The following is a 124,987-nucleotide window of genomic DNA, read 5'->3' as shown; positions in this document are numbered from 1 at the left end:
CTAATCATTACTCTAATTCAAAGAATCCATACATTAAAAAAAAAGTGTGTGAAAAAATCATAACACATCTGATATTATTTGACACAACATCAATATGTCTTGAATTGTCATTCTAAGTTAAAGATAATGATGGAGTGGATCAAACCCCACATGTCTGGTTACAATTCTTCCAATAAAAATCTTTGTCCCGTTTCGTTATCCACCACACCACCTTCCAATCACTTCATGTCAATGAATGTATAAAGCCTCTATTTGGTTAATGGTTTTTGTTTTTCTTTTGTATAGTAATTTTGAAATCTTGGTCAAATTTCAAATTTAAAAACATTAAACAAAATTTAGGGAATGGAATATGAAAAAGGTGGGGGGAGAAATTAATTAAAAAAAAAAGAAAGAAAGAAGAGGGGGAAACTTTTCCACGGTTGAATGTGGAACATGACACACGCCCTAATGTCTGGATTTTGTAATGTGAAGACATAAGGAATCAGAAACAGCTCACGCAACCACATACCCCATTTTGGAGGCTGGGCCCCACCCTGGCCCCAAACGGCGTCGCTTTATATTGCCCTGGTGAAACTTAATTGGTCGTGTCGTGTCTCGTGTCCGGTTGCCATATGGCAGAATCAATCGCAATCTAGTATTACTATTAATTCATGCATGCACCTCTAATTAATTTAATTACCACGTCACCTTTTAAACTTTCACTACTCCCCCCATATTCTTTAATTTTTCTATGACAAACATTCTTCTTCCCAATTTGTACTTTTTTAAATGTTTATTTTTATTTTTATATTTTCGACTTTAGTTCATTTCCATCCATATATTTTTGGAACATTATTTTGGTCCTATATTATCATTTTAGTTCTTTCATTTTTCAATTTTATCTTATTTATTTGGATCAAAGTTTTAGCAGCATAACACTTCACTTACTAAATTTCTTGAAATGTACCATAAATTTGTATTAAAGAATTAACTTCCATTATGTATAATTTTTTTTTAAATCTTGCAAATAAGGTATAAAAGCGTCAATTTCTTAGAGTAGAAGAATCAAAACAAACATTTTGAAAACATCAAGACTAAAATGAACAAAATTTAAAAGTACATATACCAAAACGGTCAAACCTTACAAGCTTTGAAATAGAGTTAAGTGAAATTTGATAGAAGAAAAATCATAAATTTTAATTATGGAGTCTAAACTAAAATTACATACCAGAGTGACAAAGTTTGTATTGATCATATGACTCCAATCTCTGTCGTGGCTACCTAATTTTTGTGAGGGAAAAAAAGGATGTGATTGAACCAAATATAAATGTAATTTTGTCTAATTATAATGTCGTATTGTTTTATTAACGATGAAGTAGAGTTGAAAAGGGTTAGATGTTGCTGGTGTCGGTGATCTTTAATAAGCAAACCCGCCTCTGTAATGAACTAGATAATAACAAAAACCAGCTACGGATGGTGACCAATTTTAATCAAATTATGGGGTGACTAGTTTTAATCAACCTCCTACTTGTCCCTATATTAACTCCCTACTTGTCTACATAAATATATATAGGCTTTATGAGTTTACATTTATTGAATTAGTTCACTTCAATAATTAATTACTCTTTTGTAGCCTACTTCAACTTTTTTCTTTTACATAACTCCAACTCTAATAAACGATTACAATGGATAAGGTTAGTGTTGCATTACAAGTTCAAAGAGTAACCACCATGAATGATTCAATTGAGTAAATTCTATTGGGATTGGTGGAGTCAAACGACGTCGGAACAAGTTAGGAATGAGTCGGGATCGAAGCAGAGATGAAAAATAGGGAAGCGGGGTGTTGCAGGCCACTCGGGCCGAGAAGACAACGTCGCGGTACTAAGGGACAGCGTCGTAGCGGTGTCCTGATGGGGGAGGCACAAACGCTTTAGCGTCCGTAGCACTATGGCGCTGTGTCGACATTTATATAAGTGCAGTTTTTCGTTTTAGAGTTTATCCCAGTCGTTTTTGAGCCGTTTTTCAGGGATTTCGTGGTAGTTTTAAGGGAGAGGCTCGGTCATTGGCAGAGGCATTGAGATCGATCAATATCAACATATTCAGGGTAATTAGATCTTATTTCTTGTGAGTTTTCATTGGGATCTCTAGGAGATATTTTTTTGGAGAGTTTTGTATCAGTGAATTACCGACATCCAAGTGAAAGGGAAAATTATATAAGACCCTTAATTTTCCAACAAATTCTAGTAGATCTCATAAACTTTTCTGCGTTAGGAGAAAAATTTTGAGATTAGGCAATTTAAAATATAAAGAGTTGTGAATCTTCATTTTCAAGAATATTTGTAACTGAAACCTGTGACAAAACCCAAAATCTTCCTAAATATCTCCCTCTAGCATTATTGAGATGTACACTCCTTTTAAGTGTATTGAAAAATATTTTTCAGTTTAACGTTGAAATTAAAATTTTCTCATACTAGTACTAAAAAAATTAGTTAAGTCATCAACGTAAATTTAACTCAACAATAATCGACATTTGTGTCAATGATCAAGAGATCATAAATTCGAATCTCCCACCCTACTTGATCAGTGTACTTAAAAAAACTATTTAAGTGCCTTTAAATTATCCCGACAAACTCCATAAAATAAATATAACCGAACAATACGTTCAACTATATATGTTTTCGTTCTACAGTCATCTCCTTTACTCGGATGGAATTAGTCCTCCGAATCAAATCAATTTTTGGTGAGTAGTAGAAGTTACAAAAACCATATATTATAACATTGAAATATAGTAATTTAGGTGACTAGAAATTCACAATTTTATATTAACATCAGAAGAACATAAGTACAAGGGAGACAAGTGCCAACTTTTAACATAGACTAGTTAAGATATCTATCTTCAATTCAATGGTGTGAGTTCGAATCTTCACCCTACCGATTGTACTTAGATAGAAGTGGAAGGTAGTGATGAGATTAAAAGCCGTGCCCGAAAAACCACGGCTCAAAAAGGATGACAAGGAAGAAAAAACCGGACCATTGCCCCCAAATCATGTGGACCGGAAAAAGAAAATACTCAATTCCTGTCCGATGCTTCCATTAGGGTCTCTCAAATGGAAGGATTCAGAATCCCCAGACGGCCCACAAACCCTGTCGAAATTGGCTCTCAAGTACATCAAATCATCGTCCCGATCCAGCTGCTGCTTCCCGCTGATAATCCCGGCGCCTTCCACCACCGAATCCATCAGCCGGAGCGTCTCCACGTCAGCCGCCGAAGGCCGCCGCTTCAAGGCATACCCGACTTTCCGGCCGTTGAAATACATGCTCCACGCCGGCGACGACAAGAGGGGCCCACACCCCCCGGAATTGGGCGTTGACTGGAGCGCGATTCTGAGGACGCCGCCCCTCATTTCTCGGGCGAGGATCGCGGTGGGGACCGCCAGTTCCAGCAGGAGAATTGGGTTGGTTGACTTGGAGTTTGTTTGGATGCAGAAGTTGACTTTTCCCCTCCGGTACCCGAATATTGTGCCGGTTATGGCGGAGCCGGAGCCCCAAGACGGACACGTGGCGGGCTTTGAGTAGGGACGGCTGTGGGTTGGTTCTTCTTCTTCTTCTTCTGTAAACACACAGTTACAAGTCGGGATGAGGAACTCGATGAGAGAGCGGAAGAGCTGCCACGAACGGACTTGCTTCTGGCAGTCCACGGCGGCGACGTTCACGTTGACGGCGGCCATGGCCTCCAATTACTCAACAATAACAAGATACGTTTTTTTGTTTGTTGAGTTACAAAGAGTGAGTGGGTTTTGGGTTTAAATAGTGAAGCCAAATTAAATTTTGGAAGATGCCCACGTTCACATGAATAACTTTTTTGAAAAATCCAACCCTCAACGTCAATTTTGGGTCACAAAAAAAGCAACCCCTTTTTTTCCTCTCTTCCTTTTTTTAATTGTAATTGTAATTACAATTATTGTTGTTTTGGAGGACTCGTTAAATAAAAATTGATTTGATGGCTGAATTTTAATGGTTGAGGCTCTGATTGGTGGCAACATTTTCCATGGTTGATATTTGATTTACGCAATTATTCCTCTATTTTTATTGGCTGTCAAAAGATATATCCACTTGATATCTATTGGATTGGATAAATATGTAGGCCCTTATTTTACATAGTAACCCAGAGAACTTGATCGTTTGCTTTGACTTTTTTTTTTATTAATAAAAATTATTTTGTAAGCCAATAATTGAGTGATAATAATTTGTCATCAATAAAAGGGAAAAGAAAAGAGTAAATATGTTTCCATTTTTCCATTAAAATGAAATTAAAAAATGTAAAATACAACCTAAGTTTGTAACTTTGGTTCAATTAATTGGATTATCCCTCCTAACAAAAGATATAATTGAAAGATTAAAAAAAAGGGAAAATTGTGGGGATGAGAACTCCGTACAACCAGAAGAACCTTATCATGTAATGATTAGGAATTTTGGAGCATAGATACATGTGAGGCATAGAATTCCAAAAAATAAAATACACAACTATTCAACTTAACTACTCTTTTATTATGACAAGTCGACTTTTATGAATTTCTTTAAAGGATAAAAAATAAAAAAAAATGTAATTTGTAAAGCAGAGAGAAAGAAATAAAAAATGTGGGTCTGCGGAGCCACCCACATAGGAAGCACTAGATTTTGGTGCTTTGTTGTTTTATGGAAATAAAATATGAGAGACAGAGGGTATTTTTGGAGGGACTTGGAGGCAAAAGCCTGGTGCTAGGGAGCAGGATAATTCAAAAACCCTTTCCTTTCACCTTTATGCCCCTTCCTTTTCTTCCCTTTCTCATTTCTATTCTCTCTTCATCAATCTCATACAGTGAAACTCCCACCATTTCCATTTCTTTTTTTCTTTTTTTAACGCGATACTGTTGTCGACTTTTATATGATGGGAGGAAGAAAAAAACACGACTCGATAGGTTGTTGGATTGATGTATGTATGTGTGTATATAGTCAATATATATCGTAGTGTTTGTTGGGAAATAAGAATACTTGCTATTGATTGGTTAGGAAGAATTTTGTATTAATCATCATTGTAAGAGGAGAAAGATTATTTTTAAAAAAATAAATAGTTGTCAAATTTTTTATTAATTTTTTTTTCTCTACACATGAAAGATTTTCTTTTAAAATGCTTTTTGGCATTTAAAATGGGAACTTTTTGGTTGAGTTATTGAACAAGAAAGGGACGAAATAGAGGGTGCGTGGCAAAGACAAAACTCAGTGCGCCATCTCACTCTCGGACTTCTTGTTGGCAACCCCAAAACAAAACCATTTTCTCTTCTTCATTCCCCACATACGAATCAATTTTATTTCACATTTTCTTTTTAATTTTCTTTTCAAAGTATGTTTACTGCTAAATTATGATCATGGTCGTTATATTTTCATCCCTACAAAAAAAAAAAAAAAGTTGTTAGTATGTACATATGACTTGTCTAAATTTGGATTAATTTTGAAAAATATATTGAGTGCTAACCATTTTTATTTCTAATTTTTCTGTTTTCTATTTTTGGTTAACCAAACATGTTTGATAGATGCTTTTAGTTTTTAAGAAATTAAGGAGTTAGAGATATATGCTAAAGAGAGAAAATTTTAACCTGTGTATAGTAAAGATGGCATCGGAGTCGGCGACCCTTTGATTTGAATCCAAGATCTCAAGGATAATCTTAAGAAAGATACGCGCCCCATCCTTGATCCCATTGTGAATGAAATTACTGATAAGGACTCTCTTTAAAGGTACCAAATGCACCTTCTTTTTTTTCTCTCTCTCTGTCTGGCCCAGTTTTAAATAGATTCCAACGATGTTGTGAATGTGCAGAAAGGGCTACAAACGGGCCGGGCCCAGCAGCTTGGTGGCACCTTCTGGGATCATGGGCCGTTAATTCTGAGTCAGCCCACACCGTCCTCCTGCAAGAAACAAACAAACAATTACAAAGATTGGGAAGCGGGCCATGGGAAAAGGTTTCCATTTTCCAATCCCAATCCTGCCCCTCAAATCATTTTGAAAAATACGGATCAATAAATATACATATGGATATGGATGAAGCGAAGCCAACATTTGGCCGTTTGTGACACCCACGGAGGCCGAGGCATCCATATGTTTTTCCATCGCCTCCAGCTTACAGAAGTCGGTTTATTTGTGGTTTTGCGGCAAATGTTTGTGACGTGCCACCACTGCCCCTCCGACACACGTGTTTTAGACCCTACTCCCTGCTCCTGCATGCTGCATGCCTGCCTGCCTGCCGGCCTTTTAACCTTAACCTTATCCGCTCCTCCTACGCTACAACCTTATACATATATGTTATATATATAGCCAGAGCTGTCCCTGACGACCTCACATGTAACTTTTACTGTCCAACTAATTATGACTCCATTTCACATTCATTTGCATTTGCTTTTGCTCCTCTTTTACGCATATTATTTATTAGGCGCCAATGCTTTCTCGGGAGATCAAGAGGAAGTCGAAGCTGAAGCTGAGTACTTGAAGTTGGGGCCGGCATTGAGCCGCCCCGTAGCGGTGCTCATTGTGGTGCTTGTTTCTATTTTCTTCATCATGGTGTTTCTCTCCGTCTATCTCCGCCATTACCTGGAGTTACACGCCTCTACTCGGGCCACCGTCACCGCTGACGGCGTCAACCGCTTTGGAGCGTTACCAATGTGCGGTCTGGACCCGGCCGTCATTCGGACGTTTCCTGTGGTCGTCTACCACTCCGACTCCGCCGTCAAGGACCACATGGAATGCGCGGTCTGCCTCGCCGAATTCCAACACCACGAAACGCTGCGTTTGATTCCCAAATGCGGTCACGTTTTCCACCCTCATTGCATCGACGCCTGGCTGGGCTTCTGCGCCACGTGTCCTCTATGCAGAGCCGAGCTTGTCTCGGGGTCGGATTCCCCGGATAAGTCCACCGCCGCATCGGAATTTGACGATCATCGTGGCGTGGTGATCATCAATGTGGACGAACCGGATTATTCGAGGGAACAACGGTTGGATCGCGACGGCAATTACGAGGCGGGGAATTGAGCAAGATGAAGCGCTTGGGTAGGTACTACCACTACGGCGTCGTATTGCGCTTCTTGGAAACAAATTTGAGTGCAATTATTATTGCATGTGAATTCGTTTGGTTTGTGTATAAGTGAATGGGGTTAATTAATAAGTTTAATTTTTTATACTTTATTGTTTAATTGCAATTGGTTTTTAGCGCTTCTTTTGTTACTAATTTCGGTTAGCTCAGCTACTTTGACATCAGTTGTATTATTATATATTGTTTGAATGATAAAGTGCTACTGCTAAGTAGTGACTCCTTTAATTTAATTTTGATGAATAAGAGACAATATTGGAAAAACAGAGACATTTCTTTTCTGTTTTTCCGAAAAGACAAAGATTTTCCATTTTTTATTGGTTGTCTATAATAAGATATAGCTATATAAATATATATGGACTATTACCTAAATATTTTTCCTCCCACCTATTCAATGGTACCTTAAAGGAGAAGGATGTTGATGTAAAATTTGGATCCAAAGTTACGATATTAAATGCTCCAAACGAATTAATACTTCCATGCAAAATGAGAGATTTGTTGGGTTTATAAGAAACGCAAACAAAATCCTATAGAAAAGAGCATGAAACATATAAGTATATAGATTAGGATAATTATCTTCATAAGTATAAGGCCTAAGTATAAGGCCTTTTGGATGAAATCAAAAGTAAAGTTGTAAGGGCTATGCTCAAAACGGACAATATCATGATATTGTGAAAATACTCGAAATACTTGGAGTATCATAGTCCTTAGCAAGATCTGCACATCGATATAGTGTTGAACTCAACATATCTTTATGTGTAAGTCGAACATTTAGTTAAGTTAAGCATAGTAAAGAGTAAATTTGTGAAAATGTTGTCCATACAATCTCTCCTCTTATTTATAGAGGGAGAGTCACCTTCATTTCGATACTGAGTGAATCGTGGTCGGACGTTATAGCTTGGAGCTAGCTCAAGATGATTTACCACCCCTACTTAAATAGATTAAGTCAAATCCATCTCGTCAAGTGGTTATATAAAAATATGGTATATTTTAAATTATATCATATTCAAATCAAAATAGGGTATATTGTAAATATTTTTATTATGAAATATTTATGACATACGAGATATATTAATATTTTTTATTAATAAAATTTGGAAACCAGCCAAAATGCTTATTCAGTAACAGACCTTTTTTTGAAGTTTAAGGACCCCTTGCTATAAAATTGAACAAACTATTGTATTTGATGGAATATTTTCCTTTTTTTATATCGGGACTCTTATCATACTTCTTTGTTTCCAAGAAGATTAGATTATTAAAAAAAGGAAGTTTGGTGTGGCATCTTTCTTTTCATTACGCTTATATTGTTTGGATCTGTGTGTGACACATATATAGTATAAAGAGGGTTCAGTTTAAGGTAATAAATTATGCATGATCGATTACAATATAAAGCTGAAACTAAAATGAAGAAAACAATAATGTCATGTAATGTTTTGAATATATATTTTCTTTATAATATACCAATTATGTAATGTTTTGAATATATATTTTCTTTATAAGATACCAATTATTGATAAATGTGCGATAAGGTATTCTTTGGTAATATAGAAATTATATAGTTAACAGTTAAGAGTGTGTTGGGTTGGTAATCAAAAAACAGAAATTTGAAAACAAAATATTTAAAAAATTTTCTGTGTTTTCAGATATATGTTTGGTAGCAGATTCGGGTTCAAGGTGTGTTTAGTAATATATTTGTAAACTAGAAATAGCTACAAACTAAGAAAAAAAAACTAAATTTTAGTTTTATCTAAACTTATATTAATTAATTTATTAACAATTTTTTTTATGAATTTTGTATAATTATTATTTTACATGGTTATATAATTTAGAATATATTATGTTTTTAACAAATATAAAATGAGTTTATAATATTAAATATTATATTTATCAAAGTTTTTATCATTTTTAATGTAATTCTGCTCTTATAAATTTCAAATTGTGAATCAGAAAACATAAAAAAATCATTTTGGAATTTCTTTGGACGTGTGAAACAGGCCCTAACATTTTCATATATTTGGGTTGATCCGCTCCAATACTAAAATAGTCTTCAAATTAGCACGATTGGGCCGTTGAAATTTGGCATGCCAAGGCCCAATATCAATACGTCGTTTACATTTCAAACTATTACATTATTAGGAAAACTGAAGTTAGTATTCATTTTGACTTAAGACATTTGAAAATAATTAAATTTTTTAGCAAAAATTAATAAGATATGGTAGTAGGTTAGGTTACATAAAATTAAATCACCTTTTTCCTTTGTTCAAAAAAAAAAATACCTTTTTCCTGGCAAACACTTAGTCAATGGTTTAGTTGGCATTCGGTTTCCCAAATTTCTTTCAAAGGATTCACAAAGTTCTGTTGGTAACAATATAACACACAATGATCCCAACATGAAAAAAATTGGAGATTCAAAACTATTATTCATCTCTAATCAGATGTACAAAGGATTCGTTCTTTTCTCTACAAATAAATCGGTCCAAGCAGAACAATTAATGAATCCTCAAATAATCATAGCTATTAAAATTAAAAAAACAACTCTATGAATGTCTGAGATTAAGGGAAAAAAAAAGCATAATAAAATTTTCAGCACAAAAATAAAAAATCAAAAGTATCTCATCAGTGAATTGAAGTTTCAATTAAGATCTTAACCCAGAGATCTACGCTAACACCACCGCGAACAGGGTTCCGGCCAGAGCGATACCGAATGTGGCTGCCCGGCCGATTTGCGACGCCGCTCCAGCTGGGTTGTCGGCCGGCGGTGGTTGGGGAGCTGGTGAAGGCACGGGCACCCCGTTTCCGGCAGGTGAAGGAGGAGAAGGGAAAGCTGGAACAGGAGCACCGGCGGGAGATCCACTAGGCGAAGGAATAGGAGTAGGAGTAGGAGTGGAGGTTGGAGCTGGGGAAGGTGCTGCCGGCGTCGGCGAAGGAGCTTCCGGAGCAGGTGAGGGTGATGCCGGAGTCGGAGCAGGTGATGGTGCTCTGTTTGGCGATGGAGTCGGAGCTGGAGGGAAAAAGACCGGAGAAGGCGCCGGAGGTTGCGACGGTGCAGGACCTGGCGACTGAGCCAAGCACGACGCCGCCAACAAAGAAAAAATAACAACCACTCGAACGCCGGAGAATCCCATCGTCTTCACCGGAAAGAAAAAGAAGAGAGTTCTCTTTTCCACACAAAAAAAAAACAGAGTATCTGGGAGTAACAGAGTTGAGTTCAGTGGCGGCGACTGCAGAAAAAGGAGGAAGAAGGTAGTGGAAGCTAAACGACAGCGTTTTAATCAAACGATTTGCTCCCGGAATTTGATTTGCTTGTACTTGTTGCCGGTGTCAATCCTATATATATAGGCTTTTTCCAAGGAAGCTTCTGGGCTGGAGAAATCAGATGCGCGTGGACCAAGTAAGCAAGCAATCCAGATTCCGACACGTGTACTCGTCGATTTTTCACCGCGCTGATCAAATCATACATTTTCTACTCGACAGTTTCCACCCGTTGGATCCACCACGTGTCGGTGGCAAAGTGTTCCACTCCGTATTCTAATTCTACATCTCTGAGAGACGTTAGTCCAGGGTGTCAATCAACGACGCGTGGTGTAATCCCATTTGAGAAGCCTGCCGCAAAATTCAATCATATGCATTTAATTTCGCCGAAAATATTTAATCGATATTTTGATATAAATTGTAGCCGTTGGGTTGTGTGAAAGGAGGGAGAGAGAAGGGAAATCTGGTAACCGACGAAAATGGAAAACGGGGAAAAAGTTTCCAATTCGACCCCGGAAGATAAAGTAATAGATATTGTAGCCCAAGGGAAATCGTTTTTGTAGAACAGAACACTGGAATTGGAAATTAGTCGAAAATATTGTGTAATAAATAATAATTATGACAGTGAATGGATGGGAGAAATTTGCTACAAATTTGCTGTCTCAAACGTTAACGTATGGTGTTACTTTCTTGAAATACAGTCGAATGAGAACTGGCAATAGCTGGCGAAAATTTTATATATAAACAACTGCGTATATTTTTGACCAATGGTAAGTATTTAGTTTCCATTTTAATCTTTCTTGTAGATTTTTATATCCGGTATTAATTATTGTCCATTTAATATTCCTCTCAACTAGGTTCTAATACATATGTTTATGGAAAATTAACAATTAGAACCGATCTTATAAAAAACAAAAGAAAACAATGTGAATCCAAATGATTTTTTTAATACACAAACTAAAATAAATATCTTAAAAATTATAATACCGGAATCTTAGAAAATACTAATACATTACGAAAAAAATTGAAAAGTTTAAAAATCAAATAAAAATATTATTTTTAATTCAATATAATGGAATGAGAGATCGAACTTCCGACCCCAAGAAAAAAGTAAAATGACTGGCTATACTCGATTGACATCAAAATATAATAATTGATATAGTAATGGGACAAATTAATTTATAACCTAACTTTTCTTTCTTTTAATGCAGTATAATAATAATTAAAATTATTTTTGTGCGGTGTCTTGTAAGAGAACATTAAGGGGGAAAACTTAAGGAGGAAGTTAGTGATTTGACCCCAAAGAAAGGAGTTTTCTTAGGATACTTCCATTTTATTTATATATGTTTGGTAGGGCTTGAGACTTGAGACTTGAGAGCGTAAAAAGTCGTAATACAGCGAAGTTGGGTAACCTACGCAAGCCTATGATTTAACGCGGAGTTGATCACAGTGCACCACAATCTGACGCGTGGCCCGGCAAGTTACCTGTCACCATTTATACTTATTTTTCTTTTGATAAAAGCCACCATTTACACATTTGTTGTTCATATTGAAATTTATTTATCATACATTAAAATTAATTATGAAAATTTTCAATTTATACTAAATAATTAAAATTATTGTAACTATTAAATTAAAGAATTATAATCATTGACTTCCCCCCTTTTTTTTCGCTTTTTCCGGCCCTTTGGCTAGTCCGTTTTCTTTGATACCTATGTGTTTTAAACTAAGAAGAAAGAAATCGAGGAGGAAGACACATAATAAATATGGAGAAACAAATTTTGATAGAGAAGAGTAAAAGAGATAGGAAGTCTTTTAGGGTGCGTTTGGTTGATAATCAGAAAACATAAATTTGAAAATAAGGGATGGAATGAAAATGAGAGTTGTATTTTTTGTTTTTAGTGTTTGCAGATATGTGTTTGGTAACAAGATTTGGTAATTGAATGTCAATTTAAAAAATTGTTCTGTGTTTAGTAATATATTTGTGAAGCATAAGTAGTTGCAAACTAAATTTTAGTTAATCTAAACTTATATTAATTAATTTATTAACCTTTTTTAATAGATTTTGTATAATTGTTACTTTACCAGGTTATATAATTTACAATACATTATATTTTACATGTTTTAATTTTAACAAATATAAAATAAGTTTATAATATGAAGTAATATATTTATCAAAATTTTTATGAATGTAATTCTGCATCTTCAAAATTTCAAATTCTAAATCTGAAAACACTGAAAACATACAAAAATTGTTTTTAGAATTTCTACTGTTTGGATTACAGAATCCGAAAATAGTTTTAAAAAACGAATATTAAGAATCCGAAAAAAGAGTGGGTAGTGCCACCCGAACTACATTTTTTTTTAATGGATGCTCATTTGAGCTTTTGACTCTGGTACCATATCAATGAGATTCCATCTAAAGCCAATTGGTAATTAGAGGAGTAACACAAATATATTATAAATCATTTTTAGGTCATTTACCTTTTTAATATGAGATCTTTAATAAAATTTATTCATGCTAACATGAACATAGTCTAACGGTGAAGGCATCTTGTTCATTTTTTAAAGGTTGAAGGTTCACTATCTTATTCCCATATTCGTTGAGCTAAAAAAAACACTTTCTAATATTATTATTTTAAAGTTTTATTACTTTTTTGGGTCCTTCTCTTCCTGTAAAATTTATATAATATCAATTGAAAAATAGTACATAATAAAAATTAAATAGATATGTTTTCAAAAGGAAAAAAAAATGATGAGTGTCGTAGAAGGATCGGCAACATGAAAATAAAGTTATTAATTTACTTGAAAATAATTTAAGTTTTAATTTGATAAAATAAATATTTCATTCATCCATAAAAAAAATCACTCATTTCAATCTTTTAGATGATTGAGCAGATATTAACTTATTTATCTTGAAATTGATTGTTATAAAAAGATTGACCCATTAAAATGTTGGTGTAGCAATAGTGGATAATCACATAAAAATTACCATTTTTTCTTTAAAAGAGAATAGTTGCATGGATGAGAAATAAACCTTACCACATTGGACTAAAGTTCAAGAGACATTGGTCTCATTACCATTTTTAAATTTATATATCGTCATTTCTTTTAATATTTGATGATTATAATGACTACGTTAAAAACGTAAATGATAAAATTAAAACTTAAAAAAGAAAACAGAGGCCAAATTGAAAAAAAAAAAAAACAATGACCAAGGGCCAAAAGCATATATTTAGGCCCAAAACAATCTGTATTAAATCATCAATTATAACTTTATTTAAAATATTCGGATTCTTATGGAAAAAAAAATGACTCTCCTAAAATTAGCTTTTTTTTTTTTTTTCATGGGAAAACAAGTATGGAGTTTGAATTGAACGAACGAAGCCCCATCATAGCACCTCGATCATCTTAAAACTACGGCACGAGATCCAAATTGGTACTCCTGCTCCTGCGCCTGCGCGCTAAAAACTAGGGGCGGTGGCCATTAACGCCCTCTCAGGCAACCCTTTCCTCTGTTCCCGCAATTTCCCCAACCAAATTTTACAACCCAATCGAAAACTCACAGTTTCGGAATTGGAATTTAAGATGGAGCAGCCGAAGCAGGAGCCGGAGAACAAACCTCCAATCCCCAGCGACGATAGAAGCCCCAAATCCGATCCCAAAGACGGACTTCAGGCCACCAATGGAGATGGGAATTGGGGGAATTTCGTGATGGGCTCCGAAAATCAGAACGATCAATCTATGATTTCAACCCCCTCTTCCGGGTCCAAGAAATCGGTGCGTTGGAGCACCGAATTGGTGACCGAATCTCCGTCCGTCGCTTCGAATGCATATGGATCGAATTCTCATGCTTCTCGGGCCCCTTCCTCTTCACTTTCCTTCAAAGGTATTGTTTCTGTGAATGTTATATCCGGGTTCTATTTCATTGATTTTTATATGTACCTTCGTGCGGCGGAACTGTGGTCTTGTGGTAATATATGGGTTAAGGCATTAAATATTTCTATGCATTTTGATCAGAGGCGGTGGATTCTGTGTTGACCGCGCTTGGGAGATGGGGGAGGAAAGTCGGGGAAACTTCAAAAAAGGCTGAAGATCTGGCTGGAAACACTTGGCAGCATTGTAAGTTTTCCATTCTTCCTGTTTTTTGTTTTTTGTTTTTTGTTCTTTTGTTGGTCTTGCCATCCAAGAAGCCGACCCCGGTGAAAATTTGGACTAAATTTCAGAAGATAGTTTGCTCTTTTCATTTCTGTCTCACATTTATGAGGAAAAGTATTCCTTTTTATCCAAGTATTTCCTGAGCAAAAATTGTTAGTTCTTAGGATTGGAATTAGTCCTTAGGTGATTAATGGTAACTCTTTTTTGTTTTCTTTCTACTGGACGACCTCTGATAAGAATAAGATTACTTGGACGCTATACGGGATTTTAATTTAAAATTATTGTCTGTTTGTTAAGAATGAAATTTTGTTTTTTTAAGATTCAGAGGCTATATTTGTCAATGTTTATAAAACAGTTTTCAATATAAAAAGGCCAAAAGAAGAAATAATATTTTGCCATTTTAAGAATGTTTTTTAACGTTATCACCAGGTCCTATCTGCTTCTGTCACTGTACCTTGGCATGACATATTGTTTTTGTTCCATGTAACAGTTTCTTCTTATGAAGTAGAATGTTTATCATTTTATTCTCTCTGTCCAGTCAATGTTGGTATTGAGAGTACAGTACATGTAACAACTTACGAAATTAACAATAAATTAATAGTCTTGCTACCTGGTTCATGTTTAAAGAACATTGCATGATCTTCTTGAGTTTGTTGAATCCATATGATGATTGAAAGAATGATCTTTATGTTCTTTTTATACGGCTGAGGCTGTTTCATCAGGTTATTTGGAAGTTCTTTCTGTCGAGATACCTTTTTGATCGAAATCCACCCTGAACCATGGTGGTGGATTGTGAAATGTCTTCTCCCAGGAATTTTTTTTCCTGCTCATCAAGTTTACGAAATGACTAGTCTAAAATTTCTTTCAAGGATAGAACTTGAAGTATACGTTTGAAGTTCATCTTTTTCATAGAAGCGTCTATCTTACTAGTTAAAGTTTTGAGTGAATCCCTTCCCTAGTTCCCTTCACGACCAATCCTGATTTGTACCTTTCAATTGGACAATTGGCTCAAAAGTTAAAGCCTTATAGGCCATCCATTTGCATTCTACCCTATTCTTTTCCTTTAGGTTAGGAACTTAATAACCAGGTTTTACTAGCCTTATGGAGCTCCCATTGCCTCCTAACTTACCTCCTTCCCCTTTTTAGATGAGAACATTGTTTGTTCAAATTATGAAACTAACTGTTAAATAATTGGCAAAGGTCTTAAATGAGGGCTAGTCTGTTGGGAGAAACAATGTGAGATGATATTTTGATTGCATGCCTCCACATCTTAAGACAAACTATTGGAATATATCAAGGTCATTGATATTTTCAATATAAAGGTAAAATTACTTGGACTTTCATGACCTTCAGTGCTTTGATTGGAGGAACAACCTTTCATTTGGTCATTAAAAACTTCTTTATTCTTTCTTGAAAAAACCAAATTACTTTTCCTTTGAATAGTTCTTGATATATGGTTGAATGAAAAATGTCCATCCCAATCTCCCTCCTTACTTATTGGACTTGAATTTGTTAGATTTGGTTTGACTATAAGTACGAGAAGGGTTCAATAATACCTTTTTGAGAATTGGAAGTGGAAGTTTGTCCAAAATCAATCTTCAATCTCGCTGCTTTCCCCTAGATAGAATTTTTTTGGAAAGAAAAGGAAGTCTTCAAAGCAGGGCTTGCTAGTTGCGACAAAAAATCCCTCCCGAGGAAAATGAAAGTATTATGCCCCAGTTTCCCTTGGTTAAGTTTTGCTTCTTTTTGTGGAACTTTCACTTTTTTGGGAGAGGTTACGTCAGAGAAGGCTTGAAGTAGAGAACGCACATTGTAAGGTACTAACAGTGTATAAAAGCAAAGAATGTGGGCACTCTATTAATGACGTCTGATGTTATGATTGCAGCTTCCCCAAGTAGAATTTTGATTCCCTCATTTGGAACATTAAGGTTTTAGCTATATTAAAGAGATGGTAAATATGCATTTCAACCGCTCGTTTTATTTGGTGTGCCCATGTTGATACTTTTTTGGACAATAAAATCAACAAAAAATGTAATTTCAAGCTCCTCTTTGACTTCCCAATGCGACCTCCTAGCAGACATTTAAACCTTTTTAGTTTTAAGCTTATGGATCAAACTTGAGAGCTTAGCATTAGTTCATTGAACCCTCAAGTATTCAACAGAGAAGACTGCTGCTCCCTTGGGGTGCCACAAACTGCCTTGGTTTTAAGGATATCGTAAACTTGGTGTGGAACTGGGTCTTGACCATCTTGTTGCAGCAAGACTGCTTGAGATCTAAAATATCACCCTGAATAATAGTAGGCATCAATGTTCAGAAAGTTTTCCCTTGCAATGAACATCAAAAATATTACTAGTATTAGTATTAATTCTTGAATAATGATGGGACTAAGATTTCAAATAAGGGAGGATGCTGACCTGTCGTAATTTAATTTCATCATAAATACTAATTATTGGGAAACACGAGCTTGCATTATCCCTACAAATTTTCAAGTTTCCTAGAATATAGAGGCTTTAATATTTACAATCCCTCTGCCTGTAGTTTAAATCATGGATTAGTGGACCAGCACTCATAGAAAGAAAACTAGAGTTAACAATACACTTCTGGAAACCTTGTTTGAGAATCTAATGGAACCCTTTCTAATTATGGAAGATTAGGAATCCATTAAGAATTTTGTCTTCCTGATGAGTAGGGGAAGGGCTATATAACCGTGTGAGAAATATTAAATGTGATAAACCTGTCAACTGTTCTGTCATATTGGCAGCGGCTCTCAAATTAATGATACAAGAATTACTTTTCATCTTTTATGTATGGAAAAATGAAAAAGGAGAGATCAAAAGGATAATTATTAAAATATTCATGCTTTTGTTTCTTTTTAAGTTGGAAGCAGGAAACAATCATCAAACGGGCTCCGTACTTCTAAAAATAAAGTAAGAAGATTTAACTGTTTATACCCAGATAAGTTATTATTAAATTTCACCCTGTCATTATCTAAAACAAGATTCAGTATCCTTTTAGCTTACTTTGTCTTTTGCATTACGTTTATTTACAGTCTCTTAACGTAATGCTACTAATGTTGTATGATATTATTGAAACTTAGCCATACTTTCTTGAATCAGTGAAAACTAGTCCGAGTTTTGCTGATGCTGCGCTCGGAAGAATTGCACAAGGGACAAAGGTATTAGCAGAAGGTGGCTATGAGAAGATTTTTCAACAAACTTTTGATACAGTGCCTGAGGAAAAACTTCAAAATTCGTTTGCATGTTATTTGTCAACGTCTGCTGGTCCTGTCATGGGGGTTTTATATGTATCTACGGCAAAGCTTGCGTATTGTAGTGACAATCCTCTTTCATACAAGTCTGAGGGTAACACGGAATGGAGCTATTACAAGGTATTTTATTTTAGACTACAAGCTTTATAATGCCTACCTGAAGGCCATGGTAACAGGGGAGAACATTATGTATTCCATAAAACTGAAAATTTCTCTCTAGTTTCATTGTTCGTTGCAAATAATATACTTTCAAATCTCACCTATTTTCTCTCTTCTAACCATATCAAGTAACACAACTTTCAAGCTGAAAATTCGAACTTGTTGAAAACAGGTAGTTATCCCGTTACAGCAACTAAAGGCGGTTAATCCTTCCTCAAGTGGAATGAATCCTGCTGAAAAGTACATTCAGATCATCTCTGTAGATAACCATGAATTTTGGTTCATGGGCTTCTTGAACTACACTGGTGCTGTAGAATGCCTGCAAGAATTTCCCGAAGTTCGAGGCATACAGTCGGTTTAGAACTACGATATGTGGCTGAAGTTTCCACCAGTGTTTGCTCGGGCGCCTGCCAGTTCGTGAATTCAATCAAACTTCCATTTGCCAAATTTGGGTGTCATTATGGAGTCAGTTATGAGTGTACATGGTGTCTTAATTTTCAAGCATTCAGATAAAAATGATGCTTTTTTTCGTACAGATTATGATATTCTCCCATGGCAGCAGTGAAAGTAAAACTGTCTGCTATCATAAGTGGGGAAAATTTTATAGTCAAAATTTAAAGGAAATGATAGGTTTCATCATAATATGATGGGTCTTTGATCTCTCCTGTTCTACGTTTGCCTCAATTCATTTTCTTTTTAATTCTCAATAATTATATTATTCCACTTCTGCTCAGAGAAAAGAATATGGACATCATGATATATTAGTACTAAAAGTTCAATGATATCGAATGTGTTTGATTCTAGGACCGAAAAAAATTTTGAATAAATATTGAGAGAATTTATTTTTTTTTTTTAAATGTTCTTTTCCCTCTTTTTGGCAACGCTTTTTTTTAGAAATTTTATTCAAGGAATCAATGATATTGAAATTAAATATTTTTTAAACCTCATAGGACCTATTAGATTAGACTTGGACATAATCCTTGAAGTTCAAAAAATTTGTTAGAACATGGACTCTTCTACCCATATTTACTTTGAGTTCAACCGATCAAATCACTTTACCCATATTACTTTTTTATTTTTATAACAAAATAATAAATAAATAACATGTCTCCTCTCAAATAGTCATTGAACCGAATATAATTTAATATTCTTGAATCTAGAAACAAACCTACGAGATCTCAAAAGTAAACAAGTGAACTCTCGATGTATATAAATTAAAATCTTCCATCATTACAAGAATTGAGATTTAATTTATTAGATAAGATAGTCAAGATACATAAGGATCTAATTGCATCAAAATTACGTCTCTTCAATAAATCACAAGCATCCATCACACCGATTCCTCCATTAACTTGAAACTCTAAGCCTTTATTCATATTAGATGTAACTAAAGGGATGTAATAATGTCATAATCAAGGGATCAATTATTAACTGTTCATAAAGCACGCTTCAATTAGATCCACCTCCACCCACCGCCACTCACGCACTCTTTCGTTTCAATGTCAAATTTAATTAATTCAAGCACCTTAATTAATTTTATTTCCAAATTAATCAAATTTCGGACCCTAATTTCTTGGGCCTTTTCCTCGATATTAGTTAACCCAAGCCCATCGTTATGAAGCCCACCACCACTTTTGGGTTCATCATCATTATCATCGTCATTCTGACAATTTAGGTCTGACAGATTTTTTTTAATACGTTAATCCCAGGTGGGTTTGTATTAAATTATTGAAATGTAATCAATATGATTAAACGTATTGCTAAATAATAAGAATTCCTTGTCTTGTATGAATGGGATTCGTTTTGTCAGATGGAAATACAAAAACTTGTTAATTGTTTGATCTATGAATTGTAAAGAGAAATTAACAAAAGTCTTGATTTTTCCACCCAAAATTGCGTGGATTTTTTTCTTTAATCATATCATAACATAAAGTCCTAAAATATTCTCCTATGTAAGTCTATTTGAAAAAATGGTTCTCTTAGGCTTTAACAGCTCATAGTCTAATTAATAATATTAATTTGTTTTTATAAGGCAGAAACTTTAATGGATTTCAAAGGCCAAAGTATGCAATTCTACTGTATGATTAAATGATTGCATTTGGTAACAAAATTCTCTCATCATTATACTTTTAATGTTAAGTTAATATAAGTTTCCTACTAACACCTCTCTATCTAACCCTAAATCAAACTTTTTTCACTAATGCATGTCGGTGTCTGCTTTTGTTCAATGTAAGCAATCATGAGTTCATATTTAATCTCCATTTTGTCTCCAATAAAAAATTCTAATTTCATGGACCATTTGCGCTGATTTTATTGTTGCTAAGTGGGAGCACTTTTAACTTTTACAACCCTTAGCCTTGGCTAACTCAACGTATACATATAATTTTCAACTAATTTAATTGTTTTATATTCGTCCCTAGGATGATGATAGACCGGTAGACCTAATTTGAAGTCTCAAGTCCAAACCTTTAGTTAATCACAGTGTTGTTCAGCTCAGCTCAAACAACAACGAACCTTTATTTAGTAATCCACTATAAGTCATATAGGGAACAAAAGAATTTTTTTTTTTTTTTTTTTGAGAAAGATGAGTATATAGCCCTAATCTTAAAACCCGCATTTAAACCGTAATGAAATCAAGTTTTTAAGTTTAACTATATGGGTTTTGAGCAAAGGAAAAGATAAGATGATGAGGGAAAGAAAAAAGGTTTGATTTTTGTGTGTAATTGGAAACTGGGTTTTTGTGGTGGTGTGAAGTTATGATAACTTGTTGAAGAAGGGCGAAAGAGTGGATTTTAGAGAGAGAGGGAGAGTTTGATGGAAAATGTCATAAAAATTACCTATTATGATGATGCAGAGAGGGGTGGGTAGAGTTTTCAATTACACAGAAGAATTAGTGAATAGTCACTAAAAGAGAATATCTTCCATTAAGGTACAAACTAGATGCTAGTGGGGGAAGCACTTTGCAGTGTCACCCCCAAATATGGAACCATATAATTCAAGTTTCATTACCCTTTTCTTCACCAGACATTTAAATGCAACCCCATCCCTTTGTTTCCTTCCAACTTCCAACAACAACAAACCCACCTAATCTCTCCATTTCATCCAACATATATGAAATAACCCACTTCCATTTCATTCAATTACCCCATAGTTAACAAAGATTAGTTTATTAAACAGTTAAAAAAGAGAGAGTTAAGGAATAATAATAATAAAAGTTAATTATTGTTCATATTCTAAAATTGAGATAAATGTCAACGAAAGGGCAGAGTGGCATGGTGGGAAATGTCAGACTCTCTTTCTCTTGTTAAGCAGAGAGAAATGTGTTTGTACAGTAACAAATTATTCTGATCCTCACATGCATGCGTAATCTATTATCCCATCTTAACCCCTCTCTCTTTTCTGTCCTTTTGTTCTTCCCATAACTCCACCCCAAGAAAACAAGATTGATTTTTTTCTCTCTTTTTTTTTGGGGGGGGGAATTAAAAAGACACGTGCCATATTAATTAACATAACAAGATTGATTATTACTGTGATTGTGAAGAAGAAAACAAAAGGGGAGGATGGGGATGGGCGAGAAGCAAGCTGAGGGTCTGGGGGCCACTCTCATTAAAAAAGCTGCAAAAGAATATAGAAATGGAAATCACGGTCGTCCCACTCTTTCCCTCGTCCTGTCACCATCCACCCTCCCTTTTTCCCGCAATTCCCTCTCTCTTATTTTCTGCTTCACTGTGGCCTAATATATATATATATATATATGTATGTATTTATTTTTAAAAATTATAATTTTTGGAGATGGCATTGGCAACTTTATAGAGTAAAGATATGGGATGACACAGATCAAAACTGTCCTTATTTTCTCATGCAATATCTGTATTTTATCGGTTTCCCGCCAGCTGACAGATCCCCAACACAAACACAGCATTATATAATTATTATAATTGTGGAAAAAATAGAGACTGTGGATGGATATTGGACGGATGAGATGAAGAAGGTGATGATGATGATTGATGATGATGTGATGTGATGTGATGGATGGTACTGCTACCTTCTCTCTCAATCTCTATCTCTATCTCCAAAGAGTTAAAGACATACATAAGATAAGAGAAGAGTGAAGAGTGTGTGTGTAATTGTATGGTGTTGTTGAGGCTAAAACTTGGCCCATTAATGGATTTTATATTATCAATCGCCAATCGCCATTCGCCATTCCCCCGGAACTTGGACCCTATCATTATTATTATTGCACCTTCCTCCACTTCAATTCATTTTCCCATTTTTCTTCCCATAATATAATTAATATCAAATATTCACACTCACACATGTGTTTTTCTGTTGTGCCTACGTTTTTCTTTTTTAGCCCACATGCTTCTATGAGAATTCCAACTGCTTAATCATAAATATCTGCAGTCCGTTGTTAGGTAATTTGTTGACATTTTTGTGTTGCTAATGCTGCTCATCTATAGCTATATATATCCCATGTCGGAGCTGTGTTTTTGATTTGCTGATTTCGCTGAGATTTGTGGTGTGTTAATTGAAATAATATTCTTGTGAGTAATACTTCATAAACGTTGTCGGTTTAGTTGGTATAAATAACAAAAATTTTAAGTTATTTAAAACTTTTTTAGAAAATAAATAGATATATAATATTGAGGATGAACTTTGATGCAATGGTTTTTACTTTATCATTTGATTTATTTGGCTCGAGAGAAACAATCGTCTCTTTTCAGATAATTATAGACGTGTAGCTCTTCAACTATGGGATAATATAAGAATGACTGCTTCCTCTTTGTCATCTAAATCAAAGTTCTTTTGTAATTATGATATTTTCACCATCTCTTTAAATTAGAGTGCTTTCCTTTAGTCTCCCGTATGTTTCTCACATACATTTTGAATGAATGGTGATCTTTTTTTTCAAAAAAAAATAACAATATTGAAGATGAGAATTCAAATTCAGGATTTTTTTGATCGAATCTTAACCCGTTTAACTACAGTCTCAGGGATGCATTTGAAAAGTCAAACTATAGAAAATAAATAAAATATTGAAAATTATATACATTTAGGAGGCAAACTAATTATTATTTAACTAATTTAAATTTTTTGGAAAACGTTATTCTTTTCTCCTTCAAATTTAGCTTCTGCTTTTTAAAAAAACAGATTACAAATTTGTTAATAAAAAAGCTTAATTTTTTAAAACAAATTCAATCTTCAACTTAATTTTAGCTGTCTTTTTTTATTTTAATACAGAAACACTTATATTTTGTAGACAAGACACCTTTTGTAATTGTAATGGTTGATTACAAAGATTTTTTTTTTAGCTATTTTTATTTTTAATAAAATACAATATAATGCCTTGATAAACCTAACATTTTACCAACCGCCAATTTTTTAACTGGGAACACCTTCTTCACTCTTTAATTAAGATTTACTAATCTACTTATACACTGCAATAAATGAAAATATCGAATAATGGTAAAACAAATCAAGATTTTCACTGCTAGAACAAACATAGCTTAACGACAATTAGTATATATTTTCAAAATGCTGTAAGTTCAATTCTCCACCCCACATATTATATTAAAAAAATCCAGATTTTCACTACACTAACAAATTTGGAGCAAATTTAAATAAATAAATTCAAATAACAAATAAGAATAATTTAAATCGGAATGAGAAAAATAGGTTAGGCTAAATTTTATATATATATATATATATATATATCAACTTTGCTCTCTATTTCAATTATTTATTTATTCATTATTGTATTATTATTTTTTTTGGTATGTGAGAAAGATACATTAAAAGAGAAGAGAAGAAAGCTCTCCAATTAAGAGAAATAGCAGAGCAATCATAATTTAAAAAAAAAAGTGAGATTTTATGGACCAAGAAGAAGTGTTGTCATTTAAGACGATTTATAAGCTGTTTGTATCATGAAACATTTATTATTCCTCTCCAACCATATATTCGAGAGTAAAGCCTCAAATATACTTGTTGATACAGAGATTTGGCTTCTCGAGATCTCGTCAAATGTGTACCAATTCTCTAAATATAAAACGCGATCGACAAATCAACGTGACCTGCAAAACATATTGAAACTGGAACCGGTGTGGCTTTACCACACGGGCTCCGATGCTTAAGTTAGTATCAGAAGTCGAGTGCAGAGAATAGGATGTTCCGGCATACCTTTTGGGGTTTGGTTCATCTCTTACTTATAGTCGTCCAATCCTCATCCTCTTCAGATTTGCTCTAGCCGAATCTTAAGTCTCCCTGCCCGTTACCTCATTGTTGATTTTCGGTCGGATTGAGAATCAAGGCGAGTTAATACGGGTTTAATTGCGCATCGGTCGGATGGACCGTTATAGTTCTCGGTCGGGTGGCCGAGAACGGCTCGGCGCCAGCCACTGGTCGGCCAGGGGCTGGCTCAGGTTGTCGGGTGCCGGCCCCTTTCCTGGCTCGTGCTTTCTTCTCGGGTTCCTTTTGGCCTCCCGTCGCCTGGTCTCTTCTCTTTTTATCTTCCCATAACAGTAGCCCTCACTCTCAAAATAGAAGGCAAAAGCATGTCAAGGATTCTATATTGAGAGTACTTGTCGCTTGGTATGGATGGCTATTTTTGTAGAATAGCTCTATTTTTAGTCGTTGTTGGTTGTTGTTCTATGAGTTGACTTTCCTAGCCCCCATTCTCATTTGTTGTAGTTGTCTATAATCAAGTCATTTGGGCTCTACCATACGATAGTTTTAACTGTCAGGTTTTGTGTTTGGGATCTAACTTTTCAACAGGGCCAGTTGTACCTCTTTGGGTTTCTCACCTACTTGGCTTCTGCCTCTGGTTCTATACCCTAGGATATGTTCTAGGGTTTCTAACCTATTTAGCTTTCGCCAATGGTTTTACACCCTAAGTCTAGGCGGCCTTGGGTTTCTAACTTTTTTGCTTTTGCCGGTTTTCTACCCTAAGTCAATCAAAACCGCTGAGTTTTTAACCAATTTTGACTTTTACCAAATGGTTTTCTACTCTTGGGGTTCATTGATTGGTTAAGCTTGCCTGCTTTTTGTCTTAACCTTACTAGGCCTGTTCGCGTGTCTTTCAGCACCTTTCGGATTTTCCCTTGGTTAGTAACTGACTTCTCGCTTATCGGCCTGCTTCTGGGTCTGTCCCAGTCGAGCATTTTTCCTTGGTTTTACTGACTGATATGGCCCCCACTTGAGGGTCATATATTTAGAATAAAAATAAGTGCTCAAGTAAAAGTCAATCAAATAAAAGCACCTATGACTCAATCATTATATGGGAAAAAGTAAAAGTAACCCACCCTATTTAAACATGCAAGTCATATCTAAGGTAGAAAATAAAAAATTTAATATAGTCCTGAAGCACGAGCCCTGTCAGCTTCCTTAGTTGTTTCTCGACGAGATGTAGTAACATTTTCGCGTTGCTCTCCCTTGACTTCACCTATTCCTCCTAATATGGTTTTTATCTCCCTGACAGGTGACGTGTCGTTTCGATTCCTGTCTGGAGTTGCCTTGGACTCTTCTACATACTCTTTGAGGTAACCTCCTCACATGAGGTCCTCTATTTCTTCTTTGAAGTCGAAACAATCTTGTGTCGTGTGGCCATGATCTATATGGAACAAACAATACTTTCCTTTGCTCCTTTTACTCAAGGATGCTTTCATCCTGTCAGGCCATCTTAGTAGTCTCTGATCTTTTATTTCCATCAAGACCTATTTAAGTGTGGGACCGTTGTCGGAGTGTATTTTTCAAATTTCCACTAAGGATCCTGCTGGAGTGGTCGACCCTGTCTACTATCTGATCTTTCCCACCTCGATCTGTGTCGCTTTTCTCCATGTCTCTCTCATTTTACGTTATAATCTAGACATTATTCTTCAGGGTCATACCTCGAGTGAATCAATTCTTTAGCACTTATGTATCTTTGGACTCGACTTAAAGCTTCCGAGAAAGTGCTTGGAGTTCACACTAGATACAAAGACTAGCAGCGCCATTGCATCTGTCAAACCCTCCACTTGTAGCTTTTCTTCATTGAACCGAGCCACATAGTCTTTGAGGCTTTCTGTTGTCTTTTGCTTAATAGTTAGTAGGTATGCTACAAGATTGCTTCTATTCCATCCTCCGACGAATTGGATGATAAATGCTCTTGCCAATTCCCTAAAGCTTGAGATTGATTTTCTTTTTAACTGTTGGAACCAGACGCGTGTTGAGCCAGTCAAGGTGAGAGAAAACACTCTGCATCTAATGCTTTCAGTTATGCCATAAATATCTGCCGATTCCCTGTATGCGTCGAGGTGATCGATGGGATCTGTCAAGCTGTCGTATTGTGCGATGTCAGGCGGCTTGAACTTCGGAGGAATTTTTCCTTTCATTATTTTCTCTGTAAAGGGCGACTCTGCTTGCTTTACCAGTTCCTCGAGATCAAACTTCTTCAGTTTGCTATGTGTCTGGTTGGTTGTCTCCCCAACTCCTTCAATCATTGGGGCTTTATTCTTCTGTGGATCTCAAACAAGTGCCGGTTGTTTCACTTCATGTTGCTTGAGTTTCTGTAGAAGCAGGGATATGTTTCGGTGCATTCCCTCGACCTACTTTTCCAGGGCGGCCAATTTGTCATCTTGTTGATCCAGAATTCCAATCGGTTTATCTCTCTGTCCGAGAACTGGTCGATCGGTATCCCTAAAAACTAGTCGGGCGACATTCCCCAGTCCGAGAACTGGTTGGTCAGTTTCTCCTTGTTGAACCAGAATTTCGACCGGTTTATCTCTCTGTCCGAGAACTGGTCGATCGGTATCCCTAAGACCTGGTCGGACGACATTCCCCTGTCCGAGAACTGGTTGGTCAGTTTCTTCTTCGACTGTCTCGGGTGGAGGTGCACCCCCATTAGCTTTCCTTGTAGGGTGGCGTTCTTCATCAGAATATTGTGAACTTCTTCTCGTTCTTCCCGAATTCATGTTGATTCGTCTGAAATCTCTAGTCGTTCCCACAAACGGCACCAATTGTTGATGCAGAGATTTGGCTTACCGAGATCTCGCCAAATGTGCACCAATCCTCTAAATATAAAAAGGGATTGATGGATCAACGTGGCCTGCAAAACATATTGAAACTACAACCGGTGTGGCTTTACCACACGGGCTTCGATGCTTAAGTTAGTATCAGAAGTCGAGTGCAGAGAATAGGATGTTCCGGCGTACCTTTTGGGTTTGATTCATCTCTTATTTATAGTCGTCCAATCCCCGTCCTCTTCAGATTTGCCCTAGCCGAATCTTAAATCTCCCAGCCCATTACCTCGCTATCGGTTTTCGGTCGGATTGAGGATCAAGAGGAGTTCATACGGGTGTAACTGCGGCGCAACGGTCGGATGGACCGTTATAGTTTTCGGCCGGGTGGCCGAGAACGGCTCGGTGCCGAGAAGGTCTCGGCGCCGGCCACTGGTCGGCCGGGGGTCGGCTCAGGTCGTCAGGTGCTCGCCCCCTTTCCTGGCTAGTGCTTTCTTTCTCGAGTTCCTTTTGACCTCCCGTCACTTGGTCACTTCTATTTTTATTTTCTCATAACAATACTAATTTAGAATACATTCCTATCGTTAGACAAAAGTATGTTCAAGATCTCCTTAATGTAGCTTCAATACGATCTTGAAGCGTGTAAGATATACCAAAAGACTGAAACATAAGATGCCAGATACAAGATGAGAGCGGACAGCGAATCATCAACTTAAAAATTAGGGTCTTTCAAAAAAAATAATAAAAGGAAAAGAAAAGGAAAGGGAAACTTACAAACTAGGTAAAAACTTGCAATAGTTAACGTAAATTTGTCTTTAAATGTCGTATTATTCTATAAAACGTCAGAAAACCATATTTTTGTAAAAATTTAATTAACTTCCAATCCCTCCAAAAGCCACAGAAGAAAACACAGTAGCACCCAGCAGGGCAAATAGATTCAATAAAGCTGACTCAAATTTGAGGAAAACTTTTGGTCTGAGAAATTAATAATAAAATTCTTGTTTGTTATAGAGTAAATACAGTAACTCTACTGCACAAAACAATTGTTACAGCGATACAAGAAACGTTTTCTAAATGAACAGAGAAGATACGAAAATTATTGTCTGGAAGCAACCAACATCAATTGGTTTTGGTCGTTTCGTGTGTACTATTTGAATCCATGCATACAACAGATTACATGGCTGACACCTCGGAGGTGTCTGTCTGAAAGAGAGAAAAAAAAAACAGTAAAAATAAAAGAGAAACCCTTTAATCAAAAGGGGTTTTCTGATCTTGTGAGGAAGATGATTAGAGCAAGAGAAAGAAGCAAAATTTCATGACAAGAAAGCTAAAGGAAGGTTAAAGAGAAAGGAAGAAATAAATTATTTGTTTGTTTAAGTTAAAATAATTGAGGGGAAATTGATGATTTTGATGTGATTAGACTTGGCATCAGCCATCATTCAAATGTCTTGGAATTGTGCGTCTCTTTTTTCTTTTTGTCTGTGTTTCCATTGAATTTAGGTGTGTTTTTGCTGTTGAAGCTGAAACATTTGGAAAAGGGTGTGTGTTTCTCTTCCTTCTTATTTATCTTTCTTTCTCGGGAAAGGGTTTTTCTTATGAACGACGACGTCAGCAGTAAGTTCAAACTGAGATTTAAACTAATTATATCTCATGAGATCGACTTTAATTTGTTTTTTCTTAACAGACAAAGATTCTCAATAACTTTTTATTTATAATTTATTACTCTTTTATATAATAATTTCCAAAGAAAAAGAAAAACTAAACAACATTTTCAGACCCTCATGTTGTCACCCTTGAAATAGTTTTATTGAAATTTAAGAAAGCAAATACTCTCTCAAGAAGTTGCGTTTCAACTTAGGTTAAAACATAAATTATTAATTAAAAAGTGGAAGATTTAAATTTTTATCTCCCCGTGTCGTTGAACTCGGAAAAAAAATTTAAGTTTAAAAAACCGTCATTTTTCTCATTCTTTCACCTAAAGAATATGTTTGATTATAACTTGATCTTTAAAATTCTTAATTTTATGGAAAAGAATAATCATTTCATTAAAGTAGGTGAGAAAGATACCCAGAAAATGAGAGATAAGACCTATTTAGCGAAATAGTAGATTTAAAATTATAAATTTTAGATTTTGTTTTAAAAATTAATTTCTTAATGAGATATAGGTTTCACACCACCTCAATACTTTTTCTATAACTTTCAAGAATTTTATTTTGCAAGGAACTCTCAGTTGAAAACTTAATAAATGTGTGTGTGTGTATAAGCCCACTCTAACTTGATATTGCACTAAATGTTTAGATATAATTTTTTAAGAATGTCAGTGAAGAATAATATACAGCATGTTATAATAGAATATATATGATATACATTAATATTTTCAAATGGAGTAAACACTCAACATTTTTTTATAATATATTTAAGTATTTTCTATTATTTGATAGGTAATGTGCCAAAACTAATTTTTCTATAATAAAAAATCTAGATTCATAAAATATCATCTGATAAGGCCATTTTTTAGCTAAATTTCTGAAGACCTATTATATTTTATACTTTTAGCTACTGTTCTCTAACAATATGTTTGTTTTGTTTTCTACTTTCTAAAAACACAGTAAGTTTTGTAAAATCAACTGCCTAGTTTTTTTACCTCTAGAGATTTAGCTCAGATTTTATAAACATTTTTCAAAATTGTTTCTTACCAATCGAAAAGAAAAACAACAAATGCAGAAAAAGATAAAATTATTACCAGACACCTTTCAAGTACTAAATAGTCTTGAGAAAGAAGAAATCAAATTACAAGTTTACTACTTAAACTTAGAGTGTGTGTTTAAGAATTAAACTTTTAAGGTCTCTACTATATCCATGAAATTTCAATCTTTAAACATTGTTAAAATTCATAAACAGATTAGGTTATTAAGATTCTATTATTGACAAAATTAAATTTTAGGTTTAATAGCACACTGTGAATCTTAAAAATTTTCGAATAATTTTAAGACCTATATCAAACACAAAGGCTCTATTAGGCATTTATTAGAACATCAAAGACCCTATTAGAGACTACAAAAATTGAAAATTTGTGGATCAACTAAATACTTTATAAAATACGTAAGAGACTTATTTTGAAAGTTTAAAGACTAAATATGTAATTTAAGGAAAAGAGAAATAAGAAGAAAAATCTAAAATAACAACCCTTTTGGTCCTTCCCCTTTATTAACTTAACAAAATAGTTGGTGGGGTCCCCGATTAAAAGGGGCAGACAATATGAGATTGTTGTCACAAGGCAAAGGAGATTTCCAAAGTCAAAAGAGGGGTTTTGTAGTTGTAACGCTGAGATGCCATAAATGGAGAATCCTCGAGAAGCAATGGACAAAAGGACACAAAACCAAAAACATGTTAAGAAATCCTAAGTTTGGGCATTCAAGCTGGAAATTGACAGCATAGATTTATTCACATAAATTAAATAACCAATGAAGAAGAAGGCTTGAAACAGAAGAAGAAGAAGAAGGGCCACACTCTTTAGAGCTATGGGTTACCAAATGATCATAGGGTTCGGGATTAGGCAGTGTTTTGGCAATGGCATGCACACAAAACACTCATAATGCTCGCTTTCTTTAGAGAGAGTGTGTGTGTGTAATCATATTCCCCATATAGTTTTTTTACTTAACTAAGAAATAACTTTATATCTAGGCTTCATTATTGATTCTTCCTAGGTTTCGTTTATCTAAGAAACTTGCAACTGTTTGTCACTGTTTCTGCCCCTCCTTTCTCAGTCCTATAAAGCATTGTTTCAATGTGTCTTCGAGACTCTTCCTTAATTTTAATTTCAAAAACAATCTCAACTCTAAGATGCTAAATCTTAATTTTAGTAATTATTAATTAACTGTTTTTTAATAGATATACCTTGTGGCTTTAGATTCTTATAACAGATACATTCTGATGATCCGCACAAAACTTGAACTTAAGACTTCAAATTAGATAATATCATGCGACCTCAAGCGTTTGCCACACTTCACTGTCTTAAAAAACATGGTATAATTAACTATGCACATTGCACATGTGTATTTAATTTTAGTTCTTTTTTTTTTATTTAAGGAGATGGATTTATGGTATCCTCGAGTTGTTAAGAGTAAATTTTCCCAACACATTAAATTTAAGTTTTTAGGACTAGCTATAACCCATATATAGGTAATGGACGGATAGCAATTATAATTTGTTGTCTTTCTTTCTCCATCTTGGGGTTTGGGTTGAACTTTCTTTAAATGAATTTTTTTTTTTTCTTTTTTACTTGGTAAACTTATTTTACCAACAAGATAGTTTTTAAATAAACAAATTTTCATAAAAGAAAAGGTAAACGTTTAGTATTTTTCTTTCCTGTCGTCTCTTTTCTTTTCTTTTTCTTTTTTTTTGATAAAATTTTCCTCCCTTGTTAAAACAAAATTCAATTATAATTATACTTTAAAATCGATTAAAATTCCATGGCCCAAGTGAAGATGGTTGATTTTATTGTACACATATTAAATAAATCTTCTTGTCTAAGTAGTGGTCACATATCTATGTGATGAGTATATATGTATGCCTTTTTCTCTCTCTCTCTCTCATCTTTTTTCTTTTTTGAAATGATATGTAATGCCCGTTTTTCTCAATGGCATTTCACCATAAAATTATGTGGCACAAAAGAATTATATGTCACTATGTATAATAGACAAGCCTTTTAATATATATATATATATATGAAACGAGATATATAAAGACGTCGAGCATGTCGTACGTCCTTTTCTCATTATAATGACTATATTATATTTTTGTAAAATATCTATACAAGAAAAATATTTTATTATTATTATTATTGTAAAAACAGTCTAATGTTTGAAAAATATATATTAATAGATATATGGACATCTATTTGAAAGATCTGATTTCCATGGAAGAACTGTAAAGAAAATCTGTTATTAATAGTACAGCATAACCATTACAAGTACATTTCCGAACATTATATAATTTGCTTCGACATTAAAGTTTAATTAATAACAAATGGAGTGAAGATGAATTTGAATTTGCGAAGTAAGAAGAAATTAAAAACAGAAATGAGATTAGTGAGTGGATAGGAAGTATATGATATTTATGGAAAATTATTAGAAATTAAAGAGTGGAATTCCCATTCGTGGGATTTATTTAAAAATTTTGATATTCGTTTGTAGGACAGCAAAGTGAGTGCCTTTGGTTGGTAAGATGGTGACACCTCTGGCAGAGCAGGGTTGTTTTTGTGGTGGAGGGGAGCGCGTAGAGAAGACGCGCCACTGAGTGGAGGTGTGATAGAAAATGGGGTGGGGTTTTATGTATCCCGTTGGGCTGAAACTCTGGATTGGGGACACGGCCTTATTTAATGCATGTTGACGCCAAGAGCGCGTCACCCATGTCGGAGATGATCGCACGTAGGCAGCTGCCTTAAATGCCGACAATTTATTTTTTCCTACGTAATTCCGTGTCCTTGTCCGGGGGAGTAGACGCGCCGCCTCACGCGCCATCACTGAGTTGAGTTCGTCACTCCAGATGGGGCCCCACCACACGTCAGTCCGTTTCAGGTACGGGAATGCGTGCTAAGACACCACACAATTGCCCTGCTCCTGCCACCATTTCAGTGTCGTTTTGGGCGTTTTGAGTGAGAGCCCCAGCGCGTGGCCCTCACGCTCCCTCCTCTTCCCTTCTGTTTCTGATTCTTCTGCCCCTGCCCCTGCCCCTGCCCTGCACTGCAGCGCCCCCTCTTCTACTCCTCTTCCCCCTTCCAAATTTGAATTCCATCCCTTTCCCTTTCTTTTCTTTTCTTTTTTTTTTTTACCGCGCAGTAATTAGAACGGGAGGAGAGGCGCGGTAAAAAAATAAATAAAAAGAGGGGTTAAGTTAACCGGGTAAAGCCGGTGAAATGGCAGGGGTACGGGAGCGTTATTTGGTTGGGAGTCGGACTAAGAAACGGCAAAGTATATGAAGGCCTGTGAAGAAGGACAGCTTTTTTTTGCAGAGTGGGAAATTGATGGCCACATTCTCTCACTCCTCTTATCTTCTCCTCTGAAATCGCTCGCCATTTTTTTCCTTTACTTTCCTTCTTCACCACTCTCTTTAATTTTCTATTCCGTTGACGATGGATTTCGACGATCAAGAGGAGCAGGAGCAGGAGCAGGAGCAGGAGGAGGAGCTGGAGATGGATTACGAGTCGCGAGGTGTGAAAATGGGGAGTAGTACTGGACAACCCAATATTTGTGGGGTCAAGCAGAGGAAACCTAGGTACCGTGAGTGCTTGAAGAATCACGCGGTTGGCATCGGCGGACACGCCCTCGACGGCTGCGGCGAGTTTCTAGCCGCTGGGCCCGACGGCACCCTCGACGCCCTCAAGTGCGCCGCCTGCAACTGCCACCGCAACTTCCACCGCAAGGAGACCGACTCGGTCAACGCCGCACTCGGACTCGGGATCGGAATCGGAGTGGGAGAGCCGTTTCTGTTACCGCACCCGCACCCGCAGTTCTACCGGAGTCCAGCTGGGTACCTCCACGTGGCGCCACAGCACAGGCCGCTGGCTCTGCCGTCGACGTCGGGCGGGAGGGAGGAGCAGGAGGACATGTCGAACCCGAATAGCAGCGGGAAGAAGAGATTCCGGACGAAATTCACGCAGGAGCAGAAGGATAGAATGCTGGGGTTGGCTGAAACATTGGGGTGGAGAATTCAGAAGCAGGACGAGGCGGTGGTTCAGCAGTTCTGCAGCGACACCGGCGTCAAGCGCCACGTCCTCAAGGTCTGGATGCACAATAACAAGCACACTCTCGGTAAGAAACCCTAGACCAACCACACTACACCAACACCAACACTCAATTTTTAGATTTAGGGTTTCATCCATCCTACTCATCCTCTCCTCCATCATCTTTTCTTTCTTTTTCTTTCTTGGGCTATGTTAATTAATTGGAATGGTATCATATATCCAATTAATTAGTTAATTAATTAATTAATTAATTAATATGGTTATTTAACATTAGTGTGGGTTCATTAATTTCTCCATTCTCCATCATGGGCTTTAATTTTGTGAAAAAAATCTCTTATTGTTGCTCTCCCGATTAAGCGATATGGTCATGGTGCGTGTTTGTTTTGATTTCTCCAGTTGACTTTCTTTTTTCTTTCTGTTTCGTGGAATCTAAGAAACGACACAAACGGGATTTCGGGCCAACACCAACGTGTATGGAACCTACATTTTTCCGTTTCAACTATAACGTTGATTATTATTCACCCACCAAAATGTGATTTTCGTTACACTGGGTTCTTCAATTTTTACCTTTTTTTCGTGCATTTGTTTTTCTGGATCAATTAATGCAAGCTACTGCAAAAGCTAACCATGGGGGGATCAGCTGCAGCTTGTTCCCTCTCTTGGTCCGTTTCTGTTGCCAAGTTTTGTTCTTTCTCATACCCCAACTGCCATCTTAACTTATTTACCCTTACTCCAGTCATTAATGCACAAATTTATGTCCTTTCTTTAATTTTTCCTTTGCCAATGGATAATATATATATAAAAATATATATCTTTTGATTATTTTCTAATCCAATTTCTATAACATTACTTGTTGACCTAATTAATCATGATTATCATATGGGGTTTCGGGAGGGAGGACTACACTAATGTATCAGCAGAAATTGACAGGAGAGAAGGAGAAAGTTTGAATTTTTTGATCAAATATGTATATATTTATATATATGGGGTTGTTCTGAAGTGATCTGTTGGATATTGGTCGATAGATCCAATGTTTTGGTCTCAACTTTTATTTGTTGTTCTTTCCTTTTCGTTTTCATCTGTTCTCCAAGGGAACATGTGGGCACTCCAAGCTGCAAACATTTTTTTCTTTTCTTTTTAAAACCGGCCCTTTGGGTTTTCGCCATCTCCCTTTCTCTTTCTGTTTGAAAGAAAAGAAAAGAAAAAATTGATAGAAGAAGGGACATTCAGCTTTTGTCTGTGACTTGTTAGTTCATCCTTGCATAGAATCTCATCATCAAGATTCTTTGGTTTCTCCATCCCATCTACTTCTTCTCAACTTCCTCCCTATACCCCTTCCCTTCACTCCACCACTTTTTTTCTTTTTCTAAAATCTTTTTACGCCTTTCCCCCTTCAAATCTAACCCCAATCAGACATTTTTTAAAAAAAAATGTTAAACTTATTTATCTTTTGAGTTTAAAAAAATTCTTGGATGAACGACACTATTATAGATATATAGACCTAACGACACCTGCACCCAATAATTTCTTAGGTCAGTTAAGGTAATTGAGTATTTGAACCATAATGTGTATGTGTTGTTTGTGGAAAATTGTTGGGTTCAAAGATGGCAGCAATTAAGGAAACAAGGTTGTTTTTTAGTGGTTTTTGGAGTAAAAAATGTCCTAAAACCGAGCTGATGGGTTAGCTGTGTAATATGAAAAAAAAGGAGGTGGCATAGGCATGTTGAAAATGTGGTCCATTGAAGAAGACAAACCAAAAACCTGCATGCAAGAAAGCAATGGGAGGAGGGGAAGAAGTATTTAAAGTGTGGTCAAAGTCAAAGATATAAATATATATATAAGTTATAAGAGTGTGTGGTTTTGATTGTTAATCAAAATCATACCCATCAAAGCAACCTCCTTACTTTTGGTGGATACCCTCTGTCTTTATTCATCATTCCATGAGTTTAAAGCAGCTCTGGGGAAGTGACGGTTTTTTCAGCCTTTTTTAACCAACAAAGTTTGCTCTCAATTAATCATATTATTAAGAATATTTAATAAATGCAATGGTATTTAAATATATATAGAGAGAGAGGGGGGGAGAGATTTCAAATGTAAGAATTATGAACTAAGAGGTAAAGTGAGGGCGCATGGGTGAAGAAGTCCTCTATATTTACCTCTCTGACAATGGCAAAAAGGAGGTTCCAAAAATCTGACGTGGGAATTATGCTTTGCCCATCTTCAACTATGTTCTCATCCCTTTTTGTCCCTTAAATTGAAGGACACATAGTTCTTCAAATAAATTGAACGACCATCATCTGAAGGCCTCCTATGGCCGGTGACCCGCATGGGACTCGAATACAACATCTCGTGTGGTAGCCACAAGGCCTCATGTTTTTGCAACTATGTCATTCCCAGTGGACTAGGCCTCTCTTATGGTTCTTCCAATCTTACATGTTTGCAAATTAGGATGGTTTGATGTATAAATTCTTTTAAATCAAAAACTAATTAACATGTTTGTTGTAATGATCAAAAAGGAAATTGTGTAGATGAGTTTTAAAATGTTTGAGAATTATATTTGTTTCGTAGGAGTTAGTACATCAAAATAAAAAGTCATTATAATATTAACATAGGTGATGTGATTTTATGTTATTTTTTTGGCTACAATGTAGGTTGAGATTTAAATTTACAATTTTTTGGTCGAAGATAGTTACCTTAACCAGTTGAACTATATTCAGATTAAACATTTTATACTAATTATATTCAATAGACAATAAAAAATAAATATATATAATTTTCACATTGATCCAAAACGAATTAACAATAATTTTATAAATTGAAAGAGCTTTTCAATTTAAAAAAGGTCATCCAATACAGGGAATGGTTATTTTAGTAATAAAAAAATGGTGGAAAACAGTATTAAAATGAAATTCGATGTTCAATAATTAATATCAATATACACCTAAATGAAATAAAATATTACGCTCAATTTAAGATCTCCAACCAAAAAGTTGTGAGTTTGAATCTTCATCTCATGTGTTGAACTAAAAATATAAAAATAAACTAAAACGTTGGTCACAGATTTTAATCTTTCAACCCAAATATACATAAAGAGAAAATGGAAAAAAAAATCCATGCAAAGAAAATAAAAGTATACCCCATATCCTTTTTCTACAAACGAGTATTATAACCTATATATGAGAACTAAAATATGAATTTCATTGATGTGTAAAGGGATTAAGGAAAACCAATTCAGGCAGCCTATTAGGAACAAGCAGCACCTATCTTTACATTGACTATCACTAAAAATTGATAGGTTATTGATCTTTTCTTTTTTCTTTTTTTTTTTTTGAAAAATAGAAAGAATTTCTCCTTTTCTTTTATTTTTCTCTCATACTTTTCAAAATTTTAATGTTAGTCAGCTCTTAAGTATGGTTGGCCCAATAATAGAAAACAAGTGATTAAATTATCCATAACATCCTAGCTGAATACTAATGCTTTAGGACTTTAAAGGCATGGTTGTGGAAATAAGAAGGTATTGGAAATTTAAGAATATGAACATCTATTTTTGAATTTCTTTTCCTATAAATAACAATGAGACTAAAAATAGCTCAATTAGTTTAGACACTATCATCAAAATGTCGTGAGTTCAAATCTCCATTCTTATTTATTGGAGTAAAAAATTCAAAATTCAAAATTTGATATGGGTTTAGTTTTGTTAAGTCGTGGATGGGAAGGAAATCGTAAATAGGATTAAGATTATTATTAAATATTAGGGACGTTGGATGCTTCTTTAAGGTGGATTGATTAGTATTTCAAAAAAAAAAAAAAAAAAGGTAGATTGATTAGGACGTTTCAGTGGCCCAACTTTGGCCGAATCTCTGCCCTGGCCCATTCTATTAACATTGCCTCTGCCTCTGCCTCACCTCTGCCAATCTCCCCTTTCATTCAAATTATTATTTTTCCTTTTTATCGAATTTTTTTTATATTATTTTTCCTTTTTCTTCTTTCTTTTAATCATAGTTTAAAAAATAATAATAAAAAAATTTAAAAAAAACCAAGGTGGTGTGGGGCTCAACTGTGATTTGCCTTGCCCATACATGAAGAAATTCCAATAGTTTTCATCTCATCCATATGGGCCTACTGCTCCAATTTGGGCTTTTCTTCCGTATGTCGGCGGTAGGCCCATTCATTGTTTATTTATTTATTTGCATGGCAAGGTCAAATTAGTCATTTAGCTTTGACTTAATTTCACTTTAGCTATCATTATCTTTTATTCAAAGATGATGTTTTTTTTTTACATACAAAAGATGATGGGGTTAACTTGATTCATTTAGTAATATCTAATTAATTAAGAGTATTTTTATTAATTAAGATTCTCCTACATTGTTGAGGGTAAAACTGAGCAGAACTACCACAGAGATACTCAGGACCACAAGCGGTTACAGGTCGTACACTACGATGACAGAGAAAACACGTCTTCACTCCCACAGTACCGGGAGCACGCCGAGCTCCACAATCTGCCCACGGTAGGTGGCAAGCTCTAGGCCTGCAAGTAAAGGCACCACTCACCAATTGTCGGGAGTGTACATTCCCATCGACGTCATACAGCTCGACGCGTCCCTGCCATCCCAAGTGTCGTCCTTCATGGTTGGCCACACCGAACCTATAAAAGGGAAGGACTCTCACCTTCACCAAGTAAGTGAAAATCCTATAACTAATACTTAAGGTATCTTTTTCTATTTCCTACTTTCATCACTAACTTAAGTGTCGGAGTGTATTAGGTGGGACACAAGCACCAACGTTGAGTTTGTGGGTTACTGGCTCATTTACTCCTTAACCAATCTACTCGTCCGATGAACACGTAGATCTCTCCAAAGTTCGCTGTCAACAACTATGATTTTTTTATTATTCTTCTTCTTATATTTGTTTAGCAATTTGAATTCTCTTGCAAAGTGTTACTTAAAAAACAAAAACAAAAACAAAAAAGAAAGTAATCTAATATCCAGGATTGTTCTTTATATGCACAACTTTAACTCTAAATTTGCTAAAGTCCTTTCCTTACTTTTCTTTATAGCTTTCTTTGTAGAGTTCTCTTTTATCCTATAGGTATATATTTAATTTGATTATCCCTACTACTTGGAGGCTAACATGGTACATTTACTAAAGAGGTTTGCAATTTCAATTTTATACAAACTAGAGAGGGTCTCAAAAATTTCAAGGCAAATTCATCAACTTTTTTGAGCTAATACTCGATAAACATCCAAAATTTTAAAAATTTATCAAACTTGCAGACGAAAAGGAAAAGTCCTTTTTAATGGAGCGGAAAAAGAAAGTATTTTGTTAGCAAAACTTCAATTTCATCGTTGGATTCAATAATAATTAACTATGAAACAATGATCTAAGAAAATTATGAAATAAGATTGTAGCCCATATGAATTTAGCTCATAATTGACATCTGTTTCTGATTGATTGAGAGGTCATGAGTTTCATCTACTTGTTGTACTAAAAATGATAAAATAAAATAAAATTATTGAAAATCTTTAAATATGTACTTTGATGTGACAAAAAATAATTGGAAATAATTGGCGGGGGTTTATTAGGATGAAAACGAGGTTTTAAATAACTATTATTTTCATTAATGTTTCTTTTATAGCACTATAACCCTGCATAAAAATTAATTATCCTAAAAATTGAGATTAGATTAATACATCGTATAAAAAGAGAAATAATAAAATAATTTATTATACATCAAATAATAAATTAATCTTCTACATGTCATATTCAAATCCTCACCACACTCATAGTTGTGTAAAAATACAAAATAAATAAAAGAATAAAAACCTCCCCTTGTATTTGAGAACGACATGTCGGCTTATTAACACACATGACAAACCCCACCAACAAATGAAACCAAAACAGTAGAAGAAAAACACAGCATGCCAACTTGACATCGATCACTGGCGGCCCGGCGCCGGAATTCTACTCCGGTGACAGCCAACGTTTTTCCCGACAACCACCGGTGCAGCACCCGACCGGAGAGACTTCACCCAATCTAACCTTTTCACCTCCGGAAGTACTGTTCGAGCAGCGGTGGCGTCGGATCGAGAAGTCCTCGGCCGGAAACTTTCCGCCGCCGGCGGCGGCGCCTCTTTCTTGGTCTCTTTGATTTGCAACTTGGTTCCTCGTTGGAGTTTGATGCTGATATTTACCTCCAAAAGCTCCTTCTTTCTTCTCTCCTCCGGCGGGTTAATATCGGCGGCTTTTCTCCGGTGCTGATAAAGGCGGTGCAGCCGGAGAGCCTGCTCGTATATCCCTCCCTTAATCTCTTCCTCTAAATCTCTCTCTATTTCTCTCTCTATTTCACGCCGGATCTTCATCTCCTCCTCTGAAATTTCATGCTTTAAAAAGCACTTCTCGCGCTCCCTCGCCTTATCAATTTATCAATATAACATGAATTAATTAAATGCTAGTGATATTGCCCCTCTTAATTTTATCATCTTGATTTAAAAACTACATAACAAAATGGTCAAAGATTTTAAAACTTCTCTAGCTTAGCGCCTCAAAATTTGAAAAAAATTGAAAGATTATATATATATTATAATTAAAGTTAGGGGGTAAAATTTTGTTGCTTCCCTTTAAAAATTTATGACCTTTGAACGAATATTAATGAAATAAATTTTTTTTTTATAGAATGAAAATTCGAATCGAACCTGACCCACAATTGTAATATTGTATTTATATTTTAATATGTATGGAAAATATTCGTCCATCTTTTAAATCATATATATATATATATATATATATATATATATATAATTCGACTCAATGATAATAATTTTGTTTTGGGATTCACATTCATCACACCCGCTTTTAAAAATTTCATTAATTAATAAAATAGTCAAATAAAGAATTGAAAAAATAATAATAATCAAAAGGTTAATTAACGGACCAAATAAAACGTGTCACGTACCACTTTTGCATGATTATTATGACGAGACCCACTTGGTGGCAAAAGTGACATATCCGCAAACCCTAAAAACAGAACAGAAATGAAAAAATTAATGGAACGAAATCAACAGTTACTCAACAACACTAGTGCTAGCCCGATCGTAAATTAAAATCATACAATTAAACAATTAAAAGAATGCAGCTTTTCAGAATTCAAGGAAGGAAAAAGGGGAGAGAGAATTGAACCTAGGACCATGTTAAAGGCTGTAGCTTTATGGCTTTCGAGGTTACTGATGATGTCTGGGGAATATATGTCTTTTTAAAGGGCTGGAGAGTGATTGGGACACTGATGTTGAATAGAATTGGGGAGTGGTGGTGGGACATATTTTGAGAATTAGATGAAGGGGACAATTATTTGTTTGGATTATGGAGGTCATTCCAATTTAGGCGGCAAATATAGTTAAATATGTTATACGTGTGTAGGCAGTTGGCTGTTGTAATTGTAATTGTAATTCCCCATTACATATAAAAGGGAAAACATGGGGAAAAAAAGTGCTTTACGTGCAAGAGATTTCATGGAGGGCCTCAGTTTGGCTGTTCTTTTTGGGTTGTCCTTAAAGCATAATCCAAATATACTTTATATTTTATAGGGTACCCTTCTTCCATGGCTTCTCTCCACATGCTTGGTGTGAACCCTCAATATTGGCTTGGGGTTTATAAGTAATATTGATCAACCTTTTTTTTGTTGTCTTCTTGACTAATTGGGGAACTCCAACAGAATTGATCACCTCTTTTTATTTAGACAAAATTATAGGTTGAGGCTTAAATATTATTGTTGGGAACTGATTTAATGAGTGTTATGACAGATAAAATCAAACTCGACGAAGCTATAAAAAAATCCTAAATGGGCTCGGGATAAAAGGGCCTAGACCCAGAAGTCCAGTTGAAATGCAAAGGTCGACCCATGGAGGATAGATGGCCCAATGAGGCTGAGACTTGCGGCAGCGACCATCTGATGATCTTGGAAAATGAGCCTAGGCTATCATGCCTGGATGAAATTGCGTAACGAGCCGACGGATCTTCAATTCGACATGTGCCCCACGACAAGTATTAGGGCTCGAAGGGTTAGGTTCCTGCAGGTACAAGAATTCAACCCCTATAAATTTGAAGTAAGGTTGAATCCTTAAGATATGAAAAAGAAACCCCACACTTTATAATCCTCAACTTCTGATCCTAATTAAGTATCGGAGTCTGTGTCACAACATCGGTGTTCAATATTATTTGTTTTGTGTTGTACATTGACATCAAATTCCTTTTATTATTGAATATTGGTGCAAAATTTGATAGATTCTTAAAAGCCAAAATTCTACCAGAGGTTTAATTAATAGGTGTTGGAAAGACAAGCACACCCTTGTTAGAAAACCTTAATTTTGATTAGAGCTATTTGAGGGCATCTCAATGACATATATATAAAGATCTCTTCTTCATTTTGATTAATTAAGATTTTTTAAAATATTTTAAGATGGAAGAAATTATGATATATATAGACACACACATCCATATAATAACCCAACAAGCTTCTATCATGAATTCATTTTGGGAAAAATATATCTCAATCTTCCAAGAATAACTTAATTAGTATGATCAGTTTGGGATCACTCTTAGAAATTGAAACAAAAAAAAAAAAAAAAAAAAACTTTTAATCCATTAGTGAATAATAATTATTAGTTAGTGAGCAGTAATGCAATAATTTTTTGATTCCACTAATATATTAGTGAATAATAATTATTAGCTAGTAAGCTCTAATACAATAATTCTTTTATATTCATAGATAAAAGAGACAAAAAACTCAAAGAAGATTTTTTTTTTTTTTTTCCATCACTGAAAGAAGATAATTAATGCATCTTATCTTATCTACGAACAATGTGGTGTGTCTTTTACAATTTACAAGCGTAAAGATGAAGATGGGTGGGAAGTTTTAGAATGGCCCAAAAAGCATTGATTGCCACCGGGCCCAAGTTGGCAAAAAAACCTAGAGAGAGGGGAGGGTTTTCGGCCCAAAAGAAGCCCAAAGATTTATGCTTCAAGTTGCATGGGCGCCACGCGGCGTTGGCAGAAAAATAATTAAAGGGTTTTATCTAATTGTAAGGTAGTTTAATTTGAGACGAAAGACAAACAGAAAATTTCTGAACAACCATTAAACTAGTATGGAAGTTATAAACAATATGGTAGTAAATGGATGGATTTAGCAAGAAAAAGAATAATCCGAAAATAGGGAATTACGATTATTTAGCAAGAAAAAGGAATAATCTGAGCATGTCCAGAGAAGAGAGAATTAATTAATTAATGGGTTTTGAAATTCAAGGAGAAGTAATAATATTCCTTATGGTGTTTGTGGTGGCAAAAACTGGTAATACGAATTAATATTGGACAGTTGCGTTTTGTTTGTTGTAGGTCCAAAGGATGGATGAGTTCTTAATTAACCACAGCCAGCCCCTTTCTAAAAAAGCTGAAGCATATACTTATTTTATGGGATTCTCACGTGCTGTGCAACCGAACATTTTAAACTAAAAAAGAGAATTTTTTGCATGCACACACACAAGGCATTAATTTTGGCACAGTGGAATCTCCACCAACTTAACGCAGGTTTCTGCAGCACTCACATTTAACTTTGGCTTGGCCCCCATCTCATTTCTGCTTACCCACAACCACATAGAAACAAAGATAAATAATTAATGCATCAGTTTCATTTTTCGTGTATTTATATAATTAATGTGTTTCAAACCGTAGCCTCGTCTCTTCTGCGGTCTCTCTCTCTCTCTCTCTCTCTCTTCTAATTGGATCTCAATGCATTCGCATTATACGCAAATTACTACACATCAAACCCACATTTTTTATAGTCTCCTTTTCTTTCACACTTATCTTAAAACTTATATTTTCGATCCAAACGTCGTGGGTTCGAAGGATCTTCCAGTTCTGAAAGTTGTTTGTATAGACATGTACCGTTGATGTTATAGTTGAGTACCACTATTTGTATGCGATTCTGAAGGCATATATATATATATATATTTTTTTTATCTAATTGAGCTATCTATAATCGTGGTCAAATTTAGCTTGTACCTCCTGCATTATCACGTGACATTGGAACAGAACTTAATTGGTCCAATTTAAGTACAAGATGACCTTTCCTTTCGACTTTATGGGGGAAATAAAAGCAACCTTTCATTAAATCTGCATTCAAAAAAATCATGAACAAACCTCCCACTTTACCTCTTGTTTAAACATACCATCTCTCAGATCAGAATTGAATATATGTCTTTGCTGAAATTATTTGTTAATGATAAGATTAAACGTACAAACGGTCTTCCTGTATACATATACATGTATATATGTTTTAACCATACCTCGTGATTCAATTTTCCTATATCTAATAGATTCTTGAAAATATATATATTTCAACCCTATGTCAGGGGTTAAATTTTTTTTATATCTGATAGATTTTTTAATAGCGTATTTAATAAGTTTCTAAACTTTAAAAGATGTATAATAAAGTTTTGAATTTTAAAAAGTGTCTAGATTTGTCCTGTGAGTGCGCTGACTTAGATACTCACAGAAATCAAAAATTTAAAAAGAAAAAAGTATCCTGATTTTTCTTTCGTTTAGTACAATAAATGTGGGAGTGAAAATTTGAGCATTCCATGAAAATAATAGTATCTTATCAATTGAGATATGTTCAAATTAGTAAGCATCTAGTAGGTTATTAATCTTTTAAATTCACATAAGTCGAAAATTGAAAATTTAGAAACCTACTAGATACTATTTAAAATTTAAATCTATCAGTTTTTTTTAGAATAAAGTTTAAATCTATTAATAGAACACATTTTAAAAGCTCAAAAATCTAATTGACACAACACAACTCAAAATATTCATAAACTAGGTAATTGAACTTATATTTAAAAAAACATAGGGATCTAATTTACATATGGTTATAACCTCGTATGTACAAGAATTGGATTTGAATTATTGGAAAGGACGTGTGAATTCAATGTTTGAGACCTTGACCAGGCTTAGCTGTCGATTAAGGTAACTTTATTGTTCTTTAATGTCTGTTGCAATGCCAATGTTTTTAAGTGGATGGCTTTGTCAGTGACAACCATGGCAAGCCAAAGGCCTGCTCCACACTCCACACCACAAGAGTGAGAGAAAAAAGAAGAGACACTTAAAATAAGTCCTTCAAAAAAATTCATGGGTTGGCTTCAGAAATGGCAATGGCAGCTCTCTCTCTCTCTCTCTCTCTCTCTCTCTCTCTCTCTCTCTCTCTCTCTTTCTGTGTGTTTTGTACAGTGGGAGGAGAGAGAGAAGAACAAAAAAAAAAGCAACAGAAAATAAAAATCAGTGCACTGGGTAATATTTCCAATGTTCTTTTTTTATTTTCTTTTTCTTCTGAACTAAACCAAACATCAGAAACCTCTGTTTCTTTGTTTTTGCATCATCAACATCATTATATACATACAGAGTTTGGTTTTACAGAGCAATCCCATCCCAGATGTTGACTGGTCAGACAGTCAAACACAGAAGGCTTTGACCAAGTGGGCCCTCTTTCTCAATCCCCAAAAACACACACACATAATATAATACCACTGCTCTGTTCTCTGTTCTGTTCTGTTCTGCCCCTTCCCCCTTACACACTGCCATACTGATACAATAACTTAATTATTTATCCCCTCCAACCACAACAAAAAAATAATAATAATAATAATAATAAAAGAAGCTCACTGCAAAATCAAACACACCACAGCCATCTCCTCTCTTTCATATTCTTCCTTCCTCTGCTTCTTCGAAAACTGGTTCCTTCTTTTACAGTAAATTCTGTTTACAAAAGTGAATTTTGGTGGGAAAGCAACAGTTTTCTGCTTTTTCCTGTGCTCTCTTCTCTCTCTCTCTCTCTCTTTTAAAGTTGTGAGATGTGAAACTTTGTGGGAAATTTGAAAACTTTTTTTTTTCTTTTCATTTCCAGCAACTCCAACTAACGACACTCTGATGTAAATTCCTTATCCACTTACCTAGATTTTATTCACCACCCTCTCTATTTTCTCTCTCTCTCTCTTGTGTATTGTCTCTCAATTGACAGGACATGGATGGATTTGAATCAACTTTTGGTGATGGTCTGTCTTGTCTCCTCCTCTTGCTGTCTGGACTGTCATGGGAAGAAAAAGAAGAAGAAGAAGAAGAATTACCACATGATCCAGCGGTTAATTCTTCCGTTTTGTAACTAAAACAAGCTGCATCCAACACCCCAACTGGGCTCTGAGGAATTGAACCACCACCGCCACCACCCAATGAATTTCCATACACATTATTAATCAATGACAAATCTTTAATCAGTTCAATACACTTCATCACTCTCTCCTGCAAAACCAAACCCAGAAAGCAAATTTGTAAAATAGAACTCCCCAACAAAGCAAAAGATGTGTTTTTTATTTCAAAAGAGTTAAAAGTGTATACTTTCTCCATATATGGGAAAGAAAGAATTGCTTTATCTATGTCTGGTGCTTGCAATTCTCCTGAAATGGAAATTGCCACAGCCAAAGCAATCTCAGAGGGCCTGAATTCCAAGAAGTCAATGCCTGCATGCGTTTAAAATTCCCAACCACAAAACTGAATCAAACACATTTAATTTATGGGGACTGCAGCAGAAATTTTTCAGTCAGTAAATAGAAAGGGAAAAAAATTCAGAAAACACCTTTAATTGTGCTCAGAATGAGTTGTGCAGATTTTAAGAGGAGAGATAGGCTTGGTACATGCTGCCCAACAGTGATATTTCTGAGGAAATAATCAATGAAAGATAATGGAGTTATGGCTTGCATCTTCCATTTCAACCTACTCAGAACCAGAAGCTCCATTCTTTGTATGGTTCTAGCTTCAAACACAAACTTGGGTTCCTCAACCTGTAGTTGGAAATTGAAAACCATCAATGAAGCAGAAACATTGATCAAGAAAGCTAGCCCTTTTAGAAATTCAGATTTCATTTTACCTGTAAATCTATGGGAAGAGGCACTTCTGTCTCCTCCATCTTAGCTGCTAGAGACACACAAGCCACTGACAGCAGTTGCACAGTCCAGCTTTTGTCCATCTAAATCAAACATGTAAGAAACTTTTCAAAAACATGACAATGAAAATTGAAAGAGAAGAAGAAATTGGTGTTTGATTTTGGAGCTTACGGGCAAGTGATAAACTGAGAGGAAACGGTCCAAGTAGTTCATTGATAGACAAAGACTCAGAGCTCCAAAGCTGTAATGGGCATGAGCCTGTTCATCACAGGACATAGAATCAAATGAGAAACTGATTCTTAAAGTTAATTTAGGATATAATAGAAGAGAAACTACAGTTGAATTTCCTAGATTAACAGGATTGATATAAAAAGTTTTAGAAATGGAGTTAGTACTGGGGGCCATAAAACTGTTAAAATTGGCAAAAGAAAAGCATAAAAGAGTCCCCATTTTTTGAGAAATCAAACCAAACAAACAGAAAAACATAGATCATTTAGAAGGTGAGTAGGAAAAAAGGTTCTGGGAGACCAAATTCCTGTTTTTGATTAAAACACAGCTTCCACTGATGACAAAGACCTTAGAAGAAAAAAGAAAATGAAAACAGTAACCAAAACCAAACAAAACCAACCTTCCAAATCCAATCAACAGCTTCTCTCCTAAACTTCAAGTCCAAATCCCCACTGCGCATTCTCTTAAGATAATCATTTCTAGGCAAATGTTCAATCTCTTTCTCTACCAAAGCCCTCACCCTCTCTTCACTCTCTAAAGCAGAGCCCATCAAAGTCTCACAGTCAACACTCGGGTTTTGACTACCAAACTCATAATTTGTGGCATCACAATTATCAAATTCATCAAAACAACTATTGGTGTTCTCTGTACAGTAAAAACTATCCGCCATTGAAGGATCTCTTAAAATGGGGGCACCTTCAAAATCTCACAAGAAATATCAAACAAATCAAAAACAGCATTTGATGTTTCTTAAGAAATGGGGTATCACAAACCAAGACTTGTTGCCATTAAGCACAAAAAGAACCAAAAAAATAAAAAACCAAAAGAAGAGCTTAGGAGAGAGAATTGAATGAGAGAGAGAAAAGGGATGGTAGAGAGTGGGGATTGAGGACTCAGGACAGACTAATTGGGGAGGGAAGTGGTTTATGTAGGAGATGTGTTAGGGTAAGAGAGTAGAAAAAGAGAGGAAAAAAAAAAGAAAAAAAAAAACTTCTCCTTGGCCCTCTATTCGTGAATACAGTACAAACCAACAAAATTCCATTTTGAAAATAAAGAAAGCAAACGATCCTTTTAATCTTTACACTTGCAATTTGAAATTCCTCTTTGGAGTTATTTTATTAGTCAAACAGAAAGGAGAAAAGGAGTTTTTAAGTATTCATGACTTGAGATACTTGTAATTTCATTAGCTTTTTTTTTTTTTTTAAGTTCTATAAATATTAAAAATGATGACCTTTTTTTTTCATGTTTTGTTTTTAAGTGCTTTTCAACTTTGAATCAATAATTCCAATCTAATTTCAAATATAAAAAACTAATATTTAAAAGTTACTTTTTGAAGTCTGGAAGTTTGACTGTGATTTCAAAATAGATAATAAAGTAAAGAAGAGAATTTCTATTTTACCTAAGCTTGGTAAGTTTGTCTTTTTTTATCTTATGTTTTAATTTCATTAGATTCAACCTTAAATAAGTTGCATAAATATGGCTGTTTTTACATTTTTTAGGCTTTTTGTAAAATAAAAAAAAAAACTATACATGTATTCAATGAATTATAAAAACAAAGCTTTGCAACGATTGATGGTATACTGGATAAAGATTGTATTTTTGTCGAAATTGATGAGTATATTGCTGGGAGAATTATATCGAGGGGTAGATCTTGTAGTATAAATTCAATTGCAATGACTTAATCTTGTGCATTGAAACACTGTGACTTGATCTCAATTATGATTGGTTAAGACTTTATTGGATAATTTTATATTGCTTATTGAAATTAGTGAGAATGTAACAAAAATCAAATAAAAAAGTAAAAACTACACCAATAATCCAATTCGCGGAAATTATAAGTTTTGATACAAATTGAGTCACCTTTAACATATTCAAAAGTAAAAGTTGAATTATCCTACCTAAAATGTTGATACTTACCAACTTTGTTGGAAGACAAATATCGACCTACCACGTGTCAGAAAATGTGTCAAATTAAAGGACAAAGGATAATACTCTTGTTATTATGTCCAAAGTATATGTATATTTAAAGTCCGACCTATAAGGTCGAACTTTTTCCGTGTTGGGTGATAACTATTCGATCGCTCCACTAACCACACATGTGGATTACGTTCAACGCCTTGGATTTGTAGTAATGTGCTATGTGGTCGAACAACAGTTGCAACCGTCGTTCACCTAGGAAATACAAGAGATGTAACTTCATTTTCAGGTACACGAGTCTTATTGCAAACAATACATTAAAAATTTAGTCTAAGACTAATTTGAGTTTTGGAGTGCAGATCTCACTTGACTCCTTCTACCTAAGAATCTTCCAAGCAATTAGATTTCCACTGAAACAAATCTCAAACCTATAGTTTAATCCATATATAAAAAAAAGACAAAAAAAAAAAAAAAACATCTCGCCCTTTCTCAATTCTCCATCTATAGAAAACTTTTGTAGGAAATAGACCCCAAGAGATTTTTGGATTCCCACGTCATATATTACTTTATAGAAACAAATGGCTTTTCAAAATATATTTGTTCAAAGAGAAGAAAAAGGCAATATCGCGAGTCATTTGGAATCTTGGATGCTTCTAATGATCTCTCTTTCATTTTGGGAGGCAAATTTTTCTTTTTAATTTTACAGCCAATATGTTAATCTTATATAAATGGCACAGAAATAAGGTATCATTCACACTTTTAATAAGTTTTATGATTGAAAAATATACTTTACAAGGATGAATTGAAACTTTTACCTACTCGTTATTGATTAAGGATGTGTTTGGAAGTCATGATAGAAAAGATGATTTTGAAAAACAAAGATTTAAGAATAATTGATTTTCCAAAATCACAATCCAAATGACACCTTAAAATTCAATTTTAAGTAATTTTATGTTTTTTTAAAATCAAATTTTTAATTTACCAAACACGCTCCTTAAATTTTTGTCATTGCCAAAATCACACCCTTAAAATTTCCATTCATATTTGAATTCCCTTCTTAGTTGTATACTTGGTTTTGGTATTTGAGTTTTTAAATACTGTGTTTTAGGCTCTTTTAACTCTCAAATATTACATATTATTAGTCTCTCAACTTTTATATTTCTTTTTAAAAAATAGTCAATTATGAATCGGAAAACTTTTTTTTTTCTACTGTTAATCTTTTATAATCTTAAATTTGTTTGAAAACTAGATATATAAGAGCCATAACATATACTAGAAATGTTTTTTTTGGTTGAGTAAATAAATTTTTTGAAAGAGAATGTTGGTTGAAGATTGAAATACTATTTTGGTTGGTCATATACTTTGAACTTTAGTTTATTTATTCGTCATGGTAAATGGACCAAAATATTAATTTTAATCCATTTACTTTCAACCTTGTTTATTTTAGTCTTCGTACTTTTAAAATCTTCATTTTGGCTACTTTACTCCAAAAAAGATGACCACTTTTATCATTTTAAAAAAATTTATAATAAATTCATAATGAGAACTCTTTAATATAAAATTATGATTACATTCAAAAGGCGACAACTTTTATCATTTTAAAAAAATTTAAAATAAATTCATAATGAGAACTCTTTGATATAAAATTATGATTACATTCCAACATATATTGAATGTAGTATTTGGTTTAAATTGTGGTAGAAAAAAATTAAGAAAAAAATTAAATGGTTAAAATAATTACTTTTTATAGTTGTATGGACAAAAATGAATATTTTGAAATGAACGAAAAAATACGAAAAATCAAAATAAACGTACGAAATATATGATAAAAGGAATAAACCGTGTTTTAAGCTAATTAAAATTTAGGAATTAAGAGAGCCCACCAATGAGTTGTATGAAGTAGCAATCAGCAGATAAAAATTTGGTCAATTGTCGTCAAAGTGCAGAGACCGTAGAAAAATTGTGTGGATTCCCTGAAATTCTGAGTTTTTTTTTTTAAGAAATAGAAATAAATAAATAAGATGAAGAGAAAGGGGTATATGCGTCAGAACGAGAAATATATATATTAAGGAAAAAAAATAAAAGAAAAAGGGCAATAAGACTTAGGGTTTGTCACTTAGTTACCGTCCACTGGGTCGCACCTCTTCTTCTATCTAAAGAACATGACGAAACCTCCAACCGTTTCCTTCAGAAATCTCATCATTGCCTTCTCTGTCCTCGCATAATTATTTTCCCCAAAATGCCCACTCCCCTTCCCCCTTTATTTTTTAATTCAAAATGGAAAATTTTCTTTTTCTTTTAACTTTTTTAACCCTAGCAAAATTTATGGTAAAAGTATGATGCAGGAGTTTTTAATTTATTATAAATACAACATGTATTTCAAGTTTTCTAAAGGATAAAACATCATACACGTCTTATAACTCAGGACCAACATGTTATTATAACAATAATAATCACTATTAAAAACCTCACATTGACAAAATAAAGAACTTAACAAAAAAATTTTTATAATATAGATGTGAGCTATTCCCTTCATTAACCATTAATTTTAAAATGGAACTCTGGAATAATCATATTAATAATCACAAAAAGTTGATTTCGATGGGTTATATTCGATATATATGTATAAAAGTAAAAGAAAATGAAACTTTGGAGGGCAGAGTAAGAGAGATAGAGGGATGAAAAGCTTAAGAGAAGATAATGAAATATTCAAAATCGAAGGAAAAGGAAAACTGACGATAATAATAACAATCAATCCCCCTAAGTCACGACTTGAAAAAAGAGACTCACACTATATATAAAGAGAGCGTGGAGAAATGTGAACAATGAGCATCAAAATTGGAATAACAAACCCCCAGAAAGCCAAATTTAAACAAACCCCAACTTAGGATTCCGAATCCTAACATTCAAAAATTTCAAACAACATTTCGTAATTTATATAATCCCCTTTTTCTCATTCTTTTTATGAGAAAAAAAAAACAACCCTTTTGATCTCTTCTCATAGAGATGCTCTCTTTTTCTTTCTGTCTCTCTAATATAATCTCATTTTGCATGAGAGACGAGATATATATATATATATATATATATATATATATATATATTGATAATGCAAATACAAATATGAGATGGGATTCAGCTTTTACAGGATCGTGGATCCACCTCTCTTTTATGGGGTTTGGTTCTAAAAAATATTCAAGGTGGACCGAAACTGCAACACTTTACTACAACAATTCCCAAATCACGTGTACTTTATAAACTTAAACTGCAGCCTTATTGCATATGCCAACACAGGGGATTATAACCCACTCTTTCGACACTTTCTTTAGATCATAACCATACGATATTGTCTACTTTTTAAACTTTTAATGTATTAGATTTTCATTAACTAAGTTGATACTGAATTTTGGACTACGTAATATAGTAGACTACGTTAGCCAAAGAGCCTCACTAAGCCAAATTGGAATGGTGGAGCTGTCTAATATTTTTTTCGTGTGGAGTAGTCGCCTGGTATATCTAAACCTAACACCGGTGTCTGCTCTACCACATATGGCTTTGCAGTTTAAGTTATGACATATTCAAGAATTCGCATATATTTGAGAAATGTTTGATTCCACTATACATAGGAGAACGATTTTGAGGAGATGAGTCTGACCCAGAAATCTAAACTGTATATGTCAGGACGAGGGATCAGTGTCGGTTTTAAGGTTACTCTAACAAACACAGAATCATATATTTCCATCGAATGTTAGTGCATATTACACCGAGCAAACTCTGCTCCAGAAAAATAATCAAATTAGCTTAACTACTCGTCCCGTGACACGTAGACTCGTCCTCCTCTGCTCATTGAGATCAGACTCAAGCTCAACTCCACACAATATCGAACAACCCACACCTGTCGTAGATTTAACCATAACACATTATGTCGTAAATATAATCATCTTGTACATAGATAACCAACGTGGGACTTGGTCGCATCTTGATAGAGGGGAAGGATCAAGCAAAGGTATAATATTTGGAAGGGGAGTGGATATAACTTTAATTGTGTGGTCCAACGAACAAAAATAAAAAGTGAAAAAAAAAAACGAAACACAGTCTTCTAGTCGTTTACTAATTACTTGAGATTCGAGCTTCATCTCCTTAAAACGTAGTGTGCTATTCCTCTTCTCACGCACCCACACGCATTTATTTCTCTCTCTCAGTTCCAGACTGGATGCTTTTGTCTCCCTCTTTGCGAGGCCACTTGAGATTTTTTATACCATACAAAGTTTTCTCTGTGTTTTTCGGAACATACATATATATATATATATATATCTGAGGTTGGCATATACCCAAAATTTAACAACATTAATATTATTGTTTCATTAGTTAGTCATGTGGACACAACCCTACCTCTGCCGAGATGTGAAAAATGGAATAACTCTGTGTTTTGGACTACACACACACAGGTTTTGTTCCCATATATACACACCAACCTTTCCGAATATTATTCTTAAACATCTAACATCCTCGTTATCAACACCAACTTTTTTCTTCGCACCCCCAAATTTAGAAACACACACAGCAACATCAACATTGTTATTATGTTTTAGTTTTGGTTCGCTAAACTGTGTCTTGTTTTTTTCTTCATAATTTGTATATGTTGCTGGTTTCAAATTCTATTTGGATTACGGAATCTATTCGTAATTAGGTTTAAATACTATTTTAGTCTACATTCTTTCGGTATTAGTTTATTTTAGTCTATGTATTTTTAACTTTTATTTATGATTTCTATATTTTCATTTTTTATCTCACCTATTTTCCTTATACTGTACAATTTTTTTTACATGACACTTTAATCGTGATAAAGTCATAAAATTGTATTGTAAAAGATTTTTATTGCGTAGAAAATGTATATTAAAATTTTGTAAATACGGGTAAATCATCAATTCACTTCTTAAAAGTATAAAGACCGAATTAAAATTGAAGTTTTGAAAGTGTAGAGGGCTAACGCTCAATAGAATTTCTACGGATCAGAGGATCATATTTTGTGAATGATTTCAATGATGGGTAGAGTCGAAGGAGAGATGGACTTTAGTCAAAATTATGGATTAGGGTTTGAGTTTCGGCCAATTAGTTTTTGAAAATAAAATTGATGAGAAGAAAAGAGAACAATATATTTGTAACAGAAGAAACACATGGCTAGGATTGAGAAGCAGAAAATGTCTCATTGCGTTACTTCATTTTTTGTATTATTGATCTGACCCGATTTTAGAAACTCAGCTTATTTGGTAATTAAAATTATCACATAGACTCTTACTCATCTTAAGAAAAATGTCACATCATTAATCTATTACGCCCAATTAATTAACGGTAGATTAACAATAGGGACCAAAATGAACCCAAGTAAAAAAATACAGTTCCAGAGTATTTTACTTTTAACTTAAAAAATGAAAAAAAAAAGATAAGTATACCGGTAGACTCTTTAAATAAACTATTTACCCAACTTAAATGTTAATAATTTACAGGTTTGTCAAAATAGAGGTACAGATTCATGTAAAAATTATCAAACTACTCATATTCATATATTTTTAATAAACAAATGAAACCTTGAATCCTAAATCCTAAACTATAAACCCCATGGATAATTTATCATTTTTAATAAAGAAATGAAATCATAAACCTTAAATCCTAATTCATATATATTCACCGGAGATCATTTCTTTTATTAATAAAGAAATAAAACGTTAAATTCTAAATTTTAAACTCTAGACTCTAAATCTTCAACGAAAAAATATATTTTAAAATATAATAATAAATGTAATATAATAAATGCGGAGAATATAGGAACTCTGAAAATCTAGATTTGTTAATGTATTTAAAAAAAAAAAGAACACTTGTGAAATAGCACGTGTGATAGCTCCCGTAGAGACTTTTAGAACCATGGGCGCTTGTTTTGTTGGGCTCCTTTGCGTGGATGGGCCCATTCAGTCAGAAGCCCATTGTGGCTGTTTTTTGTTCAAACTTAAAAGGCCCACCAAGTATGCTTGTTCAGAATTATTTTTTCACTAGGACTAAAAATAGTTTAAATGGGTACTAAAACGGAAAAAAAATTAAGAGTTTAAATGGATTAATCAAAATAAGAGAATATTTTAAAATATTGTTGGACATTAGGATAATATGATTTTCCTAACTTAATTTATCAACTAATCAATTTGTAACGTTTAAAAATTGAGCTACAAAATCATGTAAGCGTATGATTTTGTTTTATATATATTTCAAAATATGACCACTCATTTGACATGAGTTTCAAATAAATAATTTTGTAAAATTGGACCATGGAATATTTTATATCTAAATTAGTAAATCATATCTAAAATTTTGAGAAGGTACATCATTTCGATTATAATGGTGTTTTTTAATTAATTTTTTTTTCTAATATTTTATTAGGTAACATTTTCACATTCTAAAGATATTTTTGAAATCTTGATTAAAATTCAAAATAAGAACTATATGATTTTTAAAATTTTCCTAAAATTTTAAATTATTTTTAAAAATATACTTGAGAGTAATGTTTGTGGGTCTTTGTCTAAAGCGGCCTTATCAGTTATAAATCGGGCTTATCTGTTATTTTTGTAGCTTAATAAAAAGTACAGTTTTATTCCACCCATATTAGAACAAAAGCAATTTATTCAAACCAGAAAAATTAAACAAAAACATAATAGTATAAAAAAAAAAAAATCTTATTTAACAAAAAAAAAAAAATCAAATATCATGCTTAAATTAAATTTAACTAAAATAATAAATGACATTTCATTCGATTGCATCACCTAAAAGTTGTAGTTTGTCCCCTATCTTAACCTTAATTTGCCTCTCTCTCTCGTCAAGTTTGTCACCACTTGTTAAGTTGGGTGACTCCATGCAGGGTTCGGGTCAACCTTTCTACTGTTTGAGATCAATGTGTCATCCATCAAAGAGGTTGAACTGATGGTGTGATCTATCATTATGTGTAATTATACTTGCAAAAATAAAAATATGGATGTTTTTCCTTAGATGTTGGTCACAATCTTACCCCTCCCCTCGATAGTTTGATCTATATTTTTTTGTTTTGTTTTATGGTTGATTCGATTCAATTTTACTGGGAGAGGAGTCTCCCCAAATTGCTACTCTTCTGAGATTTTTGACCATGATTTAATATGTTCTTTTCTTTTGGAATTTGACGAGGTTTCATATAATCTTATTCATGTTGAATTGCAATCAACGTGTCACTTGATGAGCACTCGATTGACCACTCATTTCGTCACTTGAGCACTGCTTTTATCGTCCTCACGTATAGTGTCAAATGTTGAGGCAAACATTTGGCTTAACATAATTATTGATTTTGCACCAATCTTCTAAAATAAAAGAGATTCGACGAAACTTAAAATTACACAGTGATGCTAGTCACATACATTCCAATGCTTAAATTAGGTCGGGTATGTGAAGCATAGTAAGAAGGATTTTTCTAGTGTACCTCTATTTATAGAGAGGATGACCTAAGGGTACCAAGAGATCTTCAACATAATGTTATTAGAATTTATTCTTTAAATTCCTTAAATAAGAGGGAATATCTTTTTCTTTTGTGATGCCTTATTCTTTTTTATTGGTTGAGCTTTTGGACTTTCTTCGAACTTGTAGTATTCTTTGGGATCTATAATTAAATTTGACTAAAATATATCATATTTAAAAAATATTTTTAAAATGTAGTTCATTTGAGCAAACTGAAAACTTTTTTAGGTAGGATACATATTTAGTCAAGCATATATACGAAGTGTTATGTTTGATTTTAAAGTATCATAAACATTATATATTTGATAGATATGATACATCTATTTTGTGTAAAGCATGTCATGACCTAAGGAAGGGGTTCAAATTAATAATTATCTTTTAGATTTTTTCAAATATTGGTGAGCAGAGGTTCAAAAATCAAAAGTTATCTTTCAGATGTTTTGAAATATTTGTAGAGTTTATTTGAAAATTTAAAATTGAAAAATGGAAGAATGTAGACGAGGTAATCAAACCTGTGCTTACTTCTTAATCTCTTATTCGTTTGAGAATTGAAACCCTTATCTGCTTCCTCGTCTCAGCACTACTACAAATTTCGCCTTTGTTAACGCTAAAATTTTTTGTTTAGTTAACACTTTTCGAAAAAAACATTAATAAAAATTTAATTTTTACCTTAAAATAAATTATTTAAAAAAATACATATATTGCCAGATATAAAACGTCAACTTACATCTAATATTAAAGTTGACACGATAGAGTGTTAACTTTTAGATTTTGTTGACGCTGATTACGCAAACTTTTCGTAAAATATCGTGGTTCCGTATTTCTCATATAGTTGATGGTCTTTTAACTGTCAATATTGCTATTTTTATTAATGCATTTTAGCCGTCAACGAAAATAGGCAATGTTAACGTTTAATGGCCGTCAATAGATCTTGTTTTGTTGATGGTTTAAAAGAGTTAATAAAAAGAGGAATGTTGACACTCCATATCCGTCAATTATACTACATTTTAATTGGCATTATCGTAGACCAATTGATGTAGTGCAGCTTGGTAGCTCATTTTGTTTTGGGTACAAAATGTCACGGGTTCATTCCTACCTATTACTTCTCCTCAGAGCAGTAACGATGGATCCACAAGGAAAGAGGATATTAATAAAGATCAAACAAGGATCCCATCTCTCTTAGCGTGAGGAAATTAATCATTTTTTTGAAGTTTAAGGGCCCTTTACAAGGGGTAGTCGGTGTTATAGAAAAGAAAAAATCGAAAAAAAATATCAATAAAAAAGAAAGTAATAAAAAAAAGAAATTGTTAACTTAGATTCATATAAATTGTCGATTAAAACCGTTAAATTTGATGGGTATAATTGATACATTTAGACCGTCAGTATTAAATTTAATAAAATAATGTCGTTTTGATGTTTTGAAATAATATTAAAAATTTATTTGATGAATATATGATTTTTTTAAAAAATCATAATTAAAAATAAAAAATTCACAATTAAAAACAAAATATTTAACTTTAAATTATACCTGTTTTTTTTTTTTCTTTGTTGGAATTCAACTTAATCGAATCCTAAAACCTTCATATCTATGAGGTAATCAAACCCCGTGCTTACTTCATAATCTCTTCTTCGTGTGAAACCCTTACCTGCTTCCTCATCTCAGCCGACCCCTTCCCCTGTTTTCTAGCGGTCCTACAGCAGCAAGCGGCGGCGACACGAGGGAGCGGCGGCGCCTGATCTGCAAAGGTGAAGGGCTGACGCGGTGAAACCTAGATCTGCGACCCTTCTCCGGCGAGTCTCCGACTCTCCAGCGGCGACGACCCGAAGGTAGCGAGCAGTCCAACGTGAGCTCCCTCAGATCTGCGATTGGCGGCGTCGGCTTTAAAATGATGTTATCCTAGATTGCTTCTTTCTTTGTGCATCTTACCGCTTTCATAGGTAGGAGCTGTTTATTTTGCGTTCTTATTTCCATTTATTAAACATTACATAAAACTGCAAGAACAATTTTTTTTTGTAGGTTTCTTTCCTTGTTGAATTTGCCTCTATTGTTTCTAGTCTTGGTATTTCATATTAATGCTACATTCTACTTATATATTTTTTCACTTGGTGGATATTTCAGATGAGCCTTGTGACTAATTCTCCAGCTCACTCATCGAGTAGTGACGATTTTGCTGCATTTCTTGATGTAGCTCTAGATTCTCATTCCTCCGACTCATCGCCGGAGGAAAAGGCTGAGGGCGATAATAATGTTGAAAGTGAGAGGTACTACTCTTTCTCTCTTTCAATTTTTTTCCCCCTTTTTTTTATACTAATAAATTTGCATTGACCTTTGAAGTTAATAATGTCTGTAGACGGTGGTTTAAGGTTTCTTGGAGTTATAATTTTTGGTTAATTTAAATCTTGTATTAAGTGGGAAGTGTTTTATAGTTGCCTTGCTAGCCCTCTTTTGAATCCTCAAATAGAGAATTTGAATTTCTCTATTAATATGAGATTTTTATATTTGTATCGGTCTTCTCTAAAAAAAAAGATATATATATATATATAAAATGAGAGCTATTTTGATCATCAGTGATGGGTTCCTTTTTTCAATTTCTGGTTTGTCTTTATTAAAGAATAGATAGTATTTGATATTGCATGATATTTCAAGTTACCTATTGAAATAGGATTTTATTACTGGTTTGACATTACAAATTTCCCCACCCGACTGTTTCTATTGCTGGTTTTATAGCAATTTGTAGATTCTAGGCTTCTAATCTCAAACGCTCAGTTTTTTATTAAAAAAAAAAGAACAAAATTTTCAAGGAGAAAAATGAAAGAATAAGAGCAAAGCTGCACAAAATAGGCCATAATATAAAATCAAAGACGAAATATTTACCTAAATACAAATTATTAAAACGCTAAGTAAGCTAATGGGTTTATTTGTCATTTAGTTACACTTTCATCTAATTATTTTCTTGTATAGATATCCTGAGTGGTCTAGTTTATGAAAGTTTTATCAGTTACCATATATGTAATTATTACTTTGATCAAAGTCAAACCATGGTATACAAGATGCTGCTCGTACCTTCTCATCATCCATTAAGTGCCATCTGTGATTTATTTGTTTATAATTGGAATTCTTTTTCCTTTTACATGAATAACAGCGTTGAGTTGTGGCAAGTATCATTTCTGCACATAATGATGAGGGTTTGTAGGATTGTTATAAGTTATAACTATATAACTAAGTTGTGGTAATTTATCTTAATTTTATCAATTTAACATGTAAAATATTTTTCATTCAATTCCTTACTTTTTTAGGATGAAACGTCGAAAGGTGGAGGAGCTGGAAGGCTCAGAGGAACCTCAGGAGGACATTTCGTATGGAGTTGAAGAACAAAGTTCAGGTAAATTAAACTGTTTCTACTAACACCTTTTGTTGTCCCTCTTTACTTGGTCTACTATTTACTCAGTGTAACCAGTTCGTGGCTGCCACCTGTACCATACTTAACTACTTCCTTACCACTTAGACAGCTAACTATATGACATACTTGCCGTGTCAGTCCCTTTTCCTATCCACTCTACCAATATTTATAGAGCTTTTCCCTTCTGGCTCTTCTATTGCATATTGTGTTTCTGGTGGTTGCCTCCTCTTCCCTTCTTGTATATGAATATAATTGGAGGTTTATCACCCTTTTTTATCCTCCTTTTATTTGAATTGTATGCGATTCTCTAAGAACCGTATCAAGTTGGCTCCAAATGATATATATATATATATATATATATAAAATAAGGACCTACTTATTTTTGGTTAGAAACTATTTCATAAAAAATATGAAATTGCACAATGAGGGAGGTCTTCCCCGTATAACTGAGACGGACAACATATTCTAGACTTTATGTTAAAATAGGATGGGCGATGTTCTTGTATATGGTAGTTGTGAGTGATCTTTCGTCTAAATGAAAATATGCATTTTTAGTTTTTGGTTGTTCAAGAACCAGGAATTACAGGGATGCCAGATGGATATGCATCTCAAATTTAGTGGTAGCTGAATTTATGAACTATTTCAGTCTAGCAGTCCTGTGCTCACCATACATCCCTTATTTTGGTTCCTTTCTTTGTCTACTACTGTGCCAGTCAGTTTCATGTAATTTTAACTTATTCCACAGTAGTTTCATGTAATTTTAACTTATTAACTTGAGATTTAGAAGTCTTCGCGTTAAAGGAAGTATTTGACTCTTTGTATATCTGCATTGGTTTTTCTCTATTGGTGAATTTTATTGTTTAAAAATAATGATCTGTGCAGAAGTATTATCAAAGCAGCAACTATGCAGTCATCCTGGTTCATTTGGAAATATGTGTATCATGTGTGGGCAGAGATTGGATGAGGAATCTGGTGTAACATTTGGGTACATACATAAGGTATATTTTCTTTGTAGGATGCCTAATTAGCTTTTATTCTTCTGTTACCAGCTCATTTACTATAGGGATCGCATCAAGTTTTTGTCTACCCTTTATGAAGAGCTTGTTGATTTTCTGAACTTGTGATTTGTGATTTTATGTATTCCAGTCACTAAGTTGATGGGTCATAGATGTGACATTGTATAGTGCTGGCCGCTTTTGGAATCAAGCAAATATATTCTTTCTTTTATACATTTATTGAGGATCCATTACCAAAAAATCTTGGAATAAGCTGATGGATAACTTTTTGATGATGTTTCAATAATTTATCTTATTTATTCTTGTTCATTTATTTTTCCAACTGTTCAGAATCTGTCTGGTTATGGAGATTTGTGATTCCCTTTTCCTCCAACTAAGGTTCTGGCCTACATGGTTGTATGTGAACATTTTTCTCCTGTGGGACATAGATCTATGATAGAATTTGGAGTTCTCATCTCCATCTTTCAACCACTCTAGCTTATATGTCTGACTCCACCCTCTAGCCTGCCTGATATTCAAATACATAAGATGAGCGTTTACCATTGCGTGATTTCCAATTAATGGAACTATTAGAATAGTTACATAATCCCATGTAGTTTGAGATGTTTTGTTATTCTTTTTCCTTTTTAGTTATATTCATTCACCATTGACTAAATTGATACTACTTACTAGCCATGGATATTAACTCTACCATGATTGGAGAAGTACTAATAACTTGTTTGCCAGTATATTGAACTATGAGCTAAATATATGACCATCTGATTATCTTGTAGGGACTCAGACTTAATAATGATGAAATTAACCGGCTACGCAACATAGACATGAAGAATTTGTTGCAGCATAAAAAGCTTATCCTGGTTCTTGATCTAGATCACACACTGTTAAATTCTACTCAGCTTGGGCATATTACACCTGAAGAGGAGTATTTAAGGAGTCAAACAGATTCTTTAGAAGGTACATTTTCCTGTCATCTGTACATTGTTCTGCTTTCTAAAGTAATTTTTCTATTGTGTTTACTTTTATTCCATTCCTATTGTAATTTTTTTGTCGCCCTTGCTCTTTTTGTATTTGTTGTCTTGTCTTAAATTATTAGCACTCTGATAAACTACTATTTAAGAGGCCAGCAAACGGTCTTCTTTAATCTAAAATTAAATTCTTTAAGTTTGACATGGACAAATTTGCAACATGTAGTGTAGTTTAATAGTTATGTGAATTTAATTCATAATTGGGATTTTTTTTTGCAAGGTATATTGAGGAGTGGTCTTTGTTTGTAATTCCTGGTCTTTTAGGATGTTGGAATTTCTGAGTAACTTTTCACATATCATTGAAAAGTTACCTTTCTTGTTTCAAAAAAGATTGGCATGTTTTCTTGGATATATAGATTTTTGTTTCATATTAATGAGAATCTCTCTCTCTCTCTCTCTCTATCTATCTATCTTTTTTTTTTTAAAATTAAAGTAAAGGTTGTGTAGTCAAACTTGAATTAGTTTATTGTATTCTTGTGGTAATGGTTCCTTTCTACTGTGTTGGACAGAAACCTAAATTAAATAAATCAGTATAAGCACTCTTTAGGCATGAATTTTTAACTATCTATTCATCTTTCCACTCTGACATAGAGAAGTTTCTGAGAGGTCTGTTGAGAATTTGGGCATCAATTGCTTGTTTTGAGATGAGGAGCCTGCCATAATTCCCTCCCTTGTATGAATTTTGGAATTTGCAGCTCAAACCCTTTTACTCTCGATTAGCTATTTTTCCCACGCTCCCTAGGACCGTGAAGCAAACTGCACGATATATATATATATATATATTTTTTATCACTGATTGTCATAACTGTAAAATAGTGCTTATTTCTATTTTATGCTTGATTTTTTATATTATGTCTGGCAATTAATCGTAAAAAGGTGGCTCAATCATCTAACCTTTCTACGAATTTCTAATGTTGGTTACTCAATTTGTTTGTGATGCTAATGGTAAAAATTTTGAATAGATGTCACGAAAGGCAGCCTTTTCCTATTGAACTCCGTACACACAATGACGAAGTTGAGGCCATTTGTCCATACGTTTTTGAAAGAAGCTAGTCAATTATTTGAAATGTATATATACACCATGGGGGAGCGGGCATATGCATTTGAAATGGCAAAGTTGCTGGACCCCAAGAGGGAGTATTTTAGTGCTAAAGTTATTTCTCGGGATGATGGCACTCAAAAGCATAAAAAAGGTCTTGATGTAGTGCTGGGTCAGGAAAGTGCTGTTCTGATCCTTGATGATACTGAAAATGTAAGTGCATCTAAGTTAGCTGATACTTGAATGTAGTATTGTAGTAGAAAATATTGGTGATTGATTTTATTTTGTGATACGCAAACCCATCTAGTTGTCATCATTCATTGAGTGTATATCTGTGAGGTTCCCTTCATACGTTGAAAATGATAAGTTTAACATCTTATAAACATATACGTACTGCGTTCAGTGGAAGAATGTTTCTACTTATACATCTGAGAACGTCTCAATGCATTTGGTAAATAAGAGGATGGTCGTGTGAAAAGAAGGGATAGTAAATTAAGAAATAGTGTTGTAGTGGGATTGCTTCGAAATGTTTGCTGAGTAATTTTGTCTTAGTACCTTGATCAATACATCTTGTAACCTGGTTTTTGTTCTATGTGATTCAGGATTGGATGTTGAGTTGGGATACTGTTTTCTTTGAACATGTATTTCGTCATCTTTGGGTTGCTCAGCTACCCTTTGTTCTTCATGCATATGGAGCTAAACATTGTCAATTGTTATAATAGGCATGGACAAAGCATAAGGAGAATTTGATATTGATGGAGAGGTATCATTTTTTTGCTTCAAGTTGTCGCCAATTTGGCTACAACTGTAAATCTCTATCTGAGTTGAAGAGTGACGAGAGTGAAACTGATGGTGCACTGGCGACCATCCTTAAAGTACTCAAGCAAGTCCACACTATATTCTTTAATGTATTTTCCCTGATCCTCTCTATGTTTATGTTTACCTTTTCATTTTTTTCTGCCTCAATCTCACTGTTGGGATTCCTTCTGCAGGAACTCTTGGATGATTTGGTTGACAGAGATGTGAGGCAGGTTAAAGTTTTTTCTTCTTGAACGTTTTAACATCTGTTATGCTTCTTGTCACTTAAACTTCTAGTTGATTCTACATTCTTTACTCGACCAAATCTAAATTTCCAGCTTGTATTTTCATTAGTATCTATCTGTTCACGAATAAACATGGTTAAATTACAACTTAATAAGTCCCTGAATTTTAAAACCGATCTAATAAGTCTTTGAATTTTCAATTCTATCTTATAGACCTCTTAACTTTAAAATATTTAATATCTAAGAGCTCTATGAACTCCCAATTTTGTGCTTAATAGATGTTAATCCTATTGTTTAACATTTTCAAACTTATTAGACACAAAATTGATAGTTATGATTCTATTAGACATTTTAAAGTTTAGAGATCCATCATAGACTTTTAAATTTAAAGGACACTTTTTAAGTTCAAGATCTATTATACACAAATCTAACTAAACTTGTATTTTTACCCATAAACATTTTGACATTTTCTTCAACATTATTCTGCTTGCATCATGAAATATAATCTTTGCACGAAGGGGAAAATTCAGTATGATGAATGGTTTTGCATTTATATCATGGAGTTGGTATTTTAACAAGGCAGCCTTCAATCCTACAGGTATTGAAGACAGTTCGGAGCAAAGTTCTTGAGGGATGCAAGGTTGTCTTCACCCGAGTCTTTCCTACCAAATTCCCGGCTGACAACCATCATCTCTGGAAGATGGTAGAGCAGTTAGGAGGTAGTTGCTCAACCGATCTCGATTCATCTGTGACACATGTGGTCTCAACGGATGCTGGAACAGAGAAGTCGCGTTGGGCAGTGAAAGAGCAGAAGTTTCTGGTCCATCCACGGTGGATTGAAGCATCGAACTACTTCTGGAAACGACAAGTGGAAGAGAATTTTCCTGTTGAGCAAACCAAGAAACAATGACCACAGTTTCTCTCGTAAATAGAGCTTGCATTTGGGGGCTTACTTGCTGTGGTGCTGGTGTTCCCTATATTTTTTTATGGATCCTACCATCTCATTTTTGGAGTGTATCCCCTAAAATCAACCTCAATCAAGCTCCATGGTTTGTGTTTAGATGTGTTGATGCATTGTGTTGTAATTTTGGCTAACCATTTTAAGTTGGGTTATAACTAGAGGGGTGTAGTTTTTCTAGTCTGGCCTGTGATTCTTTTGAAAAATACCAAGTCCTAACAGCTATGGTTCTGTGTTTTGTAATTTGGCTCAGAACTAAGATATCGAAGGGTGTAATAGAAAGTTTCATGAACTGATTAGAACAGTTGAAGAAATAAAAAAGAGGCTTGGTTTTATTTTGGTTTTTGAACTTCTGTGTTTTATTTTAATCATTTGCCATTGGTATTTTCTTTCCATTTCAGGAGGTTTATAAGAGTGTTTGATGTCATGAGTGATTTGTCAGCTATGGATTTCAAATTGTAGTTGATAGCATATTTTGTGCAGCATTAGAACTTAAGTATTAAGAGTATTCGTGTCGTATATATATATATATATTTTTTTTTTACATGGAGGGATGGAGATCAAAATCACAAATCACAATCTCTTGGTTGCTTTGACAACAATGATTCATACATATACAATTGGAGTAATTGCAAAATGTGGAAGTGGAAGTCCCATGCTAAACAAACTATGCATAGAAATTCTAATTTTGCATTTGAAACAATAAAATACATAACTACATTTAAAAAAATAATAAGACTCTGATAAATGTCATTTTATTTTTGTTAAAATTAAAAAGAAGTCAAATATAATATATAATAAATTATATAATTTATCATTTTATCCTTGTATAAAAAAATATATATAATATTGTAAAATAATAATTCTACAAAATATATAAATATATATTAATTAATTAAGTAATAATATTTTAGATTAAACTGAATATTTAGTTGGTATATCAGAAAATGTGATAAAATAAAATTAGAATAATTAAAAAAATCAAAAATTCAGATTTTAAATATTTTGTCATTGCAAAACTTAAAAATAGTTGCTATATTGACAAATATTTTAAAGATTTGTTATAAATTTACCAAAAAAAAAAGTTTCCAAAATGAATAGAAGGGAAAGCAAATGAATTTACTAAAAATTGTTCCGGACTTTTCACTATTGAAATCTCGACCGTTATAAAAGGGCGCGTACGCGCCTTGCCCCTCGCCGCCACGTCAGAGGAGCGGAAATCGCACTCTCCGCTGCCGTTGATTTCTTAAAATCGTCGCTTATTGGCTTCTCCGTATGCACCATACCTTGTCGACTTTTTCTTCTCTCTTTTTAATCATTTAATTCCAATTTTCGGTTTTTCTTTTCGTTTTCTAGTTCGAATTTTGCGCAATCGGAGCCGACTAAATCAACTGGAATAGAAAGAAAACTAAATTAAAATAGAAAAAGAAGGAAAAAAAGAAATGCAAAATATAGAAGGGAAATTTTCAGTCTACTCTCTTTCCTCTCACTTCTCACTGCTCGGTATTGCTTCCAGTTTTCACTACATTTTCTGTTTCTTATCAATGGGATTTGAATCATTCTTTGATTTGGGTAATATTTCTTTTCCAATTTCCATTTTGGATCAGCATCGTCTTCGATTCACATTTTATCTGCACGGCTGTGTATGGTATCAATTGGGATTGATATCCACTTTCTTTTTGGAATGCTGTTTAATGTGTAGATCATCGTAATCCATAATCAATCCTTGTTTTTGATCCGGGAAGAAACTTTGCCATAATTGGCACTTGCTCCACTCTTCAAAGCCCAACTTATAATTCATGCGGTGCTGTCGCAGAGGGGAGTTTTCTCAACAGCACTTAAAGGTTGATGTGGAGATGAGGGATTTTGCTTGTTTAGTTTCAGGCGATCGGGGTTTCGGATTGCCGTCTCTGGCGAAGTTCAATACCCGAAATTTGCCCTCGAATGTGATTCATCGGTCCGAAGCTGTGAAAGTGAATGGCTATGGCGAGGACTGTGACTCTGGATCCGACATGGACTTATCGCCTGACTCGGGGAGTGATATTCAAAGCCGGCATTACTCGGTCGTCACGTCTCCTCAAGACGACAAAATTTCCAATCGCGCGGCTTCCATCCACGAAATTCCATTTCGCAATCAATCGAACTATCACTGTCCTGAAATCGGTCATTTCGAATTCGGTTTAGTTGCGGAACCAATTCGGCTAAAGCAAGAATACAGTCGTGGAGGAGTCAAATCGTCGGGCTCGGCCACTAGTACTGAAGTTTCATCTGGTCAATCAAACGACAACTCTTCTGGTGGCTACTCTGCAACTTCCACCTCACAGGCGAATAAGGAAAAGATGGCAAATCAGGTTTTTTATATTCTGGTTCATTTATTTACAGGAGAAGGTTTTAGGATGATTCCTGAGTATAAATGTAAAGCTGTCCAGTTTCTTATAAACTAGCTAGTCAAGATTTCTAGTGTTACAAGTTTCCGCCGATTTGTTAATACAATGCAATTTTATTAACTTTATGGGATGGTGATTAGGTAGTTCAAAACGGTATTTTTTTCTGTGTTTTAAGACTTATATAAGCAAACTCACTTTCTGTAAAATTTGACAGATAAAGTCTGGAGAAAGGGGAATGAATATTCATACAAATTTCGATCAGGAAATCAGGGGGATCAATAATCAAACTTCAACTTGTGGAGCATATAGGACTTATGTTTCTGCGAGAAGTGAATCAAAAGCAGTAGAAGGCTGTTTAGGCCAAACTCCACAAGCTACAGATATTGGAATTTCCAATGCATCGGCTAGGTTAGTGTATATGCCTCGCACTTGATTTTCTCTCTCTCTCTCTCTCTCTCTCTCTCTCTCTCTCTCTCTCTCTTCTTTTTTTCCCCTTTGCATTGGAAGTTACTGAGAAAGAGTATGATATTAACAAGTACATCTTGGTTCAGGAATGCTGCTGGTCTAAGAGTTACATCATCTTCTCTTTCGATTCCTCCCCGCCTCCCAAATTTTAGAGCAATGTACTATATCAACTTCGAAACATTGTTGCAGTAATTAGATTAAATTAAAATAGTTTTCTATTTGTCAAAAGCTAACGACTTCAATCTTTACACAGTTGCCTCTTTTAGCAATAACTCATTCTTTCTTATGATGGGGTGTATTCCATTTGACAGAGGACAAGGTTCGTGGGGTGCTGTTATTTCTTATGAAGCATGTGTTCGGCTATGTCTTCATTCGTGGGCTCGAGGTCATTGTCCCGAAGCTCCTTACTTCTTGAATGATGAGTGCAAACTGTTGCGTGATGCATTTGGGTAAGTGACTGCAACAGAGACTTTGCTAGAGTTTAATGTGAGATTTTGTTAACAAAAATTAGAATTTGTTTTCAGTCAGGTGGTCAATCTAGTTAGTGCCGAGTTCAAATTAAATGATTCTTTTGGGAAGTTCTTTTTGTTTTATTTTGGCTAATTATATTTATTTGGTTTCTTTGTTCTTACTCATGTTGTCAACTGCAACAGTTTACGGCAAACACTGCTGCAGCCAGAAGAGGATCTCTTGGCAAAACCTCCATCAGGGTTGGCCAGTGAGGAAACGGCTCCAAAATCCATAAGAAGTCTTGGGAAAATCAAAGTGCAGGGTATCTTACTAGAACTCTAACAAGATTTGAAGACCTATTCTATCTTTCTAAACTTTGGATATTTACAGTGCGTAGGTTGAAAATGGGTCTGGAACCACCAACCAGCTGTAGTCTTTCATGTCTAATGCAATCCACCATCAAGTCGGAGACTCTAAATGCACATTTATCCAATGTGAAGCGAACGCTTCGCTCCGAATGGCAAGCCAAACAGAAGGTTCGGGTAGCTCATCATCTTCCTACCAACTCAACTGGTTCTTTCTCTCAACAGAGCTTGGCTTTTATGAAAGCTGGCTCTCGGTATGCCAAAAAGGTCTTGGCAATCATTAAAAGTGGTGCAGTTTCCTTGTGTCGTAGCCCATCAACTTATGAAGTAAAACAAGGTGACCAATCTAGATGTTCTAGAAAAATGAGATTTACTGGTTAATGAAACATAACAAGTTTCTACAAGTGAAATGATTAAATGAAATCCTCTTTCGGCCACAGCCAAGTTCTTTTTTTTCTTTAAAATGATACCCAAAAAGTTTCTGTGTTTCCTTGCCTGCATGAAATTATAATTCCGCTGGCAATCTTTTCCTGTCATCAGAAACATATTCTTGCTTGTTGAGACTAAAAAGCTCATCTGATGATGAAGTTGTTAAAATGCAACCAGCATCTGGTGAAACTCATCTATTGTAAGCTTCTTATCCTTTCTTCTTCTTGCTTTTTTTTTTTTTTTGAGGTTAATGCAATTAATTTTTGTGCTCAATTGAACAAATAGCTTTCCTGATTGTCCTGGAGACGATTTAATCATCAAAGTTCAGAATTCCAAAGGACAGTATCATGGGCATGCCAAAGTTCAAGTTGCTGCCATTGCTGATGATTCAGTATAGTTTTTGTCCATATTGTCTTATTAAGTAAAAATTTTATTCCTTCACTTGAAGTTTTAAGTAAAATTTGGTTATCCTGCTGCAGGATGAAAAGACACAATGGTGGCCTGTGTATCGAGAGCCAGAGCACGAACTCGTTGGAAGAATACAATTACATACAAACTATTCTACAAGCCCAGATGACAACAATAGTCTAAAGGTTTGAAAAAAAAGAATGAAATCCTAATATATACACACACACAGTTTTTTTTTCCAAGTAGAAAGGTGGAGATTATTCAACCTGACAGGACTGCTTATATCACTAATTTGAACCCATTTTCAAAATGCAGTGTGGCTTTGTGGCAGAAACTGTGGCATATGATATCTTGTTAGAAGTTGCAATGAAAGTCAGCCATTTTCAGCAAAGAAATTTGTTGCTACAAGGACCATGGAAGTGGTTACTTTACAAATATGCTACTTACTATGGAATATCAGATTCATATACTAAGCTACGGTAATGAGATATGTTAAAAGTATTAACATCATTTCATCAAATTGAAATTTTTGACTTGTACATATATATAGATGATTTTAAGGGGTCAATTACATTAATTTAGTGGGTTTTTTAGGTACCTTTCCTATGTCATGGATGTTGCTACACCCACTGAAGGTTGTCTGTCTTTAGTGGAGGAGTTGTTGCAACCAGTCATAATGAAGCAAGGGAAGGGCTCCTTGAGTTGTCAAGAGGTGAGGTTATTGTTTGAGAAGTTATATGTTTCTTTGACCATGATATAATGATACTGTATGGCTTATGACATTATCCACCAGAAACGCATGCTACTGGAGATTAAGGAACAGGTCGAGAAGATTCTTGCTCTGGTCTTTGAGAATTATAAGTCACTTGAGGAATCTTCGCCTTCAGGAATGGTGGCTGTCTTTGGTAGCGCAAGTGGTTTTGTGGCTCCTGCTTTGACCCGCTCTGTGAAGCTATATGCTCTCCTGCATGATGTATTGAGTTCTGAGGCACAACTCAAGTTATGCAGATATCTACAAGTAATCTAAGTGAAAAAATTTCATTGTTACATTTGCCATTCGTTTTCTTTTAGTAAATTGTGAACGTTAAGTTGGTTGGTAACAGGCTGCTACAAGGAAAAGATCAAGACTGATGTCAGCAGAAGTAGATGAATTCATATCAAACAGTAAAGAAGGCAAATTGATGGATGCTGTTATTCTTTCAACTGCTTACCAGAAGATGAAAACTGTGGTGTGGAATATTAGAAACGAAGTGTTGACTGATATTGAAATCCACCGTCAAAATGTGTTTCCCAGGTGAATAAATCACCATATGTTACATTCTGAGTCCCTTTTTTTGGTGGTTTGTCTCAAAGACATCATTTACTGACTGAAAATTGTGGTGATTTTAGCCATATTTATAACCTACATTTGTCTTTCTGTAGTTTCATAGACTTGCCAGACCTTTCTTCACCCATATACAGTGTGGAGCTGTGCAACAGACTGCGAGATTTCCTCATGTCCTGCCCTCCTCCTGGTCCATCACCTTCCGTGACAGAACTTGTCATTACAACATCTGAATTCCAGCAGGATCTTGCTCATTGGAATATCAAGTACTAACATCTCATATCTGAATCTCCATGATGAAATCTAGTGTCAATTACACAATTTTTTTAGTCAGTTTGTCTTAAATTTATTTCAGTCCTATCAAAGGTGGAGTTGATGCCAAAGAGCTGTTCCACTCATATTTTACACTCTGGATTCAAAGTAAGCGTCTTGCTTTTCTCGACTCGTGCAACCAGGACAAGGTACGACTTAGTAGCATCATGAGATTCTTGCTGCTCCATGAAACTGGTGAGATTCTAATCATATTTACTCTCAGGTACAACCATATGGAGCCAGATCAGAACACTCAACATTGCCGTTTGTTGATGATATGTATGATAGGCTAAAGGAGACACTAAATGACTATGAAGTCATTGTTTGTCGCTGGCCAGAATATGCAAAGAGTCTAGAACATGTAGGTGTCTGATAGTTACATTATTCATCTGCCTTACTGAGAACTCGTCCCAGGACTCGAAATGGTTTTGCTCTTCTTCTATAGGTTGCTGCAGATGTTGAGAAGGCAACTTTTGAGTTCTTGGAAAGGCAATACTCTGACGTTCTCTCCCCATTAAAGGACAATTTGGTGCCCATAATGCTTTCCAAATACTTCCAGAAGTTTTCCAGACAAGCGGTAGATACATTTTTTATACCAGATGAGGTATAGCTTATTCTTTCTATGTGGTTTGGTAGAAGTTTCTGAAAAAAAATGTTCTTATTTGGCTGAGGGACCATCTTTTTTCAGTTAGGAATTCTTTTGAATACGATGAAGAGGATGCTGGATGAGCTGATGCCCCAGATAGAACGCAAACTGAAATCATTGGCGTCTTCTTGCTCAACTGATGAAGATCCTGTTCGAGGTGAATATCTCAGTGAAGTAACTTTGGTGCTTAGAGCCAAATTCAGGAGTTACCTGCACGCAATTGTGGAGAAACTAGCAGAAAATGTGAGTATCCTTCAAATCCATCTGTATGAAAATCTTACCTAAGATCAAGATCTTGTTTATACCGCAAAGCATAACCTTTCCCATTACTCCAAGGAGATTCACCTCTCAAACCAGCAATATTTCCAGATCTCTAGACTGCAACCGCAAAATTTCCTCCTCTCAGAAAACAAAGAGCAATACTTTCTACTATCATTTTCATACGTGATAAATGGTGTCATATAAATGCAGACAAGGGTCCAGAGTGCAACAAAATTGCGGAGGATAATACAAGACACGAAGGAAGCGATGGCAGATTCAGAAATACGAAGCCGAATGCAGCCATTGAAGAATTTACTGATGAACATAATACATCGTCTCCACCCCGTCCTTGACAACGGCGTCTTCATAGCAATCTGCCGACGTTTTTGGGATCGAATGGGACAGGAGCTGCTCCATCTCTTAGAAAACAGGAGGGAGAACACGTCCTCGTATAGAGGCCTGCGGATTGCCGTTTCTGTAAGTCCGAAACCAATCACTGAACGGAACGAAATGATCAAGAAGATCAGCTAGTATCTCTTATTTCTTTCGTTGAACTATGTTCTTGGCTGATTCCGCAGGCTCTGGACGACGTTTTTGCATCGGAAATGCAGAGGTTGCTGGGGAATGCTCTGAAACAGAGAGACTTAGAGCCACCAACTTCGATCATGGAAGTGCGATCAATACTCTGCAAGGATGCTCCAAGTTTCAGAAGGTGAACTTGATTTCGTGCCTTCCAATTTTGTATCATCTTGGATTTTTTTTTGAAATATTTTAAATTGCAAAAAGTTGAGTAAAAGAAATTAGAGTTTTTTTTTGGGGGGGTTAATTTTAGGAATCATATAATTTGTAAAAAATAAAAAAATAATAATAGACATTTAAGAGTAATAATAAAATAACTGTAATTTAAATAAAAATTTCAAAATTAAGGTAGATATCCAAATTATTGACAAAAATAGGTTAGGTGTTGATGAGTTATGTACAATTGTATGCAATTTGTATAAATGTCGTGTAGAATGTATCTAGTTTATAATGTATCTGGTTTCCATTAGATATGTGATCGAAATCGCAAACATATGGCTCTAAACTTGAATAGTTGCAACTATGAAATTATTACCAATGGTTGTAATTTTTTTTTTTAAATTGCATTCAAATTGTTATCATTTGATGTGTTTTATACACAATTGTGATCTCACCGTCCATTTTTTAAAATACTTTTCAACTTACATTATGTCTGTCGTTATTTTTTTAAGAAAACATATCCCTTTTTTTTAGTTAGTATATTGTTGTGAATTTATATTATAATGCATGGCCTTTTTTTTTAGAATAAAAGTAATTAATAAAGAGACCAAAAGTTAAATTTAAAGAATATATTTTTTAATTATTTTCAACTGGCAAACCCTATTTAATAATACGCGATCATATTTTATACAAATAAAATGAATTATGATCAAATCTAGATTTCTTTAAGATTTTGACTGTCTCGCTCCTTTTGATATTCCATAAAAGATTTTTAAAAAATAGAAACAACAAATTTGTTTTTAGTACTTTCTACGGGTCCGTTTGATAACCTCTTTTTGTTTTTAGTTTAAAAAAAAGGGTTTGATAACTCATTCAATTTTCTATTTTTTATTTTTATAAAAATCATTTTGAATTTCTATATAAATATCAAAAACAAAAAAATGTAATTTTCAAAAACAGCTTTTTGTTTTTCAAAATCTCATTTCTTTCTTATAGTACTCAACTTTTTTTTCTTTCTCATATTTATCTTTAAAAAATTTACTTTTCATTATAAATTTTTTTTATTTCTAAATTTCTCTCTCCAAACTTTATTTTTATCTCTATAAAATTTTCATATTTTGAATATTTATTGTTATGTGTCTCTCTTTAGAATTTTCTGTATTTTTGTTTTTTTTAACCGATCAGTTTCATTTCTCTCTCTAAAAATTTAATATTTTTCCTCACTTTTTTCTCTCGAAAGTTTCATATTTTATAACTGTTATGTCTCTTCGTAATCTATTTTTTATTCTAAAAATTATATTTTATTTTCTAGTTTAATTTTCATTCACGGTAACTTTTATCTATCTTTGTATTTAATTATTTTATATAAAAATTATATTTTGAATCTTGTTTTTATCTCTAAATTTGTTTCCACTATAATTTTTCTCTTTCTTTATAATTTCTTTTTCTCTTTAACATATCTTTTCCTCTCGACTTTATTTTTTCTTCAAAATTTTTCTCTATTTTCATGTCTCTACATTAGGGGGAGACAAAAATTTCCGTAGGGTCAGGTCTCAAAAATAGAAAATGTACGTCTCAATCTCATCCCCAATTCCATTTTTTAAATAATTAATATATATATTACATTTTTTATATTTAAATTCTAAAAATAATTAAAAAAATTTATAAAACCGATAATTTTTCTCGATGACATCTCTCGGAACCAAGAACGAGGTAGAGACGGAGACTAAAAATTTTTACGAGCCCGAGAATGAGGGAGAGCATCCTCACTTGCACCCGCACCATCTCTACTAAAATGATTTTTATAAACTCCTTATAGGCGTGCAATTGAAAATTCTAGATAGTTTTTGTAATCTCCTAGGATTTAGGGGATATATTCTGGAGGAAATTATATTTGGATGCCAAATATATTATTATGTATTTCTAAAAAAAAATGTGAGTACTTTCATTCAATGTATTCCAAATCAAGTTAAAATTATGTTATCCATATAAAATTTTAAATTGCTATATTCAGAAAATACGTATTCTTATTTTGCCATTTATGTAATTGCCTCAAAACTGTAATACAGAAAATAATATCTGCTCCTTCCTTTCAAAACTTAACAAATAAGATATTATTTTATTTCATGAATCCACAGATGATTAAACAAATAATGAGTGCAAATAATGTAGAAAATCCTTTCACAATTAGTAATACTTGAATTTGTTTTGGTGTACTTTCAATGGAAAGAGATATTGGACAGGTGGAAAAGATGTTGAGCAGGTGAGGCCAAATAACTGAAGATATTTATGGAAAACACTTCAAATCGAACAAAATCATGAGAATGAATTTGGAGAGGACATATTGTCCTCTTGATATATACTTATTTCAGGGGACTTCATTGAAAAGAACTACCTACCTCACCTCAAGTTTAGGAATCGATTGATAAGTCCAATATCAATATCTTTATTTTCCTCTTTCCTTTCTGGTTTTCAATATTAAACTATACTTAGGTTTGCATCGAAATTAGATACCAAAATTCTAATTAATTTAGTCTCTCATAATCCTCAGCCTCAAATTTCACATGCCATGCCTACGGTTGACATTCCACTCTTATCCTTGTTCCGACCACTGCCTCACCTTATTTCCAACAATGCCAACTAAATTTATTCTCATCTCATCCACTAAAATAAATCTTCATTTCGAAACCTTTTTACCTAAACTAGTTGGTAAAATTTGTCATCTATGGAATTGGTGGATAGTCAGTCTCAAAACTCAAAACTAAACTTTTAACTAAAACCTCAAACTCAAGAAAAACAGTATCTTTTTACCATAACTTTTAACTTAGCATTTGCTACATAATATACCAACTGCAATTGCAAATGGGTGGGACCCATCTTTTTCCATTTTGCTTTCTCAATTATTTTTTCTGTTACTAAGTGCCAAAACTCGTTTGAATAAACTTTCAGTTCCATTCCACCCTCTCAAAGCCTCAATAATTCATTAATGGCGGAGACACCAACGTGAAGAAAGGAAGAAACAAAGAAGAAGCTGAAGAGAATCGCCGTTTAAAACAAACCCATTTCCTTCAAACATCTTAATTAACTTGACCCAAAAAGGGCATTACAATATTCCCATAAAATTAAAAATAATTTTATACTTAACTCAAATGCCTTGATTTATGGAATGGAATATATTCTAAAATTTTTTCGCCGTCATCATTCTATAATTAGAAATCTTTAAAAACCTTTCGGACTTGTTCCAGCGTCACGAACAGCACCACCGTGAACGGCCCTTGCCTTGAAATCGTCGGAATGAATCCCTTATACAGCGCCAGAGGCCCCTCCGCCCGTACTGTCTTCAAGGCGCAATCCATCGCGCCGGAGTACGGCGCCGCCGCCCCTGGTTCTACCTTCATATTCATCACTCTGGTTTTGATCACGTCCACCGGGTTCGACGCCACCGCCGCCACGAATCCGGCGGCGAAGCTCGAAGTCACGTGAGTGCCCAGCCCATCTTTCATCAATCCCTTCTGCAGAATCGTCTCTTTGATCTGATCGTACGATGCAAGCTGCGAAGCCGTTACGAGCATCGCTCGATTCACGGTGAGCGAGGAGCCGCGCCACAGGCTCGTCACGCCTTCTCCACGTGCCATCTGGGATATGGCGTCGACCACGCTTTTATAATTCCGGCGCTGCGCCGGCGGGAGGCGGCCGTCGGCTTGCATTCGGACCATGGCCACATCGGCCGGGTTGCCGACTGCGGCTCCGATCGCACCGGCGATGAGTCCGGCCGAGATCTTCCGCACTAGCGGCATGTTCCCCGTGTCCCGATCCGTCCACTTCTGCTTCAGAATATCGTACAGCCCCATACGCGTGGTGGAATAGAGCGTCTGCCGGAGAACGGTAGCGGAAACGCCGGAGAAGAGAGCGGCGACTCCTTCTTGCTGCACGATACGCACGCCAACCGCGATTGGGCCAACACGCGCCGGCGGAGGCGGTGGAGGAGGGACGTTCATGGACCGGGGAGCAGTTACAGAGGTGGTCTGAAAAGCCAGAGCCGGACGGATGGAAGGAACCGGCGCCGTGGGGGCGTGAGCCTCTCCCTGAAGCTGCATCCGGACCTTGATGAGATCAAGGGGGTGGGTGGAACAGCCGGCGACGATGGAAGCAATTCCCCCCTCGACAAATCCCTTGAGACCCATGATGTTTTCAGAGAAGGAAGAAATTGAAAAGTGAAATGGAAAATAGGGCCTCTAAATTAAAGAAGCCCGAGGAAAGGGAATTGGGAAGAGGAGAGAATTATAAAGAGCAGTTGGAAACGGAGTTGATATCACTGGAAACCAAGAGATGGGAATGGAGGGCGAAGGCAATGGAGGAATAGTGTGGAACGTGAGGTGTACGAGACATATGCAATTTACAACGCAAAGAATCAACGGTGAATTGAATTTGGGAAATACAGACTGTGGCGACGGAATTTATAGCAATCAACCATCTGCTGCCCATTCTTTAGGAAAGGAAATATCGCCGAAGCTTGCTTTACTTTCCAGCCCCCATACTTTCAATATTTACAATTCCCTCCCCAATTTTACGCGTTTCTCCCCCTCCCCTCCCCGGTCCCACTTTTACTTTCCTTTCTACTTTCTTACCCTACTTATTCTTTTGGGAAACATTTTTCTTACCATAATTGTTAAAATACAATTTATGCACACAATTTTCTTTCCTTTTCTTCTTCTTCTTCTTCTTCTTTTTTGAACACTTCAACTTTCCTTTCATTTTATCGATAAACAAGAAAATGTAATTCCTCTCAATTTCAGTTTTATCTCTCTGTTTTTCCTTTTTTCTTTTTTCAAATTCTTACTCGTGCTCTTTTTTAGTATTATGATTTTAATATGGGGTGAAATTTTAAATTTATTGTTCCGGGTATAAATTATTAATATCGCAAATAGTTGAAATACATTCCTATTAATAATTAATGCCATTAATTGGTAGCATTAATTTTGAGATAGTTTGATGTATATCTAACAACCAACCTTATACCATTTTTAAAAACATATAATTGAATCTACCATCTTTTCTGCTTTTAAATTTCTTTTCTTTTCTTCATTAGATATTACGTCGAAACTTGAATGTATCTACCCATTCCTGTAAATATTTTGATTTGTTTCACAACCATCCATTTTGTCAATCCAAAAAATAACTTATCTCATTACATCTTAATAAATTAATTGCTATGTCATACTTCAGAATTTTGATTAACAACAAAATTATATAATCGTATAAATACAAATTAAATTTCAACCTAAATGCAGTTGTATGGTTAAAATATCAACAACTTTACTTACGCTTAATTGTTTGAATTTTCACCTAGAATTATACTATATTCTAAAATAATTGAAACTAAAATATGTCAATAAAAAAATGGTAATTTAGATTTTAACTTAGAATGCTGCTGTGTATTGATTTTGGAAGGCAGGGCTTGGTCCCTACTTGACCTTTACGCTGAAAAATAATAGGTCCTATTCTTCAAGGCAAGCTATTCTTATATATGAACATATGACTTTTTATATATGTATATAAAAAAAATCAATATTATACCATTTTTAAAGCATATAATTCAATCTTCCATCTTATTTCGGATAAAAAAGTTAAAGGTTCGAATCTCATTACATGTGTGGTTTTTTTTAGTACAATGGTGGGAGATCGAACTCACAACCTCTAAATTGGAAATATATGTCAATTACCACTAAACCATACTCACTTGGCTCATTCCATTCAAAGAAAAAAAGTTTACATTATCATCTCATATTTGTATCGTGAACTAGCCAAAAAAATATATAAAAAAATTTATGATTCAAACTAATTTATTGAATTTTAATTATTTATTTTAAATTAAGAAATAGCTAATTTAAAATTTGAAAGTAAATAATTTATTAATCAAAATAATTTTAAAATATCGAAGCTTCATATTTTTTTCATGCATAACAGCCACCTCCTCTTTTAAGTACCTACGTATGAAAATTTTATATATGCTACTTTATATATGGAATAATTAAATAGAGATACATTATGAGTAAAGTTTTAAAACTAGAGATTAAAAAATTAGTTTTAAAAAATATGGATTTTTTTTAGTAAACCACCTTATTTTTTGAATAACAAAAAAAGTCATAACCAGAAATATTATGAAACGTAATATAAACAATTAATTTATGAAGTCAAATACTATCACTTAGCTGCATCTTATCTTGATTCTAATTAATTATTAAGCTTCTTTCTGAAAGGAATTTTTTTTATTAAATTGTTAAAAAAATAAATTGACTTTTGAATCAACTTGTAATGTATTTAACAACTGTTAGACCTAGATAAATAAATGGGGAGGAGACTGAAAATGAAGAGAGGGAAAAGAAAAGTCAAATTTCCAGCAAAATTGGAGAAATAAAAAATTTGCTTAAAAGAAACAGAAAAAGGATACAAATAGAATAGGAAAATTTAATTAACTTATTTTTTTTAAGTACAACCAACGTAAAATTCTAGTTTGAAGAACAAAATATTTTAATATTAAGCTAAGTTGATGCGGACAAATTTAACTAACAATATTTGTATTTACTATATAATAATGAAAAATCATTTATTTCTTTTACAAAAATCTCGAAATACGTTTTGCATCCATCTATTTTAAGTTTTAGTTTATTTCGATCAATATATTTTAAACTTTAGTTTATTTTAATCCATATAATTTCAAAATGTTCGTAGTTTTAAAAAGTTACTATTATGGTCACTTTATTTATTTTTAACCTTATTGTTTTTGTCACACTTCTAACAATATCCTACGCCAAGTGTGACTTTACATTACATATGATCGAAATTGCCAAGAGATCGTTTTTTTTTCATTTAAATTTTAATTTCCTTAGAAAAGGTTGAACACGTTAAATGAAGGGAAGGGCGCAGGGAAAGGCGCGGGTGTCTGACCGTTGGGCACCGCGAAGTGCCATAATTGACTGGGAACTCGTATCGTATTAGCCTTAGCCCGGTCAAATTTGGGTATTATTAAGTCAAACTTTTCTGTTGTCGACGTGTCGTAAAGTGACTTGACGATTTGCCGCGACGCGATACAGAGACTCCCAGAGATTGGTTCTGTTCTGTTCTAGGGGAGGTGCGCTGACTCAGTTCCGGGCCCACCAGAAGTCGGGTTAAAATTGCAATAAAAAAGATTCGTTGGGCTCCTGCCACAAACTCGGAAAGATTAGTTCTCTTCCACGGGCCCACCACCCCAACGGAAGTTTGGTTAAAATTCAGGAAAAAAATACTATATCGTCGCCTGAGAGATTCGAACTCTCGCGGGGAAACCCCATGTACTTAGCAGGCACACGCCTTAACCACTCGGCCAAAGCGACGCTTGTTGAGAGAATGGTCGATTGTTATTTATTGTAATCGTCTCGTCATACTGATGGTATGTAAACTGTATTGAGGACCAGAATAACTGGGTCTTTTTTCTTTTGTTTTTTTTTTTATTCTGGAGTACAAAGACCGGAATAAGTTGCATGAAAGGGTTTAAGGTATATAACGGTAATTCACCTCCAACCAACAAAAATTTTATCATGAGCTCACCTCTATAAATGGAGATCTCTGTTTCTCACGCAAGGTACACGAAACTATATTTTCTCTCGAATATAGATTGGATTAGTACTAACCAGAATACTAACTCTGTTTTATAGGTCTTTTGTACATGAGTAATTACAGTTAGGTTGTCCACCTCGTTACTTATGGTTTGATTTTTTTAATAATAATAATTTTTTTTTAGTAATTTTGAGGAGTTAGAATATATCAAATCAACCAAGTTTTCTAAAAATGTTCCCAACATGGGCCTATATATAAAGCGAAATTAGTGATATTTCTCATTTGTATAGGTTGTATGAAGTGGTTGTTCATCTAATAGATATATATTTTAGGTGATTGTGTTGGCTACATACAAGATATTGAAAACAAGTGGCTTAGGATTGATAATAGCACAATTTGTTTTGGTTTGCTTTAGCTAATTTCTGATGACATTGGATTAAAAACACTTGCCTACCTCAATATCCAATACTTACAATACTTACAAGTTACAAACTTGGATATAGTGAATAAGTGTTTTTGTCATTATATGAGTTTTAATATGTAGCTGGAATCTGCACCTATAGCCCTCGAAAGGGTTTTGTTTTCATAGGCATATATAATTTGTGGAGCTCAAACTTTTTTATTGTTCATATTTAATTTCGTTTCTAACACATGACATATTAGGTGATATCTTTATCGTATATAATTTCTTTTTTGTTTTGTTTAGTACACTAAGTGGGGTGAGGGATTGAATTCACAACTTCTTTATTGAGATATATACTAATTACTATTAAATCATGTTCGTTTTGATAGGTGATATCCTTACAATATAATCTTTCATAGTAGCAAAAAATATATATGGTATATTGTTCCCAAATTTAATTTTTCTACATGGACCTTAAAAACCTAGCAAATGCATAAGAGGAAAAAAATTGACTGAGCGAGAATTGCGCAATAAATATCAACGAAATTAGATTATTTTTTAAGATAACGAATACAAATTTTTAATCAATAAAATGCGTACAAATACAAATATTATGATCATTAATTAATTTCTCTACTAACTCCAATCCTATGTCGTAATTGAAAAAAAAAATATATATATATATATAGATTAACTCAAGAGTATCTGTTTGTACTTTGTATTCCAATGCTCATTCAAATTCAACCAAGTTGTTTTGCCTTCTATCGCGGTCGAAATGACGTCGTTAATAGGCAAGTGGAGGAATGGACTATTAAAAGGAGAATTCTTCTGGTCTGGAGCCACGTTATAATTCGAGCAAGTAGAAATTAGAATCGTAAGCTCAATCTGATGCCCGCGGCAATTGCAATTGCAGCAGCGCCAAATTGTCGTTACTTCAAGAACCTGAAACTCAATTCACGATTGTCTTCCTCACTGTGCGCATTTGCTCGAGAGAACAAAGATATGGTCACAGCAGCCAGCAGCAGTAGCGGAAATGCGGGCGCATACACAATAATCAAAGAAATTGTGAGATTCGAGAAAGAAATCAAGAAGAGCAAGTTCATTGCAATCGCTGGTCCTGTCTCCAACGAGCAATCTGCATTTTCTTTTCTCTCTCAGGTTTCTTTTGCTTTTCGATACCTTCCATTTGTTCCTCGTTTTCCTTGTCATCTTGCAAATTGTTATCGAGGAGTCTGCGATTTCTATTCCTCTTCAAGCTTTCTGCTTTTCTGTTTGTTGAACCGAAACTGATCCTTTTTGTTTCCAGGGACTCCCGTGTGGCATTTTTTCGAAGTTGGAAATTATACCGTACTTTATATTCTAGATTATTTCATTCAACTGGCAAAGCTATCCGTTTCTTGTGAAACTCGCAATTGCAAACTATTATTATTATTTTTATTTAATTTAGTGGAGAATTTGGAACTTTACCTCCAAATGCGTCCTAAAATCTTTTAGAATAAGATTGATATGTTTGTATAAACTCCACTAATCTGGCCGGCATGAGACTTCTACTGCTACATATTAACTTTTGTCCTGAAACTCAGGTGCGGGATCCGCGAGCCACTCACAATTGCTGGGCGTATCAGGTGCTTAGTCTATCTTTTGTAGATCAATAGACATGCTTTGATGTTTTTCTTGTAAAAGGTTCTTGAAGAGTATCTGTTATAGGCTAGTTCATCATCCTTCACAGTGGTCCAATGCTACACTAATTACATCATCTGTAGCAAGTGTAACATAATTTTTGCTAAATGGCGTAATAAAATCATATATTTAAGTTATGGCATCGCTTTTATATTTTTTAAAAAATAACATATTGTGTGGTTTCTAAAATATGATAGGAAAATGTAATGCTTAGTTCTACTTTACAGTTTTTAAATTATGTTACTTTTGTAAATGAAGATGTGCTGCAGCCTGCAGTGAATGTAATATCATCTTTCTGGTGTGATTCCATCCTCTTTTTGTGTGCGTAAGTGTGATTCCATCCTATTTTAAAGCTCTCAAAATTAGAGTCTAGAGATTTAATCTATCAATTTCCTCATGGTCATATTATTTACTTCAAAACGTAATGTTTGAGTTTTTCAGGAACCACATTATGTCAGCATTCTGAATTATGAACTGTCCTCTAATTCTAATTTTTTGGTCAAGATGATTGCAATAAAGAGATGATATAGAGGGGAGTTAATATATTTATTCCAATGTTCTCAATTCCTTTTGTTTATAACTTCTGCCATAATTCAGGTTGGAGATCAATATAGGTCAAATGATGATGGCGAGCCATCTGGTACAGCTGGAAAACCAATTCACTCTGCCATTGCTTCTTCAGGTATTGACAGAGTCATGGTGGTTGTGATCAGGTATTCTCTTTTGAAATGATAAATATTAGGTTGAAATATGTTTTTAGGCATCTATCTATATGAAAATTTTCCTTGGGGAGAATACTTGCGAATTGGTGACCTAGAATCTTCTTGTTAATGCTCCTGGTTGATTTAAATGTGTATGCTTGCCATGTGCTACGGCTAACTTGATATGATATTTTTTTCTTCTACCAAAATTTTAGGTATTTTGGAGGTATCAAACTCGGCACTGGGGGATTAGTTAGGGCTTATGGAGGAGTAGCTTCCGAATGCTTGAAAAGTGCCCAAACATGTGTTGTGAAATCTAAGGTGTTTCTTCTTTCCTTCAATGTGTTGTAACCTTGTGCTGATAGTATTACTAAGAAGTTTATGAAGAAAATTAACTGTATTAAAACCATTTTAAATTGATTTAAATATGAAAATTTGTTTTTAATATTAATTGGGTTCCATGTCTTTTAGGTTCCAATGGGTGTGGAGGTACCATTCGATCTTTTAGGGGTCCTGTACCACCAGGTAAACTTGCCAATGGCTTAACAATTACCTTGTATCCCTATATCATGGCCCACGGATTTGAATTGTCATTCAAATTTTTTCTTTTTCATTTCCCATATATTAGATGGCTATTGTTTGTAACATGGTCATTGTTTTTGCATTTGTTTCTGCTTGTTTTTCTTCAGTCTAGTTCTCATGTAATAGTCAAAATATTGCAATTACTATTTGATAGAAACATTTTTCTATCATTCGTACAATCACATATATACCATAGAGTGATGATCCTCCAGCAATACAGGTTTTTACAGTTCTTTAATGCACTGTTCTTACTTTGTCGTGTGTTAATAACTATAATCTTATTTCAATTGGCTACAATTATATATATTTTTTAATTTAACAATAAATTTCAGTTTCTCAATGTTTCTTTGGCATCCTTGTATGCGTTTCTTCAGTTCAGACACATGATATTATTGTAAATCTGAATTCTTTGTTGGTGTTTGCAGTTGCAATCTTTCCAAGTTGAGGACATTAAGCAGGATTATGACAGTGGTAAAGATGGAATTACCATGGTGACATTCAAGGTTGATTTCGACCGTGTTGAGAAGTTGGAGGATGCTATCAAATCTAATTGTAGCCGTGAATTAATCTTTTATAAGCGATAAATTATACAGCTAATCTTTGTACATGAATACACAAAGAAGGAAGATAAATCGGTATGAAGACGAAATCAAGTAAGAACACAATTAATGGTGGGTAGACGTATGAGGTAGGTGACTGATGACTTTCTACAATTATTCACGTTGCAGAATAACCTAGATAACCTTTGTAAAATACATTCCCCATTCAAATGAATATTTAGTTATTTACTGCCTGTTTCATTTTCATATTCCTTCATTAACCTATATGCAATGGTACTGGCATAGAAGCATCATATTTCGCAGAAGCACGAGGCAATAAATCCTAGAGGATTTGATTGATGATACCAATTATCAAGGAAGCTATGCCAATGGAAGGATTTGTTTCATTTGATCATGGTGGGGTGGGAAGCAATAATTGAAGTGGTGGAATGGACGGTAGGAATTGGAGGGTTTGTTGTTATAATCCATCCTTAGGTAATGCTGTATTTGGGACTGTTTGCGGTGCTGGGTTTAATTGTGATATTGACTTTCGCTGATCAGTGGATATTACTATGACCAGATGTAGGTTGAAGGAAACAAAGGCAATATATCTTTAGGGTGGAGCCGGCACTGAGGGTCATGGACGTAAGATGGAGCGAGGCGGAAGTAGGATTATTGGCAGTTTTGGCGGTGGCTATGATGGTGGTGGTCTTAAGCAGTAGCTTGCTACTAGCCTCGTTTTGCTGCTTGGGGGAAAAAATTGCAATTATGCTTGACAAGGCAATCATTTGACGGAAAAAGTTGAAGTGCTCATTCACTTACTCAACGACTATCACAAGAAACGAAGGGGCCTTATTTATTGATACCTTTTTCCCTAGTACATAAGCAACAACAGTACAAGGCCGTGAGAGAAGACCAACGTAGCAAAGAAAAGCAATACAGAGGAACAGAATGCTTAAACAAATCCGACTCAGATGCAAATTGCGGAGACCAGGTGACGGTAATATAATATCTTAGAGTTATCGCATTGCCAGAGCTAGTTTATGTACTTCATAGACATTGTATCAGGATCTTCAGATGGGTTTAGGTACTCTGAAGGCTGAGGTTTCTTTCTGGTGGGGACTACAGTTGGAACTGTAGGATTTTGCTTGATTCTTGAACTGCGGGTTTCAGGCATTGTAGGATGCGACTGTGTTTTAGGTTATATGGTGAATAGGCTATAGTTCTTGCAAAGTAATGGCTCCTTGGAGCTGGTTCGGTTCTTTAATAGCTGTATTCTTTGCAAGAACGACTGCAACTGATTGTTATTTGCAGTCATTTTTTCCCATTTCATTTCGAGCTTCTGTTGCAATTTGTTGGACACGAGCTGCAAAACCCGACATCAGCAATAGAAATAGAAATGACAAATATCAACAAAGTCGACAAGAAGTAATGCTTAATGGAAGCCATTATATGTTGGAATAGAAGGACAAGGATCTGTCAAGAGCTAGACATGTAGGTTTAGAATTCAGATGAGAGTCTTGTGTTGAAGAAGATGAGATTTTGATGCTTATAAATAGCTTCTGAAAACAGACGGCAATGGCACGGTGATGACCGATTGTTATGCTTGTGAGAACATTGAAGAACCATTAGAAGAGCTTTGAGTTAGTTTAGTTGTTTCCTTGCTTGGCCAACAATCTATTAGAATTAGGACAATAGGTCATTGATTTAAGACCACGCTTGATCAGAATTACTGGATGAACCCCAAATAGTTGTAATAACAATAAAGAGAAAAACCACTCAGGAACAACAATTTGGGTTTTTTTCCCCCTCAGAATTGCTTCCAATACTTTCACAAGGGCACTATCTTTTCCACATACTCCTCTTAGCAGCTAATGGATTTTCTTTTAATGAATAGTGATAGCCTAGTGTGGCTTAAACAGACATGCAAATCCAAATATTAGAACTCATATCGAATGAAAAGGCAGCAGTACGAGAACTCAAGAAATGAGATGATACAATAATGATGTCACTGTAGACAGAAACCTTATGACATATGAACTCAATCAAGCCATTACAAGGAATGAAGAAAACAAAACAATGGACAAACACACAGAAGTATGCGAAGTCCAAGAAGAAAGGTAGAAAGACAGCAGAGAGGAATGGAGCTGCGATGCCATTAAACTTCAGGAGGTGGTTCATTTAGATGGAGGCGGCGAAAAGAAAGGAATAGCCGGCAACGCCACGGTTGTTGGTGTGATAGGAACTGAAGGAATTGTTGGTAATGGTGGCAAAGGGAGCAAGGTAGCCTTTGGCACTGCTGGTGCTGAAGGCAGTGGAGGCAGTGCTTGCAGGGTTGGCGTTGGAGGAAGCTGAGGCAAGGCCTTCGGCAGCGGTTGGATCGTAGGAAGGGGAGGCAATGTCGGTACAGATGGCAGCGGCTGTAATGATGTTGGAGGGAATGGCAGCGGAGGAATTGGAGATAAGGACGGAAATGGAGGTGGAGCTGCCGGAGTATCGAGAAGGCGACAGCTCATGTTGGTGCCTGTCAATGACAAGGATACAAACAATATTATCTTCAAGCAAACCTTGAAAGCAACCATGGTTGAATAAGAATGAGACAAGCCTTTTCAACTGTATTGATTCAGCTTGTTGACTTGAGTTGAAGGAGCATTGGGCCATGATGGTTATATAAAGACTTTGAACGTTGACTGTTTTTGAGTTTGATGGGATTTGGTTGGGGAGAGAAGAATGAGTTCATCAGCCTTTTCTGAGACCGACCTACCAAATCTCTTTACCAAAAGAATAATACTTAGGTACTTACGGTTTAACACTCATATTTTGTTGGTCATCATTAAATTTTTGACAAGGAGAAATGCAGAAAATGATACCTATTTCTTTTAAACGGTCAAATCTTTATTGATGGTGTCTGGTAAGCATGTAGATACTGTTCGTGGTAAAGAAGTCCTAAATTTCGTGTCCTAAATTTTTAGAAAATGATGCATGAATGTATCGGTACTGTGTTATATCCATGCCTCATGTCAGTAGATGTGTTTCTTAGATGGTACTCGAAGAAAAACAAGACATTTTTCGAGAAAAAAGGCATTCTTGTTAGCTGCTGGGGGCTGGAGTACGCCAATCATTTCTCGGTTTTCTAGCAATCCATGAAGGCCTCCTCATAACAGCCTCCAAAACCCTCTTAAGCACCCCTGGTCCTTCTTTGGGCCCCTGCACCCACAAAGCAAATCTGCACCTTCCACCAACAGTCACCATCTCAGCTCTTACCAGCTTCACCTTCACCGTTTTCAGAGCTCTGCTCAGTTCTGCCATTATGTCCTGCCTGTCCTCACAGCTCAGTACCGCCTTCACCATCCCTTCACCACCATCACACTGTTCTAAGCTCAGCCTATCTGCCCCACTGGGTAACCCACATCCCCTGGCTTCACGATTGGCTGCTCTCTTCTCTGATACAAGCTTCTTAAGTTCCTTCACCCTACGGATTGTCTCAGCAAGCACAAAAGCCTTTTTGAGCTTACTCTTATCCGTCTGTGTCCACAAATCATTTCTTTTCAAGTGTCAATGCACACAAAGTTTAACGGTGTGAGCTCTTTAAGATTAATTGAAGATAGATTTTTTAGAGGGAGTTTGGACTAACTTTGGGTAGGCTGGGGAGGATGGCACGGAGGGTGGCATATTGGCCGCTGATTCTGTTCCTTCTGTTCTGCTCTGCCAGCCGGTGCTTCTGGGCTGCATGCAATTTAGGCTCTTTCCTTGGCAAGGATGAAAATGGACTGTAATGCTTGGCCGGCGGAGGTTGTCCCAGAGGATAGATCTGTTGCATAGTTCCTGAAGTTGTGTGGCTCTGGATGGACTGCATGGCCTGTTCAAGCTATGAAAACCACACACAGATTGCAGAAGAAAAAATGGAAAGGCTCGTGAGTATCAAAACGGAAAAGAATACAGTGTTGACTGTTGAGTGGTGTCTGTAATAGTTACCTGGTGCAAAAAAACCATGGCGTATCAAGATTCGCCTTACACCTTACTGGAAGGGGAAAGAAAAGCAATAATTGCTGCCAACTACGACAATCGAGGCTTTTTTATATGGGGAAATTCTCTACTTTTAGAGAGAGTGAGAGAGAAGCAATTAATTGCTATATTTCTGTGTGATTAAGGAAGATTATGTAATATCAATCTCATAACTGCCATTTACTATGCATTTTGATTCTGTATTTATGATGATAAGATAAGGATACTCAAAGTGCTTTAACCAAAATCACACGTCACCCATCCGCATGACTAGAATTTACCAATGGGTTAGAAATCTTTGGAGACAAGGCATGCTCTATCAAGGTATTCTGGTTGAGATGAAATATTTGAAAAGAAGAAAACAATGGCTATCCATTAAAAATCCAATCCAATAAAGGTCTACCACAAGACCCAATACTCTGTTTCAGGTAAATTGCGATAGTGAAGCTCTTTTTATCCCTATCCTGGTTAAAGTAATCCATTGAATCAAGAGAGATTTGTGAAGTTACCAGTTCATAATCTTCCCCTAAAATGATTAAACAGTACTCTTTCTTCCCTTTGTAATCACTACTTATCTATGTATGTTCCAGTTGGAAGAGCCTTTTTTTAAGTCAATTACCTTTTGGGTCCTTATCAAATCTCTTTTCATTACATAAATAAAAATTCTTTGATTATAACTAAAAGGAAAGAAAGATGAATAAACGAGATTAGCAAGTTGGAGAGAACTTACAAAGCGAAGACCTCTTTTTGGTACTTCAAGAGAGAGTTTTTCCAGTATTCTATTCATTCACCAGTTTCCGACTGTACAAAACAATTTGGGAACGAACAAAAGTAATCTGCACTCTAGATACAATGGTCGCCATTTCCAACACTAAAGCTAAATTGACTTTATTTTCTCTTCCGTCCCATCCATCACCAAAGATTTGGTAAACCAACGAAGATATCATCATCGCCTTCAATGTAAGATTCCAGCTCGCCAGATTTACTCTTCCTCTTGTGTTCAGATTCCCCGTTGAGTCTGTCCTTCGAATGATCAGCCATCGATTTACCTTCATTCTCAATCTCACGAATTCTTGATTGCAACTGCTCAATCTCTTGCTCTGCACGATCATCTTTTTCAATGCTATCCGATTGCTCCGGCGAATTTTCACAAAACTCATCAATATAGCAATGGCCTGAAGTGCCCTCGTCGTTCGCAATCACCCTTCTCCGTTGTGTGGTACTACTACCATCATCGTCCTCAAGTTTATAAACTACAGTAGTGTTACTGTTAACATCCGCCATTATTTCTTTATCAATCACAACCGCTACCGGTTCATCGGAGTAGCAAATTTGAAATAATCTAAGACAAACATTATACTGCTCCTTTCCTTCCACCAGCGTAGTCTGGGGTAGTGGTCCATCAATGGCGACCGCATGAAAAGCCCTTTCACAGTTCTGGCACCGGAGACAGCAGTCAAAATACTCTATCTTGTACTCGTAGATATAATAGCAATACGGACAAATTGTCCAAAAGGTCTCGACACCGTCGTTCACATTGTCCGAGTTCTCTTTTCTTTCCAGCTTATTTCCTACACTTTGTTTCATCGTAGTCTCCATTTCGCACCGGATGCGGCGGCGCAGAGCTCAGTACTCCAGACGGTGGTTCTCGACAGCGGAGAGAATTTGATTGCTCCCGAGAAAATTGAGGTCTATTTCAGCAGATAAAGAATCGTTGGCTGAGAAGATTCGAAGAGAATTCTCCTGCGAAGAGAGAGCGATCGTGAGAAGAAGGAAAAGCAATCGGGATCCGAACAGGATAAGGTAAATCTTTGAAGAATTCGAATACGGCGCCAGGTTTCTTGGAGCGCAAACTTACTACTTTTACGTTTGCTGCTTCTTCTACGGCGTGATTCCAGTTCAGGTTAAATCTTAAGATAATTTCGCGCCAATCCATACGACACCGTATTGCGCCATTTCAATTCTCAAGTCATTGGCTTGGCCCCTCTGTTCTTTTTCTGAAAAAATAAAACAAAATCTAGAATATCTCTAGGAAATAATAATATTTCCCAAATTACAGAAACTCGGTGCATTTTTCAACTATGATATTTTCACGCTGCTTTTTCCTACAAAATAAAAATATATTACACAATAATACGATTATTCCTTTTTCCATTTGGGTTTAGATAAATTCTTTTCATACGAATAAATCTATAGATCCCACATTCATACAACAAAAATTATGAAGTCATAGTAGATGGATGGAAAGGGAAGTTTTCATCAGTAATCAAGAGTCGCATGGACTCTTTAGATTTAACTTAACAAATCCTTCTAAAAGAATTCATATACGATAATGTAAGAGGATCAATCCCAAAGTTGGTTTTGAAAAGTAAAAGCCGGATCCTGTGGTGAAATCCTTCTTCAGAGAACCAAATGAATCTGAAAGAATAGCCAAAAATAAGTTGATGCTCTTATCTACCCTCGTTCGAGGTTAGCATCTTTTTCCGTAAAGCAAGCACTATATGTGCATAGGTTACTGTTGTCGCCACGATAAAGACTCCGATCAAGACGCACACAGTCGTAGCACATGCGTACAAGTACCTGGAGAAATAATGCAAATCATAAGTTTAAACATACAAGGTTCAGTTGGAAGTTACCATTTAAAGTACAGCCCTGAAAGCTTTACATGATCTAGGTAGTGAATTCCTTTTAAAAGATATAGCACATACATTGTAAAACATAATTTAACTAGAGCAGAACATCCATCCATATGGTTTGATAAAGAGATGAAAAGTGCTGAAAGTCAAATAGAGACTTCATGAGGACTTACTTTGGAGAGAAAACACTCCAAACAAAGAGATGGTTCCTCATTAAGATCAGTACTATTGTGTAGGCCATCAGCAAGATCGAATTGACAGTAAGTGGAACCAGACACGGAAGGCCAAGAATCATCTTCAGAACGTGCCCGGAATCTACATTTTGAGGAGGGGCAGCAATGTCCAGATTTTTAATTGAGATATACATTACCATACTTAGCAGCAGCAGGGTGGGTGATGCATAGGTGATGATGAACATCAATATGCCAGAAAATAACGTTGAGTAGTTTGAAATGCCCTGACAAGGATAAAATCCGCATAACTAAGATAGGCTTGTAATTGTTTGGATGAAGTTCAAGAGTGCATTCACAAGTAATTCTGTGGTGCACAAGGGAGAAGAAATTACAATGAAAGCTCCAGCAACGTCGATTGTAGCTAGAGAATTACTATTCCCCAGTGCAAAATGGCCAGCCATTCCTATATAGTACAACACAGCAACCTTTAAAGCAAGAAATAACCGTCCAGGATTAGCATGCATTTAAGTAGCCACAGATGCACAGAAACTTTGAAACTATACAAAGTAAATAAAACTGGTTTCTAAAGATAAAATTCACCTCAACCCACTGCTTCCGCTGCAACATCCCTTGAGAAAAGAACAGAAAGCTGGCCAAAATTTGCATCAGAATGAGTAACATAACTGCTGAGTTAATTGGTTGTTGGAGCAGCAACTGCAAAAGGCACCAAGACCCAACGTACACGCACCCGATAATATATAAAGAATCTCTCAGTTCTGGATATTGGGACTCGCTCCCAATTTTAGAAGGATGAGAGATTGAAGAGTTGTGATAACTTGAACATGTCTCGGATAGCTGAATAGGCATAATCCATGGGACAGCCAGAACCGTCCCGACTGTAGTAACACCAAGAGTTGCATATATCATTTGTGCTAATGAAGTAGCAGCATTGTTGGATGGTAGTGACGCATTGTGTTCAGATTTCACGATATGATGCAACACTAGCAATCCAGACATCAAAAAGTTAAATCCAACCACTAGAACAATTTTCGTTCTCCTTCCTAATAAAGATAGAGATAATAAGCTAAATATTATTGTAAGGAAGACAGAGGCTAATTGAATCAACTGAAGATCACTCTCTGACTGCTCAAGCCATTTGGATATGTCTGGAAGATATGTCCAATTGACACCTCCTTGGTGCCAGCCCCTTAAAATTCTTCCACAGATAAGGAGGGTAAAGATGGAAGATGCCCTTAAACAAATTCTTCCGTGTCCATTTAACAAAGCAAAAGAATCACAGGCGCTTCCTTTTTGAAAGAACTGCACTGTTTTACGAAGCAATAGCATATTCAATGTTGAGATCAAGAAATGCCAAATATATTGCTCTTCTTCAACCATGGAACTCGATCCCATACTGATAACCAAGATGAATATTACAGCTAGGGAAAAAACCTCATCGAGATGCCAGGGAAGGATACCATTGGATAATTGCTTTTCTCTTAAACAAATTTCTTGGATAATAGAGTAAATGACGGCAAAAAATATCAGACAAGATAGGGTCATTGACACCACTCCAAAAGCAATAACTTTAGCAGGTTTCTGAAAAAAAAAACAAAAGTGAACATTCATAATCAGCAACAATATCATTCTTAAGTGATCAAGTATTACATGAAATATCTAGAGTTTGTTCAAAAATTATGATAACAATTTAAAAACAAACAGATAAACTTCTTACGTCAGTAGCTTTGTGTAATAACCATTGATTTGCATTTATCAGAAACTCATAGTATGCCGCAATAATTCTACTTTTGTCTTCTCTGCCATCAGACCTGTTAAAATTACTACAAAAAGTTAATTTTTCTGTTCCACGCTACAAGATCTCCAAATAGATGATCTTGTGCCCACCTGGAAAGCTCCGTTGATATCCAGGAATCATGAAGAACTGCAGCACGCAAATACAACCGGCAGAACTTCTCCATACTACCATTACTATTATATCCTTGATCACCCGAAAATCCATCGCATGGGCCACTTCTACATGAAAAACTAGGTACCTGTTTTTGTAACAATCTAAGCAATTGCCAAGAATTCAATTGCAGTGCCCTCAGTTGTTGCATATCTGTAACCATGCAGAAAGATATACCACAATAAGATTACACAAGTTGACAGCGATACAAACTCCAAAAAGCACAGAAAGCATTCTCCAATCTAGCTCTAGATATTATTTGATAAGAGAATGTGGGTGAGTAAGTAAAGGAAAAAGCAGATTGGATCACTACAGGTTCAGGTAGCAGGTTTATCCACTAATGTTCAAGGCTTTTGAATGGAAAATGAATATTGCAATCAACTCTTTAACAGATGAGATTACATCTCTACTTTAATATCCAATCACTTTTCTTCTCAAACGGCCCACTCTCTCTCTTTCCCCTGTTCATTTCCACAACTTCATTATGATTCTGAAGCCAATTAAGGCCTCGTGCACAGGGAGGGCGGCATTTACCCTTAAAAGAATCAATCATTCCTGGAATCATGACGCCAACATTGTTGTGGGGAATTGGCACACCAAATAAAAGAGCTAGTGTTGGTGCAATGTCAACCTGAAGCACATTACAGGAAAGTCAAAAAATAAAAATAAAAAAGACCATTCAGACTAAACAGATATATTGGTTCAATACTATCAGGCAAGTACTTCCAGTCAGAAAAGTAGACTGTAGAAGTTCAAAGAAATTGGTTCAAGCTATCAGTTTGAAGAAATGACAACTTTGTTTGAATAAACCTACAGGATTTGAGTGTTATGAACAATAATATTTCAGACAAAGCTTGAATTATAGAATGAATATTGATGCTTTAGTAATTAAAGATTTCAATGCATAATCTTAATACAAACCTGAAGACATTGCACAAGTTTAGGAGATGAATACCTGGTTAACACCATTGCTGATAACTGATCCAAAGTCACTGGCCTGACTTTTTGATCCAATAAAAAGAAGCAAGGAATCAGTCTCTTCATACGATGACCCACCATGATTGCCATTTTCAGTCATCCCATGGTCACTCACTACAACCTAATTTGAAGTTCAAAAGACGATGATTATATAATTAAATTATTTGCATGATTTGAATTTATAGTCTCACAAACAAGCCAGAGGAATTTATATCCCATTTCTATTTCCAGGGATACATGAATAGTCATTAATCAGGAAAATATTGAAAGGGCAATTAACTTCCAAGAAGGATTTCAATCGCTAGCCAAGGAAACAAAGGTGCCAAAAAATTCAAGTGATAATTAAGGCTCTGGTTTAAATGAAAGTTAGCAACTTTAAGTGGATTAAAAGGAATGTCCATCTCTTTTTGCTTCTGGCTTCAAATATGCATTTCTTTTATGGCAATTACTTCCGAGAAATATTTGTATCACCTTTTATTTCATGGCCCACTCATTCACTTTTTTTAACACACTTAGTTCTAATCTTTGAGGCGTTCTTCCAAAGAAATCTCTTCTCAGTATTCAATTTGGAACTCGTATACAAGGCAGGGAAAAGATACTTCGAAGGTTGCTTCCATGTCTTTGTTTAGGGAGTTTGGTGGAAAATATTTTTAAGACTTCCATACATCCTCTAGTAGAACATAACAAGAATTAATGTTTTAGCCTCTCTTTTGGTGAAGGAGTTTCCATCTTAAGGACTCCAGGAATTTTTGTCAATCTTACTAGTTGTTAAATTTTTATATGAAATTTTAGTTAATTATTGGAAAGGAATGAATGCCTATCGTTAAATTACAAAAACAGCACACATCAACTAGACATGTCAACCGGCACTATGAACTTCTTGGCTTATTCACATCCTAGAAATGCATATTTATTACATGACGAGTTTCAAAATGATAAGACAAAGTCAAAGGAGACGAGAAGGTGCCACAAACCAAAAGCGTCCTCTTTTTATCATCTGGATTCATGATGGTACTAGAATGAATCATCTTCACCACTTCATCCATTTCCATAAGTTTTGGGGCCATTAAGGGACTGAAAAGATCAAACATCCAAATGAAACTTATTAAATAAAATAATTAGATATAGCAGAAGTTGAAAATTTTGAAACTAATAAATGCACCTGTTTCGACCACCAATATGCCCAACATGGTCCAAACCTAGATAATGAAGAATCTGAAATGAAACTTCAGTTAGAAGCTCTTAACAACTGCCTTTTTATTATGTCACAGGCAAATATTATTCAAATAATATGATAGAAGACTTGGCATAAAGATGAAACAGGCTACACAAGTATTTTGCAAAGTTAAAATAATTGACGCAGTACATATAGAGATCAAATGCAAGTCAGAATTGCATAATTTCACTGTGAGGCAATCAAATGTACAGATTACAATTATGAATAATTGCACTGGAGTAAATGTCAAAAAAATATATGCTTAAGTTCACAAAGCCAGGATAGTCGAGTAACAAAGTTGCAAAACTCAAACGAAAGAGGTTCAAAGGAAAAAAAAACTATAACCATCTCTAACAGACTACAAATAAATAAAATCATCCACCCCAAGCTGAGGGACAAAGACCCCAGGCCTGCCCAATAAGGTACAGATTGAAACAACCTACTGAGTTTATAAAAATACACACACAACTGTAATGACATTAAACAAAGCCTATGAATTAAACCATATTACTAACTAAATTGTAGATCGTCTTCTATGCTAGTTCAACTTTTTTGTAATAGGCATTTGAATTACATTGCAGAAAAGATCAATATGCATATTGACAAGAAATGGAAGATACCATTTAAATACCCCAAAATACGTTGACAAGAAAAATTGAAATGGAAGATATCCTGACTACTAAAAACTATGGTAAACAAGAGAACGTAACAATTGCAAGGAACAAACAACTTACTCAGCAAGCAGACACAGAGTGCAATTCGGGTTTAACAACACGAAGAAAAAATCAACGAAAAACAAATGTTATTGTCATTGCACACACGTGAAAAGAAATGGATAAAAATACCCAAAATCAATTGACTTACCAGAAGATCCCAGTCATTCTTGCTAAGCTCATAACTTAAATGTCGAGAAACATTTTTATCTACCTCTACAGTATCTTTAACCTGCAGAAATAAGAAACTTGAACATGTATACCATACTGTAAGTCTATTTAAAAGATAGTACATGATCGTAATTAAAAAAAACCACGGAAGAGTATGCTTCATCAAAAATTTTTAAAAAAATATAAGCAACAATGAGGTCTACCAGTTTTAAATTATTTTTAACATAAGAAGCTTAAGCTATTGTATTAGAGTTAACTTAATCACGTCCTCTTGTCCCTCCTTCCACGAATGAGCTCAGGTTTTACTTGAGTCCAAAATGCCTCATATATGTGGGATCATACCTTTCTAATTTTTCTATTCTTTCGATTGGAAACAAAGCTTTCATTACACGAGAAATTCTTTAAAAAAAAAAAAAAGAAAAAGAGGGAGAGATAAGGCAACAACCTTGAGAGGCCAAGGAGATTCATAAAAACCCACTCCAATCGGCTCATGAAAAAAAAAAGTTGAATAATTACAAAATAGTTTGGTGAGTAATCATAAAAAGATCGAGTAAAGTTGTCAAGTCCCAAATCCCAGCAACATTATTGCTTCTATCTTCAAAGTAATCTTGTCATTTCTCTCCTTCCATATTGCCCACAGATTTGATTTTGCTGCGTTGAACCAAATCACTTTGGATCTGGTGTCATACTTTATTTTTATGAACGACATCATTTAGAGCTGAGCAATAATACAACAAATTTTTTAACATAGAATTCATTCAATCATTCAAATTATTTCTTCACAGGAGACCTGAAAGCATCAAAGCAACAAACAATTTCCAAGTAAATTGGTAGTATCAAACAGCTTTCCATTAATTAAAGAGATGGTTGGTCTCACTGGAGAGGACAGTTTTGACCAGCTTCGTTGCCACTAGTGGCAAAGTGGATTTTTATCATCCCTTCGATTAGACTAGAAGCTTGTTCTAAAGGGTTCACTTCACTTGTTAGGATAGGGGAGAGAGAAGCGTACAAGAAAGCCCCTACTCTTTCATCGCATTCTCCCACTCTTTCAGGCTCTTAGCTTCTTCAAATGAGCTTGGATCTTCCTTATGTGCTTCCAGACATGCCAAGCTCCACATATTCTTGTACGATCAAAAGGGGATCGAAAAATTCTCTCTCTTAGTATCAGTTAATTAACTTAATTGTGACTCGTGAGGAAAGTTTCAAAGAATCCTCAGGGACTTAACATATGAGCATCAGAAACTCAACAGAAAGGCTAAAGTCAATTAGTAGATCCTTAACACCTTCGTGCTTGCACAGCCAAGGTCACAAGCCCTCATACTAGATAACTATTTCATAGTTCCATGCATAAAAATGAAAACTACACTCGTGATATTTAAAAACTATGAGACTACAGGAAAGGAATCCATTACACAAATTAAATGTAGGAACTAGGAAGATTTAAAGAAGTGGTGTGCTATCACACATGCTCTAAGAATACAGTAAGCTGATGTGTGAGACGTTCATTAACTACTAAGCTATAGAACAAAATGTTTCACTTTGGCTTGATACATCCAGATAGCATGCCATTGGTGACATTTTGGCTAGCTGGCTACTGGATCCCAAATAAATAGAAAGCCAGATAAACTACAAATCTCCATGTCCCGGGTCCAAGAGTCCATGCCAGTGAGGAATGAAGACATTACGGCAGTAAGACCAGAACACTGAAGTTCTATAAAGGTATGAAGTAGCATGCAATGCACCAAACATCATCCATTGTATGTAACATCAAAAGATTAAGGTATCATACTTACGAAAAAACTGCTAACTCCATCATGCCTAGTAAAAATTCCTGGAAACAACTTAAGCCATGTTTCATCTCCGCACATCACCATTTTCCAACCAAGTTTAAAAAACTGACCTATAATATGTAAAAGCGATTTCATTTTCATAATTCATATTCATAACATGGTTTACATATACTGAAGCTGCACTAATTTACCAAGAAGATTGTCATCAAGTAGAACTTGAGTGTTGAAATTGAAAGCCACATCAAGGAATCCTCCGATAGCACCAGATACGATCGCCTGCAATCATATGCAAATAGATAAGGTCCGTAGACTGCTGGCATCCGGCATACCATTTTTGCCACAATAATCAAGAATGAAGAAACACTTACCTTCAGACGGGGCATCGTAACAGTTGGAGGTGCAGCCTTTGCATGGTAACCTTTTGCAACTCCATTTGCCAACAATGATTGAGTGTATGGCATAGATTCCATAAAGGCCTGGTTTGGAGGCCGTTCATCTTTTCCAAGCACAAATTCTGCTGGAAGACCATCAATTACCTAAACTGACATGTTCGTTATAGAAAGAAACTGTTACATTAATATATGCTGGCCATGAAAAACCACATTTTTCTGCCTGTAGTTCACATACCATTAAAACTAGTCGGTCAAATAAAGGAGGAATGTCCGATAATTCCTGCATGAAAAAATTGTCAAGTTAGATTATGTTCTCACTAATCTTGTATGCATTTCAAAATTAAAAGACCAATAGGAAAGGGAAAAGATAAAGAGTTAAGAGATAGAAGCTATTTTTGTCCCCCGATGTATTTCAAACCACATATTATATTACAGAGCAGATAATAGATATTCAATAATCAACAGCTTCCTCTTTCATGTCATGGGATTTCTTTTTCAAACTATTTTTATGCACCCCTAAGGATTCATAATGAGTTCGAAATTACTGAGAGAGACTATGATTTTCCCTTAAACTTGTCCTCCTGTCCGTTGACCATGGGACTTTTTGAAAAGCTTAGTGATCTAAATAATATCACTCTCAAGCCATTATCATCTATATTTTAGCTCTATTGCAACCGCTAAATCAAAACAATTTCATAAGAAATACCAAGAACTTACAGAGGATTAATCTCTTGAATAAGATAAGAAACACGTAAGTTGGAATCTGATAATCCTAAAACCTTACGTAATTGACACTAGAAACGTACTAATTCTTTTTGTTTCCTAGAACCACATCTTCGAGAGTAGTAAAGGTGCCCTAATTAAGAACCAAGAACAGGCTGCTATAAGCTTACAAAGTGGTTAGAGTCTAAATAAAGTTTGATCCTACTATAAAAGCAATCCCCTCCATATAGTTAAATTCAATCAACCACCCTTTTATATATAGCCTACACAAGTTCAAGCTCAACCAGGAACGTAAACAATATGACTGTATCAAAAGAAGTAATATCTTCGGAAAGGACCTGATATAGCGATTGGAGCTCATGAGGAGGCAGATCTTTCTCACTCTCATTTCGCAATGAATAGCATGTGGGCGAACGAAAACTTTCCGAACCACTGAAAAAAAAAATCACATTTGCGACGTGTAAACCTCAATAGGAAAGAATTAAGTAGGTGCTTTGAAACACAAACATTCCAATCTCCATTGCTTCAATAACCATACGAAGTGAGCTCAGGGTATCAGACCAGCTGGTCCAGCTTAAGCTTGCTCAATTACATCAAACAATTCTAATTCCGAAGCCCAATAGAGACGTAGTTACTTTCAGAAGCTCAATCTTTTAATAATGCTATCGTTTCGTTGCTCAATGATCAGAAAGAGAACTGAATAGCACCTGTCACCGGATAGTGCTGGTTTGACGGGGAAAAACCCGAACACGAAAAACGAGAGTCCAATGATCTGAACAGCAACAGCTGCCACGGTAAACAGCGTTAGCCTGTTACAGGTAAGCGAAGAAGACATTTTCGGGTGGAAGAAGATGAAACTCCACTTCGAAGCGTTCCCTGCAAATCTCGAGCCGAGGAGCCTACGATAAGCAAGGGAAATAAAAGAAGTTTCGGCGGCCGGCCGAAATTTCTAGGAAAGACGGTTTAATTCGTTTCCGTTGGTCGTCGGATTGGACAAGACAAAACATATACCATTTTTCCAAACATTCAGAAAATGTGAAACCTACTAAAATTTTTCGCATTTCTTAATCACTGCAATTCTTTAAACTCACGAACTTTTGGTCGAAAATAAATACATTAATCAGTTATTTTCAAGTACTTCAAACTCAAACATTCGGAAAATGTGAAATATACTAAAATTTTTCACATTTCTCAGATATAGCAATCATTCGAACTCATGAACTTTTGATAAAAATAAATACAGTTATGGTAAGTTCGCAGCAGCCAATTTTATTATTGTACAGAAACTACACATTTATATAATATTTGAATTTGAGATGGATTTAAATTAGATTATTGTTGTGAACGTCCTTTTTCTGGCTCAAGTTGTAGCGATGCTCCTAAAGATCACAAATTAAGCGGAAGATAAAGAAGGAAGGGCAATTTTACAGAGAATTTAAATTTTAATAAATTCAAAACTTTCATTCGTATCGACATTGAGATAATATTTTCAGGGGGAGTGACATTGATGATTACAGTCAATTCGACATGTGAGGGAGATGTCTACAAATACAGAGATTTTGCTGAGAGCAACAGGACAACATAAATTACAATGCTGCTAAATTTGTGGACAACCTCAGGAGTTGTTCAAAATTATGGGAACACAGGCCAGGCAGCAGCATGTCAAAGCAAAAGAATGGACATCCAGACTTCGTATTCATGATCTTACATCTTTCAAAACTCCCCCCTTCTCGAGCTCGCCAACAAGATCCCTTAACGATGGGACTTTCATGGCCAGAGTTCTGTATAGTCGAGAATACCGAGCTCGGGTTCCATCTGCAGTTCTTGCCAATGCAAGCAAGCTCAGAGCCTCGGGGAGCTGGGAAAATACCTGCTTGATATCCTCCAAGCTCATGTTTTCTAAAACAGATGGTCTTGGAACAACTCTCACAATTTCACCACCTTTCGGTTCCTGTACACGGGCGTCGGCCTTGATAACCAATTCTGAATTTGAGTTTGCACCACACTTGATGATAAAAGGTGTTGTTGAGCCTGTATTGAACTGCAGGACGTTCCACTGAGCTACATCGGTTTCCGTGCCAGAACTCGAGTCCATGGACAGTCTACGGTTGTGTGATGTCGCTTGATAGATGTCATCTTCTTCTGGAGTTAACTGCAGTAAATAAAATTGGAGAAGTCATGCAGTGAATAGAATTGCTGAAATATATAGGCTTCAGCAAATAAACTACATGAAATCCAAGATTTGAAGCAGTCATGCTCTAGAATATTCTTATTTTACATCGAGATAACTAAAATTGATATCTAGAAGAGTAACAAAAAGTTGTCTAATCGGTTAATGTTCTATCTAAACGGTAATATGCTCAGAGAAGATATGGAATAAGGTTTCTGAGATTAAGAATAAAATTTCTAATATTATTTTTATGAATTATTTTCAAAATTGCAATAAAAAGAGAGATTTTACATTGTTTGGCGATGTTTGAAAAAAACCAAATTTAAATTGATACAAAATCCACAATAAAAGTAGAGAATGTCTTTTAAGAAAAAAAGTATTGGGATTAACCACTATTTGGAAATGGGAGTTAACAAAATCTAGTCACTAAGAAAACAATCAACGACAGTAATTCTTGATTTTGAAACAAGGTCAAAATCAAGTCATTCATAATCAACATATAGTTCAAAAGAATTCAGACAAGCTAGTATTCGATTTAATTTATTTTTTTAGTCTAAAAGAACTATATTATAATGAGTGACAAATTGCCACAAATCTCTTGCAGGGATTCCCACTCCCACCACAAATATTAACAAATGGAGATTTTCCAACCCTACTCTGTTGAAAGATTTAATAGTTCCACATCTATACCAACAATTACTTTACTCAAATCTCCAAACAAGAAGAGAGTTGAATCGAGTTAGAACTTATATCTAAAAAGATTTCCATACCTCAACTATCTGACGAGCATCTGTAATTTGCCTCCTAGCACACGGATGATCAATCTCAAGAAGAGAAGGCATCTGTTCTGTAAATTCATCAAGAGATGCAAGCATAGCTTTTTTCTTACTTCTACTCAAGGCATTCACAGAGGCTTGTCTTAGAATATCCTGTTCAATAAACATCTTTGTAAATGCCTGTTGACTGACAAAGAAACAAAACAAGGGAAAGCAAAAGACATTTGTGTAGAATATTACCTTCGCTTGCTTCAAAATGCCATCAAGGGAGATGAGAGAGGCAAGTCTTGCATCTTCAACAGCAGTAGACGGATTTTTGATAGGTGAACCACCATCTTCCAGCATGAGTAAAGCTATATCATTTTTCATTTGTTGTAAAATCTGACCAAAAAGGTCTACGTATCAGAACATGCTAAAACGCAACAGAGAATGATGAAAGTTACATATATAACAATGGAAATTTAGCATTTACGTAAGAAAATGCTATTCAATTTTTATTATTCATTTGTGGTAAAATCTGACAATAAAAGTTTTGTGTATCAGAATGACAGATTATGCTAAAATATAGCCAAATATACTGAAGAATGTTACATGGATAACATTGGCAATTTTGCATTTATAACTATAGTATATTTGCAGAGTAGAATCAACGACATGGAAGAACCGGACAAATAATGGAAATGAGAGAGATGGGTTTTATTTCTTGCCATACGTGGGAATGTTCTCTTTAAGTGGTTAAGCTTAAAACAAATGATAAATTGTCCAAGTATATAGAAGAGTGAAACTGAAATCATTCCTAGTACTTAACATGCAAGCATGGAGGTCGATTAAGATATGAAGTACCTTTCTTCTTTTATGATCGACTGACTCAAGAGCTGATCGCAACTTTGTAACTTGAGCTGCATCTTCTGCTTCTTCCATAGCCAAGGTACCAGCAATGTCCTGATAAAACAGAAAAATGTAGTTAATTTCAAAGATATCGTGGTCTGATTACCACCTCCCTATCAAGGTTGCAAACTGTACCAGATGAGTACAGTGGAACCTAAGATTTATTATCCAGGTTCTAAACTAGTCTGACTCCATAAAAAAAAATTCATCAATCTTCATCCCAGTGAAGAAAGGATCCAACGTTGAAGTTGCTACAGTATGTGCAAATTATAAAAATTATATTTGATCTGCTTAGATGAAAACTGGAAGGACATGGATGTGTTTATATTTTCCAATGCAGCGATCGTGGTAGAGTGGCATTATTTATCTACACAGATGACATTGGGCCATAGTTTTGAGTCTTCCTTTTCCTTTTTCTATATTCTTTTTCAAAAAAATTATAAATATGAAAATATTTAGTGACTTTGAACTCATGAAATATTTAAGAACCTGGGCAAGTAGTCAGATGAACTTTGAACCAACTACCAAGAACAACCCAGTTGAATCTAAATGACTTTTCAGCACTGAGTCAAGTTTGATTTATTGATCAGAATTTGGTCACAATTAAAAAATGAGGTTTGGGTAGCTGATCAAATAATGACTTTTCTTGACTTTAGGAAAGGGTTTCATCCTCTAGTAAGTTGAGGAGACTAAACTGGTTCCTATTAGGGCATGGGTTCGGCATTGGTAGCCTGGAAATGTTAAGCTTAGTGGGTAGATTTGGGGTGTTGTCATGCTTGGAATTGGGAAGCTTGTGTTTAAGGGCAGAAATGTGTAATTTGGGATTGAGTAGCCTATGTTTGGGGCGCAGAAATGTGTAGCCTTGCTTGAGTTGCCTTCATTTTTCTTTTGAACTATTCAACCATTTTACAATACTGTTTCATTTTCTGAAAAAAATAATAATAATAATGGAAAAGATGGTGAGTAACTCATGGGGTGACATTATTCAAACCCCATGGAATTATGTTTATGAAGCCAAGGATGCCCTTAGGATGCGAAATCCATCACATAACAACCCCTCCCCCTAACACCCCCCTTAAAATTGAGTGGATCAATCAATCCACACTGTCCCTGATATCAAAGAAAAAAGTCATACTGGATCAAATAACACAACTTTTGACCCAGAAAGTTATCTTAAAACCAAAATATTTTAACTATCAATAACAAGGTGAAAAAATCAACCTAAGCATTCATTAGAAATAATTGACGTGTCAAATCAGTATCAAACTTAACAAGTTTCCAGAAACATTTAGTAATGAGACCAAGCCTATTTCAATATCTCAAGTTTTTTCAAGAATAGGTTCAAAGAAAGAACGAACTGCACCTTCAAGTGCTGCAATTGGGAAGAATAAACTCGTTTTGTATACTCGGAAAGAAGCTGGCCAAGAGCATCTGTAGAAGGAGGCATTGCAGCACCAAGTCCACCCATCCAACCATCCATGATTGCAGTTGACAGAAGTTCTAGCTGACCGGTTGTTCCCCCTGCTGCATCGTCTCCAGTAATGGACAAATATTCAAAGTTCTCCACTAGCCATGACCTAATCTGACGCTGCAGCTCACCAGCTGGAGTGTGTACAAATAGAGCAGCCAAAGCCTTATTTCCAACAGCAAAGCTTTTTGCATCCTCATTAATTTCTCTCAGTTTTCCTGCTGTCACTTGCAGCCTCGGAGAATCCTGTCCAACACAGTTCGAAGTAATAAGCACTACTGCATCATAATAATATATAATGGACTTCAGCAAAATGTAGAAACCATTCATTTCTCATGTTAAGTGGCATGTGAAATAGAATATAGAAAATTGACAGCATATGAACTGGGGGAAACTGAAGAGAGCATGATAGGGGCATATATTCATATTAACTAACACCATGCATCAGATATGTGGGAAGATATTAAATAATGACAGTAGCACGACCTGATCAAGACCCCGAATTTTTGATACTACTGATGAAAACCTGGACTTTTTTTCTGGCTTAAGATTCACTTTAAAGCCTTGGATTTGCTCATCAAGATAACGCACTGGAGATCTTCCCGGACTGTTACCCCGGCTGGAGCTTCTACTGCGTCCAGTATTTGCCTTTTCAAGAAAACACTCAACAGGAGAGACCTGCAATCAAAAAGATACACGGACCGAATATGATGCAATGTCAAAGAAAAATGTACTTTAGAGAAGAGATGGTGAAGGATGGAAACACATCAAAGATTTAAAAACCTTAATGGATTGCAGCTCCGGTGACCTAGCAAGCAAAGATCTTATGTACAATATTCTAACTCGTGAAACAAGCATTGTGTCCATCACCCTTCTTGGTTCCATCTTACGGATGAAAGAGAAAACGCCATCTCTTATTTCAGCCAGTATTTCATGCTCTCTAGAAGCACCTGCTTTAATAACTGCAGCTAATACCTGCAAGGTTTATCTCCAATCAATTGACCAAAAAGTTATTCTCATTATACCCCAGTGATCATGATTAGCCATAATTAGTTTTCGAAATTTTAAAATTTAAAAAAAAAATTGAGAGAGAGAGAGAGAAGAAGCACCAGCAGCTAAGGGGACACAAAAGAACCATATACAAAGTCTATACCATGTCCCACACAGCTCCATACCGTACTCCAACCCCACCCCCCCCCCCCCCCCCCCCCCCCCCCCCCCCCCCCCCCCCCCCCCCCCCCCCCCCCCCCCCGCCCCAAAGAAAAAGAAAAAGGAAAAAATAAACCTTGACAAACACCAATACAAGTAACTGAGAAAGATAGTCCATGACAAAACAGATTTTGCTTTACAGCCAATTAAAGAAACTCTCTAGTCCTCAGATAAAAGTTACTCAGTACACGAAGATTCAAATTGCAAAAGACAACAATTGACTAGTTTCCTCCTTTAACCTTTTCAAAAGAGACCAAAGGAAAATTACCATTACCAATAATTAGTTTTGAGAAAGAAATAAATAAAGATACCATTAATAATTTAACCAACCAAACTAGAAAGATGAAAATCAATAGTTAAGTTCCCTTCTAATATTAACTTATACATACCAGCATTAAAAGCTTGTTTGCACCATCTGAAATAGCAGCAGGGCTGTCATACTGTTCAGGGTCGAAATCATTCAGAGCAGATGTAAGATACTCTCCTGCTGGTGTAGTTTTAATTTTTTCAGAACCAGCTTTAACTAAGGCAAGATTTCCCTCAGCTTTATCTACAGCTGATGGAGAAGGAACAATAGCCATCGAACTCCCTTTACTCTTGTCATTGGTATCATTTCTGTTTTAGCAACCAGGGAGTTCAAAGCACTTATGAAATAGCAAGTAATAGAACTGATAGCATTTACAAACTTCAGATTTGACTAAATACCTGCCAGGATCCTGAGGTTGAACATTCCCAGAACCTTGGGGTAGTGTACTTGACAGCTGGAAATCAAATAATAAAACCACCAATATAAGTAATACAGAAGCATCATACAGAATACCAACAATAATTGAAATAGCCATAAAATACCATATTTTAAATCAAGGGCATGGTAACTGCACTGACTAAACGCATTCAACCTTTTAGAACTCAAATGACAGTTGTACAACCTATGAAACATCCTGTTCAAGTGAGGTCCTGTTCAAGTGAGGTCGTAACTAAACATACCCAACTGTTTTTAAGCTTTCAAGAAGAGCATTTACATGCATCATTGTAGATTTGATTTCTAAAAAACCTAGTCAGTGTGAAATTTCTCATAAACTATATGATTTGTGGAAATACTGTTGGATACCTCGGTATAAATAAAATTCAAAAGATGATGTTAATAGCAATGACTCACTAAATAAAATTACAGGATCCAATAGTCAAACACATTGCATTTGGACAAACTATCAAAAACAGTCCTTATATTCCAGTGCTCTACTGCCATTCGTACTAAGAAGTATAAATAAATCTAGAAACCATTGAAGTACAGAGCAGCACGCTTCATGCAAAAAAATCAATGAATGACGAATGGAAGAGTTTTAGACAATAAATCAAGCAAACACAAAAATAGAGGCTCAAAGAGAATGTCAAACCTTAATATAATTAAACACAACTAAGCAGAAAATTCAAGAATCAATAGTCTAAACAACTAAACCTGCCCCGATAAATTTAGATCTCCAAGAGAATATATTTACCTGGGGTGACCCAGCCAAAGATGCTTTCTCTGTCAATCGATCAAACAATTTCTCATTTTCTTCATGTAATCTCTGAAAAAACAGCACATAGACCCCTTGTACAAATCAACTTACAATGAAGCATGAGTGTTGAATTGAATTCGAACTAGTTAGATATACACTAAAACATGAAAATAGTTTAAAGCAATATGGAAGTACAGGACTCTAGAAATTACGCAAGGAAAATTAAATTTCCAAAAAGTAAACACACCATAGCTTAAAAAGGAGTGTGCTATTTTTCACCAACTAAAATTGATAATCTTATCCAAGAAGAGCTGAAATTTTATGGATTAATGTTGTTAAAGCAATAGTTCGGGGATTATGGACAGAAAGGAATCTATACATCTTTGAAGGAAAGCGAGCTCTTTGGGAGGAGAAATTAGATATCATCAAATAACATGTGGCTTCTTGAGGTTCCATGCCATAGATTTCAGCAATTATTCAACCTTTTTAATTAATTCTTGTTGAGACACTTTGTGATTTTTAATATTTTTGCACGGGAGGTTATATTCTAATTTATTCTTGCTAGAGATGGTCCCATACTCCCAAAGGGAGTTTCTCTTTTTTCTTTAATTAATAGTTGGTAACTTTTCAAATATCAAGAAAAATTTCTGATTCTTGTTCAGAAGAAAACAATAATCTTATCAAAGCATCTGCTGCCATGTAATTTTATAGAACAGACCTCTATAAGAGCATCCCGTTTTTTGAGCTCCTCTTCAAGCTTCTTGGTTACTGCAGAAGAATCCATGCCATCTGCTGTGGCTTTGGATGGTTCTGTGCTCAATGACGATCTAACTTCATTCACTTGGGACTCGATGCTTTTAATCTTTGACTACATTGGGAAATTAATATTATATCATTTGCATCCATTCAAGAATGATGAACTTTCAAATTATTCAGGTCAAGAGTCCTGATATAATAGAGAACCAACCTGCAAAGTCTGAATTGTTGAATCTCTCTGTTGTATCTGCAGTTTCTGCTCTTGCTCCAAATGCAAGAGTTGAGCTACTTGATTTTTAAGCTGAGTATTTTGTTCCTTTTCTGTCTTAAGTTTTTCTGCAAGTGAAGTGTTCTCTGTCTGCATTAAATAGAACATAGTTCAGCAACATCATTACTTGAAGAAGTGATACGACAAAACTAACATCAACTTGTGAACACGACATGATAGAATTATTTTAAAATTAAAGCAAGAATGCCGCATGAAAGAAAAGCTCAGTATGAAAATAAGACCAGAAAGGTTCTCAATTCTCATAAAAATAAAAATAATAAAAATAAGACAAAAATAGTCATTCATACAAGAAGCGAGATACATTTTTAGTTTCATAAAACATCAACCAAGCCCTTATGACAGAAAATCAGAAGTGAAGGTCCAAGTGAAAAAAAAGCTTCAACCTGATGGACAAAAGCCTACATGCCTCGCTTCAAAAAATATACAACTAATACAAGTGAGTAAACTATTGTATTAATCTTTGGAGTATTATTCAAATAAATAAATATCAGCAATGGTTTTTTGGTACATCAGCTGATCAGCATGCTAGCCATCAAAAGATGTAAATGAACGAAAATAATATTAATATTCTCTTTTACTTCTGATAGAATCTATAACAGAATGATGAAAATTATTGATTTGTGCTTCCTCAAAAAATATATATATATGAGATAGAAACAAACTGAAAATGGAAAAAAATAGTGTTTATAAATCCCAAAACCGAAACTAACTGCCCCCAAGGATGGCCCCTTGGAATCTCTTGGTCAAACAGGCTTAGGGTCTCAAATTCAAACCTTTGGATGGGCTTACTACAAAAAAATAATAATAATAAAAAAAAACCCTTGATGTTTCCCGATCTGGGCCTTAGGGCAAGCACAGGTGTCCCCGATATAAGGAGGAAACCTCTAACTCCCAATTATCAAAAACAAAAAAACTAAACTGACTCCTTTTTTGATCCTAAACCTTCCATTTCATAGTTTACAGGTAAAAAGCAAGGTAGAAAAAAGTGTAACTGAGATCAATAACATCAAAGAAATCAAAAATGAGATTAAGCCGAATAATAAAACTGTGTAATAAAATATAAGGTAAGAACCTTTAAATCTGATTGCAGAGTGGAAGAAACTTTCCACGCCTTCTGGACTTCATTGTAGAGTAAAACACACTGGTCATTAGCATCTTTAAGTGCATTTTTCAGTCCCAAAACTTCTTGTTTCAGATCCTGAATTTCTTTTTCCTTGTCATATAATTCCTTACGTGCATCATTTGCCTATAAGAATCAGCAGGAAATGAAATTGAGATCAAGACAGATACATTTTTGAAAGACTACCATTTATAGCTCACAGTTGCAACAAATGATGCATGTTACATCATGTATTTTATTGTATTACAGATGTAGGTGTCTCAGTTATAGTAGCCCAATAACGATTTGTCCTTTTTATAAATTTACATTCTATAAGTCTAGGATTCCAATATATGTCCATATAGATGACTCTAACAAATGGAATAACAATGAATATTCTCTAGGTATGTATCATTACAGATTCCAGCCTATTATTGCTCGGTCAATCAAAAAATAAATATTTTTTCAACCATCTTTAGAAGCGCTATTTAATACTTCAGATCAGCTCCTGAGCCTGGACCAAATATAAAAATGAGTTATACGCCCATCTAATGTCTTTTTTTACTCCATGTTAAAGTTGTATCTGTTCAATGAGAAAACTTTTCTCACAGAAGATTCTAGCAGTTTAAAAGTCAAGAATCAAATTACTACAGAGATAGGGTCCAGGCCAAGCCCATTCCACAAAAACTTGGCTCCTCCATTGAAAGAGATGCCCTCTTTCCTTAGGTTTGGATGTGGAAGGTCCTGTTAAAGGAAGGAGCAAGACGGTTTTGCCCATCCAAGAGGAAAAAAAAAAGAACTCCTATTTATAGATAGGAGCCTTAGTACACGAGAGATAAAAGAACTAGCCGTTGGAGGCTAACTACCTAACCTGACTAATAACAAGAAATAACAGACTTAACTAAAATACCCCTTTAACGACTACATCATCCATATTAAAAAGCACTCCTCTAAGTTCAAAGAAATCTCGTTCAATAACAATGCAGGTGATGATAGTATTGCATATCATCTTGAGTTGAAAATTAAAGACATGCTGCCACATTCAAGAAAATAAATTTGAACTTACAATATCTCTCCATTTTTTAATTGTATCTCGATTTCCTAGACTTAACACAGCATTTCGTGCTCTTGCGGAGAAGTTCAATGATGATAGTGTCTCTGACAAATTTGAAGCATTTGGACAGAGGTGGACAATCATCAAAGTTTTCGAACTGCCGCCTGCATAAAGTAGAACATCTTAAGCAAAAGGAACCAGCTGAAAATCATTTGAGCAGCCTCAGAACAAAGATAAAAAACATTACAAATCAAAAACAAGAGAAATTACTTGAGATGAGAATAAGGAGATAAGCCTGAAGGATAACTTTTCAGCCAGTAATAAAAGTACCATGCAAAAACACTTAAATGATTGCAGGGTCAATCTCTGGCTGTTCCTCAACTATTGCATAGGGAAGAGAGGAAACAGTAAAATATATAGCAACCTGTAGGTTCTCCTAGGAGGTGCCAAGGTGTCCCTCATATCCCAAGTTGTTACTATAAACTGGTGTAAACCAATTGAGAGGGAATTTTTATTAAGATTGAAGTCTGCCTCTAAAGAACAGAAGAACTCCTATTTATAGGTAGGAGCCTTAGTACACTAGATAAAAGAAATTAATCCGTTGGAGGCTAACTACCTAACCTGCCTAACAATAAGAACGAACTAAATAACCCTTTTAACAGCTACATCATAAACTCTTCGTGAAAAAATTTATAATTTGTAGCATATTTGCATTCTACTGCCTCTTAAATTCCAAATAAATATGCACCCAAGATTATTATTCCCTCGAATGATGTGGTTATTCAATTTTGAGGCAAAAGGGAACATCCGGTGGTCCTTGTATGTAGTCACAAGGTTCTTTTGTGTCAGATGCCTCTTTCATACCACAAATTGCCAGTTCTCTAATGATCATGCACGGCAAATTGTGTGTATATAAACTAAGAAAATAACTTTATTTACAAGCTTTTTACAACACTTCGATCTTTATTTCATGTGGAAATTTAGACCGAAAAAAAATCTTAAAACCAAATTTTATAAACTTGCAAAATGAGAAAAAAGTGAAAACAATATTAACATGAGAACAATGTTTGATCATTGAGAAACCATGCCAATCTGATTCAAACTTTATGGTGCCCACCTAACTAAGATATCGAAATCATATAAGTATCTTAATAACCAAATCCAAATATTGTAAAGTCAGTAAGATATCTTGTGATATTAGCCGAGTTGCATGTAAGTTAGCATCAACACTCGAATGTTAAAAGATATAAAAATCAAGTTTATATGGAACATGGTGTTATTTTATAAATTTGTGATAGATATTTCTATTTTCATTTGTCTTAAAGTTCAATTTCATATCCAAAAAATAACAATAACAAATTTGTGGTAGATATAAGATAGAGATGTCACATACACTATTCACCAATTTAAAGGATCATTTTGGCTTTAGCAACAAGTGGAAGGTATAGACATAATAGGAAGTATAACAACATGCTTTTATTGCTATTTAAAAGAAAAATCATTTTACCAAACCGTACAACCATAATGACATGGTTGATAATTCTGGCCTAAAAGGAAACAAATGTACACACCACAAAGATTACCTTACCTATTGAGTCTGCTAGTACTTTTGTGAGCACTGAATTCTCATATGGAACTACATCCTTCTTAGAAGTCAAGGACGACAAAACATCTCCCAACCTACAAACGCAGTATCATAATATTTGCATTGAGGTTATTGCCAGAAGCCAAAATATTTTGACATGTGTAAACATTTCTTCATTAAAAAGAAGTTGAAGTCGTTGGATCAACAACCAACATTTCTATTAAATCATCAGTCAATCCAAAAGCTTAAGGTGATGAGTTGTGATAAATTTAATTATTATAGATACTTTAACGCTTCCCCTTATGGGGTTAGAAATTTGTCCGAGGTCCAACAAGTGGTAATCAATATTAGATGGGGAAGAAATAACATTACATGGGTTGGGTCCGAACACAAGATCTCTTGCTCCGATACCATGTTAATTACCAATCAACCCAAAAGCTTAAGCTGATGGGTTACAACAATAAATTTAATTCTTTATGGTTACCTTAACAATTTCATATTTCTAGACGTTTATCAAATGTCAATGTAATTCAAATTAGGGCCCACAATAAATTTAGTCCAACTTCCTCATTTAACCCTATAGGAGGAAAACCAAAAGCAATATAAAACTTTCAAAAAAAAAAAAAAGAACCAAAGACCCTTCGTTTTGTTTTTATAAATTATTTTTTATAAGAAATCGAACTTTTCATTTAAGGTCATACAAAAAACCAGCCTAACAGTCAAAGAAAGGGTCCCCAATCCAAAAGGATAACTCCTAACTAATAATACAAAACAACTTCGAAACCGAGTGCCATAAGGAGGTATTAAATCTAATGAGCTCCCAAACTAACTCCTTATCTCTCTCCACCTCTAAAGATTCTGTTTTTTCTCTCGATCCAAATCCCCTACAAAAGCACTTCTTCCAACATACCACCACAATCCCTATTGCAAACCCAAGGCACCTCAAAAAGTTCAAATCGCAACCAAAACATGAAGAAAAACTCAGAAATTAAAATATCTTTTGAATTGAAACGATAAACCCGTTCGATTAACAAAATAAGCAGAATATCAAGCCTCAAAAATTAGCTTAAGAAAAAACCCCATGTGCAGTATGCAAGATTATACAGGAAAAAAAATGATTAAGAGGTTAAACATACGCTGAAAGCGATTTCATAACATGCAGCAAATCTGTCACCCTCTCTCCACTGTCATCTTCTGTAATTGAACCCTCACTACCAGCCAAGTCCACAAGAGAAAGCTTGCTATGCGTACTTTCACTAGTGATCAGATTGGTATAATATACATGTATTGTGATGATCCTGAAATAGCAATTTAGAAGTCTTGTAAGATGGTGAAAATATTGAAAATAAATATTTAAAACAAGTAAACATAAAAATCAAACGTGAAAACCAGATTGAGATATCTTTTCTTTCTCCAGTTGGGATATTATGAATAAATTCAAAGAGCCAATCAGTGAAATATGCTGCAACATCATAACCTTTCCACTCCAGCAGGTTTTTCTATCAGACTCTCTAGTAGACTTATGCTACAAAAGTCTTGAAAGAAGTACAAACAATTAAATATGGTTCTTTGTTGCCCATCTGAGCTAGAGACTAAGACGCTAATTACCTACCCCTAATATCGAAGGTTCAATCCCCTACCCACATTTGTTGAACTCAAAAAAAAATAATAAAAAAGTAATGACATTGTAACTTTACATTCAGTAGGTTTACACAAATATATAAATCAAAATCCCAAGATGAAACAATAAATATTTGCATATCATTAAATAAAAATTAATTAGTTGCAAGCAACAATTCCATTTGAATATTATCTTTCACAAAGTTTAAGCCCATCAAAGAATTGGAAGTTATACATAATATTGAAATTGAACAGAAGTCCATCTAACAGTGGTAGTATAATTAGAAAATGGAACTTCAGTAGGTGCATCTTGAACCTTTTCTTATGTTACGAAGATAGGGTTGAAAATCAGAACCTAACACACATCTAGCCAGGAGATATGTAAAACTCCGTTAGGTGGAGATAGGTATTTTTGATAAGTATGACAGTAAGAGTTGGGCAGGCTCAACTACCTCAACGTCCTCAACCCACGACCAAAGCTCACGCACCAGTTAAGGTCAAATAACCAAAAAAATTGCACCTTTCAACATTATGTTTTTTTTTTTACTCATGACCAGAATCGACTTCATTTAGAGTACATAAATATTATAAAAACAAAAGGGCATAATAAACTCAAAAGAACCAGGTGCAAACCATACAAATGAGAAACATTCAACTTTGATATATCATTTCCCCGTGCATTAATTGCTGCTTTCAAAATTCTAGAGAAGTCCAATGGGTTATCTACTTTTTCTTGCACAAGTTCTGCAAACAACTCTGGTGAATCCACGTGGAAATTTGAAGAGATTACTGATTCAGCGAGCAAATCCCTGATCTTCAAGAACATGAAAGGGGTTCATCAGAGTACTACATAGAGCTAAAAGAAGGAATTTAAGGAATTAGCCTTATACTATGATGCAATTGAAAATGAAATTTGCATATGAAAAGAACCTGTTCATTATATAGCTCACAAACAGTCACAAAAAATTTAAATCGAGAAGTAGAGGTTGAATCAGAGTTGGCTAAATCAAACAGCTCCTCAAAACAGCGAGCATATAAACCTCGGTCATGGCTGGATCCTTCCTGTGCAAGAAAAATGATAAAATGAAAAAATAAATCTACCAGCTCAATAATGCTCAGAATTTGGCTGATAGTAAGAACACTATGCTTTCATAAAACTATATTTGCAAGAAAGAAATGCTGATGTGGCCAGAAGCTCAATATCCAAGCTCATAGTTTTGGCTATTTATGCTGGGTAAAAGAAATGAAATGGAAAACTACACTCCTAGCAGTAGTATCGAAAAACCATCTACTTCCCATTAAGACCTCTTACATGGGAAACAGAATGGTAAAGACGTTAACCATCTATTCTTGCAGTTTGAGTTTATGACTATGCCAACAAATGTTCGATTGCTTGTTTGGAATTTTCAAGGTGACCTTGGCGTTTTACAAAAATATTAGGGATGCAGTCTCTCAGTTATATGTTGGTTAGAAGTTGGAGGGATCAGAGCTTTTCTATTTTCTGGCTTAATAATCATATATAAGGGCCCTTGCCCGAAAAAAAAAAAAAAGAAACCCATACTAATTATTATATGCATAATGACACAAACACTGCTTGCTATTACGATGCGTCTATCTGTACGTGAGAGAGTGAAAGGAATGAAAAAATAAGTCAAATGGAGGGAGAGGGGAGACCAACCATGGTGTGTGTCTTTCCTGAGAATGTTTGTCCATAGGCAAGTATAGAAACATTATGTCCATCCAACGTAGACTGCACATAAGGCTGAACATCACTGAACAATTCAGCTGCACATGTAAATAAAAAGTCCAAGATGTATTAATAACACAACCATAGTATATGCATATCATAATTTATTTTATTAATTATAATTAAATAAAAACTCATAGAAACGACACAAGAAGGATTGGATCGTGTAGGGGGAACACACATTCCTTTCACCTTGTCCAACATGAGGTCCGTAAACTCTGTCAAACTCAAAATCCTTTTTGGGGTTAGCGATGGTATCATCACCAGTGATGATGCGGACTGTGCATTCGTCGGGAAATTCAACAATCGAGGGACCCTCCTCCTCAAATGGCGGTCTAGTACGGCAATAAACTTTTATGTTCCCTACAGTCAATAAACCAGCTACTGTTAGAACTAAATTTTACAGGGGGTCAAATTAATAGAAGAAAGAACTCATGGAAAATGGGTGTACCTTTGGCTGTCAACAAGTCATTAAACAACCTTCTTTTCTCATCAATCAGTGGGCCAATTCGAGCCTGAGTTTCAATGGCCACCCTATCTGATATTCAGATATGGGTACAATTTAAAAACCACCAATAATTGTACTTAAACAGGAAGTTATAACAGTATATAGCGTTTGTACAAGGTACAACAAAACCAAACAGATTTGAATGGTTCTCGTGAATAACATCTCAGATTCGAAAGACTAAAAACTACAATAATCTGTCAGTCTCTTTTTTTTTTTATAGGAAACAGAAATAATCTGTTCAGTCTCGTAACAATGTGCAAGTCATACGTGATTTTAAATCTAGAAAAAGTACCACACAATTCAATGAATAACAAAGATTACCTAAGACCACAAACAAAAAAGAAAGGTACCTTTTCAAGGAACTCGACATGGAAAATGAATAAGCCGCAGTGCACATTGTCTTACCTAGCTTACGGGTCTTCTCTGCAAGAACGCCAAGATAACGAGTAACTCGATCTAGTTTTGCATTCGAGTATTCCTGTAATTCACCTGCTTCTTGCTTCAGTTCCAAGTAGTCATCTTTAGCGAGCTGTCAAAATAGACAACGAACTTGTTAACGAGTACATGAGATGAGACCAATACAGAGATCCATATGACGCCGTATTTTAATAGCAAGAGACGTAAGAAGACCACATGAATAGGCAAGCCGACGTCTAGGGATTCTCTTGAGGAAACAAGAATAATTTCGAGATCTTTAGATAACCTTGAATCTGCATCTTGATTGAGGAACGGATCTAATGCATAACAGAGAAACGTATAAGATGGGCGTACATACAACTTGAATACGTAGGCGGAACTTCTCCTGTGCTTTCTCATCGAATATTTTCGTTTAATTGATGCCTGAAAATGAATAGGAAGTCGAAACAACATGCTGCTCAAAAATTACAAGTCCTCCAACTGTGAGTGCGCATTCACCACATCTCAGTTGGCTGGTGTCATTGCAACGAGCACACATGACTACATCATTCATGCGTTCGCTTACACATATTTTTAGTCGATGTATCGCCTTTTAGTCGGATAATGAGGAGCATGTAACCATGCCCCTCGTAGAAGCAAGTTAACCGAATTCACTAATAGATAGCTCCTTCTTAGCGTGGCAATGGCAGTAATATCTACCAATACATCGCTACACTGGAAATGGTAGGGGCATTTAGATCGGTTTGGACTTCCAAGCTACTCATTTCAAACGCAATGCCACTTTTCAGCATCAAATTATAAACAAGTGAGAACAACGACTAGCAGAAAACTCAGGAGCTCACGGCGAGGAAAAGAGAGAAGAAGAAGAAGAAGAAGAAGAAGAAGAAGACGTCGATGGTAACAATTGAGTTGTATAATGAATTAAATCCGAGTACCTTAACGTTGTCGTTTAATCGCTGAAGCTTGGTGGCGAGTGAGTGTTTAGAAAGCTCCGAACGGGGAGAAGCTGAAGACGACGAAATTGAATACCTCCGAATCAAGGGAGCACCTGGCTTGAACTGATCGTCATGCTCAAAAGACGAAGAAGACGGCTTCCTCGGCTCAAACCCGCTCACCTCCCAGTTCCAGCGGTTCCTCTGCTCCCCCATTCTCCTCTCGACAACCCTAGTAGCTCAAAATTTCGGAATCCAAAGACGGCGTCGCCTTCGGCTCCTTCGTCCCCTCCCTCCCTCTCTCTCTCTCTCTGGCTTTGTCTCTTGTTCCTCTTGTCTACTGATCATTCGTTTAATCTTTGAGCTTTTAACCAGTAATGTTGTTATTTCCCCCCTTTGGAGCGATAAATGGAGGGAGTGGATTTGGTTTTTTCCCTGTCAGACGTTACGTTAGGCGACGTCGTTTTCAAGAGTTTTTAAGGGAATTTTAATTTACAATTTCTGGGACTGGGACACCCTCCGCCCATTTGGCTCACAAAAATATTCTGCGCTCCTTATTACTTCACGTCTCGCTCTCATTTGTGATAAGGCGGAGCACGTGATCGCGCGTGTGGGTGTGGATTGCTTCGTTCGCAACGTGGGTTCGGGTTTGGTGGGCCACGGGTAGGCCAGCTTTGTTTGGGCTTAATTTATTGTCTTAATGGGCGGGCAAAGCAGCCCGATTCAAATCCCAACCTCCTCTTTCTTTTTGCCTCTTTTGGTCTTTTTTGGTTTTTTTTTTTTTATTCTTTGCTTTTTGCTGACGGTTTTAAATGTAGAAAAGGCCCACTTTCGGCCCACCGTTATCTAACTTCCCCACCCTGTTACTGTTACCAACTGCCACAAACATTTGAAATCATATTTGCAAGATTAGGGTTAATTTGATTTTTCTCAAGGATGTGTTTGAAAACTTTCTGGAGATAATTTGTAATATTGTATAGAACTTTGTATGTATCCAGGAGAAATAAAAGGATCTTAACTAGTTATTCATGTTGACTTGTATACAATCATTTTGTAGCGGTGGATCAATAATTTTTGTAACACGGGATTAAGTAGGCACGTCATCCGAATAAGGAGTAAATTTATTAACTTGAGGTAAATTATTAATTAATAGTATAATATATTTCGAAATGCGGGGGCTCGAGCCGTTCGACCTATGATAAATCCCTGTTGTGTGTATTATTTTAACAGTTTTTCTCTTCTTTATTTCCTTACACTATTTTCAGTAAACCATTTATAAACAATCAAAATAATAATCTATGTATCCTATTGAATTTGGAGATCCTTGTATTTTGTTCATATTTTATGGTCAAGCTGTATTGTCATTTCTCTTTTGAATCAAACATACATATGTAATCTTCCGTCTACAATTTGTAATGGTTTTTTCGTCAACAAAAATCTAAATGTACTGTGAGAATTCTCGGAAGATAGATCTTTCTTATTTTTATTTTTGTCCCAATCTACAATTCCCAATTGTTTGATATTTGATATGCAGAGAAAATGGGCCAAATTCGTCAGAAATAAAACAAAATAAAATTTATCGGATGCGCATGTATGAATTTTTTGGTCTATAGTCATTCTAGATTTACTGTTTACATACATTTAAATTGAGATATTATATTTCTCCAAGAAAAAATAAATCGAGAGGTTATAATTAAATTGTCCTGTAAAAAACAGGGTGTAATTAAATTGGGGTTTGAATAGGAAGAAACAAAGTGATTAAAGTTTTGTCAACATTATATATATGTTGTTGTTAATTCAATCAGGCACCTCCAAACTTACCTGATTTTTCATTTTTCTCATTGGCCTCTAGCACATGTTTGCTTATTTTTCCACGTGAAATTAACAACAATAATGGTTTTTTTTTCTTTTTTCACGAAGATTCACTTCAAATGCAATACAAATTCTCTAATTTTACATCATTTGGGAGATTTTTTTTTTCAAATTCAAATTTGGGAACGAGGACGGAGATGCAAAGAGTATTCCCGACCTCATCCCAAAACTGATGAGTTTGGTAAATTTAATTCATATATTGGATCTCTAACAAATTCCTACCTCTAAATTTTGAATTTATTCATATATTAATAAACGTGGTTAAATAATTTTATGAAATTAATTTGGAAAATAAATAAACATATACACATGAACTTTTTTTCGAGATGATTCGATCTATGTGAGCAAAAAAATCCTTATATCTCAAGATAGTGAGGATTGAAATACTTATAATAATAGAAATATGATACAAAAATATAGCATTTGATTCTCTTGCCCCTCCCTACCCAAAATCCAAATCACATGATTTGACTCTGAAAATATTAGTTTTATCTCGATAAGCTACTTTAACTATTCCAAGTCTTAATAGTAAAAATAAATCAAAGCTAAATTAATTGTTCCATATCTAAAAAAAATAGTAATAATAAAATAAATTAATTGTTCCATTAATGTCATATGGTCCATTATAATGATAAATTATATAATCTTCCACATATATGGTTGTTAATTGCTTCACATTTTGATGCGTATTTTACTTGTTTTGACACTTTGAATACTTTTGCCATTAACATGTTCATGGTGTGTGAGTGTTACCGATATATTGATATAATAGTTTGAATTAAAGTACTAGTGTTTTCTATAATATATAGTTGGATTATTCTAATTTTGTTCGTATTTCAACTTACTTTATTGTATGATAGCACTAGTAAGTAACCTCAGTTTGAAATGCCTTTTTTTTTTCCTTTTTTCCCCTTGCATTAATTGCACTTTGGTGTTTTTTACTCTATTGACCGGTGAAATAAGTTGAATAACTCTGGCGGGCGATGGGACAAAAAAAAAAGGTAATATTGAATAATAAATAATTGTATCCCTTTATTCCAAAATAATTTAACTGTAAACAATAAAAGAGGCATGAATTTAATACATCGAGCACTGTTTGATTTCTGAGTAATCTAAAATAGTAATATACTTAAGAATCCACAAAGTACTTTCATTTTTATATTTTAGGAGGAACCATAATTAAATAAACACGATTTTTAATAATGCCGCGAAAGTAATAATTATTATTATTATAGAGAAGGATCAGAACTTTACTCAAGGATCTGATACAAAGCTATATACATTGTCATTGTCATTGTCATTATGGAGTGGGATGGTCTCTCCCCATTTTTTTATTTTAATTGCAGTTTAGATTTAGAATGTGGACTTTTCTACGTACTTTAATCTTGTGCTAAATTTGTATGTTATGTGATTGAAACATTTGTCCACACATACTTATAACCAACAAAATATACCTAATTAAGGTAGGTTTCGTTAAATAATTCATTAAAAATAACCATAGTGAAATGTTTTTTAAGAAATAAAATAAAAAAGCTAGACATTTGGAAATCAAAATAAAATAAATTCGAAAGTTAAAAGAACTCTAACGAATCTCAAATTTTATATTAGGATAATTTTTTTAATGAAATCTAACAATATTATTTGAAAACATTACGTAAATAGCATTCAATAAATATAAATTCTAAAACATAGCAAGTTTTAAATTTTATAAAATAACGTAATCCAACGAAGCAAATCCAAATCAATTTTAAACATTATATAAAATATAATTAAACAAAGTTAATCTTATGTTGTGTTAAAAATAAAATATTGTGACATTTTTTAGCACAATTCTTTTGTAAGTTTAAAAATGATAAACGTGAACCATATAAAATTTCGTAAACTTTGATGCATTCATAAATATTTTTTAAGTTGTGGAATAATCTTTCAAATCTTGAACATATGTGTTATAGAAAATAAAGTAAAATAGTTACTATTTATGAACGTACAGCTACGAAAAAAAATCATTAAATCGATCCATATCAACCAAGGCTCTTCAGTTTACGAACGATCCAAATGGTTGAGTACTTAGACACAAACTAGATGAATATAACTTGTGAGTCAAGCACAATGATTCAAGCGACCAAGCATGAGCCAAATATGTACAAGCCTCTTGGGTAGAATCTCATTATCTCAGTTCTTTTGAGAGTCCATCAAACCTTCAACTTAGGTCCTCAAATTTTGAGAGTTCGAAACAATAATATATATAGCAATTCTAGCCTAGGTTTGTTATATATATTTTTTTTTAATACAACAAAGCGTGGTTGGTTCAAATACACGGATTCACTGTTTACGTTCCCCTGTTGTAAAAAAATCGATGGTGTCCTATCAATAGCTAGGAAGGAAGTATGCTCCTTTTTTCTGCCCTATCTCACATGCCTTTCAAAATCACATGGCTACACAATTTGTGTTTCCTTTTCCACGATCACATGGTTTGGCACGTGGGAGCATCTGGAAAATTTTGGAATTGCAACTGGGTCCGACGAATGGCGACTGAGTTTAGAAAACTCATGTTGTGCTGCTATCGATATTATTAACATGTATTTACAAATATATATATATAGATAAATAATTTATTTGTTATTTGAAACAATTAATTTTTAATTTAATATGAAATAGTTCATTAAATAAAAAGTGAAATTATGGGTCTGATAGAAAAGAATTGTTGATATGCCGATCATTAGAAGGAAGAACCGCCATAAAAAGATTCCTGTCAAACTTTAAAATGTGCTCTATTAGGTCTCTAATTTTAAAAATTACGTATAAGTTCTGTTTGAGGATAAAATACGACCTACTATGTGGTAAATTATAGAAAGTCATCCCACGTGACTTATCTTTCTTAGTTCGAAAACCAAACTAATGAATCCATGTTGTGGAGCTTGAGTAGAGCGTCCTTATATGATTGAAGTTCTACGTATAGTCAGTGACATGACCTACATCGAGCTATCTCACGCAAACCATATGTACTTGCATAGCTACTTCTATCAATCATGTAAATACTAGAGCTGTGGAACCCACCTCCTAATTCATATAAATAGCCAATCACTTCCACATGCGATTACTTGCTTCAAGAGCTATAGGTTTGGATTCTTACTAATTTGAGTGTCAAGTATTTGTTATCTCTACATAGGTATTTCTTACTTATATTGCTCTGTTTAGTTTGGTTAATCTCACATCGCACGTGCTATTTGAGAGATCAGAATTGTATGTAAACAAGTTCGTAAAAACTTTTAATGTTACGTCTAATATTTTTCTGAACTTTAAAAGTGGGAAAAATTTTCAATTTTGAGTCGAGTAAATAATCAAACTTTTAATCTCGTGCTTAATAGATTTATAACTTATAAAACTCTATTTAAAATATAGGGATTATTTGATGTAAAAGTGGGAGTTTTTAGAAATTTTTTAAATATTTTTTAAAACTTAGGAATATTGACACACATTAAAAATTTATAAATTTATTATGATTTAGGAGTCAAACTTGAAGAAAAGCGTAATCAGTATATAATTATGTTTTTGCGTAACAAACAGTAAAACAACAGAAAATTTGTATATAACTTGGAAACAAATTAGAGATAACTTATAAGATGAAGAATATCAATGCGACGAGTAGGAGCTACGCTACGAGTAGACAAAATCATGAGATACAAAAATATTTTCATTTTCAATTAGAAAACAATTATTTTCTTTCTCCAAATGAATTATAAAACACATGTTGGTTTATTCGATTTAATTAAAATTAGTAAACATTTATTTACTTTTTCTGAAGTACAGACCAGAAGGATATATATTTATATAAATGGATGGTACCGGTGATGGGAGCAAGGTGACAGTTGGGGCCCCGCTTGGAAAGCAAAAGCTGAGATTAACAGAGCCGTGCATGCCGTTCCGTGGAGCGCGTCAGTCATCACCGGTGAGTGAGGTTAAAACGGGGGTGGGGGGCATAAGGATCAAGTCTAGACAGACCTACAGATTCTCAATTACGGACATTTCAGGAAGATACGGCCGTGGCCGCGACAGAGGAATGGCCCTCCCTGACACGCTTAACGCTGTTTCCCGTAAAAAAATACAATAAACTAAAACTAAAATAAATTAAATTAAATAAAAATCCATCTATTTCGGGAGCTAGGTTTTGTAGTCATGCCCCCTAACTTCCATCAATTTACTCTTATGCACATAATTTAGCGTTTTATTTCTAATTTGGACAATGTAGCAAATAAGGGAAAAAAATGAAAATGAGGGAAGCCAATTCTCTAGATTAATGTCTTAGATTTAATTTTATCCTCTTAATTTCTATAATTACAGTCTTATACATATTAAAAATCAAATTTATTTATCAGAGTATTATGTTTATTTTAACAAAATTTTGAAGAATAATAATTAATTTTCAACTTTTTTTATCTTACCAAGATTTTAAAGGTTATAAAAAAGAACCATAAGTGTAGCTTTCATAAATTTAATTTTAGAAATATAAAATTAAAAGTAAAATTATTAAAAATTTCACAACTTTTACTTTTTTTTTCTTAATATGGTATATGTGTAATCTTTTATTTTGAGCTAATTTGAATTATACTGTTTTCATTAAATTTCATACTACATTTGAAAATATACTGGCCAACGTGAGTATAGATTAGCGGTAATTGATACCGAGATTGTGAGTTCGAATTCCCTTTCCAACATATTATAAAAAATAAATACTGTTATTTTATATCATTTAGGTAAATGTCTCGCCAATTATTAACAAATTCATGTTTAGTTATTTAGATATATTTCAATAGTGTTTTAATTTTAGATATGATTTGCGTATGGAAGTAATGGGTCTAGAAATAAAATTGATTTGACCGTTTCGTTCAACTTTTTGGACAAATCGTGAAGCTAGTTAGGCTAGGATAATTGAATGCTGACATTGATTAGACTTGAATACCATCTTTTAAATTGTTGAAATATAAATCTTATTGTACTCTAAAATATTTAAAATTTAAAAAAACCCAAATATATATACATATATATGAAAAAACTTACTCCACTTCTTCCTTAGCACCATAACTCATTATTTCTTTTTATTTTTTATTTTTTATTTTGTATTTCTCTCTTAGGGGAAGTTTTTCATTAAGAAGCCTAATTTTTTCCATATACTATAAATTTTGGTATTTGCATAATCTCAACAACGAAATAATATATTTTCTTAGATCATAATTTTGTAATTTTCAAAATTTGACCATTTTTTTTTAAGAGTATGACAAAAGAAGACTTTAAAATATACCAATTTGATTTTTGACAACAAAAAATAACACTCAAATAGCCATCAAGGACTCAAAAGTGAGCATAGTTTAGTGGTAATTGACATATATTTTTAAGAAGTCATGAGTTCAATCCACCCCTATATTGTACAAATAGTCATAAAGGAATTATACTAAAAATTATGGGAAATTGTATTGGGTAGCTAAACTTTTATACATATTTACAAAAATGTCAACCACTTTTGTATTTTGTAAATATGGCAAAATAGTTAAATTTTTATTTTCGGAATTTTTATTATTCCAGTTTTAACCTTATGATATCTGATATACACTCGATGTATATCTGATATACGCCCGATAGATGTATATCTAATATACACTTGATAGATGTATATCTTATATACGTCCGATATATCTCTGATATACTTCCGATCTACATCTGATGTATCTCTGATATACATCAGATGTACGTATTATACATCTAATATACATCTGATGTACCTCTAATTTATGATATATTAAATACATTTGTAATGATATACCTATGTATATCTTATATGATATATATCTGATGTACATATGATATATATCAGTGGCATACTAAATATATTTGTAACTGATATCTGATATACATCAGTAGATCACAGATGCATCAATGTTAGATATCACTAGATCTCATAGTTATATCAATGGTAAATTATAAACATATTAAGTATATATCATAGATGCATCAAAGTTATATTAGTGGTAAATCATATAATCATATAAGAAGTTACATTAATAGATATCATAGTTATATCAGTGGTAAATTAAAGACATATAAGGTATATATCACAAATATATAAGTGTTAGATCAGCATGATAAATCAATGGTAAATTATATAATCATACAAGAACTTATATAAGTATAAATCAGAGTTATATCAGTGGTAAACCATATTATAAGTTATATTGGTAGATAACATAGATA

The 124,987-nt window shown here is 34.7% G+C and overlaps 13 protein-coding genes, 1 long non-coding RNA gene and 1 other non-coding gene across 22 annotated transcripts; 5 read left to right on the top strand and 10 right to left on the bottom strand.

The window, feature by feature from the left end:
- Positions 1–2,777: 2,777 nt before the first annotated feature.
- Positions 2,778–3,837, bottom strand: LOC148213399 (protein MIZU-KUSSEI 1-like). Its single transcript, XM_088125869.1, has one exon. The coding sequence runs from the start codon at positions 3,705–3,707 to the stop codon at positions 3,024–3,026; it is 684 nt and encodes a 227-aa protein (XP_087981995.1). The 5' UTR covers positions 3,708–3,837; the 3' UTR covers positions 2,778–3,023.
- Positions 3,838–13,692: 9,855 nt separating this feature from the next.
- GEM (GRAM domain family protein) lies at positions 13,693–18,576 on the top strand. Its single transcript, XM_022277513.2, has 4 exons — positions 13,693–14,238; positions 14,370–14,471; positions 17,624–17,895; positions 18,107–18,576. Exons 1-4 carry the CDS (start codon positions 13,938–13,940, stop codon positions 18,293–18,295), a joined length of 864 nt encoding a protein of 287 aa, XP_022133205.1. The 5' UTR covers positions 13,693–13,937; the 3' UTR covers positions 18,296–18,576.
- Positions 18,577–32,700: 14,124 nt separating this feature from the next.
- LOC148213398 (zinc-finger homeodomain protein 1-like) lies at positions 32,701–33,942 on the top strand. The gene has a single exon (XM_088125323.1). The coding sequence runs from the start codon at positions 33,058–33,060 to the stop codon at positions 33,748–33,750; it is 693 nt and encodes a 230-aa protein (XP_087981449.1). The 5' UTR covers positions 32,701–33,057; the 3' UTR covers positions 33,751–33,942.
- Positions 33,943–39,365: 5,423 nt separating this feature from the next.
- LOC148213397 (uncharacterized) lies at positions 39,366–40,874 on the bottom strand. Its single transcript, XM_088126065.1, has 3 exons — positions 40,846–40,874; positions 40,622–40,683; positions 39,366–40,079 (listed from the first exon to the last, which is right to left on the bottom strand). Exons 1-3 carry the CDS (start codon positions 40,853–40,855, stop codon positions 39,606–39,608), a joined length of 546 nt encoding a protein of 181 aa, XP_087982191.1. The 5' UTR covers positions 40,856–40,874; the 3' UTR covers positions 39,366–39,605.
- Positions 40,875–45,007: 4,133 nt separating this feature from the next.
- On the bottom strand, positions 45,008–47,794 carry LOC111005305 (cyclin-D4-1). Its single transcript, XM_022276761.2, has 6 exons — positions 47,278–47,794; positions 46,821–46,907; positions 46,634–46,732; positions 46,343–46,547; positions 46,105–46,226; positions 45,008–46,008 (listed from the first exon to the last, which is right to left on the bottom strand). Exons 1-6 carry the CDS (start codon positions 47,545–47,547, stop codon positions 45,670–45,672), a joined length of 1,122 nt encoding a protein of 373 aa, XP_022132453.1. The 5' UTR covers positions 47,548–47,794; the 3' UTR covers positions 45,008–45,669.
- Positions 47,795–57,910: 10,116 nt separating this feature from the next.
- Positions 57,911–65,135, top strand: LOC111005808 (RNA polymerase II C-terminal domain phosphatase-like 4). Its single transcript, XM_022277442.2, has 9 exons — positions 57,911–58,256; positions 58,438–58,580; positions 59,616–59,701; positions 60,602–60,717; positions 61,509–61,689; positions 62,723–63,012; positions 63,522–63,707; positions 63,792–63,830; positions 64,441–65,135. The coding sequence occupies exons 2-9, from the start codon at positions 58,438–58,440 to the stop codon at positions 64,750–64,752; spliced, it is 1,353 nt and encodes a 450-aa protein (XP_022133134.1). The 5' UTR covers positions 57,911–58,256; the 3' UTR covers positions 64,753–65,135.
- A 1,086-nt stretch (positions 65,136–66,221) lies between these two features.
- Positions 66,222–73,007, top strand: LOC111005950 (uncharacterized). 3 transcript variants are annotated; one of them, XM_022277658.2, is made up of 21 exons: positions 66,222–66,372; positions 66,503–67,151; positions 67,402–67,595; positions 67,739–67,810; positions 67,964–68,101; positions 68,306–68,424; positions 68,493–68,804; positions 69,008–69,095; positions 69,182–69,287; positions 69,376–69,489; positions 69,620–69,783; positions 69,899–70,016; positions 70,098–70,322; positions 70,408–70,598; positions 70,727–70,894; positions 70,984–71,089; positions 71,164–71,301; positions 71,386–71,544; positions 71,629–71,829; positions 72,058–72,324; positions 72,426–73,007. In XM_022277658.2, the coding sequence occupies exons 2-21, from the start codon at positions 66,600–66,602 to the stop codon at positions 72,561–72,563; spliced, it is 3,570 nt and encodes a 1,189-aa protein (XP_022133350.1). In that variant the 5' UTR covers positions 66,222–66,372; positions 66,503–66,599; the 3' UTR covers positions 72,564–73,007. The 3 variants fall into 3 exon arrangements, with proteins under 3 accessions (XP_022133350.1, XP_022133349.1, XP_022133354.1); XM_022277657.2 differs by having other exon boundaries at positions 66,277–67,151; XM_022277662.2 differs by lacking the exon at positions 67,739–67,810 and having other exon boundaries at positions 66,277–67,151.
- LOC148213396 (uncharacterized) lies at positions 70,131–70,736 on the bottom strand. Its single transcript, XR_015792634.1, has 3 exons — positions 70,516–70,736; positions 70,353–70,411; positions 70,131–70,268 (listed from the first exon to the last, which is right to left on the bottom strand). It is a non-coding gene; the product is annotated as an uncharacterized LOC148213396 (long non-coding RNA).
- Positions 73,008–75,632: 2,625 nt separating the features above from the next.
- On the bottom strand, positions 75,633–77,030 carry LOC148213395 (mitochondrial uncoupling protein 5-like). The gene has a single exon (XM_088127447.1). It carries the CDS (start codon positions 76,767–76,769, stop codon positions 75,795–75,797), a length of 975 nt encoding a protein of 324 aa, XP_087983573.1. The 5' UTR covers positions 76,770–77,030; the 3' UTR covers positions 75,633–75,794.
- Positions 77,031–79,876: 2,846 nt separating this feature from the next.
- On the bottom strand, positions 79,877–79,958 carry TRNAS-GCU (transfer RNA serine (anticodon GCU)). The gene has a single exon. It is a non-coding gene; the product is annotated as a tRNA-Ser (tRNA).
- Positions 79,959–81,350: 1,392 nt separating this feature from the next.
- LOC111005799 (ribosomal protein S5 domain protein) lies at positions 81,351–84,340 on the top strand. Its single transcript, XM_022277434.2, has 6 exons — positions 81,351–81,742; positions 82,168–82,209; positions 82,862–82,977; positions 83,181–83,286; positions 83,437–83,490; positions 83,973–84,340. The coding sequence occupies exons 1-6, from the start codon at positions 81,473–81,475 to the stop codon at positions 84,129–84,131; spliced, it is 747 nt and encodes a 248-aa protein (XP_022133126.1). The 5' UTR covers positions 81,351–81,472; the 3' UTR covers positions 84,132–84,340.
- A 2,722-nt stretch (positions 84,341–87,062) lies between these two features.
- Positions 87,063–88,287, bottom strand: LOC111005800 (transcription factor bHLH131-like protein). 2 transcript variants are annotated; one of them, XM_022277435.2, is made up of 3 exons: positions 88,062–88,287; positions 87,721–87,954; positions 87,063–87,611 (listed from the first exon to the last, which is right to left on the bottom strand). In XM_022277435.2, the coding sequence occupies exons 1-3, from the start codon at positions 88,077–88,079 to the stop codon at positions 87,177–87,179; spliced, it is 687 nt and encodes a 228-aa protein (XP_022133127.1). In that variant the 5' UTR covers positions 88,080–88,287; the 3' UTR covers positions 87,063–87,176. The 2 variants fall into 2 exon arrangements, with proteins under 2 accessions (XP_022133127.1, XP_087975491.1); XM_088119365.1 differs by lacking the exon at positions 88,062–88,287 and having other exon boundaries at positions 87,063–87,630; positions 87,721–87,951.
- Positions 88,288–88,812: 525 nt separating this feature from the next.
- On the bottom strand, positions 88,813–90,156 carry LOC111005873 (uncharacterized). The gene is made up of 2 exons (XM_022277532.2): positions 89,950–90,156; positions 88,813–89,834 (listed from the first exon to the last, which is right to left on the bottom strand). Exon 2 carries the CDS (start codon positions 89,688–89,690, stop codon positions 89,004–89,006), a length of 687 nt encoding a protein of 228 aa, XP_022133224.1. The 5' UTR covers positions 89,691–89,834; positions 89,950–90,156; the 3' UTR covers positions 88,813–89,003.
- Positions 90,157–90,328: 172 nt separating this feature from the next.
- On the bottom strand, positions 90,329–99,862 carry LOC111005904 (Alkaline-phosphatase-like family protein). 5 transcript variants are annotated; one of them, XM_022277586.2, is made up of 17 exons: positions 99,557–99,856; positions 99,188–99,281; positions 98,362–98,406; positions 98,103–98,270; positions 97,926–98,010; positions 97,738–97,844; positions 95,925–96,005; positions 95,007–95,059; positions 94,819–94,918; positions 93,822–93,965; positions 93,401–93,497; positions 92,806–93,019; positions 92,636–92,729; positions 91,501–92,499; positions 91,293–91,385; positions 90,901–91,184; positions 90,329–90,671 (listed from the first exon to the last, which is right to left on the bottom strand). In XM_022277586.2, the coding sequence occupies exons 1-17, from the start codon at positions 99,682–99,684 to the stop codon at positions 90,542–90,544; spliced, it is 2,916 nt and encodes a 971-aa protein (XP_022133278.1). In that variant the 5' UTR covers positions 99,685–99,856; the 3' UTR covers positions 90,329–90,541. The 5 variants fall into 5 exon arrangements, with proteins under 5 accessions (XP_022133278.1, XP_022133280.1, XP_022133279.1 ...); XM_022277588.2 differs by lacking the exon at positions 99,557–99,856 and having other exon boundaries at positions 98,103–98,300; positions 99,188–99,282; XM_022277587.2 differs by lacking the exon at positions 99,557–99,856 and having other exon boundaries at positions 98,103–98,275.
- A 409-nt stretch (positions 99,863–100,271) lies between these two features.
- Positions 100,272–117,243, bottom strand: KAC2 (kinesin like protein for actin based chloroplast movement 2). Its single transcript, XM_022276796.2, has 23 exons — positions 116,873–117,243; positions 115,926–116,049; positions 115,464–115,550; positions 115,205–115,375; positions 114,944–115,050; positions 114,196–114,327; positions 113,904–114,079; positions 112,782–112,943; positions 111,649–111,740; positions 110,073–110,224; positions 108,980–109,153; positions 107,830–107,976; positions 107,581–107,730; positions 106,860–106,931; positions 106,066–106,121; positions 105,750–105,975; positions 104,935–105,126; positions 104,638–104,829; positions 104,047–104,397; positions 102,639–102,737; positions 102,036–102,176; positions 101,790–101,948; positions 100,272–101,001 (listed from the first exon to the last, which is right to left on the bottom strand). The coding sequence occupies exons 1-23, from the start codon at positions 117,083–117,085 to the stop codon at positions 100,546–100,548; spliced, it is 3,831 nt and encodes a 1,276-aa protein (XP_022132488.1). The 5' UTR covers positions 117,086–117,243; the 3' UTR covers positions 100,272–100,545.
- Between the last annotated feature and the right edge of the window lie 7,744 nt (positions 117,244–124,987).

Source organism: Momordica charantia, assembly GCF_013281855.1.
Source record: "Momordica charantia cultivar OHB3-1 chromosome 1 unlocalized genomic scaffold, Mcharantia_2.0 BLBB01000001.1, whole genome shotgun sequence".
In the NCBI taxonomy this organism is placed as follows: domain Eukaryota; kingdom Viridiplantae; phylum Streptophyta; class Magnoliopsida; order Cucurbitales; family Cucurbitaceae; genus Momordica; species Momordica charantia.
Note: the sequence above shows the minus strand (reverse complement) of the source record. Positions and strands in the feature narration are given on the sequence as shown.

Bases quoted from the DNA above. Each gene is read 5' to 3' on its own strand.
- LOC148213399 (XM_088125869.1), bottom strand. From the start codon at position 3,707: ATGGCCGCCGTCAACGTGAACGTCGCCGCCGTGGACTGCCAGAAGCAA.
- GEM (XM_022277513.2), top strand. From the start codon at position 13,938: ATGGAGCAGCCGAAGCAGGAGCCGGAGAACAAACCTCCAATCCCCAGC. The intron at 14,472-17,623 runs GTAAGTTTTCCA...TTCTTGAATCAG, and splicing joins TGGAAACACTTGGCAGCATT to TGAAAACTAGTCCGAGTTTT. The intron at 17,896-18,106 runs GTATTTTATTTT...TGTTGAAAACAG, and splicing joins CGGAATGGAGCTATTACAAG to GTAGTTATCCCGTTACAGCA.
- LOC148213398 (XM_088125323.1), top strand. From the start codon at position 33,058: ATGGATTTCGACGATCAAGAGGAGCAGGAGCAGGAGCAGGAGCAGGAG.
- LOC148213397 (XM_088126065.1), bottom strand. The intron at 40,080-40,621 runs GTACGTGACACG...TAAATTGATAAG, and splicing joins ATAATAATCATGCAAAAGTG to GCGAGGGAGCGCGAGAAGTG.
- LOC111005305 (XM_022276761.2), bottom strand. From the start codon at position 47,547: ATGGCGGATAGTTTTTACTGTACAGAGAACACCAATAGTTGTTTTGAT. The intron at 46,733-46,820 runs GTAAGCTCCAAA...TGTTTGATTTAG, and splicing joins TCTCAGTTTATCACTTGCCC to ATGGACAAAAGCTGGACTGT. The intron at 46,009-46,104 runs GTATACACTTTT...TTGGTTTTGCAG, and splicing joins CTTTCCCATATATGGAGAAA to GAGAGAGTGATGAAGTGTAT.
- LOC111005808 (XM_022277442.2), top strand. From the start codon at position 58,438: ATGAGCCTTGTGACTAATTCTCCAGCTCACTCATCGAGTAGTGACGAT. The intron at 60,718-61,508 runs GTATATTTTCTT...ATTATCTTGTAG, and splicing joins CATTTGGGTACATACATAAG to GGACTCAGACTTAATAATGA. The intron at 63,013-63,521 runs GTAAGTGCATCT...TTGTTATAATAG, and splicing joins TCCTTGATGATACTGAAAAT to GCATGGACAAAGCATAAGGA.
- LOC111005950 (XM_022277658.2), top strand. From the start codon at position 66,600: ATGCGGTGCTGTCGCAGAGGGGAGTTTTCTCAACAGCACTTAAAGGTT. The intron at 68,425-68,492 runs GTATCTTACTAG...GGATATTTACAG, and splicing joins TGGGAAAATCAAAGTGCAGG to TGCGTAGGTTGAAAATGGGT. The intron at 69,096-69,181 runs GTAAGCTTCTTA...TTGAACAAATAG, and splicing joins TCTGGTGAAACTCATCTATT to CTTTCCTGATTGTCCTGGAG.
- LOC148213395 (XM_088127447.1), bottom strand. From the start codon at position 76,769: ATGGGTCTCAAGGGATTTGTCGAGGGGGGAATTGCTTCCATCGTCGCC.
- LOC111005799 (XM_022277434.2), top strand. From the start codon at position 81,473: ATGCCCGCGGCAATTGCAATTGCAGCAGCGCCAAATTGTCGTTACTTC. The intron at 82,210-82,861 runs GTGCTTAGTCTA...GCCATAATTCAG, and splicing joins ACAATTGCTGGGCGTATCAG to GTTGGAGATCAATATAGGTC. The intron at 83,491-83,972 runs GTAAACTTGCCA...TGGTGTTTGCAG, and splicing joins TAGGGGTCCTGTACCACCAG to TTGCAATCTTTCCAAGTTGA.
- LOC111005800 (XM_022277435.2), bottom strand. The intron at 87,612-87,720 runs GTTAGTCCAAAC...TTGTGGACACAG, and splicing joins TCCTCCCCAGCCTACCCAAA to ACGGATAAGAGTAAGCTCAA.
- LOC111005873 (XM_022277532.2), bottom strand. From the start codon at position 89,690: ATGGAGACTACGATGAAACAAAGTGTAGGAAATAAGCTGGAAAGAAAA.
- LOC111005904 (XM_022277586.2), bottom strand. From the start codon at position 99,684: ATGTCTTCTTCGCTTACCTGTAACAGGCTAACGCTGTTTACCGTGGCA. The intron at 93,020-93,400 runs GTAAATGCCGCC...GCATGGTTACAG, and splicing joins AATGATTGATTCTTTTAAGG to ATATGCAACAACTGAGGGCA. The intron at 92,500-92,635 runs GTAAGAAGTTTA...TTTTTTTTTCAG, and splicing joins TATTACACAAAGCTACTGAC to AAACCTGCTAAAGTTATTGC.
- KAC2 (XM_022276796.2), bottom strand. From the start codon at position 117,085: ATGGGGGAGCAGAGGAACCGCTGGAACTGGGAGGTGAGCGGGTTTGAG. The intron at 105,976-106,065 runs GTATTTAGTCAA...TTGCTAAAACAG, and splicing joins CAACCTCAGGATCCTGGCAG to AAATGATACCAATGACAAGA. The intron at 105,127-105,749 runs GTATGTATAAGT...TAAACCTTGCAG, and splicing joins CAAACAAGCTTTTAATGCTG to GTATTAGCTGCAGTTATTAA.